The sequence below is a fragment of the Mytilus edulis genome, chromosome 5 (assembly GCF_963676685.1).
Source record: "Mytilus edulis chromosome 5, xbMytEdul2.2, whole genome shotgun sequence".
Lineage (NCBI taxonomy): Eukaryota > Metazoa > Mollusca > Bivalvia > Mytilida > Mytilidae > Mytilus > Mytilus edulis.
In genome coordinates, this window is record NC_092348.1 from 19,359,137 (window position 1) to 19,481,032 (window position 121,896).

At 32.2% G+C, this 121,896-nt stretch overlaps 6 protein-coding genes and 1 pseudogene across 6 annotated transcripts; 6 read left to right on the top strand and 1 right to left on the bottom strand.

Annotated features, from left to right (window-relative positions):
• The first annotated feature begins 626 nt into the window (after nt 1-626).
• On the top strand, nt 627-3,212 carry LOC139522312 (toll-like receptor 6). The gene has a single exon (XM_071315853.1). It carries the CDS (start codon nt 723-725, stop codon nt 2,028-2,030), a length of 1,308 nt encoding a protein of 435 aa, XP_071171954.1. The 5' UTR covers nt 627-722; the 3' UTR covers nt 2,031-3,212.
• A 10,554-nt stretch (nt 3,213-13,766) lies between these two features.
• Nucleotides 13,767-25,371, top strand: LOC139523155 (BTB/POZ domain-containing protein kctd15-like). Its single transcript, XM_071316959.1, has 3 exons — nt 13,767-13,997; nt 16,117-16,322; nt 24,493-25,371. The coding sequence occupies exons 2-3, from the start codon at nt 16,144-16,146 to the stop codon at nt 25,103-25,105; spliced, it is 792 nt and encodes a 263-aa protein (XP_071173060.1). The 5' UTR covers nt 13,767-13,997; nt 16,117-16,143; the 3' UTR covers nt 25,106-25,371.
• A 4,233-nt stretch (nt 25,372-29,604) lies between these two features.
• LOC139524977 (calcium-activated chloride channel regulator 1-like) lies at nt 29,605-42,866 on the top strand. Its single transcript, XM_071320150.1, has 13 exons — nt 29,605-29,794; nt 30,940-31,238; nt 32,516-32,595; nt 32,787-33,097; nt 33,536-33,766; nt 34,178-34,375; nt 36,472-36,583; nt 38,026-38,108; nt 39,213-39,428; nt 39,757-40,027; nt 40,612-40,758; nt 41,466-41,684; nt 42,571-42,866. Exons 1-13 carry the CDS (start codon nt 29,639-29,641, stop codon nt 42,843-42,845), a joined length of 2,598 nt encoding a protein of 865 aa, XP_071176251.1. The 5' UTR covers nt 29,605-29,638; the 3' UTR covers nt 42,846-42,866.
• Nucleotides 42,867-47,411: 4,545 nt separating this feature from the next.
• LOC139525399 (serine/threonine-protein kinase Nek11-like) lies at nt 47,412-69,379 on the top strand. Its single transcript, XM_071320717.1, has 15 exons — nt 47,412-48,023; nt 50,769-50,934; nt 52,302-52,450; nt 53,018-53,179; nt 53,656-53,805; nt 54,841-54,919; nt 55,423-55,496; nt 56,130-56,258; nt 57,217-57,292; nt 57,765-57,885; nt 59,416-59,601; nt 62,365-62,577; nt 64,196-64,280; nt 64,654-65,561; nt 66,177-69,379. Exons 1-14 carry the CDS (start codon nt 47,863-47,865, stop codon nt 64,859-64,861), a joined length of 1,959 nt encoding a protein of 652 aa, XP_071176818.1. The 5' UTR covers nt 47,412-47,862; the 3' UTR covers nt 64,862-65,561; nt 66,177-69,379.
• Nucleotides 69,380-74,745: 5,366 nt separating this feature from the next.
• Nucleotides 74,746-84,530, top strand: LOC139523156 (uncharacterized). The gene is made up of 9 exons (XM_071316960.1): nt 74,746-74,986; nt 76,229-76,336; nt 76,624-76,779; nt 77,541-77,675; nt 78,438-78,575; nt 80,017-80,133; nt 81,551-81,661; nt 82,620-82,739; nt 83,781-84,530. The coding sequence occupies exons 1-9, from the start codon at nt 74,899-74,901 to the stop codon at nt 84,488-84,490; spliced, it is 1,683 nt and encodes a 560-aa protein (XP_071173061.1). The 5' UTR covers nt 74,746-74,898; the 3' UTR covers nt 84,491-84,530.
• A 3,498-nt stretch (nt 84,531-88,028) lies between these two features.
• Nucleotides 88,029-90,617, bottom strand: LOC139523157 (toll-like receptor 4; annotated as a pseudogene).
• Nucleotides 90,618-102,757: 12,140 nt separating this feature from the next.
• On the top strand, nt 102,758-112,686 carry LOC139524978 (uncharacterized). Its single transcript, XM_071320151.1, has 5 exons — nt 102,758-103,019; nt 106,830-107,059; nt 108,405-108,486; nt 110,389-112,157; nt 112,678-112,686. The coding sequence occupies exons 1-5, from the start codon at nt 102,758-102,760 to the stop codon at nt 112,684-112,686; spliced, it is 2,352 nt and encodes a 783-aa protein (XP_071176252.1).
• The last annotated feature ends 9,210 nt before the right edge of the window (nt 112,687-121,896 follow it).

Here is a 121,896-nt window from a genome sequence, read left to right on the forward strand (position 1 = left end):
ATGGTCGAAGTAGGGTCTTAAACATGGAGTCTTGTCTCACACCGAACAGCAAGCTATAAAGGGCCTGCATCACACGCAATACGACTCCACACTCAATCAAAATTCAATCATTGGAGCAGTTTACAAACATTGCTGGAAAATCATAGAAAATATTTCAGATGGATTATTTTTGCATTGCTTATCATAAATATAACAATCCTTTCAATATGGCCAGTTGAGAATGTAATATCAGTGCATCTTTTATGAAGGGTGTTACTTTCTATGAATTAATATACATGTATGTTGCTTATGTTAATGTTAAACATTTATCATTATAGCTGCAAAGTTGACTTAAACCGGAGCTAAACTTTTTGCAGATGTCTGAATACCATGTTTTGATAAATTGCAGTGCTAACTTTCTACATTCTTATCATTATTCATTTCATTTTATTTTTAAATTACCATCCTGGTTCAGCTTTATGTCGAATGTTGTTTCAATGTTTCATGTGTTTGCTGTGCAGAAAAAATGCTAAAAAGATCATATTTGCTGAAAACGTATTACGGTTGTAGTGTTATTATATAAGTATATATATAAGGAACACGATCAACCGTGTAATAGCAAACGACGTAAACGGTAGACAATGGACAGTTGCCTCACTATTCTTTATAGTTGTTGTTTACTTGGACTTGTATTAAATATTCCGATAGACAAAACCGAAAAGTATGATTTTGTTGCAAAACAGATGAATAATTTCACCGCTATGGACACTATTGTTTCTGATGTTATGATTCAATTTGTTCTTCTGGAGAACTGGAGTAGGGGTTGTAATATATCACAAACCGGTCTCACAGACTTCAATATTGTTTGTTTTATTAAAGGTAACTCTAATTTAAAGTTCGCAGATTTTAGAAATTTAACATCTCGGTTATCATCAAATATTAAATTGGACTTGTTTGTCAATTGTGATAATGGTCAAATACGATTTCCTTGGCCATTCAGAGCGGATAAACTAAATAGAATTTACATTAAAAACTGCATTATTAAGGATTACCTTACTGAATTTAAGAATTCACTAATAGACAGCATTCCTGATACAATAAAATATTTGCAAATAGAAAACGTCACTATTATTTATAATGTTAGAGAATTATATGATTCACTGTCAAAAGCTAATTCCTCTCTAACAAAAGCTGCAGAATGCGGACCTGAAAATGCTTATTCTATAATCCAGAGAAGGACTAGGGATATATTTGAAGATATCCACAATGCATCTCATTTTACCGACTTCTTCAACGTTCTAACAGATCATAGCCATTATTTTAGCATTCAAAAGAGAACCTGTATGTACAACAACCTGGAGGTTTTCGAATTAAGTGGAATGAAAAACTTGGAGAAGAGTTCTATCGATAAGATTGTTTATACTGACATAGCTGATAATCTCAAAATTTTAAACTTTTCTGGAAATGGTATATATTACAGCCTACATAAACTACAAGGCTGGCGACTACGGTTCCCGAGGATGGAATATCTAGACTTTTCCGATAATAATATAAAGTCCCTTCCATTCATTCGAGATTATGGAAGGGGCATAAAAGGGATTAAGTCAGTAGGGATAATAGACGTAAGGCGCAATAAAATAACAGCTTTGACAAAAGCTATGATTGACTCGTTCTCAACTTACAAGTTTGTTAAAGCCGACATCAGTGAAAATCCGTTCTTATGTGATTGTGGTATAATTGAAGCTATGGAATACCTATCTTCAAAGACTATGCCAAAAGCTTATGATTATCTCGGGTCGCTAGAGTGTGCAAACCCAATTCACGTCCGTGGCCGTCAGCTGTTAAGTCTGTCTCGTGCAGACCTAAACTGCACGCGTAAAAAGGAGACGATCATAAACGTATCTATACTAGCTATAAGTATAGTAGCAATAATAGTTTCCATTGTAACTTTCTTTGCAATCTATTTTAGAATTCTAATAAAAAAAATTGTATATACTAGACTAAATATAAAATGTCCATGTCAATTCAAGAATGGCATTAACGATATTTGAGAAAGATGCTAACTGGGTCATGCGCACAGCCTAACCAATCAAAGCTAGAGTCGCTGAGAAAGCATACAAGTTATGTCTTCATTATAGAGACTACACCATCGGTAATATTATGGCTGATAATATTTTTAACAGTGTCGAAAAAAGCCAGCTTACAATCTTACTGGTTTCCATGCATTGTCGTTTGTTTATGTGGTTCATCAGTATTTCTCGTTTCTCGTTTTTTATATAGATTAGACCGTTGTTTTTCCCGTTTGAATGGTATTACATTGTAATTTTTGGGGCCCTTTACAGCTTGCTGTCGGTGTGAGCCAAGACTCTGTGTTGAAGACCGTACTTTGACCTATAAGAGTTTACTTTTGCATATTGTGACTTGGATGGAGAGTTGTCTCATTGGCACTAGTACTCATATCACATCTTCCTATATCTATTGAGTTCATGAAAAGTCAATGGTGTCTGATGGATTTCCAAACGGCTATGTTACAAAGTTTATAAAACTGTGTCAATTCATAATTTTGTTGAAGGATATGACAACTTTGGATGATATTGCTCCTGATTTGAAAGTTTTCTAAATTCTTATATCTATCTTACAAATGAAGATTTTGCTTCTTTTGGGCCGACAAACTGAAATATGCAATATTAAGTTGACCAAATGAACAACTTTGGACAAAAAATCCTTGTACATGTGATTTTGTGGGTAGGCGTAAACGCGTGTATTTCAAATACTGTCTTTATTATTACAGTTTATGGTTATTCCTTTGAAATTCCAATAATATATACTAATTGTCAAATCAAAGATATTTAAAGACGAATGTACAAAATCTAACCTTCATTGTTGAAAGGAGCTTTTTGTTTTTCTTTATGTAGTATACCAATAAAGCTATGTCATGTCAAATCAAATCAAATCAAATCATTTTATTGGTGTAAAAAAGGTATGTTGAAATTGGATAATAAATGAAGCGAAAATATATAATATTGCCGACAACAATGCAAAGTGTTTTCTCATGTGTATGATAACTTATAAAGTCCAGCTAAGAACATAGACAGACATCACAAAAATGCACACTCAATAAACACGGTGCATCGTGTTCTGTGTTTTTAAAATGTATACATATATTTTATTGAGGTTTGGTCTAAACCACGCCAAGTTAAATATCGATACTGTAAACAGGTAAATAGCATGAATAGTATACACACTGAGCTCAATTGATTTGATTTGTTTTGAATTATTAAAATGTTACAAATTTTTCATTAATTGTGCAAATTAATATGCTTTTTCATTGTATATTGTGTATAACATATCATTATAATACTCTATGTACTTATAAATATGTTATCATTATTTTGACTGAGGACTCTCAGGAAGATTAGTTTTAACTAATGGGATCATCCTCTTCAAATAAAGATTATTTACCATTGTTAGTATTTGCGTGTTTTTGTGTCTTTTTTTCTTCTTCTTTCATTCATGATATTATCTTTTTTTCTTTTAGTCATTGTGTGTTTTTTTTTAAAGGCTTATACTATTTGTATTGACCCTTATATTACCCCCCCCCCTTTTCTAGTTTTGCTGTTGTACTATTTGTCAAATTTCATGTCCTGGTTATTCCCCTTTGTCTGCTATTGTAAAAGATGTAGAAATCGTACATAAATATTGGAGCCTAGAGCAAAAGCCAAAAAAACCAAAGCGTAACAAACAAGGCACTTTTGTTTCAACTACAATCTAGTATTAAATGAATTATATTATTCATAATCTTTATTGGTGGAAATTAAATAAGCAAACACACACCGGGATGTATCAGTTTTACAAAATACAAACCTGCTTTATCATTACGAAAACCGTTAAAGGGAAACTTCGCAAAAAAATCAAAAATTGATATTATGTTCATTCTGTATAAAAATGCTCAAATTCATAGATATTAAAGTTTTATTCCGCTAGATAAGCGATCACCATCGATTTTAAATTTAGAGTATCAATTCTCTGCGATCCGCCATTTTTCTTCTTTCCCGATTAATAAAAACGATATGTCTATAAACCACAAAGAAACAAAACTACAGTAACCGATGTAGTCGTAATTGCGTGTCGATATCTTGTCAATCGTACGGTTGTTTTATCCGACTAACTAACTTGATACGAAAAATATTCTTACTTTTTTTAAATTACCATGGTCTGTTGTTTTTAAACTGTTGATATTGGAATTAGGTGAAAAGTCAAAGTTGAAATCATAAATAAGTGTTCCGTGAAAATTGTTTTCGAAAATCTAATTTGTTCATAATTCTTTAAAGTAATAAACAAATATATTTTGATCTTCCCTCATCTGATCACCAGCATGGCTAAAGGTATTACTTCCAAAGGTATTGTGAGGGGTGTGAGGTGACACGTCCAGGTATTCAAGCGATTTCCTGTCGGGCTTGCAAGTTCATGCATCGTTTCACTTCTGCAGGTATTGATCAGTGTACACGGCTGATAACTTATAACTTATAACTTTCCATTTTGAACTATCAGATGTATAATATACAACTCTGTCTTACTTGTCATTACTAAACTCATACGCTTGTTTATAAATAACATTTCTGGTGTAAAGAATATAATTCATAAACATATAAATAATACCCAAAAAATAAGATTTGATGAAATTAAAATCTATTTAAAAAAAATTTCCAAGGGTGAATTTGGGAAAATGTAATATATAGTCATTGTCAATAGTGAAGGACAGATTGGAACAGACCAGAAATATTGATTTAAAAAAATGTACGCACTTGCCGACGATTCGTTTATACGACTGGATAGAAAGTTACGGAACTATAGCGCAATTTAAAATATATACATGTATACATTGAACACAAGAAAAAAACATATATTTTGAATAAATAGGGGTAAAAGTGTTGTAAATAGACTAGTCCACGTATGCCAACAGTATGTAATCATCGAATGTCGATAGACTATTGTATACCAGAAGAAGAAGAGAACCAATTTGATTTAAATACAGGTCGATGTATAACTTTTGCTTTGGTTCATTGAAGCTGTGGACCAAGTAAAATCACAGATTTATATTTCAATAAGATTGTTCTCGAACAAAGGAAGTAATTCGTCATCACAATTGTTATATATGCCACTGGACGAACACTAATTATCCCCAGGGAATGTGAATATTTTGCTGGGAAACTTTTGAGTATCAAAGTTTCAAATTAATTTCGGGATTTATTTTCTTTCTTGGTATTCAATAACAGAAAAAAGAATAAATTACTTGTTCGCTAAATAGGGGTATTCTTGTCAGATAAAAGACTTAGTTATATTTAAAAAATAGGGAAATATGACATTAAATTGGTTCTGTCTTTTTTTTAAACATCGTTAAAAAGATGTGTGTCTAAGGTGAACGCCACAAGAACCCTGTAATACTAGTACGAGAGTATAGCATGTAAACATTCCTTCTCAATAATATGGTTGTATTGGAAATCTTTTCATACAGATTGACAACTCATTGTCCGATATGCATGTAATATTTGCCACATGACGCTCATAGTTCTTTCTACCATCATCATCTTATTCTGTGATATTGCTGTAAACATCGATGGTTCACACCCAAACAAAATGGGAGTAATGGACCTTCAGAGCTTCTCCGTATTATACACTTGTGAAATATATAGACGAAATTTCTGTATTGAAATGAATCTACATCTCACAAACAGGATTTTCAAATAACGATTGTGAGTAATCACCTTACAAACCAATATAAACGTATGGCAAGATATAACCATGAAAGAATTTAGTTTTTGTCAGACGCAAGAACTCATCACTATATATATCATAAACGTATACGTATATATATGCATACAGTTTTAAATATTAAGAACAAGCGGTCGATGTCGATAGTCTGTTTTCTAACTGTTCAGAGATATGTTCATTCTTGGAAGCCTTCATATTCCCCGTCTAACGATGGGAACTCTTTCTAATTGTGTTGACTATAAATGCTTGTATGGTAATTCTGTCGTTTATCTGTACAAGCGGTTGCATTTCCTCTCCTTTCCCAACAAACAAACGAACGAAACGCCACTAGTCTGATTTCTCTGGAGCTCATCCTCAATGGCTCTTATACGTCAGGAAACTTACATGTATACTAATAATGATTGTTTCAAGAACAACGATGTATGGACGAACTATTATAAATTCGTCAATATCAGTTATGCATGACTAAAATATAACTTTTATTACAACTACTGTATTACTTATTTGGATTAATGACGGCTATCATGTTCAACATTGCACAAATATTATCATAGAATTTAAAAAAAAATCCTCAAAAATCCTCAAAAGAAATAATGCCTTAGCTTAGATAATTGATATTCTTTTCACAAAAAGTTCGTGTAAATGATTGTCAAATGAATTTAATTATGTAAGAATAAAATGTTAAAAAGAAACTAAAAAAAATCATGCACAGGGCTTTCCATTGAAATTGAAGTAGAAGGCTGAATTAAAATTATAGGCGGCTGTAACATGCGTTCGGCGAAGCCGGACGTCCACCAAGCTGTAAGCTTGGTGCCTTACGGCAGGGGGTCTGGGGGCCGCTCAAGGCCCCCAGAAGCTCTGCCATAAATAGAGCAAAATCCTGCATTCTCGCAATCTCCTGGCACCTAATTTCATCTTTCAAATGACCATTTTTTATGTATGAAATTAAAGAAAAAAAAAAAATCTCAAAGACTTTTTTTTTTTTATGTTATAGTTTTTTATTTTCATTTATTTATGCTTAAAATTCATTTACTTTTAAAAGAAATTTATTTATATAATAATCCGGTTTGTTAAAAATCTTGATCGATTTATTTTGCAGAACTACGTGCATTTGTAAACAAATGACCCCCCTTTTCTCTCTAAAGACTGGTACGCGTAACTAAAATCATACAATTATTTTTCAAGCATTGACAGAAAATTGATATATCCTCTGATTTTCTCTTTTAAACTGTTCAATAAGTCGGATACATAAATTATTTGGAAATGTTATTTATTTGAGGTCGAGTCGACAATATTCTACTTTCGTTTTTGACCTTGATTCTCTGAACACCACGTGGGCCTTGAAAAATGAACTTCAAAAGATACTGTTTTCCAGATTCTGAACATTATGATCTACTACACTTTCTTTAATTTGACTGATATTATTCCATAACATAAGGGACCGTTCAATATTTACCAGATGGATGGGCCGGTGCATTCTTAATATTGTTTCATTAAAAAAGTTAACGCCCATCCTTTTAAATTCTGAAAAAAAGTTCTTGCCCATCTAAAAATTTCTATAAAAAAAGTCCTTGCCCCTCTAAAACTATAAGACAATCAAAAATGATTGAGGTTCTTTTTCTATTTTAAAGTTTTTAAAATTTTATGTCTTGAAATCGAAGAATAGACTTTGGTGTTAATACAAAATTTAAAATGTGCTAGTTAATTCCATATATATATGTATACATTTAGTTCAAATATGAATCATCTGTTCTACTTTTGGAAAAAGAAATTATGGTCCTTTTAAGCAAATATAGGCAGGCATGTTTTTGAATTTGATGCAGCCTTTTTCGCCTATGAACTAATTCCTAAATTTGACAACTGAACAACAAACTATCAAACAACCTGGCATTCTGTAAGATTAATATATAAATGAGAAAGCTGTATAGTTATATGAAAATCTAAGTTGATTTGAAAAAGTTAAAAAAAAAATTAAAGGTGACCATCCAAATTTGGTCTAAACTTAAAATTGCAGCTTTTTTTTTAAGCTATTAACTAAATCCATAAAAATGAAAGCAAAAAAACAAAGTACTAAACAGCCTGGCATTCAGTAAGATCAATATAAAAATGATATAGCAGTAGAGTTTTATGAAAATGCAAGTTGATTTGAAAAAGTTATAAAAAAAATTAAAGTTGACTATCTGAATTTAGCCTAAAATGAAAATTTGAGCTTTTTTTCTTACCTATTAGTTAAATCCATAAATTTAACAGCAAAACACCTAACTACCAAACAACCTGGTTTCCTATAAGATCAATATATTAATGAGTTAGCTGTAGAGTTTTATGAAAATCCAAGTTGATTTGAAAAAGTTACAAAAAAAATTAAAGTTGACTATCTGAATTTATCCATTACTAAAAATTTGAGCTTTTTTTCTTACCTATTAATTAAATCCACAAATTTAACACCAAAACACCAAACTATCAAACAACTTGGTATTCTATAAGGTCAAAATAATTTATAAGATAGTCCGAACAGAAAATTCTAGCTTTTTTATTCCTTAATTAAATCCTTAAAGTTGACAGAAATGAACCAAGCTACCAGTTTTTGAGACATGTTTTGAGAGCCCGCAAAAGAAATTTCCTACACACCGATAAAATTGATAGAAAATTTTCCTATAAAATATGTTCTGGCCCATCCACTAAATATTTTAAAAAAAGTTCTCGCCCATCCAAATATTTCCACAAAAAAAGTGCTTGCCCCGCCCCATTTTGCACCGGCCCATCCATCTGATAAATATTGAACGGTCCCTAAGATTGTCATCCTATCTGATTGTCTTCACGTTTTAAAAGTAAAAAAGCAAACGAGTTAATGACCCTCGGACGCCTGTACCAAGTCAGGAATATGACAGTTCTTGTCCATTCGTTTTTGATGCGTTTTGTTTTTTGATTTTGCCATGTGATTATGGACTTTCCAAATTGATTTTCCTCTGAGTTCAGTATTTTTGTGATTTTACTTTTTTTTGTTATCATTCAATGACCACCGGAACGTCTCTCTTGTTATCTTTGAAAAGAAACGATGCATTCTGACTTTAAACAGACAACCAATCAGTGACCTGAATTCATGTGAACTATATTTAGCCCAAGGTAAACACTGACTTTTCATCCTTGTTTATCGTGACCGCGACTTTGCGAAAATACGTCTCTCGGCTGCCTGTAAACATTTGAAAAAGATATTATTTTCTTTTTGAATTTATATTTTTGTCAGTGAAGTAGCCGGCACTTGAAGCCACCGCAAACGGCGGATTTCCGCCGGCTACCGGCTTCAATGGAAAGCCCTGCATGCATGTTGTATGTTGTATTTTTTTGTCAATTAAAAACTTTAAAATTGCAATAGTTTTATTAGCATTTAAACACAGCCAGATTTGAATACAAGTTAAGAAATTCCGGTAAAGTCAATGATATCAAACAGATGTACAATGGTATATCAAATTGGGTAATATTGCATTTAGTTTTTATAAAAGATTAAAACTACTATTTTTTGCTTCATATTTGAATCTTTACGCCAATTGCCGTTAAGAAAGTAATCAAAAATTGTTTCCTTTTATTTTTATACACTTTCGGAATTACGAATCTGAATTTTATTTTCAATTAATCTACACAATTTAATTATTGTATCTTTATTCTCATCGTGTATTAAATCTTAGTGTACTAACATCGTGACAGCATACGCTTTCTAATCCTTTCTGTTTATCCTTTCCAAATAACAACATTTATACCTGTGTACGCTTGAACTCACACCTGCGGCTAAATAGCTACAAGGTAAACGAATTGACCTCAAGCCGAGAAATATACAGTGACATTTACAAAATAATATACATGTTCCAGACCATATGAGTATTCGGACCGTACGCGTACGGTCCGGACCGTATACGTATACTCGTACGGTCCGACCATACGCGTACGGTCGGACCGTATGAGTATACGCGTACGGTCCAGCTACCCATGCATGTTTTGAGATCATATGGGTTAAATTTAAACAAAAATTTATCAAAATCTGTCTTATTAGTTATACAAATTGTTATTATTACAATTAGATGGATAAAGTGAATAAGCGAACAATTGAAATTAAATATTTGTTTAACTGTATATCTGAATCATATTTTGTTACTCTGGCACAAGGTGACACTTGTTCAGTACCATAAGGAACGTCATAATTTTTTTTACAATGACGTGTTTTGTTCATGTATGTTTCTTGGCATAAGCATTTTTTTTTTTAAAGTTCCTAATTTTTTTTTAAACAATTGTCCTCCCACATTATGTTTACTTCCGATAACTTCAATTTCAATGAGCATACTGGGCTGCAATTAATGAATTACTGACATGCTAAATACAGGAGATTAACAGATTAAATAAGCGTGATTTGTTTAAATAGATAAAAAATATTAAGTTTTTATTTCATTTATTATTGAACTTTTTATATCAATTTTAGATATAAGTCATGTTGATCTGTTATATACATTTGCATCTAATAATCTTGACAAACTTCTTAATATAAGCTAGACCGTACGCGTACGGTCCAAATACTCATACGGTCTGGAACATACACACTCTGCTCACACATTAGTTGCATTGAAATGATTATCAAAACAATAACGGTAAATAGAACTGAAATATTTTCAGTTCAATATCAGTAACAATGTTCAATAAATATTTTATGAAAAAAAATCTCAACAATAATTAATTAAATTTATTCTAAAACATTTACTAGAGATAATTTTATAGGAGTTTGATTCAATCAATACAAAACGGTATATGCACATTCATTTTCGTTCATTCTTATATATATTGTGGTTAATAACTTCGACCATTCGTCAGCTGTGCGCTTTTAATTACGTATATTGTCGATAAGCTATAAGAGTTAAACAGATTTTATTTTTTCCCAGAATTCAATAAATTGGGCTAATACGTCACGACCCACTCGAGAATTCAACCAAAAAAGTTACAAATACTTGATTTTCTCCGTTATTAGAAGGAATATAAATTTAAAACTTTGCAAATGTGTTTTTTATGTTAAGATGAACATAATTAGATGATAAGTAAAAAATCGCGAACTTTCCCTTTAAAAAAAATAAGACATTCCGCTAACGTCAGAGAGTTTTGTGAATATCAACTATATGGTCATTTTTATATATTTCCTGTTTACAAAATTATGAATTTTTCGAAATACTAAGGATTTTCCTATCACAGGCATAGATGACCTTAGCCGTATTTGGCATAACCTTTTGGAGTTTTGAGTCCCCAATGTTCTTCAACTTTGTACATCTTTGGCTTTATAACTGTTTTGATTTGAGCGTCACTGATGAGTCTTGTGTAGACGAAATGCGCGCGTCTGGCGATCTAAATTATAATCCTGGTACCTTTTTATAACTACTATGAGAGTTTAATGCGTCGACTTTATCATGAATTTGACTACTGTTCCTAAATGTCTAAAGATATTACGGCAGAGCACACCTCAATTGTATACATTTCATGCATGATATGTGCCATTTGGCAATCATCTGTAGAATCCACTACTAGGGTACAGAATGATCAATCGGCCGAGTTGAGACGAATGGGTAATGTGCTAGGTGGGAATATTATTGTTTGGGTGGCTGGTAAAACTACTTTTAACATAAATTTTCAAAAACTGATATAAGTGGTTCAGACATTTGAAACGTATCTTTTTCTTGATAATCCCATTTTCAAAAGTTTGAAATACGTAGTGTCTAAACAATATGTCAAGCTGTTAATTGTCCCAAGTCTAAACAATATGTCAAGCTGTTAATTGTCCCAAGTCTTTAACAAGAATGTGTCCCTAGTACACGTATGCACCATCCGCACTTTCATTTTCTATGTTCAATTGACCGTGATAATGGGGGGAAATCTCTAATTTGGCATTAAATTTAGAAAATCATATTATAAGGAACATGTGTACTAAGTTTCAAGTTGATTGGACTTCAACTTAATCAAAAACTACCTCGACCAAATACTTTAATCTGAAGTGGGACGGACGAACGAACGGACGCACAGACCAGAAACATAATGCCCATAAATGGGGCATAACAATTCGGTTATTAGTAACTAAAATCTTCAAAATCTGCAATGAACATCAAATTAAATCAACAACAACAAAAAACCTTGATCCCACGAATGAGGCTCCTTACCTTGGGATCGGCAGGTAATAATGTTGAGAGGTTAAACTATGTTGTTCTATAGATCTCTCACATTATAAATCTCGATCAGTACTTGAACTAACAGAATATGCATAAATGAACATAAAACGGTATAGGGAAAACCTTAACTTTAAAATAATGTTCAGGTTACCAGATAAAAAAAAAAAAACACAATAACAACTTAAACAATCCTAAAGAATAATATATGTTACCAAGAACTCTATTAACTATTAAAGTACACTAATTGTTTAAGATTTGTTATTTCGGAGCCTTTTATAGATGAGTATGTGATATGGGTTTTGCTCATTGATGAAGGTCGTTCGGTGATCTATAGTTGTTAATTTTTGTGTCATTTGATCTCTTGTGGAGAGTTGTCCCATTTGGTAATCATGACACATCTTATTTTTATATTCAACTACCTAATCTCCTAATAATCCCGTCGTACGGCGTACTTTCTAATATCGTCGGTTGTACTTCATTGTAATGTGCGTACGGCACTGTCATAAATAAAGCTACATGAAGACACGATATGCGCAGAACGATTTCACTTACTGTCGTTTCAGAAGAACAAAACATTTCATCCTGCTGTAAACCACAAATTAAGCGAATTAATTCTGCAAATTTTCTTTCGAAGTATGGAACCATGTAATAAAATATCCTAGAGATCCCTACTCTTGTACACAAATTATTGTTCTGAAATATGAAAAATGTTTGTTTTGGACCGGGTTTTTTTTTGTCCCTTATTGCTACACAGCTATTTAGAATATTTATCAATATGCCCATTATAAGAACGTGTTGACGGAAAATGCGTGAAATTGTTAGCTTTATTATTCATGTTATTAATATGAACGTAACAACTTGAATTGGATGCGAAATGCCTTCTTTTTTTCAGTTCCTAGTTTAATTTAGTTTAAACATATTTTATTTGCATAAGTAGCAAAAGGGATTGGACACAAGTTATAACAACATTAGAGACGTCCTCTCCCAATATAAATATAAACACAGTTCCTGCGAATGGAATTATGATACTTCTACAGTGAAACCCATTTAGGACCATAAATATAGACCAATTTGAATCAATAACATGAATATTCACGACCTCCATTTGTGATCACAAATTTTAAAAATATTTTGGGGGTCATATATGGGCTTCCGTACTTAGTTTACCCAAATGCCTCTATCCATACTTTGATCTGCCACTACATTATGTACAATTAAGAGAGATAATACAACCCATGTATCGATTTACATCAGGTTTGGGTTCATGGTTTTGTTGGAAGGTGTTAAATTATTTTTTCTAATTATTATTATATTTTTTATATTTTTTTTATTTTATTTTTTTTGGGGGGGACCTTTGGATTAATATTTAGTGTTGTTAACCGTATTTATTTTGTTTTCCATTTTGGTGGTGGGAGGGGGGTGGGGGTGGGGGCGAAAAGGGTGAGACTTACGGACGTTTGTTGATTTATCAATGTTGTAACAAATCTGGGTTTATCGACAAGAACATGAACGACATATTTGCGTTACATTGTCAATCAGAAACTGCAACTGTTGCTGATTTTGATACTTTTTATATTTTATAGATATAATTCACAATGAAAACATGAATACCCAGTATATTGTTAGTGTATTCTGAAGAAATAAATGACATATTGTCCTCATTAATAAATTAGTATTTCAAGAAGTTTAACGCACAAGACAGATAAATGAAAGTATAGCCCGGTGACATTTTTGTCGTTTATAAATAACTAATGAATGTATTGTGCCAAACTAAATTGAACACAGCATCTGTTTGGTTGCTATGGATCTCTGCCTGAGGCAAAGTTTCTTCATTTAAACGTGACCTATATGTAACTATGAAGCCTATAGCATAATGTAGAAAAAGCCGCGTTAATACGATTTTGCCTTGGGGTATAATACCCGCCAGTTCAATGCCGACGCCGGTAAAAGCTCATTTAAATGAAGAAGGCGGATCTGAGAAGCTTTAGAAAATTTTAGTGGTATATACATGTTACAATAACAGGGGAAATTTAGTGAAGAAAGCATATATTTCAGGTAAAGTTATATTTGTTATACATTCATGATTCATTGATCTTTTAGTTTATTGGTATTTCATGTTATTGTGTGTAGATAATCCATTACGCTGTGAAACTTGATTAATTAATTATAGCTTATACAATTTTCATATTTCTTTTTTAATAGAAAACAATAAATCAAATCTATCGTTGGTTTAACAGGGGATCATACATTGATAGTAAAATGTTGTATATATATCTCACTGATGCAAAATCACCACTGTCCTTACAACTTTAATAGGAAATCAACAGTTCCCTAATAAGGAACCAAGTTTTCGTTGTTTTATCATCAAAATAACCAAAAGAAATTTTGTTAACGATTATTTACATGTATTTATGTATTTTCAAATCGACCAGTTTATTATTTCCCACAGAGTGTCCCTCTTTGTCAATGAATAAATCTACCCGCAGGCTATTTGTCAAATTATAATGGTATTTATAAATGTCAATATTTAAGTGTTATAGCTTTATTTGTAATTTGAATATTCATGTTTAAACACATAAGTGACAAAAATCTCTTGTTATTGATAATTCTCTAGATAATGATTCAGTTAATAAATATAAAATCATATGTTCTTAAAATATTTCAGATTATTTATTTTCATATCATACTTAAAATTTAAGTCCTTAATTATTGCTCGAAGCATATATACATGTATATGATTAGTACTATAGCTGTTACATCATTGCCTCTTGCCTTTAAATACTTTTACACCTCATGTCCGCTACTCTCGTGTCAGGATTAACATTCCGTCCAATTACCCACAATGGAACATCATCCGTAGAGTGATTCATTCCTGGTATAGACTATACATTCAAACTTTTAGGATGGAAACATTTTTAAAACTGTTTTTTTTTTTTTACTATAGACGAATGTAGTTGAATGCATTGGTGATTTTAATTTAGTAAGAAACGGAAACACAACCATTTAGAACATGTCAGTTTGTAGTGTACAACGCACATTCAACCTGAAAAGATATCCGATTAAGATTTGTTAAGAAATATACTAAGCTGTACAATTCAAATATTCTGGTATGAAATAAATTTATGTTGGCACAAAAATGTTTTGTTTTACTCTCTCTATCTTTCATGAGGGTTCCTTTGCGAGGAATGGTTCGTAATCGTATCCCAAACAAATAAAAGTTATGTCATGGTCAGGTTATCGCGTCTATCTTAACTTTCGTCTTATCATCAGTTCACCTTCTGGATGCCATCAATTCATAATTTACCATGATAACTAGTCCTTACTTGTATCGTAAGAGTTGCACGAAAAACGTTTTCCTCTTACAAATATTTCAATTGCCCTCCAACTCTTCGGTAAATAATTCATGTGATTTGTCAGTTGCAAACTCCAACCTCCACAAAGAAGTGTTTTTGTATAAAGATTAAGTTCTGTAGTTCAGAAGGCAGACTACTGTGATACTTCATATATTATACTATAGTATACAGATGTCGTACGTTCTAAAATTATGGTATCTCTTTTTCCGTTGATCTGACTTTTATGAAATACATAATCACGTAAACTTCTCAAATTTTATAACTATAATAGCGTAATTATTTGGAATCCTTGCAAGGTCTTCATGTCTGTCAAACAGGATTCCTCTGACCTCCATCTTGTTCAACGGAGCAGTGATCAAAGCTTAGATTTCGTGATTATGTCCATATATCTCAGAAACTTGAGCAATTATTATATGCTATTAATGATATATAAAATATGGGATGGTTGTAAGGTGTACATGTCCGTCAGGCAGGTTTCATCTGATCTTGACCTCATTTTCATGGTTCATTGGTCAGTGTTAAATTTTCGGGATTTGGTTCGATTTAGGTACTATAAATATATTAAGTCGACTTCAGGTGGCATACAGTTTGTATGTAATGCTTTAATGCTTGCAAAGAGTTCTTTTACGTTTGGGTTAACTGACCTTTACCTCATTTAACCTGAATAATGGATATTTGTAGTAAACCTTATGATAAAATTCAAGGACGATTACTAAAGAGGACGAGATTAAATCTATCACCACTTTTCTGCATATATGCGGAAATGTGGACACTTTGATATATGAGATATAAATGACATTTTTTTTATATTTTCATTATAGATATTGAATATTGAAACCTAATGGGCGATGACGTCTCCGGTGCCAAACCAGACATCAGCTTCGCCTAGATCACTTCACAATGGCGTTTATTCAAAGATACCGATGTCGGGAGTGCCATGTCCCGCCACCCCAACACGATATACAGCACCTGTACATATAGATGTGGGAGGTGTCATCTACACAGCATCTCTAGAGACACTCACGAGGTAAGGTGGCAGATAATATCAAAATAAGAAGAAGTGGTATGATTGCAAATGAGACAATTCCCCATCAAAATCACAATTTGTAAAAGTAAACCATTATAGGTCAAAGTCCGGGGTCAAAGTACGGTCTTCAACACGGAGCCTTGGCTCGTACTGACCATGAAGTATAAACGGCCCCAAAAATAACTAATGTAAAACAATTCAAACGGGAAAACCAACGATCTCATCTACATAAAAAACGATAAGTTCATTTTGAACAGTCCAGACGGTTCTATAACCCTCACAGTCATTTGTTTCATCCGATGATCAAAACCTCCATCCTATTGTTTCCACAAAAGAAGAAGGAGAGGCCTTTGTCATTGCTGGAAACATGTGACAGTGATATTCTTCCTGTAAGATTCACTAGTCTATCCCTAATAAAGAAACAAGTAAAGAGTATACAGACGTTAAACGGTTCACATGATATACAGTCACGGAAGCTTTTGGATAAAACTTACATTTTGCAATTGAATTCATTGCAAAAAAGTTAAACAAAAACAAAATAGTCATAATTTAGAAGAAAAAACAACAGATGATGCTGGTACACAGGGAATAATAATCAGCACCAGCAGGCCATGTGTCGTTTATCTTAGCATCGATATTGTAACCGTAGAACTGAGGTTACGAAGATATGGCTCTTGGGGATGCATTATTTAGTACGTGTTTCTTAAATCTAAAAGTACGATGACTATTGTCAAACTTGGAGAATGAAAATTTCATAATACCTGCAATTTATATAACTGTGAAATATGCTATAAAATGTAAAAACAGGCCACTGATGCTATCCTTAATCGATAGATTTTTTCAGATATGAAAGACAAATAATTACCAGATCACAAGTTGGATTTCAAATAAAAACCTATATTGAAAACAACTCTTATGCAGTTTTTGTTTATGATTATGTTAATGTGTATGTGATGTATAAAGAAGCCTCTGAGTTATAGTAAAGTCTGGTAATAAGAAGCATCATCGGCATGTTCTGACCCTTTTCTTCTTAAGATACGAAAATTGATCAACTTTTAACGATTTATTTTTGCAGCACATGTCTTAGGAATTTTTTAGTTAATAATATCTTACCCTCCCTTTTTTTGTTAATTTTTAATTTTGATCATTTTATACAAGCTGTTTTATATATTAATCCGATAAGAATTTTTAATGTTGTCAGTGCAAGTGTGGTTATGTTATTATGTTAATTGGCTAATATTAGATTTACCTTAACATAATGCAGTCACACCCTTCTTTCTTAACACATAAAACATAACTTATTATTTGAGTCGAGCAAGCAGTGTAAAGTTATCCCTAAAACTTTTTAAAGTGCTCCACTTAAAAAAAATATATATACCTTTTCCTTTAATTTGTACTGAATTAACGGAAGAAAAAAAATATAGACAAATGCAGAAAACATTCATCTTATAGTTGTCACAATAGAAAATATACATATAATTTCATAACAGAATCATGGAGAGGGTGGTATACTTCATTCACAATGTTTGTCCATTCGTGTGTTCGTCTGTCTGTCTATCTATTCGTTCGTCAGACCGTTACATTCTATTACATTAAGCAGCGTTTATAAATTTGAATGAGTTGGTGCTTGGTCAAGAACTTTACTCTGTTCAGTTATTTTTTTTTACCAGACAGTCATGAACTCACCGTTTGATGTCCCCTTGATTTTTTTTTATACAAAATGGCCATGTATGTTTTCGTCTATGCATCAGTCGTCAAGTGAACGAATGCGAGTATATAATTTACGACAGCAGTATTATGTAACTTTTTTTGTTTCTTAAACATTAATCTACCACGTTTCTTATTAAAAGTCAGCATGATTTTAATGGGTAACAGGTAACAATTATGATTATCAAAATATTTAATATGTGGTGAGGTAATATGCATAGTGAATGCACGACAGTGCTAGATGAACGAGGCAACATTTTATAAAATATAACAAATGACAATGCCTGTGGTGTAATTTTTTACCAACGATTTTTATACTTTTATAATAAGAGTATTGTTTGATATGAAATTAAGATGGATTGCTATTTGTGGCAAATGTAACATGCACATCATGGTGAGAACAGGGTAAAGTTATTTGCATTTTAATCCTACTTTGTACTGAGCCATAGTTTAACGTGCTAGTTCACAAGGAAACAGTTTTCAGGAAGAAATGTAAGACGTTAAGCACGTTATTCAGTCTTTTTGTTTAATTTGACCATTTCTTGATGCATAAGTAGTTAACTTACAATGTTGTATTCCGGACATCATATTTTGAATGTCATACTGGTAATCATTCTACTTTATTGTAGCTATTGCTCGTAAATGGTAATTTTAATAATATTAGTGATTTTGGATGTTCAAATGGATGTTCGAAGAAAGAAACTGACAATTATAATATAAAAACATAATATGCCAGGAAAGATATAAAAACGGCCGTAATTGTCAGTCAACTCTTTGTAGAAATGATTGACCTTGAAAGACTATTTATTCACATTTTTGTGTGATATTTTTGGTAACTATACTTAAAAGAAAGAAACTGTAAATATTACAATACGGTCAGGTCTACAGATAAGATCGAAATCATCATTCGACTTTATGTAGAAGAAATTACCATTAAACGGGACATTTACCCCTATTATTTTGACAGAAACTATATAGAAACTGTTTTAGAGAATTTCAGTGTAAATTTCAAATTGATCGACAAATTATATTTACAATTAGTCATCACAGCTGAAATTGTAATAGTATACTCCTTATAAGAGTTGTTGCACTTGAATAACGATTATTTACCAGTTTTGTTTTTTGTTGTTGCAGAAACTATTGTAGTATATTCAGAGAGAAACTTGGAAATACAATTACCTTCCGAAAAAATAGATCTTCTGTTTATTCAACAAGGCCAAATTCGTCCGACGAATCTTTATAGGAGTTATTGCCCTTGAATGCTAATTTTTATCATTTTTGTCGGGTTTTTTCAAGAAACTGTAGTAATGTGGTATTCGTCTTGACCATTGTTAAAGGCCGTACGGTGACCTATTGTTGTTAACCTTCTACTGCATTTGGTCTCTGGTGTAGAGTTGTCTCATTGGCAATCATACCACATCTTCTTTTTGGACAGCGACTTACAATTTAACATAAGAATAAACTGTAAAGAGATTACAAGAACAAAAAGAAGATGTGGTATGGAAATACAGAGCGCATGTTTAATCCCGCGTTATTCTTTGTGTCAATCTATTATTGATTGAACACATTCTAATGTACTTATAGTTCCAGATGAGTTATGATCTTGATCCGTGATCTGCTAAAAGTGTAATTTTATGTGAAAGTAGCTTTCTTATCAAATATCATATTGGGTTGTATCAGAGTGTGGACGCGAAAAAATAGTCTAACAAAAGTATAACACAAGTCAGTTCATTCTTTGGGGTCATACCAATCTACGTATTACTGCTTTTATACACCAAACTACTAGACGAGGAAAAGTAGGTCAACGTCACCATATTTGACAGTCAGAAATTTCAAAGGCTTTCCACATGCCTAATCTTCCGTCTCATTTGAAAAGCTGAGACTTCTTTCATGTTGATGATCAGATGATTTGGTCATGGTTAATTGAGAATGGTACGAAATTCAATTTGGTCATTTACATGCAGGTATAGATCATTTATAGGATGAGCAGTGCATGCGCAAGACTTATTTTTCCTCAGGTTAAACATTTCACTTGTAAACTTTATATGTGGTGATAGCAAATGCTTTATATTCTTTCAAAAATCAATTATATAGGAACATCCGCTCAACAGTTCGTGAAATTTCTCATCTCTTTATTAATATTTTATTAAACCTGGAGGCCTATATAACGTAGTGTTCATAACAACTAAATATATCTGTAAGCTGCTTGAGGACTTTTTCTGCCTTATTACTCAGAATTGATGACAAGGCCTACGGGATCAATCTTCTGTCGACAAGATCCAAACTGTTGAAAGATTTACACGAGAATGAAGTTTTTTGCCCGGAAACATTTTATACTTAAGCCTAATTGGATAGTCTTGCTACATAGAAAATATCCGCTGGAAATAATTTAATTTACTGGCTCAAATATAACAGCTTAGAGCTGGATTTAAATATTACGTGTCTTAAAATTGTTTTGTATTGAAGTAATAATACACAGTCTGAAAATGCCAGAGGATATCCAAAAGTACAAGAATGAATGTTTGAAGATTATGTCCTGATGTGAAATTTTAAATTAAAACGTTCAGTTGAATGTTTGCCTTGAAGGAAATTGTATTGCGATCTTTGTATTGGGAAAGGTCTAGAACAAAATAAGAACTATTTGTATAAGTACAATTCTTGTCAAAGCAAAAGCTCACTCGACTTCATGGTGACATATATAATTACATAACATGTATAATTCACACAAAAAAAAACCACCATAAGTTTTGATTGGAAGACAAAAAGCGCAAGGCATTTAAAAATTACCTTTTAATTTCCAATATACTACACATTTGGGTATCAATTGGGAAACAGTATTCCTCGTATTTTCAATTTGATTGTAGAGCCTTATAAATACTTATATAAAAAAAAAGATATCTTTTTTTCCATTTGATAATCAAACTTTATATGACATATATTGGTAGGATTTTTATGTTAGAGTATCAACTTGTGAAAGATCTATATTTTGTGGGTAGAAGACTTGAAGTTAGGCTTCCCCTGGCATATGCAGAAGGTCGTAGATCTCCTTTGCATGGTCAAATAACTTAAAGCAACAGTTATGTTTTTGCGCTTTAGGCAATTTCTCATTTTGTTTGAATAATTGACCAGTGTAAATATTAACTTATCTAAGGTTACCAGAAGTCGCATGACTTTGACCGCTTTTCGTGGTCCAGTAAGCAATGTGAAGCTTTCACTGTTGTATCATTTTTTTTTGGACAATTAGATTAACTAAATGTGAAGGGGCATTTTACTCTATTTTTTGTTTCACTCACATTCAAATCTAAAAGTTGTGAAATTCTAATATTTAAGAGATTATATCTGATACTAAAGGTATAATCTTTACAATTTTACATATTTTCATAAAACCAGAAAGCAATCAAAAATGCTACGCGTTGGTAATAAAAGTATTGTGATACACAATCAGGGCTTTCCATTGAAATTGAAGTAGAAGGCTGAATTAAAATTATAGGCGGCTGTAACATGCGTTCGGCGAAGCCGGACGTCCACCAAGCTGTAAGCTTGGTGCCTTACGGCAGGGGGTCTGGGGGCCGCTCAAGGCCCCCAGAAGCTCTGCCATAAATAGAGCAAAATCCTGCATTCTCGCAATCTCCTGGCACCTAATTTCATCTTTCAAATGACCATTTTTTATGTATGAAATTAAAGAAAAAAAAAAAATCTCAAAGACTTTTTTTTTTTTATGTTATAGTTTTTTATTTTCATTTATTTATGCTTAAAATTCATTTACTTTTAAAAGAAATTTATTTATATAATAATCCGGTTTGTTAAAAATCTTGATCGATTTATTTTGCAGAACTACGTGCATTTGTAAACAAATGACCCCCCTTTTCTCTCTAAAGACTGGTACGCGTAACTAAAATCATACAATTATTTTTCAAGCATTGACAGAAAATTGATATATCCTCTGATTTTCTCTTTTAAACTGTTCAATAAGTCGGATACATAAATTATTTGGAAATGTTATTTATTTGAGGTCGAGTCGACAATATTCTACTTTCGTTTTTGACCTTGATTCTCTGAACACCACGTGGGCCTTGAAAAATGAACTTCAAAAGATACTGTTTTCCAGATTCTGAACATTATGATCTACTACACTTTCTTTAATTTGACTGATATTATTCCATAACATAAGGGACCGTTCAATATTTACCAGATGGATGGGCCGGTGCATTCTTAATATTGTTTCATTAAAAAAGTTAACGCCCATCCTTTTAAATTCTGAAAAAAAGTTCTTGCCCATCTAAAAATTTCTATAAAAAAAGTCCTTGCCCCTCTAAAACTATAAGACAATCAAAAATGATTGAGGTTCTTTTTCTATTTTAAAGTTTTTAAAATTTTATGTCTTGAAATCGAAGAATAGACTTTGGTGTTAATACAAAATTTAAAATGTGCTAGTTAATTCCATATATATATGTATACATTTAGTTCAAATATGAATCATCTGTTCTACTTTTGGAAAAAGAAATTATGGTCCTTTTAAGCAAATATAGGCAGGCATGTTTTTGAATTTGATGCAGCCTTTTTCGCCTATGAACTAATTCCTAAATTTGACAACTGAACAACAAACTATCAAACAACCTGGCATTCTGTAAGATTAATATATAAATGAGAAAGCTGTATAGTTATATGAAAATCTAAGTTGATTTGAAAAAGTTAAAAAAAAAATTAAAGGTGACCATCCAAATTTGGTCTAAACTTAAAATTGCAGCTTTTTTTTTAAGCTATTAACTAAATCCATAAAAATGAAAGCAAAAAAACAAAGTACTAAACAGCCTGGCATTCAGTAAGATCAATATAAAAATGATATAGCAGTAGAGTTTTATGAAAATGCAAGTTGATTTGAAAAAGTTATAAAAAAAATTAAAGTTGACTATCTGAATTTAGCCTAAAATGAAAATTTGAGCTTTTTTTCTTACCTATTAGTTAAATCCATAAATTTAACAGCAAAACACCTAACTACCAAACAACCTGGTTTCCTATAAGATCAATATATTAATGAGTTAGCTGTAGAGTTTTATGAAAATCCAAGTTGATTTGAAAAAGTTACAAAAAAAATTAAAGTTGACTATCTGAATTTATCCATTACTAAAAATTTGAGCTTTTTTTCTTACCTATTAATTAAATCCACAAATTTAACACCAAAACACCAAACTATCAAACAACTTGGTATTCTATAAGGTCAAAATAATTTATAAGATAGTCCGAACAGAAAATTCTAGCTTTTTTATTCCTTAATTAAATCCTTAAAGTTGACAGAAATGAACCAAGCTACCAGTTTTTGAGACATGTTTTGAGAGCCCGCAAAAGAAATTTCCTACACACCGATAAAATTGATAGAAAATTTTCCTATAAAATATGTTCTGGCCCATCCACTAAATATTTTAAAAAAAGTTCTCGCCCATCCAAATATTTCCACAAAAAAAGTGCTTGCCCCGCCCCATTTTGCACCGGCCCATCCATCTGATAAATATTGAACGGTCCCTAAGATTGTCATCCTATCTGATTGTCTTCACGTTTTAAAAGTAAAAAAGCAAACGAGTTAATGACCCTCGGACGCCTGTACCAAGTCAGGAATATGACAGTTCTTGTCCATTCGTTTTTGATGCGTTTTGTTTTTTGATTTTGCCATGTGATTATGGACTTTCCAAATTGATTTTCCTCTGAGTTCAGTATTTTTGTGATTTTACTTTTTTTTGTTATCATTCAATGACCACCGGAACGTCTCTCTTGTTATCTTTGAAAAGAAACGATGCATTCTGACTTTAAACAGACAACCAATCAGTGACCTGAATTCATGTGAACTATATTTAGCCCAAGGTAAACACTGACTTTTCATCCTTGTTTATCGTGACCGCGACTTTGCGAAAATACGTCTCTCGGCTGCCTGTAAACATTTGAAAAAGATATTATTTTCTTTTTGAATTTATATTTTTGTCAGTGAAGTAGCCGGCACTTGAAGCCACCGCAAACGGCGGATTTCCGCCGGCTACCGGCTTCAATGGAAAGCCCTGCACAATAGCAAATTTAACATGATTTTGTCAAATTTTGCATCAAATGACGTCGTTCAGCAACCTGACTAATTTTATAATCAATTAGATTGATCCTACATAGCTTTACTTTCAACAAATTTTGATTTTGTTAACAATTTTAATTTCTGATATTTTTTAGGGGGTGAAACTCTCATAATTCGTGCAAAAACCTGTCAAAATTTCGGTTAGAGGCTATTTTCGGGCATTTATAATGTGGTGATCGATGCTATTATTTAAGTGATGACTATTATATAATTTCAAGGGTTAAAACAAATGCTTCTATGGCACTTAACTTTATTACATACTGCTGTTATTCTTTTTTCTAAAAACTACGAACGTTGGTGTAAGTTTAGTATTTGCGGTTTAATTTATATGTTTGTACTCTGTCTTTGTAGATATCCAGAATCAAGACTTGCAAAATTGTTCAACGGAAGCATTCCCATCATCTTAGACACTCTCAAGCAACATTACTTCATAGACCGTGACGGAAAAACATTCAGGCATATTTTGAACTATCTCCGATCTTCTAAAATAATCCTACCGGAAAACTTCTGTGAGCACGAGCAGTTATACGAGGAGGCAAAATATTACGAGTTGCATGGTTTAGTACATCACCTTGAAATTATTAGAAAAGCAAAAAATATCAAAACAGAGAAACCTGATTCAGCCATTAGCGGAAGTAGCAGAGAGTTTTGTGACTGCATCGCAGTGGCCATAAGTCCAGATCTTGGCGAGAGGATTTCACTGAGTGCTGAAAAACGTCTGCTTGAAGAAGTTTTTCCTGAACTATCGTCTGCATTGATGGATTCAAGAAATTCTGGATTTAATTTAGACAGTCACTATGTTATTCGATTTCCTTTGAATGGATTTTGTAAGCTTAATTCTGTTCAAGTGTTTCAAAGACTGCTGAACCATAGTTTCCGTGTGGAAGCATCGACTGGGGGCGGCGTGGAGGGACAACAATTTAGTGAATATTTGTTTACGCGTAACAATTGTAAAAAGATTTGAGAAGGAGAAATTATCACGTCAGTACTTATTTTATAGCTTACGGTGAAAATCAGGCTCTAATTCTGTGTTTTAAAATTCGCGGCACCTCTTCATAATCATGTTGGACTTTTCAAACTTGACCACTGTCCAATATATTCATTGTTGATATATTTACATATACATGTTTATTATACCTTAGACATTCATTGAAATCCAAGTTTAGTATTATGTTGTTTTATTTTGTATTTTATGTTAGTTAATAAGTTATGAATAAAATGTTGATTGCGCCTCGATGTTTGTTTGCACAATTACATTTACAAGTGAGAGGTTTAGCTAGCTTTCATAGTTCGAACAGTTCGGTATTACGGTAAAGCGACAAATAATTACAAATGGCGAGGAATCAGAGTGGTTGATATATCGTATCAGTTACAGTTGTATGGAAGATCAATTGTAGACGAATTATACAAATAGTACATCAATAAAAATTTCTGGTAATTCTCACAAATTTCTTTCGACAAATTGCATATATTCTTCTCTACCCATTGGCTAAATTCATTACCAGTAAAACTACATTTGTGTCTATTGCCTCAGGGTAGATAGGATGAAAAGTTTATATTCCTAAGAGGAAATATGAACTTGCGTCAATCTATTTTGTTCTTGGCCAGGAGGACAGTATTAACAACAGAATGTATTAGTCCTACGGCAATACAGGACTGCAAAGCGCATTTGTTAAGCAAACAAAAGAAAAAAGTTGATAAAAGCTTATGGATTAGACCAATAAACCCTAAGGCTAGGTACTTTATACTAGATATTTGCTCAATTATTTTGTGCACTGTAATTTAGTCATTTTGATAACACAATAATAATGAAATCCTATACTGAAATACGTCTTTATAATTTAAATGACTACTTTTGTATTCAGGACAAGATCAGGCATACCGAAATATGAAATATAAGAGTCCTGTTTCAAATACTGCTGGAGGAGGTTTTGATTTATTATGCCGGTCAATACATATAAGCCCTTTAGTAATTAGTTATTATGTACATGGTATTAATAAAAACAACAATACTTGGTTAATTTAGTAAAAAAATGATCTAACGTTGACCTTTTCAGAAAGAAACCATCATAGATATACAAAATGATAAACATGGGGAGTTTTGAAAACGCAATAACTGTTCGATATAACTTCCAAAATTTCTAAGCGACATCGTGCAAAACAACTTTATAAGGGTTTGGTGGAAGAAAAAATAAATAATAAATCAGAACAAAACCAATAGGGTTTCCACGTTTGTTTGATTATGATGTAAACCACTACTTATAATGATTGACTGTTTGTATGGCAGACGAGATCGCATCAACAGAACTAATGAAATAATAACGAACCTTAGCTATATCAATATAATCGACTATTCTCTACTTTCTTTACCAGCAGAAAACAAAAACATTGAAATTGTTTCAACAAAAGAACACCCGCCGGATATTCCAAATTTTGTTGAAGTTATAATTTCCCATTCCTAGTGCAGTTAGAACCAACTAAAACTTGCCTTCAGTAATCAAGGCAAGTTTAGTAAATACATTATATCTGATGTTCCTGGAGGTTAACCAGCTTGGTCGCAGTTAGTAGACATTTGGTTGAAATGTAGCATCGATAATGATATAATAGATCTCCAACATAGATCATATATTAAGGACGACATCAAAAGATCAATGTAGGATAAAAAAAAAACTTAAATTAATATTTGGGGGTGGGGGTTAAAATTACTGCAAGTTTGTTTATCCAAAATCGATTTTACATATATCCATATTGGTCAATCTATTTTTTCCCATATCAAGTTAAGAGGGGGAGGGGGGTGTCAGTGAAAAAACTGTGTGAATAAAGCTTTTTATCCTACATTGAACTTTTGATGTCGTCCCTTAGATGTAAGAGGTTTAGAAAAAATTATCGATTCTTAATCTCCCTGAATACAGCCACCATGCAAACTCTGCTGCTGTTTTCATAAAATAGAAAATTTACCATTAAAGAAGTATAATAAATAACAACTTTGACAAAAAGTAAGATATCAGAGAGATAGCATGCAGACAGCTAGTTGTCGTGTTAAAGTTGGAAGAAAAGATACAATTAATAATCACTGCTTACACTTATTGAATAAAACATAGTCAGAATCACAATAGGTCATGCCATCCGTGCTATTAAAAGCTAGAACATATGGCATTATGATTGTGAACCGCTACACCTTTCCAAACAGATCGAAATATAAAACCAAACTCTTGTCAGTTAATATATAACTTTGATTAGGAAAATAAATTTTATTAAATGCAAACCTACTTCCTAACATGGTCTTCAATAATATAGCAGCGTGTGATCTCATTTTTCTGGTATTGGTAGAGATGATAAGGGGTGATTGTAATGTGTGTACGTATATATATAGTCATGTATGAGGCTTAAAAATGAACAAAATAAAATATTACATATAAGGGGAAGTAACTCATGATTTATTTTAGTACTGTAAATTTGCCCCTTTCAACGTTGCAAGCAAATGCGTGCGGTCAGACAAAAAGATTAATAATAAAATATCAGCAAAAAATAAATGTATGCCACGAATTACATATAGTCTTCTCCTTAATGTTGGAGAGTGGTCATTGTTGAAAATGCATATATATATCCAGGTGATCGAAATGGGAGAGATCGGCGCCAAAAATGCGTCCTTTTGCGCCACAACTCTTTTCTCCAATGCTACATTTGCGCCACCTTTTTTAAAATTACACAGTATCATTTGCGCAAAAAATAAAACATACGATTGTACAAATCAGAAGTAAAAATACTTCCCTCCTCTTTTATTCGGACTTGGAACCGGCAGTTTACACGGCAAATATTTCCTTTTCTAAAACAAACTTTCTGCTGCTGTTGCATGGGTCTTTCCCAATTTAATGTATGCAGTAGCTTGTAACTTCTATTGTCCAAAAACACAAACATTGAAGGATGAAATGCATAAAACAGTTTATAATGATTCCTGTGGAATGTTTATGCTCCATTACTGGCACGTCTTGCGTAGATGAATAGTTTCATCCAATACGGATGGTGGGAACAAAGCACTGTGTTGACTATCGACATATTTGGCTAACACATAATCGGCAAAAGCTTCACTTTTCTTCTCTTTTGGCATATCTTGTAATAAATATTCAGCAAAGCAATACATTTTCATTTCTCTCTGTACATAGACTGGCTAATGCATTTCAGATCATTTCTCTCCAGATGCTCATCTTCATGGTGAAATATCTCCGAACAAATGATAATTTTTAAGCCAAAAATAAGAATAAATATTAATCATTAATATTTCTGATAGATATGTGTACAGGTAAATTGGAGCAAATGTTCCGATTAATGGCGCAATTGATACATTTTGAAAACAAAATTTAGCACAAATGATACCCCTGGAAACAGTAATTGGCGCAAAAGGACTTCTGCCATCGATATAGCCTTTAGTAACATCTAGTTTTTTTACCGACCGATTTTCAAACTACAGATTATACAAATTTCTTATATTTTATAATGCTTATAAAGGGAAAACATATTACAATGCAAAATGAAGCTTCTTACTTAGTGCCTCAATGTATAATGCACACCCGTCCACAAGCAGTAAATTATACTGAATTGTACTGTGAACTAGCATGATCCTTTTAAGTAGCAGCAAAATATTTTAACTTAAAAAATCATGAAAATCAGGCTCTTAAAATATAAATGATACATGATCATGCATCAACAAGAAAACGAGCTGAGCTGGCGAACACGTATAATAGCTAGGCCATCGAGCACGAATACCCACATCCGCCAAAAGTTATTCATTGATTGTACCTATCATAGATAAGAAAATAGAAACTTTTGGAGAACAAATTTTTATTTAGTAGATACATTTGCTAGAATTATAACTCGGTCAAGACACACATGTTAATGCTGAACATGTTAGGCAGGTAAGTCTAGATGACGAACATGCTTCAGCCGACAGTGAGACAAAGGTCGAAAATTATATACAAGCACTTTGTAATCAATATTCTCTTTCGTTTTTTTTTTATCAAAGCAAACCATTTTAAGACATCGGCAGAGGTCACCTAGACACAGTTTTTACAGTTTTCAGTTGTGAATTCATGGAAGGGGAGCGTAGAAGGAGCACGCTCTCCCTTTGTCTTTGACGGGAAAGTATATAATTTTTAGCATAAAATTGACCCGAAATAGTTTGCTTCTTTATATTCGGTTGTAATGCTTCAGTTTTATGGCATTACGCCCTCTTTCAAAACACCTCGATCAGTCACTGATTTTACCTTTTCAGACCGTCCAACAATAGTAGTGAAAGAAAGACGCAGTTTAGTGCAATCAGTATATGACTGAAATATATACTTATCCTAAAATATCGGGGTGATGATATGTTATATTGATAGTGTCAGATCGTTATCAATTCCCGCGTAATTCGTATCTTAGAAACTTAAATATGAAATCCATATCAAAACAACATGCATCGCATAAAGTCAAACAAGTAAGATATAACACGAGATATACTATGTATACAACGATTTTTCTGTTTTTGTTATTGCTGAATTGTTGTGACTCCCTTTACCGTCAGTCTAATATTGTGTTCCAAAGCAACGGTTACAGCAATGTTTTACTGGCAATCCACGACAGTGTTACTGATGAAACAATACTAGATAAAATCAAGGTAAGTCTAATGAGTAGAACTCTTTTTTTTCTGCACGTCTTGCCGAAGTCTCGTTCTATATAATTTTTTACTACCAATACAAATTGGTTCGTAATTTGGCTTATACACTTTCGTTTGTTTTTCACTTACTACTTGACTAATGTATAGTTGTAGTTTCGAAATTGTGCAAGAGGCGATGCTGCTTACCAAATCACAGGGCCGTTAAGCACAGAGATAAAAAAATTAAAAAAAATGGTGAGCACCGCTAATTCCATCGGAAGGTCTACATTGGTGACACTTGTTGTGTTACTCTTGTCTACGAAAGAACGTTGCTAAGCCAAATTCGACAAAAAAGGCACCTAGCAGGTTGTTAGATATATTTGTCTAATCCTAGGACATGGCCGACTTCATAAACCCTGAAATATTACGTTATGTGAAAGATTACTAGTAGTTAAAACATGAATTCTAAGGACAAAAGATACAGATAACTATTAGAAACAACACAATTCAATAACAAATACAGCTCGAAATGAAAAAGAGAAACAGTAGCAACAAAACTAGCGGTAAACTTAGATGCTCCTGAAAGGTATCAGTTTTTGCACTATTAGTAGAACCGATCGTGTTGTTCAAAGTCAAGTAGAATTCAGGTGACAAGTCGCGTGTTTGGACGCCACGATCTAGTTCGAGAACGGGATTGTGGCTATGTTACATCTCATCAGATTTATAACATTTGATTTCAATAGAAAAACAAAAGGATTGGTCACAAGTTACCTCATCTTTCAAATTGTTGTATATGGTTATAAAATGTATTCAAGATAGCGTTCTATACCTTTTGGATATTTAATCTGTCTTATCAATAAAATTGAGAAAGGAAATGGTGAATATGTCAAAGCGACAACCACCCGACCATAGAGCAAACAACAGCCGAAGGCAACCAATGGGTCTTCAATGTAGCGAGAATTCCCGCACCCGTAGGTGTCCTTCAGCTGGCCCCTAAAATATGCATAATAGTACAGTGATAATGGACGCCATACTAAACTCCGAATTATACACAAGAAACTAAAATTTAAAATCATACAAGACTAACAAAGGCCAGAGGCTCATGACTTGGGACAGGCGCAAAATTGTCTTATCAACCCTACCAATGCTTAATAATTTCCTTGTAGGATGCATTTACTAAAGCATCAACCACCTTACACACAGCAACCAAGAAGAGAGCTTATTTTAAGGAGATTGTTATACTGGTTCCAAACAGTTGGAAGGACGGTCCAGGTATTACACCAGCAGCCGCAGGACAGACTTTGCAATATGCGGACATAATTGTTTCAGCACCACTACCTACACATAGAAACTTTCCTTATACCCGATCGTACGCAGCGTGTGGTCATTCTGGAATCCATATTCAGATGCTGACAGATGTATTTCTCCATCCTTCAAAGCCTCCCGTCAAGTTGTCTCCGGGTTAGTATATAAACTCATCATATATAGATACCAGGATTAAATTTTGTATTTACGCCAGACGCGCGTTTCGTCTACAAAAGACTCATCAGCGACGCTCAAATCCAAAAAAGTTAAAAAGGCCAAATAAAGCACGTAGTTGAAGAGCATTGAAGACCAAAATTCTAAAACGTTTTGCCAAAACAGCTAAGGAAATTACAGTTTTAAAGTGAGTCTATTTGAAAAGAGAACAAACGTTGAAATTCACTGAATATGTGCGTATAACAATCCGTAGTACACTTTTTAAAAATTTCATTGAAAAAAGTAAAAATAATGAACTCCGAGGAAAATTCAAAACGGAAAAGCCCCAATCAAATGGAAAAAGTCAATTTAAGCCCAAACGCAACAAACGAATGAAAAAGAAATGTCATATTCCTGACTTGGTACAGACATTTTTGTATGTAGCATATGGTGGATTATATCTAGCTAAACCTCTCACGTGTATGAAAGTCGTATATAATCCCATTATGACAACGTTGTGTTAACAAAACAAACTGACATAATAGGTAAAAATTTCAAAGAAGGGATACAGCAGTCAACATTGTGTTGTAATCTTAATCTTTTTAAAAACAAACAAATATGTAACGAAGAAACACAAAAAGGCACAGAGACAAAGCACTCCAGCAAAAAAAGGACAAGACCACAAAAACTCAACCACAGCACAACAACACAACCACTGGATGTATAAGTACAGATCCACGTCAAATGGATAGAAGCAGTATTCATAATGTCTTTGTCGATTGTGATTTATTTCAATACTGAACTATAACATTTATAGATATCTTACAAAAAACTGACCGTATCTTTTGTATTAGACGGTGGTTGCTGCGTAAAATTATATCTGTCTTTCTTTTGAATACTAAAATGTCTGACAAGATTCATTTGACATTGTGCTTAATTTCGATGGTTCATTGAACTTTATTGTCAGTAATTATGCCAACTTGACAGCTACGATTGGTGTACTATATATAGTTTATTCAACGTAGTGTCCTCAACAAACAGACAAACAAACATGTAGCCCTTTATCCTTAATTGCAGCAAAAAATCTGTGTTATGTTTGTGAGTGTTAACTCCATGTAACTTTAGACACTAGTGTAACATCACACCATAAAAACAAACTGTAAAAACTGTAAAAACTGTTGGAAATGGTTAGACTGATCATATTTGTACGAATCCCAAAAACAACTTACAAATGTATATAAAGACAAAATACACTAAGTACCATTCTAAGTTACTGCATGCTAGTCCAAAGCCAAATACAGATACAATGTATAACTCGTGGTCCACAAAACTTCAGTATCAATTTGTATACATCCAACGGAAAAGTATATATAAAGTCTTTTAGGCAACCATACCACATTTTATTATCTTTATATTTAGCTGTCAGAAAAAATAGTTGGAGATATATTTTTCGGAAGTGTGATTCAATATGAAATACATGTAGAGGAAAAAAATAAGTCCAATTTGATTAAACATCAATAGATTTAAATATCATGCACTTTATATACCATTACAGAAAAGTTTATTGTCCACGAATGGGGTACATTCAGATGGGGAGTTTTCAATGAATATCCTAATCCTGGTGAAAATGAATTTTACTATTCTACTATGTTCGGCAGAGCTGATCCCATTCGGTGCTGTATCGGACTACTAGGAAGAGCAATGGCTAGATTTCCTAATGGGAGTATGAGCGTTTCTGCATGCAACTTTGTCAAGGGACCATTAGACCCCATTACAGGCCTTGTTGATCAAAGATGTAAATATATACCATACCCGTACCACAATAGAGGATTTGAATCAATGATGGATCATCAGTGGATTAAAGAGGTGAGGATACATCATTATCACACTGATATTCAAAACTGTGATAATAGACCCAAAATACATAAAAGTTTAACATCTGAAAGTATTAAATGTCATTTATTGTTGGTTGTAGGACGTCCGGTGACGGTCCTGTGTCAAATATTTAAACATGCACAAAAAGGTATACCATGCAGATTAATTCAAAACGATGTTTTTAAATGAAAAAAAACTTCTTATCTTGATACTGCACATATAATACAACGTTACATGCAGCTGAAAGAAACCTCATACGTTTCCACTGAAAATATTGTACATGTGATTGTAATGACAATTGAAGATTTCATAATAATCGTTGTCAAGGATTTGATTTCCATAAAAATCCATGTCTTGTCTGTTCATCATAGTCTTTAGAAAATGGTATTTCGTTTTATATATTATACTTTTCTATTTTAACTCATTCAGATAACACATTTTTGTGATGACCATACGGATTACAAACATAATAAGTATGGACATAATAGCGAAGCTCCAAACATGCAAAATAGACTGTGTGGTCATCGTAGTACAATGACTGTAATCGAAGGCACAGAAGACTTCCGAAATGGTCTGAACCAACCACAGAGTATTTCTAACCTAGTTCCAACATTCAAGATAGTAAAGGCAGCGAGAACAAAGAGAGCTTCAATTTACCTGGTAATTTAAGTTTCTTCTTAAAATTGAATCACACAGAAACAGCAGGGATACGGGACGTCGTACAGTAAAAATAATTTCAGATAAGAAAACATATACTTTCATACATAATAGAATGATATTATCATACAAAAATGTCATAATCATTATTATTGATAGTAAGTAATTGTTTTTCTAAAACTGACTAAAGAAAAGGCTCGAAATTTGGAGGAATGATTACACCTTAGTTTTTGTTATGGAACTATATTTGAATATTATAACATATTTCTGATTTCAAACTGAACAAACTGGTAAATACTTTAGCACGACCACATATTGGATATTCGAATGTAAAATGTTTAACGACTTTGACTTCCCACGAGGGTTTCATACAGTCGGTATTTGAATGTATAACATGCATTTCTTGTTGAATAGGATGATGACACATTGAGATCAAATCAGCTGGCAGACCATGTCATTTCTATGCTCCCATCCAACACACTTGTTCTACTCAGACATCCAAACAAACATACGGGACATCATCTCACAAAAAGAGCGGTCAAATATGGTGACCAGAAAATCATATTGAGTAAAGGAGCCAAGCATAACACATTATCAGCATTGACTATGAAGGTGACTATCTTTTAGCCAAGCAAACTAATATTATTTGTTGAAGGAAAGTAGTCCACGAAAAAAAGAATATATATATAAAGTTCCACTCAAACAAAACAATACTTAGAAACAGCCCACGTCAAATGACCGTGTTCCAGAAGTAAGACTCGATTGAGGGTCGACGAATTTTCAATTCTGTAATTTTGGCTACATCATTGAAAAACCTGTAAAATCATTTAAGAACAGGACTCTGAATTGGCAAATGTGATATCCGTATAGTTCTAAGTTTAACAGATCAATTATTCACAATCTATTTTTTGTAATTTATTTCGTTAGACCTAGAAATATACAGTTCTAGGTATAAGTAAACTGAGGTTTGGCTAGCCACTAAACAAGGTTCAACCGACCATAATTGTTTTTAAATGTCCTGTACCAAGTTAGGAATATGGCAGTTGTTATCTATATAGTAGTTCGCTTCTATGTATATTGCAGTGTCGTTTTATTGCAATTCAGTGTTTCTGTTTTTTCGTTGTTTCCCTCTTAAAGTTGATGGGTGTCACTCGATTTTAGTTTGTAACCCGGATTTGGTATCTCTCAATCGATTTATGACCTTTGATCAGCGGTAAACTACTGTTGACTTTATTTAATATTCTAATACGATTAAAGTTTAGTCGAAACACATATTTTGTTATTTCCAAACTCTTGGTTATGCGACATTATTTGAATCTACCTGAAGCCAAAATCCGTCGGATAAATTCATCTACAAAACCCAAAGTACGAGTCGACAGACCAATGGGGACAAGGAAATAATCTTATTAATCAAAGAACTGAAGTACTGAAAATCGGATGACCGCAAGTTCTTGTGAATGGCCAAAAGCACATGTCACAGAAAAAGATCACATCTCTATACCTGAAAAAGAGGTTAATGTACAGAGATTTATTTTTTTCTGAGACAAGTTCGTGCGTAGATGATGAGTTAATGACAGGAAATTCAGCCGCACCGTAATAACTATCATATTGTAGTGATACAAATCAGTATACCTGGGACTATTATACTAATATAATATTAGTCCCAGAGTATACACTGGTTTGTTGTTATATATTATACATTATATTATATATCATTCTATTCTGCTATTCTAATAATAGTGCAGTACAAGTGCATGGTGAACACTCTTTTGTCAAAAAAAGATTTTTCTAAAAGATTGAATATGAGAAGTCAGTCATATTTCCCCGCAAACAATAACAAAGTTACCGGTCCTTGCCGGGAGTGTCGCAAAACAATCTTGAGATATTCTTCCGCAAGCTTTAACACAAATTTTCGGTACGTGTGCATATATTATTATATCTAACGACAACAAAATTTCATATTATTAATTTGTGTTTAAAAAAAATAATTATAGGAGTGAGTATTCATTGAAAAATGAGGTAAAAACATGCGATAAGTAATGTTATTTTGTACTAGATAATGTCCGCGGATCTATAATTCTCAAATATCGGTTGAAAACCCAAAACGAATTTGCATAATGGAAATATAGGCGATAGCAATACATCGGAATGACCTCAAGGTCATCACGATGTAAAAATCACATCTTGCAATCGTTTAATACGAGTTACCTTGTGACAGTTACAAGGTGTGTTAAAGACTTTAAGCAATAGTATGTCGGATTTCTAAACAATTTGGTGTAGGCTGGCAAATCCGAGTTTTTCAAGTTTTTAAAAGTAAGCAAGACCTTTATGCAACAACTCCCAATTTAAATGGAAGTAAAATCATGTTTTGTCTTTCAGGTGCAAATCGTCTTGTCTGTGGTTATACATTTCAATCTGAATCAGTGCAAAATTTTATTAAAACATCAGAAAGTGAATACAATATCAATTTGTCCCCCAAACCAACAAATAACCTTTTAATCAACTATGTAATTTATGGGTTTATATGAATAAATGGACTACAAATCTGTTTATGTATATTATAATATTCCGATTCTCAAGTCACATTATTTATGGTTTCACCAGCTTTCTGATTTCGACCATCTGAGTGCAGATTCTCATGAATGTGAGTGAATGCAACTTTTTTTGAAATTGCATGGTATATATGTTTGTATCTTTTGTTATTACAGTCTTTGAAAACAACATCAAGTGCAGATCATATGATAGTCATAACTTGTAATAATACTACGATTAACAACCAACATTTGAGGAAATCTAATATTTACTTTGTAGAAAATGGATGTAAGTATAAACTTCACTATGAAAGTCATATTCAGGTTTTCAGAATTTCTTGAATTTTTCCTATCAAATCACTTGCATTTTTATACAAATTCATATGTGTTTCTTTCCAAAGGTTACTAAATTATTACGACTTTACGTTTAATCAAAATATCCGCAAAGTTTTATTTAACATGGTCTCACGAAATTATATATAGTACTATTCGTGTTAAATGAAAGTTTCACGAAATTATATATAGTACTATTCGTGTAAAATGAATGAAGATATTTGGATCAAAATGTATATTTTTTTATACCCCACCTACGGTAGAAGAGGAGCATTATGTGTTCTGGTTTGTGGCTCCGTCCGTCTGTTCGTTTGTTCGTCTGTCCGTCCGTCCCGCTTCAGGTTAAAAGAAATTGTCAAGGTAGTTTTTGATGAAGTTGAAGTCCAATCAACTTGAAACTTAGTACACCTGTTCCCCATGATATGATCTTTCTAATTTTAATTCCAAATTAAAGTTTTGACCCAAATATCACGGTCCAATGAACATGGAAAATGATAATGCGAGTGGGGCATCCGTGTACTATGGACGCATTCTTGTTTTAAATGTATTACACATATGGGTGATCAATTACACGGGAAATTACTATTCTCTTACAATATATTTTCTTTAAACATTACATTGAATAACGTTTTTTTAAAAAGCGAATTGAATAAATTGTGTATGAGCGAAAATAACCTGTGTTATATTCATTATTCCTACATGCGATAACGGTTTCAAAATGCATACAAAAAAGTCATGTGCACTAGTTTTATTAACTAGACATTCGTTTTTTTTTTATGTTTGTCTATTCTATGTCAATTTTATACAGTGTCTTTAAGGATGCAATTATATTTCAAACCTTATATATTCCGAGATTATTATACTATTTATTCATTTATCATATATGACTGGTATAACCATCCTAATTCACGATATAACTACGAAAGTGTTCTGTGGTTTATTATAAGCCTGGTACCTTTGATAACTATTTAATGTCGAAATATACATTGTATTGTTTTTTTGTGTATTTCTCTGTCCTTAATGTTCTTGTATTTATTTGTACTGTAGTCTGTCATGTTATGTTGTAATTTTAGTGTTATATTTAACAATGCCATAAAAGCGCGAGGTTTGGCTAGTCACAAAACCAGGTTCAACCCACAATTTTTCTTAAAATGTCAAATACCAAGTCAGGAACATGGCTATTGTTATCTTTCAGTTCGTTTCTGTGTGTTTTGTATTGTCGTTTGTTTTTGTTGCACTTCAGTGTTTCGATCTATTGTTTCGTTGTTTTCCTCTTTATATATATAGTTGATGTGTTTCCCTCGGTTTTAGTTTGTAATCCAGATTTGTTTTCCGTCTCAATCGATTTATGACTTTCGAACAGCGGTATACTACTGTTGTCTTTATTTATGTTGTCAGGTCCAGAAAGGTCAAACAAACCATACACTTCCTTACACGAGTTGACACATTTCATTCACGATTACGAACAAGGACCAGTATACGTAAGTAATTTATATTCGCAATTCATCATTTTTACCTCTGACACTAATAAAAGCACAGTTTTACAAAACACGGGAGTCCCGCATACTATCAATGTGTGCCAGTCATCGCTTTACCACCCAATTTGGCTGTGAAGAAGTTTTTAAAAATATTATATTGTAGCTAATTACACTTTTAAAAAAAAGCATTGCATTTTGTTTATGATTTTCTTCGCATCGCGATAACCTTGTCATGCAGATTAGATTCACTTGCGCCGTGAGTCACGGATGTTGTGGAATATTGGGAAATATAAGACCAAACGGTTATTGGTCGGCCAATCGAAATGTCGTAGATACTATTTTAAAGTACTTTAATACTTTCGCGATGTGATATACGAATAATGGTTGATGTTCCTATGAAAATGAAATAGCTAAAATCATTATGAAAAAAAAGAGAAATGACGAGGCAACACATTAAATTCCAAGAAACCCCTCTTTTAATGCATACCGGAGTCAATGCTTAGTTTTTTTTATATATATATAATTGTATTAGAAAAATTGTAGGAGTATGTCATTCAAGTACTGGTACTTTGATACACCCTTTGGTTATTTGTTAAAAACTTTATACTCTTGGCTTTGTAAATTTATTACTCGCAAATCATTCAAGTTGGATAAAGCCTATAGGCTAAGAGAATCTCGAAATAACCAACTAACTTTAAAAAATCATAAGGAATTTATATGATTATACTTGTTAAAAATTATATATAGTACACTTAAAAAGATTCTTCTCTGAAGCAATGAGGCAAATTTAGAACAAACTTGAATCATCACAAGTGTGTTTATATTCAATGCTTTATCCAATTTCCACTCAGATTGCCTCCGGGCGAAAAGATGGTTCCGCTGTTATGCATAATTTAATGCCAGGAAAGCGATTCAGGCGATACCAATCCTAAAATACTCAGAAATAACCATTTAGAAATTCCTGAAGTATTCATTTTTTTTCTCAATCTGATTAAAATTCAGACTTTATTTAACTTGCATGCTCGTACATATATAAGTGTAACGAAATCAGAGAACTAAATTGTTTGCATGTGAATAGAAAATTGTTTCTGATCATTATCATTTCAGCTTTACCATCAAGACTTTTCCCTAAAAGAAGACAGAATTTTTCAAGATTCTTTTATAGTTGATGAATATCTTACTGGAGTTTTGTCGATTCGCGTTTCCTATGACACGAATCCGGCACCTCAGTTAAAACTGAGAGATCCAACCGGGAAAATAAGGAATGCTATAGATGTCGATGGCAAATTGAACGTGCTGCATTTCACAGTCGACTCTCCGGAGGTACGAATTTTGTGTCTAAAATGATGATTTTACTGTATTAAAATTAGATGATGTGGCTAGATTGCCAATTAGACAACAGTCCACAAAAGTTTTAACGACTTGTATGTAAACATCTTGTTTTTTTCATGAGTTCAATTTTGTTCAACCAAAACTGTGTCAACTGAAAAGAAGACTTCTTCCTAAAATAATTTTATCCAAGGATGATTATAGAAAAGTCAACTATGACCATGATAAAAAATATGTTATTGATAAAAGTGTTCTACATGTATTTTTTGTTTTGAATACTGAATAATGACCCATCCGTGAAAAATATGTAAACTCATTCTAGAAAGGCAAGTGGGTGATTACTGTGTCAACAACGCACTTAACTGGACAAAATATTAATATCAACGTGGCTGCATCCTCAAATATTGCAAACATTCGGCAACCAATCACCCTTTCTGCCAAAGCTGTACAACAAACTTACCAAGATGTGCACAGAATAGCCGTGTTTGCAGATGTTAGACTAGGCCATCACCCTGTGGTTGGGCTTAAAGTTACAGCCATATCACAATTAGATGGAAGAGTATACAAAACAGACTTATATGATAATGGTTCTGGTATGTCCAAATCGTTATGCATACTTTATTTTTATGTTGTTGTTTAGTATTACTTGTTTCGTTTTTTAGATTGATTACATATAAAAATTCACACTTCCAGACATCTTTCAGGGAATTGTACTATTCTCATTATACACGTCTGTGTGTTATCACTCGTATCTGGATGTCTTAAAAAAAGATTATTAACAGCTTACTTTATGCTAATGGCTTTTGCTCTTTACTGAATTCCGTACGATTGCAAAAAAAAAGATTTTGGAATAGATTTTCCAACAGGAACAGATATTATGACATTGTTTTTATAACAAAGTTTCCATGGGAACAAATATATGTTGACAGGTCTCTAGTGGATAGTTGCCTCGTGGCTCCTTATTTCTTTTTGTTTTGTTTGTTTCATTACTTTCCTCGATTGTAAAGTTCTCGGTGAGGAATAGCCAGTTTCCAATAATAGTCCTTTTATTGAAAAAAACCCACAGAAATTATAACCAGTGAGACAACTATCAACCATAGCAGATCACAAAGTTTTAATATCAATAATGTTCCAATGTAAGGTAGTTATGCTCATTATTTTTTTTCATTTTCCACAGGGGCAGATATACAGACAGGAGATGGTATTTATTCCAGATTCCTACCTTATCACAAGAATGCTAATGGATTGAAAATACAGGTGTCTGATCCCTTCGGAAATGGCCACATTCTGAATAATTCGCTTGTGCACAATGAAGATGAGATTGGTAATATTTGTACAATTCTTTTGTTATTTCATTCCAAAAAGTATAACAATCTTAGTCCAATTATTATTTACATATGAACAGATGAGACATGAAGTTTAACACCAAAACGACACAAAAACGAAAAGACAGTATAATTTTGAAAACTTGAAAACAGTATACAAATAATCATATACAAAACAGCAATATTTTTTATCTGTTCTACAAGTATGAATAACATTATAATCTTCATATATAAGTAAGATAATCATTGCATAGGCTAAATTAAAGCATAGTTCAAGATACCCCAAATTCATCGATGACAGCATTACATTTGTACCATATTTTGAACACACAAATCCACATGAAAACTAGCAAACGAAACAGATTAGAAACTGGGCGCTCTGGGCCCAGTTGTTCAAAAGTGTCGTTAGCCTTAAAGATGATTAAGGCTAACGAGTCGTTAAATCTTAACTAAGTCGTTAGCTAACATATGCCTTGAAATGTGTTGTTCAAATTTTTTTAACGATCATTATTTTTTCCCCGTATACTATGTTTAAATACTTTCATGTTTAATCCTATGCTAGTTATCCGTATTTTTTTATTTTTGCGTTCAGGACCTTCGGATAATCTGAGCGTGTAAAGAATTAGTCTCGTCCACACTGTTATGAAAACTATTCTAATTTTTTGTTCGATAATCATGTTGCTTATTTACACATATTTACTTTTAGACCTTGAGGAAAGATACGAATCTATAAAAATGCCTTTGAAACACGGTATAAGTCGAGAAACTATGATTTCACCGGACATAAGTATACCAGCTGGCAATATCAACAGAACTAGAATACCTCCAGCAAGAATACACGACTTGAAATCACGTGGTATGAACAATGACAATCTTATTACACTCACCTTTACAGCTACTGGTAACGATCTTGACCACGGGAGAGGTATGTTTATGTAATACAAACTAGAAAACTATAATGACCCTGCAAATAGGACATAAAATACATAAACGACAACCATTGAATTAGAGGCTCATGACTAGGGACTGTTACCAATTTGAGCACCAGTTTGAGAGTACTCGCAGGTAATTAAGAGATAGTTTAAAGTCAAAAAGCATGTATCCAAGACTAAAATATCAATGAGTACACATCCAATTGATTTATTACAAAGACTTCTTAAATAATAAAGAAAAAGATGATCTTGTGCACTGCCGAACTACAAGTATTGAAATAATTTTGTTTCAAGCACCACTGAATATGGGATTACTTTTTCGAAATGCCATTGTGAAGCATCAAAATGAACGTTGTCATGGCATTCGAAAGGAGTTGAGGATTTTCGTTTTAATTGTTTATTTGCACCACGACATGTAATTTTCAAACATGTTCTCTTGTTTTGTTTACTCTTTTATATATCTTTTAATAGCCTTTTATTTTTCATATTGGCCGACCTTGCGAGTGCTGTATAGTGACAATCATCTTTCATATTGGCTGTGCTACTCTTTTTGTGAATTTTTTTAAATGCATAATAAGAATTTCAATCCACGTGAAATTCACATGAAATTTTTTACGCGATTTTGAGGTGAATCTTACGTGATATTGTCACGTTAATTTCATGCGAGATTCATGTGAATTTCATACAAAATTCGTGTGAAATTCACGTGTGAAAATTATGCGTGTGTAAGGAAAGCAAATTATATAAAGAATAAATCAACAAATTAGTGTATGGACATTTTTGAGAAAAAACCAGAACTTGATATTGAGTATAATTATGTATCCGCATATACTAACTTTTTTGCATTAAATTAAACAAATATTTGATTTTCATTGACAGTGAACCATTACGAAATTCTGTATGCACATACAAGCCAGGAAATATTCAGCAGCAGACAATCATTGGATTCCCTCAAACGTGTACCACAGTCCGCTGTAATGATTGGCTCTCTAAATTTGCCACGCTCATCAGGACAACAAGAGGTGTTCCGAATCAATGCCACAAGACTGGCGCCAAACCAGAACTCATTTGCTTTTGTTATTGTTCCCGTGGATGGAGAAGGTAACAAAGGAGATATGTCCAATCTTGTTACAGCTGGATCTCGAATTCACTGAAATAAATAGAGTCACATCCATTGTTTTGTTCTGTAAATAAAATTGAATTTATATGTATATAGAATTGGGCAATCTTTAATTGTGACGCGATACTTTTAAAACATTATAATTTTTGAAGACTTTTCGTCATAACTGATCACCTAATATTGATTGATTAATGTTGGTTGTGAAACATCCAGTGGGGAGTGTGTCAAAGAGACAGCAACCCGACCAAAGAGCAGAAAACCTAAATGTAGAGGTCAAAAGAGAACTTTGGCAATAATAAATAAGTTCTGTTTTAAGATATCTGGTACGAACTTCGCGGATCTCGTTGATTTAATGAAAGTTTAAATGTGCACAATCAAGGCACATTGAACTGTTACAGTAGACTGATATAAAAAGAAGATACATTCAACTTTAATTGCTTATAAAAAGTGCAGAGCAAATTGAATATCTGGAAGATAGCAGTATACAAATATTGAATTGCGAATCTAATCAGCTTCTTTATAGAATTTGCCTTCCTTATGTTTTAATTTCAGTACCACTTATGAACCATGCACGTCTTGTGAGTTTTTACAACCACCGGTCGATACCACTGCTGTTGGACGCTTTTAAGTCCACAGATTATCACCAGCCAAAACTCAGCGCTCGTCTGGTGACATGAAATATCACTGATGCGTTCATTTCCCGTAAACCTTAAGCCTGTTATCTTTGATGAGTTTATACAACAACTGTTTCGATACCACTGCTAGTGGACGTTAATTCGTATCGGAAGATATCACCAGTCCAAGTGCCAGTCCTCATGTAGATACATGATATATCACTGATGCTATAATTTCCCGTAAATCGTTACCATGCATTGTATGATATAAAAAAGAAGATGTGGTATGATTGCCAATGAGACAGCTCTCCACAAGAGACCAAAATGACACGGAAATTAACAACTATAGGTCACCGTACGGCCTTCAACAATGAGCAAAGCCCATACCGCATAATCAGATATAAAAAGTCCCGAAATGACAAAGTAAAACAATTCAAAGAAGAAAACTAACGGCCTTATTTATGTACAAAAAATGAATATTGTTTTCTCATTGTTGAAGACCATATACGGTTGCCTATTATTGCTTACATCCACTTCATTTGAACTTTTTGTGTTATTGGCAATCATTCCACATTTCCTTATCTTTATATATTTTTGATGAGTTCGTACAACCAATGATTCGATAAACTGTTTAATTCGTCTCGAGATTATCACTGGCCAAAATTCAAACCTCCTCTGCAATCAAGAAATATCACTGATGATTCATTTCTCGTAAATTATAAGCCTTGTATCTGATGAATTTATCCAACCACTGGTTGGGTACCACTGTTTGTTATCTCATATATCTGGTGAGCCAGTTGGTTTGATTCGAGTGTCATTTGTGAGTTGTGTGTAGACGGACGAGACGAACGTCTCAAGTATTAGTACAATATATTGTACGACACCCCCCCCCCCCCCCCCCCAATTATCCAATTCTTGCAGACGGAATCATACGTTGAATGTCAACCTCTACATGCTCATGTATGAATTTGTAAAAATATTTACATGGCAATAAGTTAACTTTAAAATATGGCCAAATGTTTTGTCTGGTGGATGTGGGACCACTACGTTTCTTGGTAATGTCTGATTTATCAACGAAAGTATAAGTAAAATATGTTATATAGTGTGCAAGTTTAGTTGTGAAGCAAGCTCTTCTAAGCTAAGGATACACTTGACTACTAACCTTTCATCAGCCTAAATGTATCGACTAAATGCGTGAACAATCAAACCTACCAAGATTTTTCTATATGGTTTATCAGTCAAAGAAGGTGTTTCCTCATCGACTAAACTTATGCTATGGTGAAAACACAGTTTATGATGTCTGCAAGATATCTCGGAGGGAACTATATCCGCGCATAACATTTGATCAGCGTGAAAGTTACATATTTAAAAAAATATTCAAATGGAAAACATGTTATACGGCATAGATGTTATTTTGAATCAAATTCTATTTCAGTGTTGTTCGAGACCAAAAAGAACTAAAAATGTCAAAAAAACAACATTACACAAATCGTTTAACCAAAGTTGTGTAACACTTTGTCCTTTAGCTGTTTAAGAAACAGTGGCAGCCAGGGTTTACGGTTAATGGGGTCGTAAACTGCAATTATTCTTAAACGAAAATTAAATAGATTATGCTATATTAAAGCTCGCACTCAATCCAATAAGGAAAATATAAAAGTATTAATTAGCATTAAACGTCTAAACGAAGTGATGTGTCATAGAACCATGAATAATTAAAAAAAAAATTAAGTATCTGCTCACAGTAAAATCTAACTGGTGCTTGGCATACCCGCCACATTCGTCAAAAATAAATTTTATACACGTTATCCCGATGCTTTTGTTTCATAGCCTTTATCAAAGATAGATAATAAAACAAATGATACTAGCTTTTTTTCTTTACTCTTATGCAGAAAGTGAGCATGAGCATTTCCGCAAAAGAGATTGCCCTCTACCAAAATCTCCATGTATGGACTGCCCGCCGCCATCCGAAGAACCTAATTTATTATGGACACCTAATCAGATGTACAAAAATGACATAAGACCGTTAAAAGCTTTATTTCAAGTCGGTATATATGCAAGACACACACTAAGTATCATATAAGCTCTTAAGCTCTTATGGGCTTTAAAAATCGACAAAAACTAAGACGCAACAAATAATTCATGCACATATACACTTAAACATAGGCACTAAGGGCTCATTCAAGTTATATAATGCTTACTTAAAAGCTTAATATTTAATATTTCCCCAATAAATGGAAAAGTCCATATACCACCATGGCGGATATACAAATCAATGTGAAAGGAGTTGTTCACAAATTATTGAAGAACATAAAACCACATATGGAAACTGGACCAGATGCTATACCTTCCTGTATAATAAAGACAGCAGCAGACCAATTTGCTCTGATTCTTACAGAACTGTACCAAGCATCCCTCGGCACCGGAGAAGTCCCTCAAGATTGGAATGATGCAAATGTAGTCCCACTCTTCAAAAAGGATGAAAGATATTATGAATCAAACTACAGACCTGTATCACTTACCTCCATTACATGCAAAGTCCTGGAACACATTGTACACAGCAGTGTAATGGACCACTTTGACAAAAACAAAATTCTTACAAACGCACAATATGGATTCGGCAAGAGACGATCTTGCGAAGCCCAACTAATCATCACCATTCACGATATCGCATCAAATTTAAAAAGTAACAGCCAAGTAGATATCATCCTTCTAGATTTCGCAAAAAGCGTTTGATAAAGTGTCACACCATCGCCTTCTGTATACTCTTGAGTATTACGGGGTAAACCAAACAGGTGGATGAGATCCTTCCTACAAAACAGAATACAAAGCCTTATCCGAGAAGGAGATGTCTCTGAAGAGGTACCCGGCAGTACTCTCTGGACAGTGGTGTACTTCGTGGCACAGTTCTTGGACCTCTGTTGTTCCTAGCCTACGTAAACGACAAACCAGAAACAACAACATCACCAGAGAACAAACTATTTGCAGACGACAGCCTCCTCTATAAAACCATAAGCAGCCAAGCAGAGAGTGACCTACTGCATAAAGACCTAACGTCTTTAGAGAACTTGATAAATAAATGGCAAATAAGCTTCAATGCGAAAAAATGCATTGTAATCAAGAACCGTCCTGTAATACCAACTAATTACAAACTATAAACACCACTGAAACTAGCAAATACCTAGAAGTAATTACAGTCAGCAATAATCTAACCAGGGACAGACATATTGACAATATAGTGGATAAAGACACACTATAGGCTTCACAAGAAGGAACCTAAAATATTGCACTAAAACTTTCAAAGCAGCAGCATATTCAATAAAAGTAAGGCTCAGTTGTACATGCATGCACGGTATGGGACGCATCAAAACAAACTCAAATAAAGGCAATTGAACAAGTGCAGAAAATAGCAGCCATGCAGATGTGTAAACTGTTAACAACAATTATACAGACCGCACATCTCGTTGTGTAGGCTAGCAAACATGGTAAAATCATTGAAATGGGAAAGTCTTGAAGACTGCGGGAAACAAAAATCGCTTCTACCAAGAAAGGCTACAAACGACGCCTTCGGACAATCATTCTTTCCAAGGACTTGAACCAACTGCCAACATCAGCGACAGAAAATCGGAATTCTTTTCTTTCTTTTTTTTAATCGAAAACGAATAATAAAATAAGTTGTTTTTTTCTAGTTTTTTCATTTTTCGTTTTCGATAAAAAAAAAAAAAAAAAAAAAAAAAAAAATTAAAAAAAAAAGAATTCTGATGCATACATGAAATCTACTTGAGAGTGATTTTGTCATCTAAATATGCATTATTTTCCAAATATATAAAAAACAAGAAACTGTTTCTTACTGTTCTTACCGAAAAATAAATAATGAAGCGATTCTCCCTGGGTGTATCCCGAGATTTTCCCTCAATTATTCCATTTCCGTTTCCGGAAACGTGAAATGACTGGTATCCTGCAAACGTAATATATTCTCTTCGTTAGAAAGTTTAAAGAGAAACTGTAAATTACCCCCACAATGCATTTCACAAGACGGGCACCTGCACGATTAAACCAAACTTTGTTTGTATCTTAGAAAACCACAAGTTTGATGTCAAGAGAACAACTGAGCGTATTCTTAAAGTGCTACCCCTTTCCTTGCCAAAAACTAGTTTTCAATTTTAAATTGCAAGTGAATTAACAGTGATCAGAAGTTGATTTGTTGAGTAACGAACGACGCCAACATGGCCGTCTTATGACAGACGAATACGAAGTTGGCACTATATCAGCAAGAACATGAGTTGTTTACTTGTGACAACATTGTCATCATGCACTAATCTCATTTATAATTCAATGTTAATTAAAACTACGAACTGAGAGCTATAAAAGATTATAACAAGGACATGATTCTTCGTGAATCACATAAAATTGACAGGAAAAATATTGACATTGTTCATAATGTCTTTCAAACAAAATAATACAAAAGAAAAGAAAAAAGCTAGAATATATTGCAATAGATATGAAACTATTAAGCGACTTGGGAAAGGGAACTTTGGAACAGCTTTCTTAGTACGAGATCGTCGACTGAAAACCAGAGTAGCTGAAGGAGAATCAGATTTGTAAGTTTTATATCTGAAGCAGTTTGCCTACTTTACAGTGCAGTTTAAAGATTAATAATTAAAATTCACCCTCTATAATATTAGTAGCTGTAACTCAGTGCTCATGCTGTTAACAGAGGGTCGTCAAATGGTTATTTTATAGGCTACTGTTTAGTGATTACGTTAAACTGATTAAAATTTTACCGTGATTCGTCAGAGGTTTCTAATAATTATCTTTAGTTTTGGAAAAAATTTAACATGATTTGTCAAAATCTTTCCAATTTTTTATCGTCTGTAAGAAAATACACATTTTATCATCGTGCACCAAAAATTATCGTTAACTTCATTTGGAAAGAATTTTTACCGTTATTCATGAAGGTACAACCTCCAAAAGCACTTTCCCATCAATATTTTTTTTTTCCAACCTTCAATAGCAACGTCTTATTGTCCAGGTGTTCTTTGTTCATAATTGAAATATTTTCATGAACAAGTGATCAAACATGCACCATGGAACTTTTTAATATTTCTTTTATAATGAGAAACAATAAATCATACAATCAGAATGGTTTTTATAATTGAATTATAATTGATTAGAGATACTTTCTTTTTTCTGATAAATAATAAAATGGTTAAATAGTCACAAACTCATCATGTAGATACCAGTCTTAAAATTTTGTATGCCCCCCTAAAGTTTGAGTTGTCCTCAACTTGATAAAGAATATTTTGGTAATTAAGCCTCAAATTTTTTTTTATTTTTTCGCTGAGCTCAGCGAAATTGAAGTTTGCAACAAAAGTTTCTATTACATTGTACATGTACAAAATGTTAGTTAAGAGTTTCTGTTTACTGAGATTATAAGCATTTTCATATTTATTGTTTTGCTTCATTCTTAATGAATATATGTAGTTGGCAATATAAGAAATTAATGGAAAATAACTATTTTGAAATTTCTGAAATGAATTTGATTTGTAATTTGATCCAAAAACATTTATATCTATCTATTTAACTTTTTTTTAACTTCAAGTGTATCTTATCAATTTAACTTATTTTACTCTGATATTATTTATAATTCCATATGAAGTAATGGATTTTTTAAGTACAAAATGAGACGTAATACATGTATAACTGTTTTCAATGCGTAATATTCTTTGTCAAAACTTTCAACAGTTTTAAATGTCTCTTGATTTTTTCCTTCAGGAAGAATGTTTTCAATTATCATAATTATTGTCCCTGATAAAAGAACTTATATGATCTTATATCAGAACATTCACATATTGGATTTGCTTGTCAATTGTAAATTTATGGAAAAAGAGTTATAAGCATGATAAGCAAATACATTGTACATAGAGGATAACTAACCAAATGGTCCGAGACCACAATTGTCGTCCCTTGATTTTCGTTGTTCACGAATATAGTCCCTAGTGTTGACAGTTGGTTACTTGCCATTAATTGTTATACCCCTTCCAAATTTAGTTCTCCATGTTTAATGCCTCAAATTGCAAGTAGGGGGTGAAATTACACTGTAAAAAAATTTGGGTCCAGAATTTTAAAGGAAAGTAGTGATTTGGTCCAGCTGAAAAAGGTTGAAAATTAGTACTTCGGAAGCTGTCAAAAGATTTCAAGACGCTCTAAACATAAAATTGTCCATATTTTGAGTTAGAGGCGATGAAGTTTTCTATAATTTTGATATAATTTGTCCAAAAGTAGTACAACACACTGTAAAAGTTTCTTTGAGAAAGCGCAGGTGGGATTTTTTTAATTTTCATTTATGTTCTAAAAGAAATGCACTACGAAATAATTGTGTTCTCGGACCAAATGCTATATTTTTTGCAATACATGTACTTTTGAAAGTATAAAGGATAAAATTGAGAATGGAAATGGGTTATATGTCAAAGAGATAACAACCTGACCAAAGAGCAGAAAACAGTCCAAGGCCTCCAATGGGTTTTCAACACAGCAAGAAAATCCTGCACCTGGATGTGGGCTTCTGCTGGCTCCTAAGGCAGCAACCATTTGATTTTCTAGGGGGGGGGGGGGGGGGGGGGGGGCTATGGTTTTTTTTGGACAAAAAAGTTTGTTTCCAGGTTTTGATGAAAAAAATAATTTGTTTTGGACCCTGAGAAAAAAAAATGTTTGTTTCACCCTCAGCTGCCACTACATGTAATGCTAAAATTGAAAGAAAAAAATTGTTTTCGGTTTGTCGCTAAAAAAATAGATTGTTCTTCACCAAAGGCGAAAAAAAAAGTTTGCACAGAAAAAAAAAACCATAGCCCCCCCCCCTGAAAATCAAATGGTTGCTGCCTAAACAAAAGTGTACGAGTTCAGTAAAAATGAACGTCACACTATACATCATTGTACATTGTACGTTGAAGCATATTAATGAACTAACATTAAAAAAAGACTAACAAAATAGAGGCTCCTGACTGGGGCCAGCACAATAATTTCAGTAACAATTAAAATTACTAGAAACTTGTTTCATATGACTTTAAATTTGTCATAACTTTGTCTGTTCCTATTGAACAAAAACCCTTCGTCAGAGTGACTGACATATGAACTTGGTCAATCTCTTTCAAACATTTCTAGTTGAAATGGTTGAGGCAAACTTTAGTAAATTTTCAATAGTTTAAAGTTTCCTAGGCAACAAAAACTATATGAAAATTGCTAAGTTCAAGTATTTGCAAATCCACATATTATAAATATTATACAGTGGAAGTGTTTGTCCAGTTTGACTTTTAAGTGTTTTAAATAGAATGCGTTCTGATTTTCAGGAAAGTTTTAAAGGAGATATCTGTGGGAGAGTTAGCCCCTGATGAAACAGTCGATGCAGTGAGTGAAGCTAAAGTGTTGTCTAAACTGAATCACCCAGGGATTGTTAAATTCCATGACAGTTTTATTGATGGAGAATCATTCTGTATTGTTACAGAATACTGTGAGGTAATAACTTTTTGTCAGTCTTATTAATAATTTATGTCCTATCATTTGTGATACTGGCTTATGTTGGTACAAATGTATACAGTAAACAACACAAAAAAGTTGCAGTCTTTAGGTCTGCAATTGTCTTTTATATGTACATACCGACTTTGGATGAACATAATGTAGCTTTATATCTTATGACAAATCATTTGAATTTAGATTTGTTCATTTTCTTTAGAGCCTTTCAAATTCAAAATCCTCTAACTTATAAATAGTTTATACTTTTCAGTAAATTATGTTAAATGTGATCCGGCATGTATCTAAAATTTGTGATTTTATATGTTTTTCCTGTTCCTCAATTATTATTTATTTATGTAGTATTTGTACGTTTAAGTCTGATTTGCATCATTAATTCTGACTTTAAATGATATGAAGGGGGATTTACATTAAATGCACAAATTAATGTATAAATATTATATGCATTTAAAGGAACTGTGAAACATGACACTTTTTAATACTTTACTTCATGGTTAATAGTCAATGAAAAATACAATTTATTGTGCAAAAAGATATTTAAATTTCTGTGATCATATCAGAATGATACAGTTTGTATAGATTACTAATTACTTTAAGTTTGCTTATTCCACTTATATAATTGCTACATTGTATAATCACAGTTCCCTTTTAATACTGATCAATGCTGATAGAATGTGTCATCTACAAAACTCATGTTACCAATTCCTTAATTAGTATGTGCAGAGTTTCAATAAGACTATAAAAAAGAAGATGTGGTATAATTGCCAATGAGAAAACTGTCCACAAGAGACCAAATGACACAGAAATTAACAACTATAGGTGACGTCACCGTACAGCCTCCAACAATGAGCAAAGCTCATACCACATAGTCAACTATAAAAGGCCCGGAAATGACAAATGTAAAACATTTCAAACGAGAAAACTACTATGTAGATCTACAAATTTCTTGTTTTCAATATTTTATCATCTACCGTCAAACATTTTTTTCAAATGACAGTAGATTTTGAAATTTCTGAGATATTTTAGAATGTTGTTATTTCTTTGGTGAATAGTCTGCTACATCTATCTCAGGTAATTAAACCATTTGTGTTTATGAATGTGGTTGCTTAAGTGTATAAGTACAAAAATGTATCACCTGGCATTTCCACAGAGGAAAAAAAATACTTTTTAATTTGAAAAAAAACTTATAAAATGTACCCTGATCCAATCTACTGCTTTGACTTCTCTTACTACATTTTTCCTAACATCATAAGCAAATGTACATGTATGTAACTGGAAATGAATTTGATTCATGGAAAATCTTGATGAACATGATGAAGGAGTCTAATATCATGGTTTAAATTTTATTTCAGGGTGGTGATTTAGATGCTAAAATAAACGAATTAGCCAAATCAAAGAAAAGCCTAGAAGAGAAAACAATATTAGATTGGTTTGTTCAGTTAGTGTTAGCTGTGCACTATATGCATACAAGAAGAATTCTACATAGAGATCTTAAATCAAGGTAAGTAACTCTGTCTGTTCAGTTAGTGTTAGCTGTGCACTATATGCATAGAAGAAGAATTCTACATAGAGATCTAAAATCAAGGTAATTAACTCTGTTTGAATAAACCGTACAACATTAAAATTAGTAAGTAGAAATAATAGAGTAGTAAAACAAACACACATATAAGTATAATATGATAAAAAGAACATTTTGTAGGTCTATAATTATGTTGTATTTTGGTATTTGCAAGCAATAGTCAAATATTCAAAAGTTGTAAATTGTGCTTACTGTTGTATTTAAAAAAAATGTATAGCTCCAGTATATTTTATTAAGCTTAACCTTGAAATTGAACTACAGTTTTACAGAGAAATTCAATCAAAGCTGCAACTTCAAAATATTCCTTTTCACTTGGTTTTTTGTTAAAGTTTCAAAGAATATTGTGTTGATTCAGTCTCTTTTGAAAATTACAAGCAATAGAATTTTCACTGCAAAGAAAATAATGGAGATGGTGCATTTCTTTTTTGTTAAGTATAGTTTGAACTTGAAATATATTATTCACATTGTAATCTGTCTTTATTATTACAGGAACATTTTTTTGAAAGGAAATATGGTAAAAATAGGAGATTTTGGTATATCAAAAATTTTAATGGGAACAGCTGACCTTGCCTCAACCTTTACAGGGACACCATATTACATGAGTCCTGAAGTTCTTAAGCATGAAGGTTACAACTCTAAATCTGATGTTTGGTAAGATACGTCGTTTTGTTTGTCTCATAAATTTATGCATGCAAGTTGTATCTCATAATCATGGCAGGTTTTCAATGATCTGGGTAGGTGTTCAAAGTTTTAATAATGGTTAGAGGACTTTAAAATAATAATCATGATAATGAAAAATAAAAGCAAACAAATGAATAAAAAGTTTGAAACAAAAGAAAACCCAGAGATATTTATTTTACCATACAAGATAGCAGTTATCCTTCATGTTTTTACAAAAAACTAAAGTCAATTGAAAGAAAATAAATAATTTGATCACATTTTGAGTGGATGGTGAGAATTCCGAAACATTGTGATTTTAATGAGTTAATGTTTGTTAAAAATCTTGTTTATGAAGACATTTAGTCTACTTCATACTTATTCTCTCATATATCTCTGCAGGTCCATAGGTTGTATACTATATGAGATGTGTACTTTATTTATCCCTTTATTTGTTTATGTCTCTGCAGGTCAATAGGTTGTATCCTATATGAGATGTGTACTTTATGTCATGCCTTTGATGGTAAGAGTTTGATGGCTGTAATGTATAAAATTGTGGAGGGAGATCCTCCTAAACTTCCAGATACATATTCAAGTGAAATTAGCAGGTTATTAAATATGTAAGTTTTTGCATTAAGTTGTACTTTGAAAAGGTTAGTCATATTTTTTCATGTTACGATTGTTACAGATAGACAAAGCTTGTGACATAATAACTTTGTCTTAGAAAAAAAAGATGTGGTATTTTTTCCAAAGAGACAATTCATTAGAGACAAAATGACATAAAAGTTACCAGCTGTAGGGCATTGTACAGCCTTCAACAAATCCATACTGCAATAACTGCATATATATATATGAAGCTATGAAAAGCTCTAAAATAAAAATGTTTAACAATTCAAGAAGAAAAAAATGGCTGGATTTAAGTACATTACAATAATCAAAAAACAAATTTACTAGCAACAACCTCTGAAGAACAGGCACCTGACTATGGACAGACACATACAGAATGTGGGGCTGTTAACCAGTCTACTGTTGTCAAACCTTTCCCGTAACCTGTAACATTGTTGTAACAGTACAAAATTAGAACAATTAGGGGCCTCGGTGGCCGAGTGGTCTAAGTAGTTACTTCTGTAATCACTAGCCAGTCAACACTGAGGTTGTGAGTTCGAACCCCGCTCGTGCAGGTGAACTTGACTCCAATCTTAATTGACTAGGATTGTCAGTTTTCCTATCAAAAGGTTGGCGTTTTTTTATGGTCACTCCGGCATTCTCCACCATTTAAAAATGACTGCCACGAAATAGCCTAATTGTGAAGCTTAAATGTGGCGTTTAAACACCAAAAATTAAACCAAATCATCAGAACAAACTATAAGAACCAGTTGAACTCGATAATCACAATCAACTTAAAATAGGATGTGCTATCCAAACTTCCAAACCAAATATTTGCATCTATAGTATAATTTGATAAAAGTTTTAAGCTATTTGTGTTAGTAGTACATAGATTATCTTCATTTCTCTCATATTTTTTCTTCATTTTATTTCATTGCAAAGGAATAATACATTTACTGCCAAATAAATAAATTTGTTTCACATGAAATTATGATAAATTAACCATGATTATTGAACATTTTGTACATTTATAAGATGATGTATTACAGAATGTTACAGAGAGATCCAGAGAAAAGACCATCAGCAACAGATTTATTAAAAGAACCATTATTAGCCAATCATATTGCTGTAAGTCCTTGTTGGAAATATGATTCTAAAAATTTATATTGAGTTGAGATGCATAGTATTTTACTGATAGATTTACCATCATGGAATGTTATGAAACTAGGACTGGAAGTTCTTTAAGATCAAAGAATAGCAACTGAAAAAATAATATTTAAAAAGAAATCTGTATTATACTGGTAAAAGTACACTGACAGAAAAAAATCCCAGGCAAGCACAGGGTTCTGACAAATTTTGTAAATACTCAACTTTGTCCATATGAACTCAGGGCAGAATAAAATCTGAAGTGGAAAAAGCATTTGGCTCTTTCATATTGACATAAGAAAAAAACAAAGAACAAAATTCTCATAAAATGACAATTTAACATCTACCAGAGGAAGCTCACTGTTATTGAAAATACTTCTACTTATTATATATTAAGCCCCATGTCTGTTTATTAATTTGTTGGTTGTGTTCTTGAACTTAGTTGAGATTTGACAAGACGCCTCTTTTATCTTTTTTGATTACAGAAAATGTCCAAGGACTATCAGTCTAGGCATACAGATCATGCTACTAAAGATGCTGAAGAAATTGCTAAATTACTGTGAGTACATTCTTGCTTTATAATATCCATAGCTAATTCTTAGACAGATAAGACAGACTAGATTAAAATAAGAAGTATGAAATATAAGAATGCTACTTTTTACTTCCTTTAAGAAAACATATAATGAATTCTATAATTGAAAGGCAAGAGCCCTCTCAAATGGCCATTGTCCTTCTCCCATATGTAGGTTACTTAAAGATACATTGAATCTTGATTTTTATTGTAATTAGTATGCCCCATTTATGGGCATTATGCATCTGTATTTAGCTTCATATTTTTTGTAAAGGGAGATAATTAAAGGTGTATTTAATACATTTATAAAAAGATGGTGGCATTCAATACATGTAAAAACATAACTAAAAGCTTTCGAAAGATTTCTGTTGATGTTCACAGGTATGTTTCTATTCAAAATTAAAGACTTATTTTATCTTAAAAAATACATTTTCACTAGACAACATCAAGCTGACCCATTGACTTATTAAATTTATTTTGTATATTTTTTTTTTAAAGAAGTTGCTTTTTAAGACCATGAAGTTAAAGTTGAACAGTTCAGACATTTAAGTCATGAATTGAAACTGTATTTATCAGAAGTGTATAAAATACCTATTACATAAATGATATTTTATTGTGCAGAAAGCAAAAATCAAGACTAAAAGATTTACAAGAGAAGGAAGAAGATCAGAAATGGAAGAACTTACCTCCGAGAGAGAGAATGAGAATCAGAAAACAACAACAAGCTGACCAGGAAGCTGAAAGATTGAGGTATTTATTTTGGGGGCATTTATTGTGGCTTCATTAATACTTGTTTGGTTACCAGTTTAAGTGGATTTCATAGAAAGATATGAACCACACATTTGAATATGCAATGAAGTACAATTTGACTATAAATGTATGCAAAGGTTATCATATACACACAAAAATATTGAATCTACAGTATCTTCATAGGCTCTCTTTCCATTAAGAGATAATCACCTGAATTGTGGTAATGAGGTGAGAAATTAAGTTCAATCCACTTCAGTTTTGACCTTCATAAAAAGGAATTTGAACTGAGTTTTCTTATGGTGTCTCAAATTCTTGTAGACCATGCCTTTGTAAGTGTTTATAGTTCTTTCAGATTAATTTTCCAATGATTCAATTTAAGGCATGTTTCTCTTTTTGTCTTATTATTTTTATTGTCAGCTCTTGATTCGTCATTTTAGAGTAATAAAATTGAGAATGGAAATGGGGAATGTGTCAAAGAGACAACAACCCGACCAAATAAAAAACAACAGCAGAGGGTCACCAACAGGTCTTCAATGTAACGAGAAATTCCCGCACCCAGAGGCGTCCTTCAGCTGGCCCCTAAACAAATATATACTAGTCCCTTTTTAAAAAATACCTATAAAAAAAAAAAGACAAACTTTGGCACCACGTGAAAAATTTTACTGAATTTTTTAGGTTCTTCTCTCAGAAGGTTTATTACTGAAAAGAATACCTGGATAAAAATCTGGAATCCAGGAAAGAGCTTATTGCATTTGATATTTGAGTTACCTTTATAACATAGATACCTCATCAGAAATACAAGTAAACTGGAGCCTTAATCTGTCTAATAAACTCGCCACACACCTTTATATGAAAATATATGAAACCATAAAGCTACTAGTATTGTTGTACTTGATTGACCATGTTGTTTTATGAAAAAGATATTTATCAAATTATTGTATTATGGTATCTTTTTCAGGGAATCAGCCAAATTACAGCTTTCTGAAAATATTCAAAGAAAAAACCAGATTCAGAAAACTTTACACATGCAATCAGTAAGTTACCTAATTCAGAACAACTATTTAATGTACATACATTAGATTGCTTGTCTTTCAATTTAACATAGGAGCACCTTTCAAACTTGACCCTTTATAAACTGATTTTTTTTCCAACTGAGCTTTTGTATCTGGACAAACGATGATAGTGATGGATAATGTTCATTAGTTTGGCATGTATTAACCAGACTACTGTATACATTCTGAACAGAATCTCAATTTCTTCATTCACAATACATTTCTCCTCCTAAAAAAATAATATATTAGCTGACCGTAAACCATTGTCTGAAGAAATAGTACACATTTAAATGCAGAGACGCAAGTTAATAATTGGTCCCTTTATGTTTGCATTGTAATTTTCTTTACCATGTTTTTTGCATTCTGTTTTGTTAAAGAATAATATATGATAGTACATATTTTATAAATAAAAAAAACCCATGTTAGTTGTTAAATGCACATGTAAATTTTTTAGGTACCAGCATGGGCTGGAGGATCTGGAGAAGGAGAGAAATTCAGAGAGGCATTAACAGTCGTCCGTGAAGATGACAAGACTATAAAACCAAGTAAAGACTTTGGAACTAGATCTGCACCATGTATGTTTGATAACTAACTACATACTGGTCTACACTTCTATAGTCATAACAACAATAACATGTATTGTATAGCAATATAATATTTCCCACAGAAAGTAACCAAAAGTTAGCGTGCAATAAATTCTAATATTGCACTAGTTCAATAAATCTTCAAAATTCATGACGTCATCAACGACAAAATCTTAGTTTAAACCAATTTTTCCTTTTAAATATTATATTGCTATACAATAAAAGGGTTATTGCATGAATATTGGGGAATATTGTCCCTCGTAGAACATATATTGCACTCGCAAGCTCGTGCAATATAAAATTCTACTCGGGACAATATTCCCCAATATTCATGCACTAACCCTATAGTACTAGTAAACTTTAATAAATTGTGAATGTTAATAGCACACTTAAACTAAAAGATTGATACAATAAGATAAAACTTGGTATCTTATTATTATCTAGTAGTTATTTTTCTTTTTGAATTCCATGAAATAGTCTACAAATTAATTTAGTGGAACAGTAATAAGGTTTTTTTATCGCTAAGATGCAATCTTCTTAACCTTTCCTTTTAGTTGGACTTTATTTTGTCTTAACCTTCCTATTTAGTTGCGATTATTCTATATATATTATCACAGGACCATATGAATTCTCTTTCTCAAAGTTGATTTAGCCATCAAATAATCAGCAACCTAAAATAGTACTCAGAACTATTTTTAAAGGGATAGTAATGTTCATATAAGTTACTTAAGCTTACTCTTCATTTACCAAAAAAATACTTGCATGAAACAGGTCAGCATTGTTTGCTACTGGGCATACACCTTAAAACCGATAGCAGGATACTTGTTTAAAACCTAACCAACTAACTTTCAGACAGATTTAGTCATTTCATATATTTTTTACACCAACGAAATGTCTGCTTGTTCTTCGTTGTCTAGGACATGCATGAAATATTTGCAACTTTACATGAACCATACATATATTGAGTAATTCAAATAAAATGGCAATTTTACAATTGCTACTTATATTTTAATCTTGTCTTTTTCTGTCAATCTATAAATTAAAGAATCAGTTAATTGAAAACAATCACTTTTTTGCACTGGTTTAGTAAAGCATGTGTTTAGTGATGTTAAATGCACTTTATCTATCTTTCCTTGATTCACTAATTGCATGCATACTAATGAAGGAGACATAAGCTCAGATCAACTTTGGTATCTCTATAACTTATTTTCACCTGTGTTTATAAAGCAAAGTTATGCATAAATTATAAAATCTTTCATATTTTCAAAATCTATTTGTTTTCAAAATTAAGATATTACATTTTTGTTCATTTATTTTCGTTCACACCTGTTCATTCATTATGTCGATTCCAAATAGTCCAACTCTATTAATTATAATTGTAAATAATTCTAAAAAAATTATCTTGTTTCACCCAATTACATTGATAAGAATGAATATTTATTTATCCGTAAATGAAATGGGCTTGTGTTTAGAAGTGTTATTTACATATAGTGTGACACTTTGCTTTCTCTCCTTACACAGTGTTTATTCAGCATGAAATAACAGAATCCAGCGATGAGGAAGGGGAGACAATCAAATCACGAACATTAACTGGTGCTGAGATACACCATACTTTACTGAACTTTAATCCTGAAGACCGACCCATTACACCATTAAGAGACAAGATGATATATGATCCCGCCAATTCTTCTTTAGATTTTAAAGATGGTAATAAACTTTTTACAGATGTTTAACTGTATCAATTTCATCTAATAGGGTTATAATAAGGGCATACGATACAGTTTCTATCCTTTGATGATTTTTTTACGAAAACTTGCATACAAGTTATTTTTCACCAAAGCAATTCAAATATATTATAAAAAATATAAACCCTTAATGTGCTAATTTATGAGATAAAAGGGACAAAATTTTAGACATTTACTCTTTAATCTTGAGTATATTTAAGACATTTACTCATTTAATTTTTTTTTACATTTCTATCCTTTGGATAGACACACCTTACTATTTTATTTCAACAGATAAACACAAGCGGATTTTTATGCTCATGATATGTACAAAAATTCTTTGGAAATAATTAATTTTTGTCGAGCCTGCAACTTTTGTTGCAGAAAGCTCGGCATAGGGATAGTGATCCGGCGGCGGCGGCGTTAGCTAACTTCTTAAAAGCTTTATATTTTAGTAGGTGGAAGACCTGGAAGCTTCATACTTTGTATATAGATGCCTCATGTTACGAAGTTTCCGTCAGTCACATGTCCAATGTCCTTGACCTCATTTTCATGGTTCAGTGACCACTTGAAAAAAAAGTTCAGATTTTTTGTAATGTTGAATTCTCTCTTATTATAAGTAATAGGATTACTATATTTGGTATGTGCGTACCTTGCAAGGTCCTCATGCCCGTCAGACAGTTTTCACTTGACCTTGACCTCATTTCATGGATCAGTGAAAAAGGTTAAGTTTTGGTGGTCAAGTCCATATCTCAGATACTATAAGCAATAGGGCTAGTATATTCGGTGTAAGGAAGGACTGTAAGGTGTACATGTCTAACTGGCAGGTGTCATCTGACCTTGACCTCATTTTCATGGTTCAGTGGTTATAGTTAAGTTTTTGTGTTTTGGTCTGTTTTTCTCATACTTTATGCAATAGGTCTACTATATTTGTTGTCTGGAATGATTGTAAGGTGTACATGTCTAGCGGCAAATGTCATCTGACCTTGACCTCATTTTCATGGTTCAGTGGTCAAAGTTAAGTTTTTGAGTTTTGGTCTTTTTATCTAATATTATATGCCAAAGGTCAACTATATTTGGTGTATGGAAATATTTTATGATCTATATGTCAGTCAGGCAGATTTTATTTGACCATGACCTCAATTTCACGGTTCATTGCACAATGTTAAGTTTTTGTGTTTTGGTCTATAACTATAAGTAATAGGTCAACTATATTTGTTGTATGGAAGCATTGTTAGCTGTACATGTCTGCCAGACATGGTTCATCTGACCTTGACCTTATTTTCATGGTTCATTGGTCTTAATTTAGCTATCTTGGTTAATGTTAAGTTGATGTGACAGTTGTAATAAAGCTTTATACTTAGGACTATCAACATAATATCAATGATTAGTAAAGAAGGCGAGACATTTCAGCGTGTGCACTCTTGTTATAACAAATTTTAAGGATTTTAGAGAAAAAAACAGCATTTTTTGCAGTATATATTTATCAATCTAAAAAAAATTTCAATGTTGATTTTTTCATTAAAATTGGTACAAATAATCTTCAGAAATAATTAAACCTAATGTCATTTTTAAAAAAGAGAGGTCCATGTACTTGTTTACAAGTTGAATCCGTTTAAATCATTAAAAAAAAACAGTTGAAAAATGCATTTTTCCTGATATGTCACAGTTTGACAAAGCGAAAATAACATTTTAGGTTAGCAACGTCATTACCTCCCCTGTAACTGTATCTCATGTCATTAATCAGTCAAAAAAATGATGGATGCTATAATAAAAGAAATTATGCAATTGATGTTACTGACCCAAGACCAATGTTTTTCTGTTGTTTATCAAAGGGCTGTTTGATTCAAACATAACATGGTACCCATGGAGGTCACTATGAAAGTAGGGTAATCACCTATGTAGCTGTAAAATGACGAATCTACAGCTAATAACAAAATTTAAAAGTTAAGAGAGAATGGTGAAGATTAAAAATATAATCTGTTCCCTTAGCTTTAAAACAACTAGGGTAACGAAAACAGTAAATTTGCTCAAAAGATGAGATAAATTCCATACCTTGATTTCTGTCTGTGTGTCCAGTATCTGGTTTATGTTCTGGTTTATGATAATAGTTAACCATGCATGAAGTTATGGGAGTAGGGCATTGATAGGACACATACTCTTGTTATATCAAGACTAACAAAAAAATCTGATTTTTTGCAATACAGGATAAAAAATATTCCAATATTTGAATGTTGATTTTGTAACATTGATAATCATAACTTGCACAAAAAGCACAAGTCTTGAATAATCTATACATGACATGGTTTCTCAGATTTGAGAGTTTTAAATCTGAATTCTTCTGATATGAAGTGTTCAGTAAATTGAGATGCTGAATTAAAATTTCTGTCAGTCAGTTTAAATGCATTTGTCAAGATAAGTTAAATGTTGATTAGTCCATTATTGAATTCCTCTGATGTAATATGATTTGAGCTGTGTATCAATTTTTCCTCTAGAATAGTAGTATTAAATAATATATTAGTATATACCAAGAATACCAATACTCTCTCTATTTGAGCCTCATAACCAAGATTATTTTGTAGCCATGTAGTTTTGAGATAATATTAGTTTTTTCTCCTATTCTGATGAAGTATTTTGTCCTTTGGAATGCATGAACTTTATAGAAGAAACTGTTGAAGTGCATTTTTAAGGTTGAAAATCTGTAGATGTGTACCGAGGTAATAGTTTTCTACTTATTAATTTTCAGGTATACCAGACAATCCAGAAGTAGCTGATACATTTTATTCTCAATACGAAGATTTTGATAAATCATCAGATTCTGATGAAGAGATGGGAACTGTCATACACAGAAACTCCGAACAGGGTACAATTGTGCCAAACTCAATATCAACAACTGTTGGAGAGGAAGGCCAGTTTTATGAACTTTTAAAAGATGTCCTTGATAAAGGGGATGAAGCAGGTATTTAAGCTAGTCACATGACCTTCAGAGTAATTTTGGATACAACTTTCATCCAATATTTAGGTGTCAGACCACCAATTCAAACCCTACAATTAAGAACGTATGTAAAAGTAGCCTTAATCTGTTGTAAAAATTGCCTTTGATGTCATTGTTTATCAAAACTAAACATCACATTTGCAGAAATGAAACTTTTGGTAAAAGAGAAATATGTTTAAATCATATTGAGCTAAAATTTACTTGTCTACGAGATCACATTAAAAATTGAGGATTACTGTGCTCCATAGTATACTTATTTAAGATTTCCAAAAAAGCAGGGGTTATAATGCCCCATTTATGGGCATTATGTTATTTGGTCTGTGTAAGTTCGTCCGTCGGTTCCTCCGTTCGTTCGTCTGTTGGTTTGTTTGTCTGTTTGTTCGTTTGTCCGTTCCTCATTTGTCCCGCTTTAGGTTAAAGTTTTTGGTCAAGGTTGTTTTTGATGAAGTTTAAGTCCAATCAACTTGAAACTTAGTACACACATTCCCTATGATATAATCTTTCTAATTTTAATGCCAAATTACTGTTTTTTCCCCAATTTCACAGTCAACTGAACATAGAAAATAATAGTGCAGATAGGGCATCTGTGGACTATAGACACATTCTTGTTTTTATTATCACTTGTGTTCCCAAGGTTGGTTCTTTCTTACTTTAAAGGTATTTTGAAATTAGCATGTACAAATTCATGATATGCCTCGTTTCTATGAAGTTAAACCTAGGGTAAAATGTTCAGAAAACTGTGTGAATTGCTAAGTTTGGTCAAATAGATAGGGATATTGAATTGGTGGTCTGACAACTATATACACATTATCTAATAAATAAATATTTATAGTAGAACATCATAATGACTATGGAAATTATGGATATCATAACTGTTGGGCCTCTTGATGTTAATTAAAAAACTTAAAATGACAACCTCTGCAGATTCTCATGGCATGTGGACCTGTGCTTGTTTTAAATCTATTGACTTACATGTAAAATGGAGAATGTATAAGAAATCCAAAAGATACCAATCCAGACATTCAAAGTCGAAAATAAACTGAAAACATGGCAAAAAGAAAAAGACATACAGACAAACAATAGTACACAAAATACAACATAGAAAACTAAAAGTGGAGCAACAAGAACCCCACTAAAAAGGGGGGTTGATATCCAGTGCTCCTGAATGTATATGGTCTTGGATAAGACATATGCATTTGCAAATATTTGTTTGGATTTTAGTGCTGTTGCTTTAGCTGTTGCAAATTGCATTTATTAAGTTGTATATACAAATGTTTCTATAGATATATTGAGAGGTGGTATTTTTAAGTGCAAAATGTTCAAGTTAAATAAAAATAAACAGATGATATTGATGGGTTTAAGGATTCATTCTTATATTTGCACAAAAAAGGACAACAAACTTTCATAAAGCATAAAAAGAGCAGTCATTGCTTCCTTAGGCTCAGGATGCTAGCTTCTTGTATCAATGATTTTTATATACAACAATGATAGATTTTATAGCAACAAAAAAATATAAAGCAATATTTTACAATTTGTTCTGACAAATTATAACAAAGTTATCATACTTTCTTTTCTTTTATAGAATCCACCCTGACATTTCAAGACGATCATGAAGCAGGAGCATTCGGACCTGTAGTTAGAGAACAGAAAATAAAAAATCTCAGAGCGTATCCTTTTCAAACAAGAAAACATATGTAAAATATACATGTTATATAATAATTTATTTATACAGTTGACTTTTGTCATATTAAAGTTGATGGAACTTACAAAAGTAGTTCAAGATAAGGTTGATAGGATTAAATGTTTACAGTATTTCTTTATTTAAAGTTTTGATCAATCTCTGCTTTGTTTTAATATTTCTTGTGCTTTGCTTTTTATGAAATAAAAAATAAGTTAATGTAAGAAAGAAGTTTGAACTGAAGTTCTTGTATAAGAAAGTAGTTGTAAGGTTAAATAGGTAATTGGTTACATAAGTAGGCTTAGTAATATTTATAAATAATCATATTCTTAAAAAAATATTATTCCTTAACTTTAATTCAGTGAATGTCAGAAATATCTTGGAGAAGAAGCATTTGAAAAGGCATATACATACCTAAAGAAAGCAAGATATGAAAAGCAAAATTCATTGGATTCCGCTGAAGAAGACATTATGCAAGGACTAAGAAAATTTGTTAAAAATCCCAGTGATTGTTTCTTAGTGGACCAATTATTATTTTTAGAAGAACAAGCAAAAATAAGTAAAGGATGATTTGTAGATTTTATATTTTTATTGGACCAATCATATTGAATATGAGGATATAAAAAAAACATGGAATGACTGATGATAATCTAAAGATCTGAATCAATAACTAAATACGAAAACTGTGATTGGTTTAAAATGGTTGTGCAAAACTATACTGCTGATAATTGTACATTTTGATGTTGGTGATCTATTTATAGGAATGAGGCAATACAATGATGTCCAAGACAATTTTTGTATGTTTTGTTGGAATTAGATTCCAAGAATATTCAGCCCCCTTATATAATGTATAAGATTTAACTTGTTGTGTACTAAAGAGGGCTTAACATAAAATACATTCTTATATCTTAAAAAGTTTTAATTTATTCAGAAAGAATAGAAATTATGCTAATTGGGTGAGTGTTTGATAGTATTTCTATTTTTTTGACACAATCAAGACTGAAAAAATATTAAGGTTTAGTGTTTAGAAATTAAAGTATTTAGAAATAAGCATTATTCATAATAATTGTAACTCCTACATTTGCTGAGGTAGTTCTATTCCTATTTCATTAGTGAATACAAGTTATCTCCCTTTGTCTTTTTGTGGCTGAATATGAGAAAAAAATTTAGTTAGATTTTTTTTATTTGAAAAGCACCTTATGCGGAAAAAAAAGAGGAGATGTGAGATTTATGTGAACTGACAGCAACCGCAAAAAATTACATGTTTAAGGTAGATGGGGTGTCTAAATTATAATCCATAGAATCTTTTAATAATTTGCCAAAATATAGTTCATATCCTGCTTGTTTAAAAACATTAATAAAAAGAATTGGTCACCGGACTTATTTTCACGCTACAGGTTGTTCAAAATTGTCAAGATTTTGTATAGATTATGCATGGAAAACCCTTTTCCGCCATAAAACGCAAACCACACCATAGAATTTTGAGATAAAATATGAGAAGATAGCTTCAATATTACGCTTTCAGATAAGAAAAAGAAAAAATAGGGTCACCGGACTCGTTTTCTTGCTACATGTAAAAATGGGTAAATTCCTAACACATTCTATTGTAAAAGTAACACTATCTGGATTATCTGCCCTTGCATTTGAGTTGCCTCCCCTTATTTGACAAAGTTGGAAAAAAATTAATCAAACAAAAGAATTCTAATTTTTGTAAAATACAATCATAAATATGATCAAACATGGCATTTTCTATATTATAATGAAAATTCTTACACATGAATTACCTACTACTATAAAAATTTGCACATTTCATCAAAGATCTAGACCTTGTTTTCTAGTATTTCAAAATCCAAGATGGAGGAAGACACCCTATCTACCTTAACAGAGGTTAAAATGCCATAGACACAAAAATCACAGAAAGCATTAAGAAGTAATTAAAGAAAACCATTAACAAAGTTCATAACCTGTCATAGACATGTGGCAAGTATAAATTACATTTTTTAGCATCCAAATTTTTTCCCTTTTTAAGGGAAAAGTATCAGCAAATCCAAAAATGAAATTATGTTTTTTTTAACCAGCAAATACTTATAATTGGATATTAATCAGAAATTACTCTTATATATGTAGGGAAACATTTTAATATTGAAAACACTTCTTGCCACTCGCCTTAGAAATGGTATGAGATTTTTTCCTACCTCACAACAAAATAATGTCAGTTCATTAAATTCTTTGGAAATATTTTCCAATATATTTTATGGTTTATGTTGTGAAATGATATGTAACACATAAATCCGTCCAATTCCAAAAACATTCCAACCATAGCATTATAGTGATACATTTTTGTAGTATTATACGCTGTCATTCCATTTGTATTATTGTCTGTTATTAACATGTACAAAATCACACCAATCAACGTTGTTTTTATGGACATCAATTATTATACAATTGATGTGTAAATGAGGATTGTTAACCAGGTTGATGAGTGTAGTTTAAATATTATGTTGCGTTACTCTTTCACATTAGTTTACTTCTGGGCCCATTATGATTGTAAATTTTATTTATCAGTAAGAATTTTACTGTTTTATTATAGATATTTTGGAAAAAATTGACTAAAAGCAAAGATTTAACAATTATTTTAGTAACTGTCAATATTTAGGTAGAATTTTTATAAAAGTATAGATTCAGCAATTATTTGGCTCAAAGTATAAGCAAAATATTTATGATGAAAATATAACTGAAGAAAAAATTCTAGAAATTAAAAGTGTGAATGAATGTGAATAGTAATCCAGCTAAAATGTTTTTTTCATAAACTATTTTGATACGCTTCTACTCAGTTAAATAACTTATTAGTTTTATAATGTTGTTGAGAATATATTTTTGTTACTTATTGTTTTTTTTACAAGCAATGTGTTTAATATAGTATTTTTTATTTATGTATATAATTTTCATGAGTATTTATATTTTTGATGTTAGTTGTTCTCAATCAAAGAACTTATTTTGTGATGAGTCAGTAATTTGCTAGAGTTATATATAAATTGTTTGAATGAGCTTGCAAGAGAAGCACTGCAAATGGGTTTCAATGGATAGTTTTCATTTTCATAGTGATGATGTTACTATAGACTGAAAGGCATGACTCCAATTCTATCTAGACTATGTATTTTGAAAATACATAATATAGGAAGAAAAGCAAAATTGTTGGATAGAAAAAAATTCCCAGAAGTACAGCAAAAACTTATAGATAAACCCTGTTGAAAATTGGAAAATAAATAATGATGATGAAGTGTTTTTCATTCAGAATAATTGAACATATTTCCAATATGACCTTGTTGTTTAACTCCTTACCATATAGCTTGCTATTCAGAGTGAGTCAAAGCTCTGTGTTGAAAGCCATACTTTGACCTTTAATTGTTTTCTTATACATTTTGTGACTTGAATGGAGAGTTGTCTCATTGGCACTCATACCACATCTTCTTCTATTTATTAGCAAAATTCCCAGTATTCATATTATCACCAGTATTGTAATGCTTAGAGATTTTAGAAATAGATAAGGGATATTTCTGCTGTGTCAGAAAATCAGGTTAGTTTTTAGATTATCCACTATTTGTTTCTAATTGTACATTTTATTTGACAGTCAACTTCATGGGTTTAAATGCAGCATCTTACATTGGTGGTTCATTGTTTGACAGAACATTATATTTAGATAAGAATGAAACACCAAAGTCATATGACAACTATTGGTAATCAGTAAAATTTAATTGTCTTTTCTTTTCCTCACAAAGTATAATTTCTTGCATAATATACATAACATTTTAGCATGACAATACCTCATAGAATGTTTGAGATGTGCCACAGCAATATATAATAATTAGTTAGAATTTGAATTAAGTATTAATTGATAAGTACCAAGAAATAGGTAGTAAACATATCATAAAGAAACCAAACTAACAAATAGTTTAAAAAGCTGTACTTACTAAACGTTGCACACTTTATGGTTTTAAAAACATGGATAGAACAATGTGTAGTATTGTAATCTTATCAGAATTAACATTGTATGTTGCTGAACAATTCTGTTTTAGAATGGCAACACATTTTTAACTGTTAATTCTTGATTCTTGTTGAGATATTTTTTCCTAAATACTTTAAACATTTCCATATTGAGTAGATTTTTTAGTAAATAGTTCTATTTCTTTATAGATTTTGCAAGATTTCTATTTAAACTGGCAAGTTAAAAGCCAATTTAAGGTCTGTTCGAGAATTCATATTCAATTCTACTTAATTTATTTCTTATTTATGTTTGCATATGCAACTTGTGTTCATTTTCTTTAAATGTTGATATAATTTAGCATATGTATGAAGTGTGATATGTGTATTTTTAAGTGCTGAGTGTTATGCTTTTTGCAAACCATTGCAGCAGCAGTGGGTAGTAAGAGTCCTTATCTTTTATGGGTATATATATTTTGTATGTGCAAACAGTAGCAAAAACGAACCTCAGATGCTTATGATTTTATAAAACAAAAGTTGTGGTGTATTTAGTTAATTGGGTGTAAAAATGGAATTATGATGCGGTATGATTGCAAGATGAGAAAACTCTCCACCAGAGAGCAAATGATTTAGAAATTAGCTCTATTGGTAACTGTAGGGTCTTCAGCAATGAGCAAAACCCATATCACATAGCATGCTACACACAGCGCCATGATTTCAAAAAATATAAAGGACCATATTCATACACTTTAAAAAGTCATTTGCAGAAAGAACAGTATGCAAATTGTAAATAAATTTGATTTGTTTTACATGGAGACAATTAGGACTTACAATATGCACCAACTTTTTTTTAGCATATTTTTCATTTTTCTTATAAAATAATTAATATAAAAGGAGTGAGAATAGTAAAGGATAAGTTACAGGGTAAAAAAAGATTTTGAGGTTTGAGCACATTTTTTAATAACATGAAGAAGCACAGGGCATTTTAGAAATGTTTAACAATTAGGCAGACTATATATAAATAACATTCCTTTGACATATACGAGTGTGTTCTTTTATCATAAATATAAATACATTTCATAAAAAATAATAAACAATACTTCAATGCGTTCGTGTTGTGTTTATTAAAGTCAATTGCAATTGTTGCATGTGTATTATGAAAAAGAAGATGTGGTATGATTGCCAATGAGACAACTCTTTACAAATGACCAAAATGACACAGAAATTAACAACTATAGGTCACCATACGGCATTCATCAATGAGCAAAGCCCATACTGTATAGTCAGCTATAAAAGGCCCTGAAATGACAATGTAAATCAAGGAAGAGAACAATAACAGCCTTATTTATATACAAAAAAAGAATTCAAAACAAATAGAAACACATAAACAAACAACAACCACTGAATAACAGGCTTATTAAATCATTTTCAAACCATAAAGGCATACATACGGTATGAATCGGGCATTCCAACTGAAGTTGAGTATAGTAAATTGTGTTAAGGAATAGCATAGAGAAAAATTGAATGACTATACAAATTGTTTCTTATTCTTAATGGATACATTGGATATCATATAAGATGAAAAGCATTCACCTTTAATCCCCTGCCTTGAAATTAGGTGTTAAGTGATGAACATGTCAGTCCACAGAGTTTGCTTTCTAGAATTGAAGTTCAATTTAACTATATCTATAGAAAAATGAACCCAATGTTATAGAACATACAATAAATGTCAAGTACAGGTTTTTCCTGTCTTGATATTAACCATTCAATAGTTATGACCCTTTATGGTAATAAGTCAAATTATGTTGTAGTAGGTATCTTTAATTGTATGATTAACTCAATGGTTTTCATGTTTTTTTCCTTTGTGGAATTCGGTATTGATGGCAAGTTTATGTTATTATTAACAATTACAGGTTTGATCAGATGGAATTTTATCCACAAATTGACCTTCTAGCGTGATAAAGAGCTTGACATTGCATAATGCAGCATTTTTAAAAACGTTTAATGGTCTTTTCTGTTTACCATACTTTTCATCTCCCCCTGCATATTCTGTTTTATTCATATATTTGATAGACAATGAATACCTGTTATTAAGGAATACATGTTTGATTTGGGTAATTATTATAAGCTTTTTCCATCATTTGGCGTCAACCATTTTTCGTTGTCAATTAACTTTTACAAAAATCTTCTCTCAGAATTATATCACTTACCAGTATATATATATAGAAGATGCGAAAGGGCAAACCATGTTTAAGATATCAAGATCTACATACATGTACTGTCAGTTTTCATCTCCTTGTGGAAATTAGACTGCTCTTTAATCTCTTTAATGACATTTTGTCGCCCCCTGCCAAGAAAGTCGAAAATGAAGATGCCTTATGTTACAGATTTTCAACTGTGATATGTCCATTGTCCTTTACCTCATTTTCCCGGTTAAGCAACGGCTTTAATATTTTTTTCAAAGTTTTTCCCCCAATGAGAATTACTCACTTATTATGAGTTATACAATTACAATATTTGCTAATTAGGATTCTTTCAAGGTTTACATGTCTGTCAGACAGTGTTTACCTGACCTGGACCTCATCTCATAGATCCGTTATCAAGACTAAGTTTTTGTGGTAAAGTCCATACCTCAGATATTTTAATCAATAGGTTAACTATATTTGGTGTGTGGAATGATTGTAAGATGTAAATGTCTAACCGGCATGTGTTACTAACCCGGACCCCATTTGCATGGTTCATTGTTCAATGTTATTTTTGTGGTTTGGTCTGTTTCTCAGATTCTATAAGCAACATTGCAGTTGTATTTGGTGTAAATAATGATTATAAGATGAGCATATTTGCCTGGTAGTTTTCATCTTACCTTGACCCCCTTTTCATTTCGCATTTGATAGTGCTAAGTTTGTTCTGGTTTGGTCTTTTTCTCAGTTACTGAAATCAATAGGACTACTTTATTTGATGACAGGAATGCTCCTTAGGTGTACACATTGTTTTGGCTGAATGCATCTTCCTTGCCTCATTTTATGGTTAATTGGTCAATGCAAAATTTCACTGATGTTTTATTTAGTATACGTAATGATGGCATGGTGTTCCTGTTGTTTGGCAGTGTTCCTTGGATCATGACCTCATTAATATGGTTTATTGCTCAAATACCATAAGCTATAGCTTATTATATTTTATATATGGTATATCTTTTTAAAGGTACCAGGCTTATAATTTGTTACACAAGACGCGTTTCGTGACTCGTCAATGACGCTCAGATAAAAAAAAGTTAAAAGCCAAACAAGTATAAAGTTGGAACAGCATTGTAAACTAAAAATCCAAAAAAGTTATTCCAAATACGACCAAGGTAATCTTTTCCTGGGATAAGAAAATCCTTTGGTATTTCGAATAATTAACACTTTTGCAAACAGTAAATTTATAAAAAAAATGACCATGTAATTGACATTCTAGTGTTGACTATACCCTCGGGAACGAAACGTCCACCAGCTGTGGTGTAAATAGTTACCAAAGGTACCAGGCTTATAATTTGGTATGGAATTCAATAAATATAATCAATCTGCGGATACATTTGAATTTTTCCTTGCAATTGCATTGAATAGTATCTTGCCAATCCAATTCCTAGCTTCTTTGTTGCTAATTGTTCTACACTTTAAAAGGAATTCAACCACGATTAAGGGACAAGTGAAAAACGAAGAAAAAACGTTATTCGGAAAGTTCCAATTCTAGTTTTTAACTCCATGAGTGCTAAATGAGATAAGAAAAACCGTTTACGTAAATTGTTAGCAAGACAATTTTTGTCTCGCTTGACGGAGTCAAAAAGCGAGACATAGGTATGCTGTTTCGGCGGCGGCGTCAACAATGTTTTAGTTTGTGATTAGGTCTAGTTTATGGTGAACCACTATTGGTAAGTCAAAGATATTTGGTATGCAGTTGTATAAGTATTGGCACATCTCATTACCATGGAGATTATTCGGCCCCACCCCCTCAGTTGTGGTCTATTTGTTACCCCGATTTTGTTTTTTTTGTCCATGGATTTATGAGTTTTGAACAGCGGTATACTACTGTTGCCTTTATCTATTGACTTTGAAACTTTAAGTCTTTTCTTAGTTTACATGTATTAGCTTGTGATTAGGTCAGTTTATGAGGAACCACTTTTGGTAAGTTATGATAATTGGTATGTAGTTATATAAGCATTGGCATATCTCATTTCCCAGGAAATTATTTGTCCCCGCATCTCAGTCATGGTCTATTGAATTTGAAACTTGATTAGTATTCATGTATTAGTTTGTGATAAGGTCAGTTTATGGGGCACCAATATTGATTAGTAAATGATATTTTGTATGAAGTTGTATAATCATTGGCATATCTCATTTTTATGGCGATTATTTGGCCCTGCCCCCTCAGTCATGGTCAATTGACTTTGAAATTTTTGCTTAAGTTCACATGTATTAGCTTGTGGTAAGATTGGTTTATGGGGAACCACTAGTGGTAGGTCAATGATAATTGGCATGCAGTTGTATTAGCATTGGCACATCTCATTTCCATGGAGATTATTTTAACCCGACCCGCAGTCATGGTTCATTGACCTTGAATATTTGCAAACCTTACATGTTATAGTGTTGATATTTCAGTTTCAACATTTGCATTATCGAAATTACAAAAAAGTGAGACATATCTCTACGATAACAGTTTATTAACATCTATTTAAAAATTGAATGATTTTTTGTGTAAATAAATTCATTGGGTGTAAAAGCGTTGACCGAAGTACATTTTGTATGAAGCTATTATGTAATAGTATTTACTATTGTATCATGTATGCAATAGTAAATTTTACTATTGCATAATACAGATAAAGAAATAAGTCATAAATATGAATACTTGATGGCATTGAAAAAAAAGTACCAATGGATTGAAGAATAATGACATTTATACAGTGCAACAATAATCTCTTAACATAATCATGAATCATGCTTATAAAATATTAATGTATTGTACTCTAATATGAATTTGTCCCTATTGTATATTTGTTGACGTCCAAATGATTGTCAAATGAACTCGCACGGAATACCTCTGTAGTTTTATACAGGCGAGTAAGCAAAACTATATTTTAAAAATATATCATCTGTTATTATAACTCTCAACTCTTTAACAGTGTTTTCCCCATTTTCATTTAAAACCATTAAACATATTTTTGTGTTGGAACCGTTATAACTTATATCAAATACACCAAATACATATTGATAGTATTAGACCAATATTGGCGCTATTGTTTGCCATTATTTTGAAATCTTAGATAGGTTGAGAGACACAAACAAATATTAACAAACCATGTTAAGCAATAGAGTAAATAAAGAGGTAGACATCATCAACTGACTACTTATTGTCCTTAAATGGCTTTAATATGTTGTTCCCCATAAAGTATAGATCAAGCAAATGGTTAATATTTTTCGTTACTTTTTTTTTGTGCTAGTTACATATGTAGCGATCTTTCAATATTTCTCATTGACACTCATACCACATCTCCTTTTATATGCATCAATAAATCATTATTTGCTACTTGAGCCTGTAAAAATAAAATCAAAGCATAATTTCTGAAATCTCTGTTGTCATAGAGTTTTTTTAAAATGGATTTTAAATGATTAACTCTGAATTTTATTTATACAGTGAATACATTACATAAGATACACTATTCGTCACCCAAAATATTGAATGACATTGCAGCTACATTTACAGACTGTGCTTCCATGCTTTGATATTTTGCATAATACATATAAAGAAATAAGTTCTAACTGTCAATACTTGAAGGCATTGAAAAACATACTAATGGATTGAAGAATAATGACATTTTTAGTGCAACAATAATGTCATAACACAATCATGAATCATGCGTATTACAAAATGTATTCTACTAAGTATACAATTGGCAGTTCCCCCCATCTGATAGTTGTTGACGTCAAACTGACTGTCAAATGAACTCGCACGGAATACCTCTGTAGTTTTTATACAGGCGAGTAAGCAAAACCATATTATAAAAATATATCATCTGTTATTATTACTCTTATTCTTTAACTGTTTTTTTTTTTCATTTTCAGTTATATCCTAAAAACATATTTTTGTGTGGGAAGCGTTATAATTAATGTCATATACACCAAATACATCCTTTATAACAACCAATACCATTAAATACACAATTTAAAACAAATCACTGGTACTCCATATATATCAGTCGCATGTAAAAAGGATAAAAACAAATCAATTTCATCAATCCGACGTCATTAAGAACGTTCTGAACTATATCACGGTATGTTATAGTAAGCTGTTTCCTATCATAAAATAAAGATAATCCTAATTTGTTTTTGCCTGGGTTGCAGCGTAATAGCCTTGTTATCCACACAGCTGTTTACTTTTTCTGGTTTCTTTAACTTTTATTGTCATTTTTCATTTTTTATCTAATTTCTCCCTTCATGTGTAATAAAGGAGCCAATGTCTTTAAAGTAGCTTTGTATCGTAATCTGTAAGTCCAAATAGTATCTGATGACGAAAACAGTGTTAAAAAGTGTTTGTTCAGTGTGGGGACACTTTGCAGTCTATCTAAAATTTTAGCACTCCATTTTGAAATTAAAATGATTTTATGGACTATAATCTGTTTGATTGTTTTATACAGTGAAGCGCTGTCAGCTTACAGACTTAAGAAACCCAAAGTTCCGAAAGGTATGTTTACATTTGCATTTGACATTTATGGCAGCGATGATTCAACTTTTGTTGGGGACTTTTTTATTCAATAAATAGTATGATTCTTTATTCCTGGAGAATTCAACATAAATGTTTCGAACTATAAATAAAATGTTTGCATGATAAATTAGCGACAAAATTAATTGCCAATGAGTTTCTAACTTTTGCTGTACCAGCAAGCTAGTTTTTTAACAGAGTTAAAAAATGTTTCTCTCGATTAAACAACGTTGCCCCTACTGTATAACAGATGTTTGGTCTGTGTTTAATTACCAGACAACAGACACATTTATATTGCTGAAATAAGAGCTGCAAAGCAACACCTGTAGGGAAAATGTGGCCAATCATAATAGGGTCTAGATAATTCAGGGCGATTGCTCATCTGGAAATCAATTATACTAAAATTGTGTGGTTCCATTTGTGAATGTGCTGGTGTATATTTGTATTTTCCGGAAATTCCATATATACAAATAAGAGGGTACTCTGCATATCAAATGTTCAAAAAGCATTTACGAAAATGAAGATTATTAAACACAAAAATGAAATGTAGTGACTATTCAAATATTGTATTATTCTTTTCATTTACAGATAACGTGTTCAAGCCTTTCATAAAAGGATCTGACAACACTTTGGCTGCTTTACTATATATCTGTTTTGTAAATACTAAAACAGCCAACATAGTTTAAGCCTTCATCTTTGTTTTTGGAAGCAAATGTTGATCGGATTGATTATGAACTTATCTGTTTTAAATTATTTTAGCATCCCTATAATTGAGGATTTGAACAGTCACTTAGACATTTTTATTTTGAAATTTCTCATTTATAATTAGGTGTTCGGTTCAATTGCGAAACCTTATCATTTTACGAGGAACGATTAACGTGTAATTCAAACTGTCAATACTAAGTTTATTGTGCCATTTTAACGACACGAAAGTCAAAAAACCCAGATTTATGAGCATCGTTACAAGGATTAAGAACAAATATATATGTATAGGTATTAAAGATTTGTTTGGAAATGCGAGTGACATCATTATATTATGAAAGACATGTTCATCTGAAAATAATTGGATTAATAAAAAAAAATCCTTAGAATGAAATTATTGTGTATAAAATGGAAAATGTCAAAAATGCTTTCGTGTTATAAAAACAAATGTGAAATCTAATCGATTCATTAAATTTTGTTTCATAGCATTGTATTATAAACCATATTTTTTTTTTATTTCAGCGGACTGTATATTCCATGGACATAAGCACAAAGAAACATGGACAGACCCTCTACTACCCTGTAAACAGTTCAAATGTGTCAATGGACTCGTGCAAACAAATTACATAGGTTTGTTAAACGTCCCTTAGACAACTAAGGATACATTACGGATAATAGGTAGATATTACTGAAACAGCTCAACAAAGTATGACGTAAAAGTTTGCTGAAACACACATTAGTTTTAAATATAAAAATAGGGAAAAAGTTACCAAATTCTTTGCAACCGTTTTGATACTATGACATTTTTTTCTAAAACTATTCAAACGAGAAAACTGACGACAATATTTATGTAAAAAATGGACCTGTAAAAAATACAATTATGAAAGAATAAAACAAAATATCGTTGTCTTACGTAGGGTGTATATACAAAGATCCTAATAATCCAGAAATAGAAAAATGTCACATGCCAGGGGAGAGATGGAAAGAAGGATGTTCCTCCAGAACTTGTACGTACTTTGAAGATTATCGTAATGGGAGGAAAGTACATTTCTATGTTGTTGATGGCCAAGCATGTAAGTACTGACAAAACCGAGATAGCATATAATTAAACACACATATTCTAGTATGCGATAATAAATACTTTGAATACGGTTTTTTATCTCTCCAAAAAAAATAATCATTGGCCTTTTTGTGGTAAGCGCCTACGATTAATCTTTCTTGTTTAGGAGATGGTTCATGGGGAAAGTCATATCTTAATTTTGTCCATACATTCATTGATTCATTGATTCAAAATTGTCATTATGCGCTACATATTGCCATTAAATACTATAATAATACAATTTTTTTACCTTTAAAAAAAAACATTTGCCTAGAAGGACATAAGGTGCAAAAATACAGTTAGATGTAACTGAAAGGATATATATATCAGATAACTTCCACAAGAATTTTGGTTTTAGTTGAGAATCTCTTCTTTGCATTTTTAAAATAATTACTAAAAGTTTGCCAAAATCTATCAAAATTAATTAGGAGTCATCATTAAGCTTTTAAGAATTTTCGGAAATACACCATAACGTTACCTAAAACCTTAAAGTACACATATTAATCCACAAAAATGTGAATTAAAGTTCAGATTGGTGGAATTTTAGAAAATAGCCAAAGAGAAAAATATATAACCACTAACCTTGGTTGATCTTCTTAAGTACTGTGACAGTGATATGTAAAGTTGTATACAGGTCTCTAACTATGTGTATTTTATGGATGGAGATATGAACCCGAAATAGTAAAAGAAGGAAAAGATCAACTAACTTATGATATGCACATTATGATTTTTCAGGGTGTTTATCACATGAAGAAGAATGTAAAGCACCAGAAGAAGTCTGGGAGTATGATTGTGACCAGTATAAATGTATCGAGGAAGATCAAATCTATGTTAAAACTGCAAGGATAGAGAAAATAGGAAAAGTACCTAGTAAGTCTATAATAAGTGCTGAAGGCGTTTACACACAATACGAAAACATACTACTTTGTTGTATGTGTAATAAAAAGAAAACCTATAGCTAAAAGCACGAATGAAAATGGTCAAATCATTATAATGCATTTGTATGAACATCAAAGGCCCGTATATAATTTGTTTAGTTATCTTTTCTTATTACTTGTATAGCACGCCAATTTAAGATCTTTGGTCGAGTTACGGTCTCGACTTCATGAAAGATTACCGTAGCTGTATTTGGCAAAACTTTATTGAATTTTTTGGTCAACAATGCTCTTCAACTTCGTACCTTGTTTTGCATTTTTAACATTTTTTGATTCCAGCGTCACTGATGAGTCTTTTGTAGACAAAGCGCGCGTCTGGTGCAAATATAATATTTCAGTCCTGGTGTCTATGATGAGTTTTTTACGACCACTGGGTCGATGCCACAGCTTGTGGAGTTTTTATTCCCCGAGAGTATCACCAGCTCAGTAGTCAGCACTTCTGTGTTGACATGAATTATCATTGATATGGTAAAAACTATAAATTAACTGTTTCCAAAACATAGAACTTTTGAAATACTAACGATTTTCTACCTCAGGAGTTTATTTGACACATTTCTCACTTTCAAATACCAAACAAAAAAACAAAGCAAAAAAAACCAAAAAAAAAAACTGGCGACCATCTTATTACACTGGTACTTGTTTCTGAAAAAAAAACCAATCCAACGCATACTTATATATCTTTACATATGTTTTCCAGATTGTGAATGTTGCAAGTTCAATGGTAAATGTTATAAGAATGGTGCCTCGTGGCCTGGTGGTAATTGTACAGAACATTACTGTGATCTAGTTCCTGGAGATGATGGAGAAACTCTGACTGCTATCACCTCTGTACCAGGTATAACATCACATTCCTCACCTCTGTTGAGAGTGGATAAATATCGTAATATACAAGTTGCAGTGGTGGAATCTGTTTCTCTTATGATTTTTATCCTTCCTTTTAAAGATTTGAGGAAAGTTTTGTACTTTTGATGTGACGTCATCAGGCATGGTCGCCTTTTTTCATGACGTCACAATAAGAAAATTCAGAAGAAAAAAAAGAAAATTTAACGTCACAATTAGATTTCAGCAAATCATTTGCTGAGAACAGATTTTTCACTAGTGAGGAGAAATAATTTTCTCACACCGGTCAGGAAAATAGCAAAAAAATTAGAGAATATCACTTTAAGATTATATGTCTAAGTTATGCAAACCCTTCTCCTTCAGGAGAACAAAATAAACTCTATTATTTATCAAATTAGATGTAAAACATCATTTGAATTAATCAGACTGATAATGTTATGCATTACATAAATGTAAACCTTTGTATTTTAAGTATGCTCTTGAAAGTAGGAGAGGAATAAAAATGTTGATAACAATTTCAAGAAAATTCACCGCGTTAAGCAACAAAACAAACTCCGTATTAAAAGAGGGACGGAAGATACCAAAGGGACAGTCAAACTCATAAATCTAAAACAAACTGACAACGCCATGGCTAAAAATGAAAAAGACAAACAGAAAAACAATAGTACACATGACACAACATAGAAAACTAAAGAATAAACAACACGAACCCAACCAAAAACTAGGGGTGATCTCAGGTGCTCCGGAAGGGTAAGCAGATCCTGCTCCACATGCGGCACCCGTCGTGTTGCTTATGTGGTAACAAATCCGGTAAATAGTCTAATTCGGTAGGTCACATTCAGGAAAGGGAAGGGGATTGTAGTTACGACGTAAGGAACATATCCGATATCATTTGTGATATGGTTATTCCATTACGGTCAACCAACTCGTGATGGCGTCCGTAAAATTTACGAAGGGATGATTTCAACTTCACTATTTGGAACTCTTGGTTTAATAGCTTCCTTGTGAGCAGCAACCCTCTATCAAGAAAAACATGATAGGAAATGCAAGCACGGGAATATCGTATCAATTGGGAGATATATACCCCGTATGCAGGTGTTGCTGGAATGTTGCTACTTAGAATTGGAAAGTTCACAATTGGAAGAATGTTGCTACTTAGAAATGGAAAGTTCACAATTGGATTTATTAACCCGTGCGACTTACACACATGTATCATTGTGTTGTAGATTTCTATGCATCATAAAGGATATATTAGTTTTAGTTTTCCAACTTTTAATCTCGATCGTTCTCGATGTTCAGTACCCAAAATGCATTTGTCGTTTTATATGAAATAAAATAAATGGAAAACAGTTTCTTGACAAATAAACTTGAAATGCACGTTTGAAACTGTAATACAGTATGTAATGGTATTACATAAATATCATATATAATTCCAGGATGTACCTTTCAAGGAAAGTGTTATAAGTTTGAGGAGACAGTCGTTCATAATTGTTTTATTCTTGAATGTACAACCACAGACAGGTTGAACGTGAAATGGGAGACTATCAAACAAGGTAGGTCCATGATTAACAGCTACTATGTTCCGTCAGTTACTTTGTTCCGGTGGAATTTTTCAACTAGTTATTTTATTCCGAGTGCAGTCGAAAAGTTCCGGAAAAAAGTAGCTAGTTGAAAAGTCCCGGAACAATGTAGCTAGTTTAATAGTTCTGGCGGAACAGAACAACTAGATACATCGTTCCGAATATACCATATTTCGTCCTTTTTGTAGAAAGAGGGGGAGGAATGAGTATCAGTATATATAAGAGCAAATCATTAATTTACATGAATACCCAAACGCACTAAAAGGGGTTTCTTTGGGGACAAATATGAAAATGGGGCATAGAACTTTTGGGGAAATAATGAAAATGTATTTAAATTTTGATGTACTGAGGGGAAAGAACAAACTCCCCCAGCAAAATTTAAGTTGTATTACATAGCTCACATAAAACGGAACAAGTTGTATTATCATGCAAATTTAGTATTCATAGTTCCCTCAAGAGAGGGAAGAAAACACCCTCCTCATGTGGCTCTTTGCATCAATTCTCCAAATGGAACTTTGTGACTGGTTGATAAGTTCCGTTGGAACTTTTGGGCTAGTTTGTTAGTTCCGGTTTTGACTTATTTGCCAAAGAGGAACTTTGTGGCTAGTTGATAAGTTCCTTTTGACTTTTGTAAATCAGTATGTTGGTTTTCCTTTGAAAGGTTCAAATATGATTGTTGCGCTTTTACTTTGCATTAATTCTCCAAATGAAACTCTCTGCCTGGTTGATAAGTTCCGTTGGAACTTTTGAGCTAGTTTGTTAGTTCCGGTTTTGACTAATTTGGCCAAAAGAAACTTTCTTACTAGTTGATATGTTCCGTTGGAATTTTTCAACTAGTCACTTTGTTCCGGTGGAACTTTTAAACCAGAGGACGAACAAAGTAACTAGTTAATAAGTTCCTCCGGAACTTTTCGGCTAGTTAGTTCTTTCCGCCCGGAACTTTCCAACTTCGGAACAAAAGAGCATTTACACATGTCTACGATTCTAGTATAAAAAGATAAATCCATATCTACAATAATAGAATAAAAATGTATGTCCTTCTCCATCATGCAGAACAACTCAGACTGTCTCGAAAATGCTGATTGAATTTTTGTTAACTTTTATTGACCAAAATAACTCAAATGATATAACTATAAATTTCAAATCTTAGGAATGTCTTAATTAAAGTTTCATGTAGCTCGAGCTTTTAGCAGCTCATTGGCTGCGTAATTTTTGCAAAATATCATACTTTTAGATTTTTAGTCGTAAATGACACCCTTTTGCAAAATACAACATGCGTATAATTCACAAATAATAGCTATTATATATAGAAGTGATTATAACGAAGATTTGTTAATGTAACATACACTTTGGATAATAAATATATGACCACACAACTTTACTCTTACAGCATGTCCCGTTGGTAATAGATGTGTCAATATGTATGACACATGGAGAAATGAATCTAGCTGTATGGAATATTATTGTAATGGCAATGCTACAACAATATCTAAACAATATGGTAAGTTAGCTGATTTTGTCTTTACAGTTGTTCCAATGAAGAGAATATGTTGTATAGATACAATGCTTCAACATTGATTCTTGAAAAAAAATCATAAGCCTGGAGGACTATGGTTTAAACACAATTGTAAACAAGCCAGTATTTTTATTCATGTTTAGAATGGCCATTGTTATATTATAGTTCGTTTCTGTGTGTGTTACATTTCAATGTTGTGTTTCTGTTGTGTCGTAGTTCTCCTCTTATATTTGATGCGTTTCCCTCAGTTTTAGTTTGTAAACTGGATTATTTTTTTCTCTATATCGATTTATGAATTTCGAACAGCGGTATACTACTGTTGCCTTTATATAGAACATGACTGGAGTATTCCATATTCTTTTTATCTATCTCACCTTGTTAAAATGTTTACGGGATGGTGCAGAAACTAAATATAGAAGGCATATCAACATGACAAATTTCAAGTATTTTGTTAAAGCAGGACTGTTATACCTTTCGTTTCATTTCTCAATAAAGAGTTGGAATTAATGTAATGCTGTTTGTTGTACGGAACTTCGAAAATACACTCTGTTACAACACCACACAGTGCACTGAAAATGTACACGAACTTTACTTTCTCAATGTTTATCATATCAAAATTACACGAAAAAAAAAACACTTTAGGAAATTCAAATGACAAGAAAAGAGCACGATTTCTCTCCAATGATTACCACTTTGTCAATTAGAAATCCTGAACAGTAATATCTGGATTTCCAAGTAAAGATGCCTGGTGATATGTTTGGCTTAACACATGCCATAGCAAAAAACAAGACCAAAATTACAAACAACAGTACACAATACACAACATAAAAACTAAAAAAAAAAACTGCTGAAAGATTTCAATAATTATGTGTAATAACCGAGTTTGACTTGAATTGACTAATCTAAATAAAATTCATTATTTTACATGTGTGTCTCTTTTTAGGTTGTATAGTTGGTGGCAACAAATGTGTCCCTTATGAAGGTTACTACTGTGATGACCATTGTTACTACAGGCAATGTTATCAAGAGGGTAATCAAGAAGTGAGAGAGGTTGTACGAGGCGGTAAGTCTTATATAATATTTGAAATCCACCACGGTACAAATGACATCTCAGGTTAATCTTTCATAAAAACATTGTTATCACAATTGCGCATTAAACTATACAGTGCTGTTTTCATTTTTTATCATTAATGTTCTTGCTCGTTTCCTTTAGAAATATCTGATGGCAATGTAATCGCACACATATATGTCACATGGACACTTTATTATTAAACATTAAACACTTTGGTGCAACACTGACTTATAAATGTATCACACATTGAACTATTAGTATTGGAATATCGCTATATTTGCGGTAGATTGCATTTTATGCGTCATAATTTGATTTCTCCAATTTTTTGTTATTCTGTTTTTAACATTCCACCCAAAAAGTATTATTTTGTATTCAAAACGAACACTTTAACGTACTGCCTCCTCTATCTTCCCAATTCACTCAAAGTGTAAATGATGTATTTTTGATTGTGGACTTTTCGATATTTTGGCCTCAATCCTCAATATAAAGGGATTAATTATCGGTATGTGCATATAGTAGAATTGGTACCATTTCTATTGAACGAAATAAAAACAACAATAAAAATAGAAACCAAAGTAGCTTTCACACATGCGACTGCACAGTTTTAAAATCTCTGCGTTTAGAGATAATATTTGAAATCCACCACGGTACAAATGACATCTCAGGTTAATCTTTCATAAAAACATTGTCATCACCATTCTTAAATGAAATCCTTCTTTCTAACTGAATTCCCCTAACAATCTTGTTTATATTGCATTTGTCATTGTAAAATCGAATAAAATTTTTCAATTCTTAGTTCAGGTTTGAATGAATATACACCATATACTATACCAATAAGATGATGTTGTCTGTTGGTGATGAACAGGTCGATTATATGATCAAAGAAAGTATTGTATTGTACCAGATTTCCGTCTTTATAATTCACACTTTGAAGGTTCAAGACATGAATTTTGATTCATTGAGAATTCCTATATATATTTTCAAAAAACTAGTAAACGTTTTTTTAGTTCTGAATTAATTTTTTAATTTCAGGATGTAAAGGACTTACTGGGAAATGCTATGTCTATGGAGAGATAGGTTTTTCAAAAGAAACAAATGGAGAAACCTTTGTAAATTGTACATGCGTACAGAGAGGAAGAACAGGATCTGTAGCAGTATGTTCAGGTTCCAGTTCATCTGGTAACCAGACGTATTATTTAGAAGACTCGGGCACCGGCCACACATATGTTAGAAAAGATATGAACACGGATAACTCTAATTATGCAAATTCTGTAGAGACCAACATGTATAGTACTACACCGTATTACGATATGACAGGTAGCAAACTTGATTATGAAAACGAGAATGACAGAGATTTTACAAATTACAAAAATACAAAGGTTCCACCAGAACATGGAGATCTTCATGAACCATACCACATTCCTGTCTTACAGTTGGATGATGGAGCTACATCAGACAAAGGCTCAGTCCAAACAGGAAACCAAGACTATTCTGACAGACATGTTCAGAATGTACATATTCTAGGTGTAAATGACATACCTCATTATGATCAAGATAACGGACTGTTTACTGGTTTTGACGGAACAGGAGGATACGACGAAGGTAACGAATCCTTTAGAACTAAAGAAATAGAGAAGGGTGGAGCGTATGGAGATCCTGGAATACTCGGAGAAAACAGCAGGAAAAGTTTTGGTTCATCTGAGGATGATAATGATCACACAGTTATGGACCCAAATCTATGACAACAGAATATCAAAAATAAATTTTAAGAGAATCAGTTAATATTTATTCGTTACTCTGAAGTTAATCTTCTCCCAGGAATACGTGTAAATTGTGTATCTTGTCACAAATGTCAATATGTCCATTTATTTTTAGTTTAGTTTAAGGAAGTGGGATTGAAGACATATTGACCAAAGATGGATTTGGTTACTATTCTTTAGGTGCATTATGGTTATATAGCTCTTGACGTGTTTCGGTATATATAAATAAACTCATCATAGATATATATCAGGACTAAATTTTATATATACGCCAGACGCGCGTTTCGTCTACAAAAGACAGTGACGCTCGAATCCAAAAAAGTTAAAAAGGCCAAATAAAGTACGAAGTTGAAGAGCATTGAGGACCAAAATTCCTAAAAGTTTTGCCAAATACAGCTAAGGTAATCTATGCCTGAGGTAGAAAAGCCTTAGTATTTCAAAAAATTCAAAATTTAGTAAACAGTTGATTTATAAATATAACAATATCAATGATGTTGTTATTGGCTTTCTAATATCCGGCTTTGGTCGTTCCTGATAAAAAAAGTAAAAGAAGTAAATCCAGTTTCGGGCGCATTAAACTATACAGTGCTGTATAGCCAATGTAATCGCACACATATATGTCACATGGACACTTTATGTTTAAGCATTAAACACTTTGGTGCAACACTGACTTACAAATGTATCACACATTGAACTACTGGTATTGGAATATCGCTATATTTGCGGTAGATTGCATTTTATGCGTCATAATTTGATTTCTCCAATTTTTTGTTATTTTATTTTTAAGATTCCACCCAAAAAGTATTATTTTGTATTCAAAACGAACACTTTAACGTACTGCCGCCTCTATCTTCCCAATTCACTCAAAGTTAAAAGGATGTATTTTTGATTGAGGACTTTCCGATATTTTGGCCTCAATCCTCAATATAAAGGGATTGATTATCGGTATGCGCATATAGTAGAATTGGTACCATTTCTATTGAACGAAATAAAAACAACAATAAAAATAGAAACCAAAGAAGCTTCCACACATGCGACTGCACAGTTTTAAAATCTCTGCGTTTAGAGATAATTTATCATGATGAACTGCATTTGTTATGACTTACTTGTTTAATAAAATACTCAAGATGCAGGTACATAAGTACGTACATCAGTATTACAGGAAAAAAACCATAGCTGCACGCTTCAGGTATTAGTTTTGTCCTTTTAAAATCATGTTAGCTTGCAAACTTGTAACGATTTTTATTACTGAAACGGTCGTCTTGAACTGAACAACTCTTAAAGCCTAAATTATCGGCTGCTACAATTTCATCTATATTCATCTATATATAATTCACACAGTAAAGTCAGGAACAGTGCAAAAATAAAATCATGACATTTAGGATCTGTGTACTGACTTTTCATTTTAAGAAACAGTAAAGACGATACTGTCCTTATTGTTAAAGCCAATCGCGATTAATATCAATCGGGACCCAATGATTTCTGAACAGTTTAATTGGATACATTTATCAATTAAACACCGAGGTTCAAATGGCAATGCTTATATAACTGTCTGTTATGAATACTGTGTTCATACCAATTGTGTGTTAAAACTCACCTTTTAAAACAAATTTCAAAAATTCAAGTGCACTTGATATTAAAGATACTATCGAAACTAGAAGTTCTGCTTCATATGTTAGTCATTCCGGTATTGACAAAAACTTTAAACTAGAATTTATGACAAACGTGACGATTTTAACTTTTCAATTGTCAAATTTACATTTTTCTGCCCACTCATAAGGCGTTTGGATCCCGCAATCGATACGAAATGATCGTGCATGTTTATACTTTGCAGACGTAATTGACCGGAGTAGCTTCTTACGCAAAAACTGTTCAAACATTGTTAATGAGGAAGAACGAATGCAGTCGACACTTCGCACTTTTTATGTAACGATCACGGATTGGTTGACTACTACCGACGGATGTGTTTAACGCCGTTTAGTTTTTACATACTCTTTGACTTTGAGAAAGAGCGATAAAAATACATATGAAATTGGCCATAGCACTTTACAATGAATGTAATTTAGAGCTATATTCGGAGACAAAATAAAATATAAATATGATCGCAGAAAGCTGTAATACAAAAGCGTAAATATTTTGTTGCAGCGATATGTAGACAGAAAAGTACGATATCTGAGGAAAATTTCGAACAGAAAGTCCCGGAAAGAGACAGCATGTCAGTTGAGAAAATTGTAATTACAATCTGAATCATGCGCGCTAGTTACATAGGAATATAGTTAATGAGAATGTTGGCAAAATAGATACGATTGGGCCAAGAGTTAGGTCTCAGAATAATGATAAAACAGTATAAATAAATCAGGAACATATTTGTTTAACAACTCAGCATTCCATGCGAATCTTTACACAACATGATATATGTACTTCAGTTCCTATTTCAATAAATGATTTATCACAGAAATTCGTGTTAGTCCGTTTGTTTTATAAAACAATCTTCAGTTATATCGCAAAAACAGCAATTAAGTTTTGTTTATCATGTTGACAGAAGAATAAATTGACTATTAGAAATCTATTAAAAACTTTGGAAAACCCTCTTTGTATGAGATAAGAGTTGTTTAACCTTTTAAATACTTCCTAGTTTAATTATTTATGATCTTATTATGTCAATAGACTTTCGATGTTTATTTAATGAATAACTGTATTTTTTTTTCTGATTATGAAGAGATTTAAAGAAAGTGTGGTGCAGACCGCAGGCTCTTTAAAAGTGTGCACCACATTTTTGATGTTTTTGATGTAAATGATAGATTTTATATTTTACTAATAATTTAATTTAGACTTTCAATAAAGGCAACAGTAGTTTACCGCTGTTCGAAAGTCATAAATCGATTGAGAGAAAACAAATTTTGGTAACAAACGTAAACCGAAGGAAACATATCAACTATAATAGTAAAACAACGAAACAACAAAAAGCATACGATAACTTGACACAAACAGAAATGAACTATAAGATAAATAAAGGCAACAGTAGTATACCGCTGTTCGAAATTCATTAATCGATTCAGAAAAAAACAAATCCGGGTTACAAACTAAAACTGAAGAAACAGCTACTTTCCTGACATGCTCTTCAACTTCGTATTTGTTTGGCTTTTTAACTGTTTTGATCTGAGCGTCACTGATGAGTCTTATGTAGACGAAACGCGCGTCTGGCGTATTAAATTATAATCCTGGTACCTTTGATAACTATTGGTACAGGACATCTTACGAAAAGATGGTTGTTTGACCCTGGCTATATGATTTTCGCTAAACGTATCCATGAAATCTTCTCAGCCCCCAAACTTTAACAACCTTCATTAATACCTGCTGTGGCAACATTTTGTAAAACAAACCCGCATAATAAAAAAGTAAAAGAAAATAAGACACAAACACCCTTGTTATTAAATAACAAATGTAAGGTTTTATCAAAGTGATGTACGCAAAATATTTACAAAAAAATTACAACATTTTATTTAGGTACAGGATTTTAAACGAGTGGCAAAATCGACGTTTTATAAGATAACAATTGTGGTGTTTTCTTAAATTGCAATGTAGTTAAGTATTTATTCCACGCGGTTAATTCGAATGATTAAGGAATAACCACAATCTTAGCTTGTTCCAAACGTTCTCAAGTTCTTTCTCGTTGTCATTCGGCCATGCAATAAGGGCAAGGTCCTTCCATAAAACAGCTAATTCGTGGGGAATATCCTCCATATTTATTCCTTTGGTAATGATAATAATCTTTTGTAAATTCTGTGAGAAGTGGTGATATTTTGCCCGCTCGACTGCATATTGTCCCCATATATCATTCTTAAAGGAAGACGTCACAAGAAATATCACATGTCTGCTTTGTTCAATGCAGTCAGCAAAGGTGTCGGCTATAGGCCTCCCTACTGGAAAATCTCTATGTTCTATGCACATTTTCAAACCCCATTTTCTTTCTAACTTAGGCATCAGTATATACTTTATCCATGACAGATCACTTTCAGGATAATACACGAAAACATCATACTTGAATTTTACATCGATACCCTTTTCTAGAGTGTGTCTAAAACGTTTGTAAAAATAAAATGAAATTCGCCATCTAAAACTGTATATAAGTGTAAAAGGAAAGAAAATAGCAATAAATGTTACAATAAGACCTATCCCTGCTTTAAGCCACACACCGTTGTTACAACCAGCAAAAAGTTCATTAAAATGCGAAGCAGCAATTCTTGTGTTAGTTACTGTTGAATTGTGTAAAAGGCAGTTGTAACCATTACGATCGAATGTGAAATTGGTTCTATTCATTTTATGAAGCCATCGGATGAAGTCGTAGTTTGTACAATCGCAAACAAATGCGTTGTAGTCCAAATGAAGCTTAAAAACTCCATGTTTTTGATACAAAACATCGAATAATTCTTGAAATGTACTATTGATATTGGTAAGAAGGTTTTTACTCAAATCGAGTTCTTTGAGATTTGGTATCCTTGTTATAGCAAGCGGAACTGCCCTGAAAAGGTTGTTTGACAAATTCAAGTAGGTCAGTCCAGTCATATTTTCAAATATATCAGAAGGCAATTTCCACATAAAGTTATCTGAAATATCTAATTTTTCAGTTCCTGATACAAACGTAAAGATGTTTTTCTGTTTTTTTATTGTAATATACAAACGTGTGCTCCTCATTACAAGTATTTTAAGTTTAAATAAAGGATACAGTTGTATTTTATCGAATACTACTCTTGAATCGACTCCCGTTACATCAAGATACTCTATTACAGAACCGTTTGATATGGTTGCCTGATCAACAGTTACACAGAAAGACACATCAAACCGATCTATACTCGCATTCGTTGGTATTCTCCATATGACTGGTTGCCCACTGTGTAAAACATGGCTCCTATGCACTACTTTTATTGAAGATGGTAATGTTATTACTCGTTCTACGGTGATATTAGTCAGATTTGTCACTGTAATAGGTGGATAATTGATAAAACGCAAAGGTATACTATATACGAGTACTCGAATTTCGTAAGGTTTTGAGCTTTATTGAAAAACTGTTTGAAATTACAAGCCATTGTGCATGAAAAAATGAAAATCGATTTTCAGATAGTGAATTATTCAGAAGACATTCAGGCTGATTGAATGTAAGAAGTGAACCATTTTTCAAAATCTACTATGTTGTTTTTAGAGATATCAAGAAATTCTACACAAATTGTTTGTATATATTTCACCATTTCCTTTGTAATATTTACTTCAAAGCTGTATGCACTGTTGTTTGTAATCGATTCATCATCCACGTGATGAAAGTTTATCATTTCCATTGTTCGATGTAAAAGAGGTTTGAGAAGCTGGACGGCTTGGATTGGATGCACATAAGTATCCGACAAATCTAACACTTTAAGATATGGGAAATGTTTAAGGGTGTCCTCCTCTACTTTAACAAACTGTTGACATCTATTCATATGCAAATATTCAATAGAGTAAAATTTATGAATGTTGAATAATTCAAAACCTCTGCTTTACAATAATCGAATTCCCATACCTTAAGTTTACCCATCTTCTTGAACCCTTCTCCAAATACAGGTTTTGGTCCAAGATCAATAGCAAGACTTTCTAAGTTTACAAGCACTCCAAGTGCTTTGTCTGGATAATTAGTCGGCAGTTTGCATTATTTGAAAAGTTCATGTTCCTACTGATATCAAGTAATGATATATTAGTTATAAAGCTAAATAAGATCGGTGTATATGATGTTAAGGTCAGATTGTTACAAGACATCTTAAGTGTCTTTAATGGTGTTAATCCTATAACAGCTTTAGTTTCCAAGCTTTCTAATGTATTGTTGTTAATTGTCAGTTCAATTAATACTTTCAAATTACTGAAAGCATAATTTTCAATCTTCCGTATTTTGTTATGGTCAAGAATTAAAATGTTGATATCGTCCAATAAATTCTTTGGTATATGTGTCAAGTTCCAATATGAACAATTTATATAGATGATCCATATGGAGTTGTTTGCTTTGTGCAATGGGTTCTTAGTTGCAATTATAAAAATCAAACAAACATTTAGAAATAAATAGAAAAATACTTCTTTTGTACATCACGTAACTGTGATTATAAAGTCTTCAATGTAAGTAAAGAAGTTTTGTTTTAACGTTCCAATGAACAATAGTGAAAACTTAAAAAAAAAACAAAAACAACAACAATATTTATTTATATTTTACTAGAACAAACCCGTGATATCACGGGTTCGTGACTGAATTAAAGTATATAACTATGCGCAAGTCGTCTTTTAGTATTAGTATTGTCATCTGATAAAGTCATGCCGATTATAAGATACACAGTATTTCTCTGCTTTCAAGTCTTTCTGTTTGAACCCGTCGAACTGAAACAATAATATTAATAATTTGGAAAATAAAAGGTCCTGGAATGGAGTATTTTTTAATCAACAGCATTGTCCTATATAAGTTATAAATAACGTTGAATTCTTTGCTTCGCTGTTTTACGTCATGCCCACTAACAAATTGAAAACTGTACCTATACGCCTTATTTTTAGTCCAGATTTTTAGTATTCGTATTGTTATCTTAGAAAGTCTTACTGATTAAAATACTACCATCGGTAATAATTTGACAATTTAGTAGTGTCAACCCTGTGGTTATGACCCGTGTATATAGCATATTAATCCTGAATACAACGTTTGGTGGTGCGCCTGTCAGATACGGAACGTACAGATAAGGTCATAGGTAACAGGTGAATATACTATTGGTATCGGTAGCGGACTCGACCCGGAACTTCTTAATTATTGGCAATATTAATTACGTGGAAAACAAAAGGGCCTGGAGTGGTGTAATTTTTAATCTACACCTTTGTACTATATTAGTTATATACAAAGTTGAATTCTGTGATTCGTCGTTTTTACGTGATGACGGCTGACAAATTGGACCTCGTAATTTTAGTATTATAGATAGTACCTGGCTTATACGATAACGATGTTTGCACGTACTTGAATTACGATACCCTGTATGTGCATTCAAATTTTTCATATAGGAAAATCAAACAGTGCACACAGTTCTCAAGGCAAAATATTATCATATCATATCAATAAAAATATTCAGGTTATCAGTATTTGGGAAATAACGAGACCATACAATGATTGCCGTATGTGAGATGTAGGGTAAGCAGTAGTATTAGTATACTTGTTGAGGCGATTATACTCATATCTTTCAATTTGCTACTTTTTTTTAATGAATACCAAATATTTAGTGCTAGAGATACTATTATATTCAGCTTTAGAGATTTATTGCAAATGACAACTTTACCATCTTCCTTTTAGATTTGCTCGTAGTATCATGTACATATATCAATTTCAATCCTTCAACTAGAAATATACTGCAAGGAAGATACTGTTTTCAAGATTCAAGTTTTATTTAGAGTCGATATTCAATAAACTACATAAACACAAGCTCTAGTGAGCTTTTCAAATCGAACAAAATACATTACACATACACAATACAATACACACATACAAAAGTCATGAAAACAACACAATTTTAAACATATAATGCATAGTAAGATACCATAAATGACATATATAAGTTAAAAGTATATAGTACACTTAAAACATAGCACACATTAATAGGATTGCACAAATCATATAGTCACACAAAAAATAAAAGTAAAATAAAACAGGCATAAACACTATATGCATGTACTGCACTGGCATGAGCTGTTACTTGGATCCCATGTTTGTAATGGTTGTACCAATTTTTTGAATTGTTCAAAAGATGTTTCCATTCGACAATGGTTCGGTAGCTCATTCCAGATTTGTGCAGCATTATAGTGAAACGATCTTAAGCCATACTTAATAGTTCTAACTTTTGGGAGTACTGCTGTTTCCTGTGATCTTAAATCATACTTGTTAATTTTCATATCAATCAAATCATGAAGGTAGCTCGGATGTTTTTTGTGAATTATTTTTTTTTCTAGCAGTTTTTCGTAAGGACTATCATAATGTTTATAAATGAATCTTAGAGCTCTTTTTTGAATATTTTCCATTTTAAAAGAAATGTTTTCACTACAGTAGTACCAAATTACTGGACAATAGTTAAAATTCGAAAGAATGAATGAGTAGTATGCTGTTAACATACCTAGCCTGTTTAAATATTAACCCATACGTTTTAGAATGTTTAATTGTCTTGATTCGTTTTTACATATTTCAGATATATGATTGTTAAAATTAAGTCCGAATCTATAGTTATTCCAAGACGTTTAACGTTTTCGTCACAAGAAATTTGGTTTCCATTTAATTTAATATCAAATTATGTTTATTTGTCTTTTTTCCAATGGCTATAGCCTGGAATTTGTAATGATTAGCCTTCGTTAAATTTATAAAAAACCAGTTTATTAGATTTAAACTATCAGTTTCTAAACTTTCAACAACTTTATCTAAATTATGATCACTGTATGATACAGTGTTGTCATCAGCATAATTATAAATGGTGCTTTTTTGTACAAAATGAAATATGTCATTTATGGAGACATTGAAAAAACTGGACCAAGAATTCACTCTTGTGGTACGCCTTTAAACATACGATTCCATTCACTGTAAGAACTTCCAACTTTAAGGCGTTGTTTTCTGTTTTCTAAATAACATTTTAATAATTTTAGAGAATTTTTAGACACACAGTATTCTTCAAATGTAAGTAAAATCGTGCGGTAAATAATCAAATGCTTTAGTTTAATGATTAATGTTAAATTTAAAAAGACATTACTTATAGTACAGTAGTGAGTGTCCCCTTAAATTAAAAAAGATATTAATGCATGGTACATCAATAATGACATTAGTTCGGTTTTTTAAGATTTTTAATTGATGAACGAAAGGAAAACAGAATGAACATTTTGCGTTTTTTCTTAATTAAAAATAAACGCTTTATTAATCGTGTTTATTCAACGTTTAGCGGCAAATATTTCATGTATAGTTGGAACAATAACTATCTTGTGAAACCAAACAGAGGAAGTCCTGCACAAGTCTTTTGTGCAAGTTATATAAACTTGATGATACAAGAATGTTGAGCAAAATTTGGAAATATTCGGCCCGTCGACGCAAAGGATGGAAGTTCATGGTAAACAAACTGATAGAGAAGATTGATAATGAATTATTTGTACAAGACACTACGCTATCTACGGAATTAGTGATGAAAATTGCATATGAAAAACTCTCAGAATTGGACAATCGAGAGTGTCAAAAAGATATATTCAATAACAAAGTCAAAGAGATAAACGGCAATAAACTGCGCACATACAGACTTTACAAAAACAATGTATCTGTGGAACCATATGTTCGGCCAAAATTTAACAAGTTCGCAAAGAAGACTTGTGGCTATGTTCCGCGTGGGTTCGTTACCGTTAGCGCTTAAAACAGGACGTTACTCCAGGCCGCCAGTACCGGTTCAAAACAGACTTTGTCAATTCTGTAATTTAAGCGAAGTTGAAACCGAAAAACATTTTATAATGACATGTGACTTGTACAGTGATTTAAGGTTTGAATTTTTTTTATGAAGCTTCAAAACATATTGCTTACTTTCAAAATATTAGTACTGACGAAAAATTTATTGAAATTATGAATTGTGATACGATCCAACATTTATTATGTAAACAACTGCATAGATTTTTCACTCGAAGGAAACTGTATCTAGATATCTGATCTAAAACTTTTGTTAACAACCTTTTATCAGAGAATTAATATTTAAAAGTAAACAGCATATTTTATCTTGTTTAGTATTTTAATTGACAAGTCTATAAATTTAATTATGGAAATGCTGTGTCAATCACATGATTTTTAATATTTCCTTTTTTTTTTAAATTTTATTTTAAACCTGCAAATTTGTTTTTTTTAGTCAGTATTTTAAAAAGAATATTGACGAAACAGTTCAATGCAATTTTCAAATGGTTATTAGTATACATGTTTAAAACTTTGTAATATATTTTTACAGTGTCTCATAAGTCAATTTGTTTGGCTGGGTGTTGATTATTTTAAATATTTTATATGTTTTACTGTGTATTGTTCAGCTGTTAATCAAATTATTGATACGTGACACTTTAATAAAATAATTTATTGCGTAAACCCCTGAGGGTTTACGCAGTATATATTGGACGAGTGATGTAGTCTTTCGGAACACCGGATGTTATTCGGAACACTTCTGTTCCTTCTATGACCACCTTTCAAATACATGCGCAATAGCTATGACCACCTTTCAAATGCATGCGCAATAGCTTACTAATCTGTTGAATATGCATTAGCATCTAAAGTTGCTATAGAGATATTTTACGTATGGTCTGAAATTTATTATGATATAATATTTTCTTGCACACGATTACAAGCTGCTAATATTAACCTACATGCGTAGTATTTTAATTAGTCAAACGATGTAACCAGCTGTGTTAAGATATGAGATAAGATTTCATGTAAACAATGCGCTTTATATTCTGAACGAGAATAATTAAAAATAAAATCTTTAGAAAGAGTTTTAGTAGCATTTTATTTTAGATTTTACGTTTAGTGAAGATGTACATGTTGTAAAAAGCAAGCTATTTATTATTTTTATACTGATATTAAAGGGAAGTCTTTCTTGCATATTATTAAAATACAGTTTTTTTTTTTGTGTTAAATATTGCAACTTTAATAAAAAAAAAATGTTTATTAAGGATGTCTGCTGCTCTAACTTAAAAAAACAAGGATTTCATGTGGTTGCTTAAAATGAAAACAACTTTGATATTTAAACAAAATAAAGTAATAAAATCATTAGTCTCGTGTGTAGTTTTCAAAATACGAGACATTTAGAAAATGGCGGGAAAAGGGTTTTCTTCAGACTTTACTATTTGTTAACATTGGAATTGTTTTTTACCCTTTAAACCAAGAAAAAATAACAAGGATTTCATGCCGCCGGATCACTAAATCTTAAATCATCTATTGAACAGATTTATGAAGACAAAAGTGGGGTGTCGTGTAAAAAAATTTAATACATTTGGATGGATAAAACCTGAGAAAATCGAAAATATGACAAGAATTCAAAAACATGACCAGCAGACATCCTTAAATAGGTGTAAAAATGAGGATTTTTCAAAAACAAAATCGTTTATTGAAAATAACGTTAAAATTAATTATGAACGTTATGTCCGTATTTATTTTCATTAATATTGCAAATTTACAGTTATTTTCTTTGTTTAAATATTGCAACATTATTTACTTTTTTTTAAAACAAGGAGGTCACATAATAACCTCTGAATCCTTTTCGTCATTAAAATGCGACTGATAAGTATAGATATTCAATATGAAGGGAAAACATTAATATTGCAAATTTAAAGTTATTTTCTTTGTTTAAATATTGCAACTTTATTTACTTTTTTTAAAACAAGGAGGTCACATAATAACCTCTGAATCCTTTTCGTCATTAAAATGCGACTGATAAGTAAAGATATTCAATATGAAGGGGGAAAAATAACCGTGACTGAAATCTAAATCTAAAATTTATTTAAAAAAAATACACATTTGACTGGGCCATGCAGATGTAAGAAATGATACTTCAAGCAATGAAACAACGAATTAAATGTGCCACTTAAATTACGACTGATAACCTAAAAATGAATCATGCATGCATTTTTAGCAGATTTAACCAGGTCGGCGATAAGATATCGAATATAAAAAAGAAGATATGGTTTGGTGTCAATGAGACAACTATCTACAAGAAACCAAAATAACACAGAAATACAAACTATAGGTCACCGTACGGCCTTCAACATCAGGCAAAGCACGTACCGCATAGTCGGCTATAAAAGACCCCGAAATGACAAATTAAAACAATCAGTCAAAAAAGAAAATTAACAAAGTCCGTATCATCGTATGCGTAACTTAGTTGCTCACCAGAGGAACGCTACGCAATCGTTGAAACCCGCGTTCCATAAGTTTGAAGTACGTCGAAATGCACAGGTATACGCTTGGTGAACGCTTTTACTTCAGGAAAATTTTAATGGAACATAAAAAATTTCATTCAGCTCAAGCGTTTGTCAAGCGTATACCTGTAAACTGCACGCACATAATATTCACGCTACACGAGCGTTGAAAACGCTACAGATAAGTTTGAGACAGAGTTACAATGACGTGGTAGTAAGTCTTTAAAGGCCACCGAGCGGCCTCCAAAAATGAAAAAAAAACCACTATTTAGTCGGCTATTGAATGCCTCGACCATTAAGATTTAAAAACAAAAATCAAACAAAACTAAACAGCCTTATTGATTAACAAAATGATTTACGAAAAAAACTTGACCGACATGAATTATGAACAACAACCACTGTACTACATGTTCCTGGCTTTAGAATGGACATTGGCACATTAACAATGTGGTGGCCATAAACCCAACCCTCCGAATGAACCAAACATTAAGGACAACACATCGCAAGAAAAAACTGTAAAATATCAGTTGCAATTCGTGTCCCTAAAAATATGGGTACGGTGCACAATAATCACTTACATAAAAACAATAGACACAATTAAATCACTGAAATAGTCGCACTACCGAAAGCTATTTCAACATAGTGAACATGTAGACGAACCAGTGGACATAGACGGACTGGTAAACATGTAAACAGACGGGCGAATAAGACAGACTTATTGACAAACATTCACATATAGACAGACCTGCAGTTGGGAATGTCGAAAGACTAGGAGAAACGCGTAGGTACGCTTTACGCACACCCAATACACGCTTTAAGCTCGTTATGCACACGATACAGATATGATTGACAGGTTGAATGCATCAAAATTACTAGCGTATTGGTAACGTGCATGAATTTTTTTACCACGGCCGACGTACGTCGAATCTATACGTTGATGTGTGAAGCCGGTATTACATTAAGTAAACAGGCAATGTCAGTTTCTAATTCTTATGCACAACAAAAGTAATATAAGACAATACATCTTTATTAAACAATTATCTACTATATATAAGGCCAATCAAGCATTTGGGTTTACGATTGCATTTCTTTTTTTTAAAGAAAGCAACTTGTTATTAATATTATACTATATCCTGTAGATGCTGCATAGACCCGAGAGAAGGTCGATAATTTGGACTGATACTGAAAAAAATGTTGTATGGAAAGAGCAGACACTTTTCATCGCAAAAAGTTACATCTAAACTTCTTATTGGGTCAGTTTCTTAGCTTGCCATTTTCTTAAATACAAGGCGATCAATTCAACATAAGTATTCTTCCACTATGATGTAGCTGTGCTAAAAAATAACCAGAAAACCGTTCGGATACCTCATGTAAAAGCTCCTAATGGTGGATAGGACATTTTCAGGTAACATCAGTCAATCATTAACAGACACGAAAAAAACAATCGAAACATAAATGATAAAGGGTAACATGTAAAATAAGTCAATCATATATAGCGACCAAAATAACATAAAAGAAAAGTTGAAGGTCCACATAGTCTTAAACAAAAGCCAGTGGCCATAATAATGAAACAATAATAATGGTGAATAAAACTTAATTAGTGAAATATATCAACAGCAAAGTAGTAGGTTTAGTAAGACCCCATTTTTGGCCCCAAAATATAGCAGTTTTACAAAATTGTTAAAATGTTAACTTTTAGTTTTTCATTGGAAAGTAGAATGTTCCGCTACATAAATATGGGCTGTTTTTGACTATACAATGCACATTTATCGGGTACTATTATCATTAAGTCATGCTAAATTACTGAAATTCTCACAATTTTTGCATTTTTGTTTAATTTTAGACGGTTTCCGTTCATTCTTAATATTGAAATGCAAATTATATTTGATGATGATACATAACATATATAAAGGTTGAGGATGAACGCGGATGCGGCCACTTTCATTTTTGACAAAAACCATATGAAAAGTGACATGTTCTGGCATATTTGATAGATATTTCATATTTAAGCTTTAATCGGAGCGTTTTTAATGAGTAAATCAGTTAAAATCTTTCACATGAAATTTGAGGCCAAAATCGGTCCTTACCGGACCTACTTCTTTCTAAATCTCACCCTATTGATGATATAACTGAATTAAAGTTTCATAGTTGAAAAAAGGACAGCAAACTGATGTATAACGTCGAGTAACGGAAACCAAACGGATGAGTACCGATAAAAACGGATGCCTATCGGACTTAAATATATACGCCACCCGTTGAACGTCCGTTCAAAGTTTTGAAGATGCTCAAAACTTTCAATCGAACAGAATGGACGTTGGCGGTTAAAACGGACGCTGAACGGACATGAAACGGACATGGACGTACGTCTTACGAATAAGAACTGACTTTAAACGAACATGAACGGATTGAAATAAAAAAATATATCCGTTCGGCTCTCTTTTAATCTATATGAAACGAGAAAAAGAAACACTTAGGATCCACTTAATTAACAAATTAACAAATGATCAAACATGCTTCTTAATAGTTCGGTTGGTTTTCGATTATTTATATGTCTGATTTGTGTTGTTTGATTCGTTACCTTTTTACATATCTAAATGAGACGTACCTGTACACTGATTACCAAATATTTATTTAAATAGATTAAAAATATATCTCCAGTTCAATATTACAAATATGTCAGTCACCAGAAAATAATGATCAATGCACAAATTTCAATTTAAAAAGATATCTCTAACATAGACTTTTTTCAACATAGAATTGTCATGTAGCATGCTTTGGTAATACCTTTCGGACATCAGCGAGTAACGAATATATATATATAATTTATATACTCTTTAATATTTACATTTTCATTTTTTTACTTCATGTAAAACAAGTGAAAAATATTTAACATAAATGATTTATTTCATGTGATCACTGCTAAATTCGTTAACATCGAAGATGCAATTCTTTTACTTATCAAATTATAGGAATGAAAAATCAAGTAAAGGTGCTTATTTTATTAATGCAATAGACCGGCATGTCTACAGGCTAATTTTTTCTGCACAGCCAACACCCATATTAATATTAATGTTTTCCGTGGTCGTTGTACTCGGTTTAAAAAAAAAACACCTTTGTTTTCCAAGGTTGATGTGTTTCACTCGGTTTTAGTTTAGAACTTGGATTTGTGCTCGCTTAATACATTTATGACTGTTGTTGCCTTTATTATTGTTAATCAAAAATCTTGTATGGACAAATATTATAGTGGTTGTTTCTGTATAAGTCCTGTTATAGATTCAAGGTTAGCTGTATTGAACCCGTGACTCGTAGAGTCGAGGGATAATACAGTTGATCTAGAATCTATAACAAGGCCAATTTGGAAGAAGGCAGAATCAAATAAAGGCAACAGTAGTATATCGCTGTTCGAAATAAAAAAAATAATTCATAAATCGATTGAAAATAAAAAATAAATACGGGTTACAAAATCAAATTGAGGGAAACACATCAAATATGAGAGGAGATATACGATAATCAAAACAGGTATATCATTGCTGAGGCAATTGTTGGTAAAACACATTTACTCATTACCTGTGACTGTCTTTCAGTATTAGAAATAACAAACTCAATGCTATCAGGTGTTCCTTTAAGGTTGAACTAGGAAGGTCTTTGACGTTTGATGATTCGAATACTATCTTATGACATGCTTACAAATCGTGTACCTGTTTCCTTTGCTAACGAAAAGATTCAGGTTTCCTTTAAGGGAAAATCTAGAAACACCTGCAATGTCTTGGATATTTCTTTTACTTTTTTCAAAACAAAAATAATATCAAAGGCCATTTCTACAAGCAAAACGTCCTAATTCTGACCGACGTTTTAAAATTTAATTAGAATTCAAATTTGAATACTAGTATACGTTTCTTGGCTATTCCTTTGTCATATATACATCAAACCTCAGCAAAAATGCTTCAGTTTATTGTACATATCACTAGGAAACAATGGTAATATACGTTTAGCAAAATGCAGAGCAAACTTTTGACCAATTGTACGCTGCTGGTCAAAATAAATATGGTTTATGACAGACGTTTATACTCTTATATTATAGCAATTTAATGACTTGATTTGCTTTTATCTTTAATATACATGTAGCATAAGTTATTAACTTCAGATGGGCTATATAACACACATATTAATTCTTAAGTTTTTGGGTTTTTTTTTGCTAGTAAGTTTAATTATACTAGTAGTGTTCTAGAATTAATTCCCTATAAGGCTCTCGTTTCTCCCTTTTCAAAGGATTTCTAATTGATTCAGAGACATAAACTGTAAAAAAGTTATTGTACGAAATGTATCGAAGTCGTTCTTTAACTATAAGAGTTATTTTTTTGTGCAACCTAAAAACACTTTTGGCATTAAAGAATTATATACTACTTTTAAGACCCTACGTCTGTTTGCAAGCTTACATCACCTTTGTTTTAATTTTGATGGATAGTTGTCTAGACAATCATACCACGACTCATTATTTTCAAATAAAAGTTAGGTATGCTAGACACAGCATTTGGATCGTACTTTGTATCTGATTGTGAGGGATGTAGGAATCATGTCACTTTGATTGTTAAGGGACCCTTGCAGGAACTCTCTCTGATGGGTGCATATATAGTGGGCTGTTATTGTGAAAATTCCTTACCCTACAATCTCAATAGTCATAAAAATATATACCCTTATCTGTCAGTACATCATTTAAACCATTGTTATAGTTACCTAGTGCAATAATTGCCGCTGGCAAAAGAAATATTGTTAAATAGAAACAGAAACAAAATAAAGTTCGATGTTTTCTTTTTTTTTTAAACCGCTTAAGAGTCTGAAATATTTCTTTAAATTTACACGTTATATACTAGTAAATAATATCAATCCAAAGCTATTCCCTGATTCGTCTCTACCATCGTCTTGTTTCCGATCTGAATTTACTTAAAGATGGACATTAATTAATTCCAATGTTTTTAATTTTACTCAAACATGAATTGCTTTTGTTCAATCATTCGTTCACCTAGTAGTGTCTAACCTATAATTTTTAGATTTTTTTTTTATCTTTACCCCTGTGCATTTTCTTTAATCATAACTAATTAAAAAAAAAAACTCTACCAACGACCCAAATTAAAAAACAAAAATGTACCAATTTTCGATTCTACGACGAGGCAAAAAATTCAAACTTAATCATTTATCTAAACAATTGAAGTATAAGAGAAACTTTTAGTGCTTATCGTCGTCGCATTCGTAAGTACTCGCCGTTAATAACCAGAAACAAGTATTTAGTATAAACAGCTAAGATATCATTGAAATATTAATGAAATGGACTAACAAAGATAAGTAAGATGAGAAACAAAGTGGAATAGACCAAGGCATCAGAAGTTTACCGATGTGCAAAATCATAACAATAATTCGATCAAGAAAAAAAGGCAAATAAACAAAAAGCTAAACAGAGCGAATAGCATGAAAACCAAAATGATCGAGAGGGATGTGTTGACGGGATACACATTCCCTTTTTCCATTCGCTTTACAATCCAATCGTTAAAAGTAAAGAGTATTCTGATATCGTAAAGATTTAAGACTGCGAAAACATGTTAGTAAAAACACAGACATGACTTACTATTAAAGTCGGGATGGTGCCCGTGATTATACGTAGTGACGATTAAAAGTCGTTAAAATTCATGACAGTGTAGTTTTAACCAACATTGGTATTTTTGTTTGGTAGCAGGTCGCAGGAATACTCGTCATTCTACCGAAATAGTAACTCCTAGCAGGTCGGTATTTTGTCTTACTCCTTAATGTCATGTGCTTAGCGGATGAGCATCAAATAACAATTTAAGAGTCTTTGGTTTTACTCGTTTGAAGATCTATTTCACAAACTTCCTACCTCGAGGAAAACACGATCTTACCAGCCGTCTGAGGGGTTCTTCTGGTATTAACACAAACACTTGATTACTTGAACGTCTGTCAGTTGTTTCTAGAAATATATATACATTGTTTCTATATGTTTCATATGTTGAATTAGCAAACAAAACATGACTTTTTTATTCTTGTATGTACAACAATTTTTTTGTGATATTTATTATGCATTGGTCTACATTACACAGAAGTACAGCTCATAATAAAACATAGAAAACTCTTTCTAATTTTGTGTCATTTTAAATAACTTTTAAACTTCATGTAGTTATTTTTCAATGTCTAGAGACTACGTGAATTGTTCACCTCATTTTACCAACTATATTTAAAGGTATTTATTGGCTGACGATTTAGCATCTGTAACACATTAGTACAATGGATGAAGACGAAGAAGCAGAAGAATACGCATTTACTGGTGATGAAGTGTTTGCAATCACGAAAGAAGAAGAAAATTTAGTTAGAATATTCCTGCTGGCAAAGGTTGTAGCACCAAAAGCTGTACGGAAATATTTTGATCAGCTCTTTGAACCAACTGCATTAAAAAATATTCTGCATAACAACTATTACACACTTCATGATTTATGGAAGAAACGAATATTGAATCAGTCCCAATGGAACTTACTTTTCCCTAAAAGTGGTGAGTTTTTTTTTTTTTTTTTTTTTTTTTTAATTCATCTTTATTACACCTCATAGCTAGCCCGCATGATTCTCTATTATATCTATATATAAATAAAAGGTGTTTAATTCATACATATATACTCATTTAATTTGTTTGAAACCCAAGATTCCGGATTACGTTCATGTATCTATATATTTTTTTTGTAATTATTTTATTTTTGATGATGAAACATGTGAAATTACATACTACAGTATTCGATACGCATTTAAAAAAAAAAGTAATACTTGATAAATCAATTAAGTCATATGGATATAAGATATAATAAGATATAGATATAAATATTACACAAAGATTATTGTGTATAAACTTACCCATCACACGTTTCCTTCATATACAAATCTGTTATAGAAGGGTGGTAATATGATATAAAACTAGGTGAACAACACACATATTTGTATATGTGAGGTATAATTTATTTTCTTTTTTTAATACCTTTTTTTGTGTATTTTTTACATTATTTAGAAAATCATTTATATGGTTAATAAAACTATATCTTAACTTAAAATGTCAACTCTTGTATAACAATACCCGATACGATTAACTTGCACCAAGTAACATCGCAATATTTCATGTTTTTTTAAACATTTTTTTCCCATTTAACAAAAAAGCATCGATTACTTAACCTTTATTCAATTAGAGTTTGTTTGGAAAAAGAAGAAAAACTTCAATATAAGATTTGTAGTCGTTGTTAAGGTTTTTAGATCTCATGTTTCTAAACTGAACTTTCATGCACTGTATTTGAAACTAAATTACTTAAGAGTCCGATCAAATAACTTTATCTTTAGATCTTCCGAGTGCTCCTCAAAACCCCTTTCTATATTATCAACATCAATTGTATCAGCATTCAAAGCCGCGCTCCAAACTTATTGTGAAACTACATAAAATAGAAACAACGAGCTTCAGATGTGAATATTAAAAAATCATAAGATCAGAGAGAGTACATACAATCTATTTAAGACTATTACGTCTGGCAATAATTTTGAAATATTTTACTTTTCTACAACTTGAAATATTCCACGTTCTAAAAAAAAATGAATAAGTAGGACCTGTTTTTTTTTTTATAAACTTCCAACATATCTTGTCATTTAGAGGTGAGAAAAGTAAATTATCAAAATGCCTGATTACTTGGTGAACAATATATTTGTGCCGTTTTGAATACTTGTTTTCAACAATCGGCAATTCCAGTGGAACTAAGACTTTTCCTCTTCTTATCTACTTGTTACTTTTCAATATGAGGTTAGCTTAAGAAGGATTAAATGAGGCTAGCATTGTACGTTAACTACACGTTCCGCGAGAAAGATGCTGTCCTCTCACTTAATTATTCAAATGAGATGACTATATTCAACGCATTTTTCCGAACGATGTTGAAATATCGGATACAACAGATAGGTTAAATTGAATTCTGTCTTTTATCTTCTCTTACATCTAAAAATCGGAAATGAGGGTCGGTTGAGAACAAAACTTTACGACGAAAGAGCCCATTTCAGTTTCCCATCTGTGAACCTACATTCCTTTGTAGCACCATTCGGCTGGCTGATTGTCTTTAGTATTGTGGCCAGTTGAAGCCATTTCGCGTCTTCGCGTTATTGCCCTTATATTCTATAGGGCGAAAACGCGAAATCGCAAAGTCGAAAACGCGAACACGCGAAGTAGTTTTCTAGTTTTCGCCCTATATAATATGAAGGGCGAAAATGCGAAAAACCGAAATGACTTTAAACGGCCACCATAGTTTGGTCTTTTTTACCAGGTAATGTCAGTTTATTATCTTTTTCAAGTTTGAAAGTTCTTTGATATCTTTTATTTCTCTTTAACTTTCTTTTTAACAGTACCTGTATTCTTTGTAATTCAAGTACGCTTGGAATGTTTTACAAATTCTGTATTTCAAATTTATGTTATAGTGATGTACAACTGTTAAGTTTACGCATCATTGTAAATATAACTGAATTTGATACGACTTTTATCAAAGGTAGAGGTTTAGCGCTATAACACCAGGTTTAGTCCACCCTTTTTCTACATTTGAAAATGCCTGTAGCAAGTCAGGAATATGGCAGTTCTTGTCCATTCGTTTTTGATGTGTTTTGTCATTTGATTTTGCCATGTGATTATGGACTTTCCGATTAGATTTTCCTTTGCGTTCAGTATTTTTGTGATTTTACTTTTTATTAATCCATTGCACATTAAGGTCGATAGTAGCTTGATTTCCCTTTTATTTCTAATAAATCCATGAGTTTCTAATATCTTGTCGTCAAAGTGCTCTACGATGTCTGATATTAAGTTTCTCGTGTCTGCTTCCATTTGGTCCCAATTTTTCTTTAAAGTAGGCGTAACGTCATATTTGATTTTGCTTGCAGTAGTGAGGTCTTTTCATCAAGTTTGTAATCATCATTTCACATTCTGAGGTCTAATTATGTTTTTCCACTTTTCTGTGAAAAGACCTATTGTATTTGATGATTTTTTTCTTCTTCCTCAAATTTGTTTCGTGCCCTGTTTTGTGGTTTCGCAAGATGTGGCTTAGATATTTTGCATATGATATTGAACAGTTATTGTGCTTTTGAGACTCACCCTGTTTAGTCGAATACTTTATATTGTAAGATTACCTCAACTGTTTTCTTTCAGGTGTGATCTCCTCCGTAACCGTAAAAGAAAGCAACAAATTTTTACAAGAAATTGCTCGCTTTATTCTCACAATTTTTTGTTCAATTTTGACTCCATATGCTAGTTTTTCCCCCTACTGCATTTGAAATAAGTGATATGCATTTGTAACAGGTCAACCATAAATGATAAAGACCCACGGTCTGTTGATTTGAGGTCGTTGGTCCAACGAATAGAAAACTAGTTCAAGGTCAAAGATCAAGGTCAAATTCTTGATTTTGACTTTTCCTTGTTCCTCGATCTCACTGTCACTTTTAAAGATATATATATAAAAGAACTAGTGCAAAATATCTGCCTAATACTTATTGAGATATGATCGTTTGGTTTTAAACAATCCAATGACATCTTATAAGAGAAATTGAACCTGAAATGATTAAATTTTAGGTTAATTGATTATTACTCCAACTTAATACATGATAAAGCCACAGGGTCTTTTGCAAACTGTTGTCCTTAAAAAAATATCAACCAGAAGTGACCTTGAGCAAACAAAAAGTAGTTATTTATGCACTTTATTTATGGAAAAGTACCTAGAAACTGTATATTTTTTTTATTAGCATACATATACCTAACCCAAAAAATGTTAGTCGTTATATTCCGCCGATCTATGTCTAAACTCCAAGTGCTACATTAAGGTCGACTTCATTGATTGGTTCCCTCTTACAGGGAACGACTGATGAGATATTTGCACTGTTTGCCTACAAGCACTCGAAAGGCAACATGCCGCTAGAGGGAGCAGAATTATATGAGTTAACATGTACCTTTTATTTGAAACCGGGAGTTAATTTCTCTAAACCGGAAGTACAAAATATCTCCTTTATTACAGGCAAAAATATATAGAAACCATTTATTTTGGAATCAGTGTAGATAAAGCTATCAGGTTAGACTGGAAGTGTCATTTTTAAGCCGGAAATTGACAGTTATTTCCCTTATTTCAGGCAAAGATATAAAGAAACATTTATCTATTGAATCGGTATGACGAAAATATGCATGGATGCCAAAAGTAACTTTGAGTAAACTGAAAATAGCTTTTCTTCAATAATTTATACAAATGATAAGGAAAGACCTTCATTTGTTCTCTGAACATTTGATTTTTAATCTAATTTGAGTTCTTTATAGGTGAGTCAACATCAGAGTTGTTCGACATTTCTTTGATGGTATGTTTGCTACGAAATATCATGGGTATTGCTGAACCAATAATAGGATGGAATGATCTACCACCACCAAAAGACATAGGAGTTGGTGCTGACTTAATGAGAATCAAAATATATAGAAATGATTTAGCTCACTTAGATTGTGGCGCAGTCAATGATACGTATTTCAAAGATGCATGGAAAGAAATATCAGGCGTAAGTCACTGTTTTGTATACATTAAAATAAAGACGAACGATTTCAGGGTCAAACTGGCACAAAATCAGATATATTTTAAATTATCTCTGACTTTGTGAACCAAAAAGTAAAACAATCAACTTATATAATATATTTCAATGTTTGTACGAAAAATCGTTCTTTGGTTAAATAGCAGCAACTAATGTTTGCATCTTGTAAAGGAGTAGGTCCGGTAAGGGCCGAATTCGGCCTTAAACTTCAAGGTCATCTGATGAAAGATGTTAAACACTTGTAAAACACTTTAAAAGTGTCTACTTCAGTCGAATCAATAAGTTATTGTGAAAGATTTAAACCTATTTGTGACATTTTGTTCACGCATCATTTAAATATATTGGAAATTGATGCGACTGTCGTACAAGTGAGAGGTTCAGCGCTTTAAAACAAGGTTCAATCCACCATTTTCTGCATTTTAAAATTGTAGCAAGTCAGGAATATGAAAGTTGTTGTCCATTCGTTTGATGTTTTTTATCATTTGATTTAGCCAATGCATAAGGAACTTTCCGTTTTGAATTTCCCTCGGAGTTCAGTATTTTTGTATTTGACTTTTTACAATGATGCTCAAACTCAAGCTTCAATATGAAAAGTATGCCATAAAATGTCACTTTTCAGATGTTTTTTGTTAAAAATTAAAGATGCTGCATCCGTGTTTAGTCTCAACCTTTATATATTTTATGCATTATTATCGAATACAACTTGCATTCAAATATTGAAAATGAACACAAATGCGGCCCATATTTATGTAACAGAATACTTTTTCAATAAATTTGCTTAAAGATTACATTTAAACAATTAAACAACAGAAAAAAGAATACGCAATCTCTGTAATGAAATTTTGTGAGCCCCAATTCAAAAACTTGATAAAACAAATCCTTGAATGTATGGTAACTTCAATAAGTATGACTCAAAATCGAGTTCTGTTTGAATAATTGATAAGTTCTGTATTCATTTCCAGATGTATTATGTTGTCTTTTTATTATAAAACAACTATTTCGTTCTTATGTTACAATTTGTTATAATATTTTGAATATAGTTTTTTTTTATAATTGTTTAGTCCATGAAAACAGCAAATGATAAAATATTTGTCTGCCCCCGCCATAGCAGAGGGGGGGGGGGTTAAGTTTAACCTTGTCCGTCTGAACTTCCATCCGTACGTACCATAAAACTCAGATCTAATACCAATTTTGGTAATGTCATGTTTACTCTTCTTGAGTTATGTCCCTTTATAATTTTTATCCAAGCGAGGTCTCATCTGCGTTCAACTGACACATTCCCCAATTATATCATTTTTGTGTATTTACCAAACAGGCAGTAGGACGACTTGGGGGCAGAAACTTGAAAAGAGAATGTAAAATGTTCAGGGTGAAACCGTTACAAGGGTACAACAGAGGTAAGCAAATAAGCTGTTCGACAGAAAGCTAAGACTCTTGGTATACATTTGTTTTATCGTATTATCTTGACCATACTATACCGATGTTTTAAATCAATATACTTTACTGGGATTATCATTTCTGTACACTATCCTATGTTAGCACAATGATACCTCCTCTGATACTGTTTTTCAGAACTTGGTAGGTTTGTTTGCCATCCTATATTTTTGACAATATTGTTTCGTTTTGATTCAATCAGTTCTACTGGAGTGCTTGACATATTGTGTTATTTAGTTGTTCTTATTTAAATGCTGTTTTGATTTCACGATTTTTACCGTATTTAAGTACTTTCATTACGTTTTGAATAACTGTTTACGACTATCATAAAATACAGTATGTATCACTTCCAAAATATGTTTTGTCTCCAACACTAATGACACACTACATTTATGAAGAAGTAATTTAACATTTTTTAACCAAGTTATATTTATAAAATGAGCACTAGTACAGAAAACCTGGATGTTTTATAAATATATAAGGATATATGATATGACTGCCCATGAGACTTCCACCAGAGTTCAAATAAGAGGATATACATAATGATGGGTCCTTAAACAATAAGAAACACCATACCGGCCATAGAAAATGTGAAACAATTCAAATGAGAAAACTGACGGCCTAATTTACAACAAACAAATAACTGAAAAGTCAATTATAATAGTTATCAGTTTCTAGTGGCATCCACGAAGCCTTGGCTCACATCGAAAATCTATCTATTAAAGGCTTCAACAATTACAAGTGTTAAACCATTCATACGAGAAGACCAACGGCCTAATCTTTATAAAAAATGAGATTCGAGAAACACTTGTGAACCGCCTCAACAAACGACAACTACTAAACATCACATTCCTGACTTAAGACAGGTGTAAAAAAAAATGCTGCTGGTTTAAACGTTTAAATTGTCCCAAAACATTAACCCTCAACTAAACCTATAGTTATGTATATAAAAGTTTATACATGTATTAGCAATGGTTCGGACAAAAACGAAAGTCAGTCCCGATAAATCATTTTTTGATGAGTTTTACCCCTTGGAATCATGAATTATAAGGAAAATTGCATCGTAAGCGCATTAATGTTTTCAATATTTCCCTTATTTTTGTCGAATCGTAAGGTTCATATCAGCAATATCTTAGACGAGTTCGAAATCAGTGACAGTCAATTATTTTAGAAATAGTTAAGACTGTTTGTAACATCAGTCATATAGCAAATTTCATTGTTAGCGTTCTCATGTGTAAATTTTTCGCCAGAATTTTCCAAAACTTATGTCAAAGGTTTATATTAGCAAGCACATATACGGAAATTAATGCCGATAAAGAGTTTTGTCCCTTTGAAGTATTATTAATCGGCCTTATGAGCACTCTAATTTACACAAGGCTTGTCAGAATTTTAAGAAATGTATATTATAGGTTTATACATGTATCATCATTGTCTTTGACAAGTTTGAAGATAAGTTCTGATCAATTATTTTTAAAAGAACTATGCCCCGTGGAAAGATAGATTATAACAGACATTAAATTGCATTTGATCTGGTTCCTTGAATCATTTCTCTTTGTTGTTAAGCGATTGTCCTTGTTTCTTGGTTAGATAAGATATGTGCAACACGTTGTTTATTATAACTCTTTTCTTAATTTTATTTTTGCTTGTTTGACCTAAAGTGTTTGGTTGATTTCAGTAATAACTAGTTTAATCATTTGAAATAAGTAGTCACACCATCATTTACTTAAATTATGATTATGGTACCTTTGATAACTGTTATTGTAAAGACTTGAACTCTTTATCAACTTAATTTGTTCATAATGATTGTACTGTTGAAAAAATTAAAACTGTTTCAATTGCCTCTTATTTTAAATTTTTACTCGTAGATTTGATAAAAAAGGAATTGGTATCATGGAAGTGTAATGACGAAAACTTTGTAGAAACAGATGCAGCCAACTATATCATAGAAAAGTGTAAAGAGTTTAACTTTTTAACAATTGTTGGAAATTCTGGAGTTGGCAAAACGGCTACTTTACAACATGTGGGTCTTGTCCTTAAAGATGAAGGATATGAAGTTATTCCAGTTACGACATGTAAAGACATAATCCGGTATAATAATAGTTATCCAAATCGACCAACTGTATTTATGTGTGATGACTTTTGTGGAACATGCAGCTTAAATCAAAACCGTTTCCAGCAATGGAAAGATAGAATTGGAAAGCTAAATCTCATCTTAAATGCCGCAAATACGAAAATAATTGTCACATCAAGATCGCAAATATACAGGGATGAAATATTCAAAACAGTAGACTTATTCAACCTGTGTGTTTGCGATTTTTCATCAAATGAATTACGCTTAACAGATCCTGAAAAATATGCAATAGCTAAGGAATACACTGGGGAAATTGCGGGAGCGGTTTTTAAATATTCTGGTGCATACGATTTCTTTCCACTTCTTTGTAAATTGTATTCGACAAACCCGTCTGTAGCACAATTGGATAACTATTTTCACAACCCGTTTCAAGCTTATAAGGCTGAACTTGATAATATGCTTGTTGAAGGTGGAAAGGAGAAGTATTGTGCTTTAGCCCTTTGCGTCGTCTTCAACAACTATGTCGTAGAACATGACTTGACCACCGAGTTAAATCCACAATTTCGCAAAGTAATTGATAATGTTTGTAACGCATGCAGATTATCGAGTGGAATATCGCAGTACACGTTACGGGACGAGATGGAGACTTTAAAAGGTTCTTTTTTGAAAAAAGAAAATGGAGTCTACTCTACTATTCATGATAAATTATTTGATTTTATTTCTAATTATTTTTTAAATGCAATGGTTGAATGTTTACTTCAAAACGCGTCAAGCTCATTTATTAGTGAGAGACTTTTGTTGCATAAACCCATCGACAGCACAGATACACTTTGCAGTGTAGTACCAATGGGTTTCAAATTAAAGTTGATAAGGAGAATATTCGATGACTGGTGCAAGGGCAGAATAGAAGATGTATTTTTGAATACAAATTTTGACGTTCCTTTTTTTCGAGCAATGTTTATCGTTTGTTTGAATTCACTTGACTTGGAAGTACAAAAAGTTCTTGCGAGTACACATTCCGAACATGGAAACAGTCCTCTAATACAATGTTGTTTCATTGGTGACATAGACCTACTAGACAGGCTGTTTTATCTTAATGTGGATGTAAATAAATGCCGAAAAGATGGTGCGTCAGCACTGTTTGTTGCTTGTCAAGAAGGGAACTTGGAAATTGCTACAAAACTGCTAGAAAGACATGCAGTCGTCAACCAACAACTTTCAGATGGTGCAACCCCTTTATTTATAGCATGTCAAAATGGTCACTTGCCAATAGTAAAGCTTTTATTACAGTCAAGGGCCGACGTCGATAGACGTACCAGGACTGGTTCATCACCCATCATTGTTTCGTCTGTGATGGGGCACAAAGATATTGTTGAGGGTTTACTGTATATGAATGCACGTGTTGATTTCAAAATCAAAAATGATAATACAGAAGAGACTGCAATGTCATTAGCGAAACAAAACCGACATTATGAAATTGTAAGAATGTTGAAAGATAACGATCGTGGAGTTGTTGCAAGAATGATCAATATTGCACTGAGACACAAAGTTGACTGGTCTGAGGTATTCGTTCTTATGTTTGCAACTATATTTCTGGCGTTGCTTTTTATTGTTTCCCATTTATTGATTTTCGTGATTTGTCCCCTTTATACTGTTATCTTTTTGTCCTGGATGTTCGTAGATGTTTCGTACTTGGTTTTAAAGTACGGCATCTTGTTTTTAATCATTTTAGTTCACTTTGTATTTGTTTATCTACCATTGGCAATGTTAAGAAAATTAAGAGATTACGGAAAATAAAACAAACTAATTTTCTAGAATTATCATCACACCCACTTCACGGCAAGTATGCATATTTGAATTTTAATGGATGTGCTAAAAGAATAATAATATTTGCTATTTATCGAAAGGTAACAATGAAGTTGGAATGTAGTATAATTATAATTCAAGACCAGACAAAAAAAAATAAAAACTACTTTTACTAAGTGTTTAAAAATATTGTTATTTATTCAAAATAGTGTCATCAATTCTAAAGCCTAACCAATTTCACATTTCAAAGTGTTCAATAATCATCATTTTCTTCCAGGCTGTTTAAAAACTATTTTAAAATTATTTGATCATCACTGCAATATGAACAAACGACCTACTTGTATTTTAAATTGAAAAACAATGTTGTATGTTTGGTAACGCGAACTGAAGAACGAAGTTCTACAAATATATTATCGGGGTAAATAATTTAGCTGTTATGGGAGAGCTATGTCGTACTCCATGACTTTGTTTGCTCTATTCCGAAATTTTTACCAAAAAAATAATGGTTTAGTAATAAAATTCACGGTACCAATTTTCTTGCACCAGATGCGCATTTCGACAATACATGTCTCTTCAGTGATGCTCGTGGCCAAAATAGTTGAAATCCAAAGCTTATATAAAAGTTGAAGAGCTTTAATCCATAAGTTCCAAAAAGTTTAGACGAGGATCATTTATAAAACAAGCCCTGATTAAAAGTATGGACATTTGCAAAAGTAATACTTCATTTTGCTATTCTTATATAATATATATATATACTTTAAGATGTATTGATATGTTGATAAGAAAAGTTTTGACATTGCAAATGTTAAATTCGTTTTGATGAGTAAATACTTGTATAATATTTCCTAAACACTACTATATACGATTATACAAAGGGTTAATATTCTATGTTATACATTTTCAAACTCCATCTGGTATTGAGTATAGTTATGTAATCATGTAGTTTTAATGTAGGATATCTTTGAAATTGCTGTATAATTAATACTACAATTATGTAAATATAAGTTTATCCTCGGAACGGGTCCCTTAAATAAGATTCCAATAAAAAATTCGTAATTTTTTTCATCATGGGGATCTAATGTAAATTAATAATAATTAGAAACAAAATGTTTCTCAATGTTGCTGCAGAAGATTATTGGGTGGGAACACAAATATTATTGTAGGAAATACCAATGACTTGATCTTAACTTTTTGTGTATGTTTTCCGGACCATACGAGAACGGAAACCATACGCGTATGGACGTGACCATTTGCATATAAACTCATATAGTTGGACCCTTATTGTTTCGGATAATTTATAAGACGTAGACGTTTATAACATTAACTAAGAGTTTCTTTTAAAAAGAACTTTTGACTTGTTCAATTATATGGTAGAAAGTAGTCGTTGTTCCATGGTTATTTGACTCGAATAATTTGAGTATTACTTACAAGCTTGTTATATTAAATACTATTATATAACTAGTATAATACTCATATGATTCGACCATACGCGTGGATCATATGAATATTCGCATATGGTCTTTCTTTCGTCAACCATAAATTTACCAGGGCAAAATCGTATTGTCGAAATAACGTTTAACATAAATAAGTATAAGCCATAACAAAATTGACCAATTAGGAAGTGAAACTTTGTATTACGATATATTTGTGTTCTGCAAGAGCTTCACTTCCTCTCCGTTGTTTGACATAGTAAGCTCCTTTTTAGATCACCTGGCCTGAATGTCCGAGTGAGATTTTCTCAAAACATAGCATCCGTCGTCCGTTAATTTTTACAAAAGTCTTCTCCTCTGAAACGGCTTTTACAAGTTAAACCAAACTTGACCTAAATCATTATTGGGGTATCTAGTTTTTGAATTGTGTTTGAAGACCCCGCCTGCCAAACAACATGGCCAATACAGCAGAAAAAGGAACTAAAGTGCAGTTTTTGGCTCATATCTCAAAAACTATAGAATTTAGAGCAAATCTGACGAGCGGTTATAATGTTTATTAGTGTGAGATCTATCCACCCTATAATTGTCAGACGAATCAGATAATCAGTTGTTTGGGTACTGTCCGTGAATTGTTAAACATTTTGAGGAAAATTTGCAGTTTTTGTTTATTATGCTGAATATTATAATAGTTAGAAATAAACTATAAACAGCTATAATGTTAAGAAAAGGAAAATCTACAAATAAGCCAAATAACCAAAACTGTCAATTGATCCCGTAATGAGTTATTTACCTTTAAAGTAATATTTTGTTAAAATATTGTAATTTTTTGTTATCGTTTACAAAAATCGTTTTCTTTGAAACTACAAAGCGAAAATTGACCAAACATTGCCACAATCATCATTGAAGTATCTAGTTTACAAATGCATCTTATGACACCGCCTGTCAGCCAACATGAAAAACATGGCTAAAAATAGAACAAAGAGGTAAAACTCAATATTGAGCTAATATCTGTGAAACTAAAGCCATAAGAGCAAAGACAAAGAGTAAAATATTCACCAGGTTTTGATCTATATTGGCTTAATTCAGACGAATCAAACAACTTGTTAATGGATTGCTGTCCCTGCATTGTTAATTTTAATGATTTGTTTGGTTATTATCTTGAATATTATTATAGATAAAATATAAACTGTCAGCAGCAATCATATTCCGCAAAGTAAGATCTACAAATAAGTCAAAAAGATCAAAATTGTCGATTGATCCTTTACTGTCAATATGCCACAACTTTTGTAATCTTGTAAAATTCTTGTACTGAGACACATTTAACCAAACTTGGCCACAATCATCATTTATGTATCGATTTTCAAAATGTGTCTGATGACCCAGCCTGACAAAGTGAATTCACAAAAACACTGAACTCAGACGAAAATCTAATTAGAAAATCCCTAATCACATGGCAAAATCATATGACAAAACACATAAAAAACGAATAGAACTGTCATATTCCTGACTTGCTACAGGCGTTTTTTTCAAATGTAGAAAATGATGGATTAAACCTGGTGTCCAACCAACAAAGGTCGACATGGCTAAAAATAGAATATCAGGGATAAATGCATTTTTTTGGTTTAAATCTCTGAAATTAAAGCAAAAGTATAATGGTTACATTACTTCATGCATCAATGTAAAAAAAATAATGGAGCCGTTCGTTATAATTCTAATTGTCATAACAATTTTATATTTCCTATTTATATAAAAGCAACTCCATAACCTATAGATATATGTCAGCTTATTTTGTTTCTTAACTAAATACTGATCTTCTGACTTATAGTATCAATTCTTCTTTTAACTTCTTTTAACATCTTTAAAAAAAATTGATGTAAGTTTTCAAAACAGACTTAAATATTATCAACGAGTTTATTTTCATGTATTTTATTACTATTACTCTGATAGCTAGGATACCTGCAATTGTAACCAAGTATTATCATATATATTATTTACATGATTTCTGTCATCATATATGTGTAGCATTTGTAAGGAAAGGATTTAATATTCTATGTAATTTGTATTCAATCCTCAGTGGCGGATCAAGGACAAAAGTTTTGTGGTTGGAACCCCCTATTTGAACGATCACTGCATTTGAATTGGGATATATGGTTGGAAGCTCTTTTATTTATAAAATGGCTTGATCTGCCTCTAAATGCTATTGCTTCATTATTGGAATAAAATATTTTTATATCAAGTTTTGATTATTAAAAATTCTCCTTTTTGAGAAATAAGAAACATCCACTAACTGCCTGTTAATTCATTATGAGCCCTGTTTCGTAGCCGTTTTTTTTGTTCGGTATATCGTCACTAAATGCTAATTATCTAGGAGATATATCATACATTTCTTGTTTTGTAAAGACAATGAAGCATGATTAAAATTAGATAATGAGTTCTAGAACAAATAAAACTTACTTATATGTTATATATATATAAAAATAAGCAGATTTGGTATGGTTGACAATGAGACAACTACTAAGTATCAACCAAATTTTTCAATAAAATGACTAGGCAACCATACGGCCTTCAACAATGCGAAAAAGCGGATAAGCTCAAACCGTACAGTTGGCTTTAAAAGCCCCTAACATGAAAATATAATATCTTTTGAAAAACAAAGGCATCGTTTTAAAAAAAAAATTATTACAGACATGAACCAACGACAACCACTGAACTACAGGCTCTTAACTTACGGCAGTTACATATACAATGTGTCAGGATTAAACGTTGATGACTGCTTAAATCCTCCCGCAACCTGGGTCAGTGATGTACGTAACGGTACAACACAACACAAGACTAACTATGCAAAACAATAAACGAAAAACAAATATAAGAAACATAAAAAAAGCGACAACCACTCAGTTACAGGCTGTTGACTTGGGACACATACTTATATGTTTAGAATGTGACGGGGTTAAACGTGTTTGGTTTGAAGGCGCCAACCCTATTCCAACCCAAGGCCTATTCGAAAGGGATTTTATATGTACTCAGTCATGTAAGAAAAATATGATTATGGTCGAAAGACGTGAAAATCTATTTTTTGGTATTTTTTTTTTTATTATTTCCAAATAATTTATCAGAAACGAATAACTGTTCGTTTCATTGTGGTTGGATTGACTTTTTTGCTTCATTTTATCACGATTCTGAAAGGAAAAAAAACTACCTGTTTGCACATGTTAAAAAGTTGTCGGCATAGCTGGCACCCAACCATGTATTTCGGCAATTAGTCTCCATTGTAACAATATTATATTGTGCTCATAAATAAATTTCTATCCATTGCTTTAATATTGGTGAGGCAAAAAAGAATTTAAAAAGGAACAGGGAATCAATTTGCTCCCGGATTTACGTATGTAAAACTGGTCTTATCACCACTACATGTGTGCCTCTACCAAGTCTGCTGTCTAGGACCATGCGTTGTTCGTTGTTGTTTTTCTTTTTTCTGTATGTCTGGTTTTACTTCAGATGAATAGGGTGTTGAGCCAATTTTAAAGCAAGAAATGTGTGAAAAAAGACTAGTTTACATACAAAAAGGACGATACAAATCTTAAAATATGACTAGTAAGAGTATAATATTTAATTTTTAAAGTCTATGAATTTGATATGTTATTGTTGAAGACCATATATTTACATCCAGATATGTTCCCTGCTTGTTTTCTTTTTTTAAGTGTTGTAAAGTTGATGACTACTGGATTTTTGACGTTCCTTTATTTTTTACAGCTTGTTTTAATTAGTTATATATCTATTATAATATGATTTGAAAGCATGCCTATAGTAAGTTAATCATTGTCATTGTTGACTAGCATTTGGCTTCCTGTATGATTTCCTGCTCCTCTTTCTTTCAAAGAGGAAGCAAAGACATCAAGTTGACAATCAAATCAGCATACTATTATTCGAAGACAAACCTATCACACAAATAATGGCAAACAAAACAAAAACGATGAAAAGATAAATAACAGTTAAAAACGAAGAAAATATAAATAACATTTAGCAAAACACTACACGAAAAACTTAATGTTTAGCATTGTAAACAGCACTTACAAATGGTGACTAAACGCATGTGATTCGGTACTTCAACCAGTTCAAACAAGAGAATTGCAACCGTCATGTTGCTAATAGCAAGCTCTCACATCTGTTGTCACAGGAACCCAACCACGGGATGTCTATTTGTCTGTAAATTTCAGGGCAGATAGATCATAATAAACCATTTTCCCTCCGTTTCAGATTTGTTCTAAATGCTTTGGTTTGAGAGATATAAGCAAAAAACTTAATTGTATCCCTACGTCCTATTTTGAGCCATGGATGCCATCTTGCTTAGCGGGGTGGTTCATCGGACACATTTTTCACACTAGACACCCCAATGATGATTGTGGTCAAGTTTGGTTCACCTCACCTCACCTCACCTCACCTATCCTCTTCATGCCGGTCGGTATTTAAGGCCCTGATGATTGTGGTCAAGTTTGGTTAATTATGTCCAAATAATTTCAGAGGAGAAGATATTTCTAAAAATTAATGACGGATGCCAAGTGATGAGAACAGTTCACAAGGCTCTCTGTCATGGTGAGCTAAAAATGACGACTGTATCCTGAACAAGAAGCTTAAAGGAGCCTGAATCGCTCACATGATATTTTTATTTACAAATGATGCATGAAATAATGCAACCGTTATACTTTGCCCCATTTTCAAAGAAAAAAGTCAAAAACTGCATTTTGCTGCTACGTTCTACTTTTAGCCATGTCAGCCATGTTGGTTGGCAGGCAAGGTTGCCGGACACTTTTTATAAAACTAAATACCCTTATGCTTATTTGTGACCAAGTTTTTTTTTTTTAAATTTGTCTCAATTGTTTCAGGAAAGACGTTTGTAAAAAATTACAAAAATTACCTTCTGGGATCAATTGACCATTTTGGTCATGTAGACTTATTTGTAGATCTTACTGTGCTGAACATTATTGCTGTTAACAGTTAGTTCTATCTTTAATAATTTGCAAAAATAATAACCAAAACAACAAATTTTCCTTTAATTACAAATTCATGGGCAGCAGATTTGTCAGATTCGTCTGAAAATGTATGGACAAATACACTTTACCCTGATGAACATTTTTAACTATGTCGAATTTGCTCTGAATGCTTCAGTTTCAGAGATATAATTTATGAGCAAAAAATCTGCATTTTGTCCCTATGTACTATTTTTAGCTTTGTCGGCCATGTTGGTTGCAATTGGCTGATATGTTCATCGAACATATTGTCCTTTTAAAACTAGGTACCCTAATAACAATTTTGACCAAGTTTGGTTACATTTGTCTCAGTAGTTTCAGAGGAAAATATTTTGCAAGATTACAAAAATTTACAAAAAACTTTTAAAAAGTTTACTATAAAGGACAATAACTCCTTAATGGGTCAATTAACCAGTTTGGTATTGCTGACCTATTTGTAGATCTTACTTTGCTGAACGGTTTATCTCTATCTTTAATAATATTCAAGATAATAACCAAATCCGCAAAATTTCATTAAAACAACCAATTCAGGGGCAGCAACCAACAACGAATTGTCGATTTTGGCCGAAAATTTCAGGACATATATATCTTAACCTGATGAACAATGTTGCCTCGTCAGATTCGCTTTACTTTAGTTTCAGAGATATAAACCAAAATCTACTTTTTACCCTTGTGTTATATTATTAGCCAGGGTGGAGGGGGCACCTTGGTTAGTTAGCCGGGTCATCGGTCACATTTTTAAAACTAAATACCCCATTGATGATTGTGCTAAGTTTGGTAAAATTTGGCCCAGTGGTTTCAAAGAAAGATTTTTGTAAAAGTTAAAAGACGACGACGGACGAAGGTCGCGAAGTGAAAGAAAAGGTCACTAGGCCCTTTATACCATGTGAGCTAAAATGATATATTCTTCAATCAAAGGGTGGGCGCTTTCTTCGCTCCCTGCCAAATCCACCACTGATCTTGCAATTACGACATGTTGTAGTTGATACAAACTTCTTATATGAAAAATACTGTATATTTCTTAAACTAGGAACATTATATTATCTTGTGTGAATAAATGTAAATCTTAATTCAGTGTTTTAAAGTCATACTTTCTAAACATAAATGTATTTTAGAATATTTCAATAATTGAAATCGGATTGGGATTATGTTGTTTTCAATGAAAGTTATAACAAATTACGAATTTGAAAATATGTATCACTTTAAAGTGATTATTTTGAGCCGATTTAAATGAGATTCATTTTTAAAAAGTAGTTTATAAAACAAGAAAGGGATATAGCTTGCAGACCAGTCAGACTTTCTTTAGATGCAACCACCTTTAAGAATTAATTACAGTTAAAGAGGTCGGGTGGGGTAAAGATTAAAAAAAGTTAAAACTTTTTACTGTTTCCTGTTCACTGTAAGTTTAAGTTCATCTCTCCTTGATTACTAAATATATTTTTAGTAATTGCGCTATCCAATCCCTCCGTTGACCGCATGTCTAAGGAAAAACGATGAATGGGATGAGATTAAACTAGTGGATCAACTTCCATCTCAGACGTTATTATTGCACTGTCAGGATCTGACTCCTTGGACTAGGAACAATAGAAAGAATAAATGAAAAAGTATCATCAATGATAATACAATTTCCCTAAACATTTATATAAAATGCATACACAAGTTTGAACAGGATCTACTTACCTTTCCGTAGCACATGAGATCGACCCAAGTTCATAGTGGGGTTCGTTTTGCTCAGTCTGTAGTTTTCTATGTGTTGTTTATTGTGTACTATTATTTGTCTGGTTTTTTTTCTTTTGAGCAATTGCGTTTATTTTCGATTTATGAGTTTGTCTCCTCTTTCGCCCCTCTTTTATCAAAACATAAACCAAATGCAATGCGTAGGTAAAGGTAACCTGTTTGGTAAGTTTACTGGCTGACTGAATCGTCACTTCGTTAATAGGCTAGGAAAACTTCCTTCCTTGGGAAGTAGTCGTATCTTACATGCAGATAGATTGGTTATCTGTCGGACTAGTATACGTTAAAGGAGGGTAGTATACCAAACATAACAAGGTCTTCTTGGTTTAGCTAGCAAGCAAGCTAACCAATAAGAAAATTGAGAATGGAAACATATTTTCTTTATCTACACACTCAATGCAATTTGATGTAAGGGCAAATTAAAACTAACTCTACTCCACACTTTACTCTACTACTAGTTTAAATTCTTTAGACTAACCCAGAATTAAAACAAGATTGCTTGCAAATGAATGACCGTATGCGAGCTACAAAAGACATAACCTGGTATAAACAAAGAGACGATCATTGATTGATAATTTATTTTTATAAATTTCTAATTTCGGAAAAACCAAGAGATCTAAACACAGAACAATAGATGGTACATACCTAAAATAATGTTAAAGTGAGACTGTCCGCGTTTTCTACCTTTACCTTCTACTTGTTTAAAACGAATAACATGATTGTATTTGCCGTGTCGGAACTATACTGAATTTTCAGTCGTTGTGTCCGTTTGACAAACCAGTTTTTCTCAGTAAATTAAGCATGCAAGTCATTTTGGTTTCTTGTGAAGAGTTGTATCTTATATTCAAATATTTGTCCTTGGTTCACCCGTGATAAACAACTAATCTCTTAACTGATCTTTTTTATGATGTTGGAAAGGACAAATACCTGCATAAGAATATTTCTTATTATCACAACTTTAAACACTTCTGAAACTACTCATCAATGTGCGAGACTGTTTATAAAAAAAAAAGGAAAATTATGATGACATTTTTTAGCAAATACCAAACGTTTTTATTTCGATTCAACTTTTCAACTTAGACACATTAGGAAAGATGCCGCTTTTAATAAAGTTTTTATCAAGTAATACTGCAATAATTTTAACTAACTAATCCCAATATTGTGTCCTTTATTATGATTTTGATGAGTTAATTTACAATCAGTGAGTTGATGCCACAGCTGGTGGAGTTTTTATTCTTCGAGAGTATCACCAGCCTAGTAGTCAGCACCTCAGTGTTGACATGACTTATCATTGATATAGTCATA

Bases quoted from the DNA above. Each gene is read 5' to 3' on its own strand.
- LOC139522312 (XM_071315853.1), top strand. From the start codon at position 723: ATGAATAATTTCACCGCTATGGACACTATTGTTTCTGATGTTATGATT.
- LOC139523155 (XM_071316959.1), top strand. From the start codon at position 16,144: ATGACGTCTCCGGTGCCAAACCAGACATCAGCTTCGCCTAGATCACTT. The intron at 16,323-24,492 runs GTAAGGTGGCAG...CTGTCTTTGTAG, and splicing joins TCTCTAGAGACACTCACGAG to ATATCCAGAATCAAGACTTG.
- LOC139524977 (XM_071320150.1), top strand. From the start codon at position 29,639: ATGTATACAACGATTTTTCTGTTTTTGTTATTGCTGAATTGTTGTGAC. The intron at 32,596-32,786 runs GTATATATAAAG...ATACCATTACAG, and splicing joins TGTATACATCCAACGGAAAA to AAAAGTTTATTGTCCACGAA. The intron at 39,429-39,756 runs GTACGAATTTTG...AACTCATTCTAG, and splicing joins TCACAGTCGACTCTCCGGAG to AAAGGCAAGTGGGTGATTAC.
- LOC139525399 (XM_071320717.1), top strand. From the start codon at position 47,863: ATGTCTTTCAAACAAAATAATACAAAAGAAAAGAAAAAAGCTAGAATA. The intron at 48,024-50,768 runs GTAAGTTTTATA...TCTGATTTTCAG, and splicing joins GCTGAAGGAGAATCAGATTT to GAAAGTTTTAAAGGAGATAT. The intron at 59,602-62,364 runs GTAATAAACTTT...ATTAATTTTCAG, and splicing joins TTCTTTAGATTTTAAAGATG to GTATACCAGACAATCCAGAA.
- LOC139523156 (XM_071316960.1), top strand. From the start codon at position 74,899: ATGATTTTATGGACTATAATCTGTTTGATTGTTTTATACAGTGAAGCG. The intron at 81,662-82,619 runs GTAAGTTAGCTG...GTCTCTTTTTAG, and splicing joins AACAATATCTAAACAATATG to GTTGTATAGTTGGTGGCAAC. The intron at 82,740-83,780 runs GTAAGTCTTATA...TTTTAATTTCAG, and splicing joins GAGAGAGGTTGTACGAGGCG to GATGTAAAGGACTTACTGGG.
- LOC139524978 (XM_071320151.1), top strand. From the start codon at position 102,758: ATGGATGAAGACGAAGAAGCAGAAGAATACGCATTTACTGGTGATGAA. The intron at 107,060-108,404 runs GTAAGTCACTGT...TTTACCAAACAG, and splicing joins CATGGAAAGAAATATCAGGC to GCAGTAGGACGACTTGGGGG. The intron at 108,487-110,388 runs GTAAGCAAATAA...TTTTACTCGTAG, and splicing joins GTTACAAGGGTACAACAGAG to ATTTGATAAAAAAGGAATTG.